Source organism: Carcharodon carcharias (genome assembly GCF_017639515.1).
Source record: "Carcharodon carcharias isolate sCarCar2 chromosome 27 unlocalized genomic scaffold, sCarCar2.pri SUPER_27_unloc_1, whole genome shotgun sequence".
In the NCBI taxonomy this organism is placed as follows: domain Eukaryota; kingdom Metazoa; phylum Chordata; class Chondrichthyes; order Lamniformes; family Lamnidae; genus Carcharodon; species Carcharodon carcharias.
The window spans coordinates 290,028-434,206 of NW_024470624.1; the positions used below are offsets into that span (position 1 = coordinate 290,028).

The 144,179-nt window shown below is 44.7% G+C and overlaps 3 protein-coding genes, 2 long non-coding RNA genes and 2 pseudogenes across 5 annotated transcripts; 4 read left to right on the plus strand and 3 right to left on the minus strand.

Annotated features, from left to right (window-relative positions):
- Window positions 1–3,929: 3,929 nt before the first annotated feature.
- LOC121273647 (zinc finger protein 239-like) lies at window positions 3,930–7,634 on the plus strand. The gene is made up of 2 exons (XM_041180793.1): window positions 3,930–4,084; window positions 4,824–7,634. The coding sequence occupies exon 2, from the start codon at window positions 5,170–5,172 to the stop codon at window positions 6,094–6,096; it is 927 nt and encodes a 308-aa protein (XP_041036727.1). The 5' UTR covers window positions 3,930–4,084; window positions 4,824–5,169; the 3' UTR covers window positions 6,097–7,634.
- Window positions 7,635–11,634: 4,000 nt separating this feature from the next.
- On the minus strand, window positions 11,635–50,785 carry LOC121273567 (zinc finger protein 420-like). The gene is made up of 9 exons (XM_041180737.1): window positions 50,686–50,785; window positions 50,215–50,337; window positions 47,274–48,489; window positions 37,759–38,225; window positions 35,185–35,272; window positions 32,765–33,470; window positions 31,216–31,336; window positions 20,488–20,631; window positions 11,635–13,080 (listed from the first exon to the last, which is right to left on the minus strand). Exons 3-9 carry the CDS (start codon window positions 48,169–48,171, stop codon window positions 12,418–12,420), a joined length of 3,087 nt encoding a protein of 1,028 aa, XP_041036671.1. The 5' UTR covers window positions 48,172–48,489; window positions 50,215–50,337; window positions 50,686–50,785; the 3' UTR covers window positions 11,635–12,417.
- Window positions 13,871–17,417, plus strand: LOC121273642 (gastrula zinc finger protein XlCGF57.1-like). The gene is made up of 2 exons (XM_041180788.1): window positions 13,871–13,946; window positions 14,947–17,417. The coding sequence occupies exon 2, from the start codon at window positions 15,284–15,286 to the stop codon at window positions 17,069–17,071; it is 1,788 nt and encodes a 595-aa protein (XP_041036722.1). The 5' UTR covers window positions 13,871–13,946; window positions 14,947–15,283; the 3' UTR covers window positions 17,072–17,417.
- Window positions 35,104–37,073, plus strand: LOC121273650. Its single transcript, XR_005942052.1, has 2 exons — window positions 35,104–36,465; window positions 36,630–37,073. It is a non-coding gene; the product is annotated as an uncharacterized LOC121273650 (long non-coding RNA).
- Window positions 50,786–54,724: 3,939 nt separating the features above from the next.
- Window positions 54,725–109,580, plus strand: LOC121273568 (annotated as a pseudogene).
- LOC121273648 lies at window positions 90,699–107,372 on the minus strand (annotated as a pseudogene).
- A 6,578-nt stretch (window positions 109,581–116,158) lies between the features above and the next one.
- LOC121273649 lies at window positions 116,159–118,497 on the minus strand. Its single transcript, XR_005942051.1, has 2 exons — window positions 118,351–118,497; window positions 116,159–117,257 (listed from the first exon to the last, which is right to left on the minus strand). It is a non-coding gene; the product is annotated as an uncharacterized LOC121273649 (long non-coding RNA).
- Window positions 118,498–144,179: the final 25,682 nt, after the last annotated feature.

A 144,179-nucleotide genomic window follows, 5' to 3' on the forward strand; every position in this document is an offset into this window, starting at 1 on the left:
ATTAGGGCTAGTTTTAGGTTTAGGGTTATGACTAGTTTTAGCGTTAGTGTTAGGTTTCAGGTTATGTTTAGGGTTAGGGTTAGGTTTAGGGTTAGGGTTAGGTTTAGGGCTATGGTTAGGGCTAGCTTTAGAGATATGGTTATGTTTAGGGTTGGATTTAGGGTTACGTTAGGATCAGGGTTTGTGTTTGGTTAGGTTTAGGGTTAGGTTTAGCATTATGGTTAAGTTTAGAGTTATGGTTAGGTTTACGATTAGCTTTAGATTTGGGTTAGGGTTAGGGGTGGTTTTGGGTTCATTGTTAGGTTTAGGGTTATTGTTATGTTTAGGGCTCTGGTTAAGTCTAAGGTTAGGTTTTGGTTATGGTTCGGTTTAGGGTTAGGTTTAGCTTCTGGGTTAGTTTTAAAGTTAGGTTGGGATTATGTTCAGGGTTATGGTTAGGTTTAGGGTTAGATTTAGGTTTATGGTTATGTTTAGGTCAAGGGCTAGTTTTAGGGTTAGGTTTCAGTTGATGCTTAGGTTTTGGAGCGAGTGCTACATTCCCATCACTCACTGGGTGAAGAAGTTTATTCTCTTAACCACCTTCTTGTCCCTTTTAATTGTTGCCCAGTTTCTCAGCTCGATCTGCTGGTCCTGAAATGGGGCAAAGTACAGAGAAAGGATGAGGCAACTGAGACTTCACATCACTTCCCCGAATACCAGAACTCAGTCAGTCTCACACTCTCACCTTTGAGTCTGAAGGTCGTGGGTTCAAGTCCCCACTCCAGAGACTCGAGCCCCCCATAATCGAGGGCTGAAACTCATTCAATCTTCAGCTGCCAGGTTCCGAAGCTCTGGCATTCCCTCCCTTAACCCCTCCACTTCTCTCTCCCCCTTTAAGATTCTGCTTAAAAACTACCTATTCTCATTTCACTGATATCAAGGACTTGACAAACCGTGTGCCCAAAACATAGTTGATTTATTTGAGATCTAACTGGAATATTAAGCTCCAGCGCAGTTACAGGATGTATTAACATCACCAGAACATACAAACATACGAGCAAAGAGCAGGGGGAGGCCATTCAACCCCTCGAGCCTGTTCGGCCATTTAATAAGGTCATGGCTGATCCGATAGTTACCTCAAATCTGCATCCTGCCTACCCTCAATAACCTATTTCCCCCTTGCATACCAAGAATCTATTCACTTCTGCCTTTAAAATATTCAAAGACTCTGGGCTGAATCTTGCCATCGGCTAGCAGGGAACGGGAAGACGGGAGCACAGCAGAATCAGCTGCGGGCTCGCCCGCCTGTCAATGGCCAATTGAGGCCTTTCACACAATCATTGAAACAATTAAAGGACCTGCCCGTCCAACCTTAAGGCTGGTGAACAGGCCAGGAGCCCCGGCGAGGAATAGAAAATACATGAAACCTCATCCACCGGCGGGATGAGGTTTCGTGTTGGGATTTAAAAAGTTTAATAAAGTCTTAGTGTAATTTATGAACATGTCCCATCTCATGTCACATTGTCACATGAAGGGGGCATGTTAAGAATTTATTTATCTATTTTTAATGTTTTTACTTCTATTTTTAATGTTTGTTAAAAGTGTCAGCGATCTCCTTGAGGCAGCACTTAGCCTCAGGGAGATGTGCGCTCTTTCGTGCACATGTGTGAAAGAGCGCACTCTCGCTTTTGGGGATTCCCCACCTGCCCGTACAGGCAGCGCATCGCGATTCCCACCGGACGTCACGCCAGGTGGGCCTTAATTGGCAGTGGGGCCCGCTTCTCCGGAGGTGATCAGCTCCCCGCCCGCCGGAGATTGGGTCGGGCCCGCCCGGCAGGCAGAAAATTCTGCCCTCTGATTTCACTGCCTTTTCAGGGAGAGAATTCCAAAGGTTTGTGACTCTCTGAGAGAAAAAATTTCTCCTCATCTCTGTTTTAAATGGGCGGCCCCGTATTTTAAAATATTGATCCCCTCGTTTTAATTTCTCCTTTAAGTGGAAACTTCCTCTCTACATCCACCCTGTGAAGACCCCTCAGAGTCTGAAAGGTTTCAATCAAATTGATTCTTACTCTTCTAAACTCCAACGAATACAAGCCCAGCCTGTCCAACCTTTCCTCATAAGACAACCCACCCATTCCAGGTATTAGCCTGGTAAATCTTCTCTGAACTACTTCCAACACATTTACATCCTTCCTTAAATAAGGGTACCAATACAATCGACAGTACTCCAGATGCAGTCTCACTAGTACTGTGTATAACTGAAGCATAACTTCCCTACTTTTTTTATCAAGTTCCCCTCGCAATAAATGATAACATTCTATTAGCTTTCCTAATTACTTGCTGTCCTTGCATACTAGCCTTTTGCGATTCATGCACTAAGACACACATATCCCTCTGCACGTCAGAGCTCTGCAATCTCTCATCATTTAGAAAATATGCTTCTCTGACATTCTCCCTGTCAAAATGGACAATTTCAGATTTTCTCACAAACCCCAACTGTCAGAATGAACAAGGTTCAGTCCTGGATATGATTAACAGCAGAAATAACAGCAGAATCCAACCCCTGCAGTGAACCATGAACTCACTGGTGTGTCAGAAATGGGATGAGCAAGTGAACTTTCAAAGAGTCTTTCCCTGGTGTGAACTCACTGGTGTATCAACAGGCTGGAGGATTGGCTGAATTCCTTCCTACACATGGAACATTTAAATGCCTCTCCCCAGTGTGAATTCGCAGCTTGGCTGACTGAGTGAATCCCTTCTGAGTTGGATCAGGTGACTGGCCTCTCTGCGGTGTGAGCTCATTGATATGTCATCAAGCCTCTCGAGGTGTCCACGTAGGTGAGAGGAATCCCTGAACCTCTTCACACACTGGAAGTGAGCAAAGGGCCTCTCCGCAGTGTGAACTAGTTAGTGTCTAAGCAGGGTGGAGGAGCAAAGGAATCCCTTCCCACACATGGAGCAGGTGAATGGCTTCTCCCCACTGTGACTGCATGGTTAAGTTTCCAGCTTGGCTGCTTTCTCAAATCCCCTCCCACTGCCAGGTTTACATAGATTAGCCCTTGAGGGGCTACAGTTGCCCATCACCAAGCTGGATGACCAACTGAAGCCTCACACTGATAACTGAAAACTTTTCATTGGATAGATAAACAAACCATTTCTCATTCAGTATTCAGAGGCTGATGATAGTCAGCGCCTGATAAGTTGAGTGATGCTGTCAGGTCATGACGTGATGTTTGGTTTGCGTTTCCAGTCTGCAAATCCTTCCCACTAATGCACTGTAAAATCAGATTACAAACATACTACAAAAGCAAAGGGTAGAAATCCAGAACTGTCAATTCCTGTTGTCATAGAACATCCTTCCTCCTCCCAAATGATAAATCTCTGTCCCCCACATGCTCCGCTCCTCCTAATTGATTGTAGGTCTAATTCATCCTACTATCCTCCTTCTGCTTTTTTCCCAATTCTCCTCCACTGAAAGTGCTGACTCTCGGGTTCAGTTCCCCACTCACCTATTACCCTCCCCAATATGTCACCCAGGTGTCAAAATCTTTACACCTGAAGCTAACAAATTGTTTTGCTAAGGGAGCGTCACAATCAAATCCAGTGACTACCCATATGTACTTTGTGTCAGGGTGGGGTCACTGCGCCCCCCACCCCCACTTTCCATCCCAGTCCCAGGGGTTTGGAGACTGGGCTCCGGATGAGTAATGGCGGCCACCGGTCCCACAATGCACCGCGCTGGGAAACCGCTCTATCCGCCGCGCGGGAGGGCGGCCCGGGACTGCGCATGTCCGAGGGGGAGAGAGAGAGAGAGAGAGAGAGAGAGAGAGAGAGACAGAGAGAGAGACAGAGAGAGAGAGAGAGAGAGAAAGAAAGCTGCGCATGTGCGGAAAATAGCGATTTTCATTGGGCATCCGCTCGTTCGTCATTGGGTCAAAGAGTCTCCCGGTTCGACGAAGGTTTCCGCTGCCCCATTGTCTTCAGGCCATAGGAAGAGGTGGAGGACCGAAAGGACTCTCGTCCTCCAGCCAATCAGAGCGCGGGCTTTGTGTGAATGAAGATTGAGCTTCACACTGACTAAAACTTCCTCCTGTGTCCAACATCTGTGAGTAAAACACTTTCTTTTCTCTCCCTTTCCATTTCTTTTCTCATTCTGGGGGGAAATTGTTGACTTGCAGGAACTGAAGGGAAAGGAAGTGAATCCAGGGAGGGTGCAGACTCAGGAAAGGTTGGTTCAGGTTTCTCTCTCTCTCTCTCTCTCTTAAAGACATTGACATCCTTTGCTCCCTCAGCTTGACACATTTATTTGTCTGGCTAAAAGGATGGTCTCTTTCCTAATGTTCACAATTAAAGGGGTGGTTTCCCCAGGAAATGGTTGACATTTAAGGGGCCAGTAAATTAATATTGGACAAAGATGTCTAGTGTTGTTACATAATACATATTTTATTATTCATGGTCATCTAAACTTCATTCATCATTATTTCTAGTCTTGTAATGTAGTAGTGTAGTTACATAATGTGCCTCCATTCATAGAGTCTTTGTGGCACAGAGGGAGTCCATTCAGCAACTTGAGCCAACGCTGACTCTCTGTGTAGAGCAATACAACCAGTAATCAGTATCACACAGAAAGCGATGAGCATGATTCTGTCAGTCAGGATGAATCAGCAACTTCAGGAGAATTGGGAGGGTGTATATAAGGTGAAGCAGTGTGAGAATAGAGGGAGAGTGTGGGTGGAGAGATTCACAACTTTTCAGCAATGACAGAAGGCAGAATGTTCCATGGAAACTAGGATTGTTGGTTCTAAAATGTTATCCTTTACTGACTTTGCAAACTGCTTTCACAGGATATCAGAAGGGGAGGATTTGCAGACAGAAATCGCAAACCAAACATCACGTCAAGATCTGACAGAGTCACACGGTTTAATGGGACTTGAATATCATCGGCCATTGAATCTAGAAGAAGCAATGTTTGTCTGTTCTGTCTGCTTCAGAAGATTTTAAACATCTGTGTGACTGGAAGCACCAAGACACACACACCCGAGTGACTTTTCCAGTGCACTGACTGTCAAGGAGCACCAACCAGGTAAACAGACTGATTTGACATTGCAACGTAGAGAGACCAAGTGTTTTGATTGTGGACGAGGATTCAACTGATCATTGAACCTGGAGAGACACAAGGACACCCGCACCATGGAGAAACCGTGGAAATGTGGGGACTGTGGGAAGGGGTTCACATCTCCCTCAAAGCTGGAAATTCATCGGCGCAGTCACACTGGGGAGAGGCCGTTCACCTGCTCTGTGTGTGGGAAGGGATTCAGTCAGTTATCCAACCTTCTGACACACCAGCCAGTTCACACCAGGGAAAGGCCATTCTCCTGCTCTGAGTGTGGGAAGGGATTCACTCGGTCATCCCACCTGCAGACACACCAGCGGGTTCACACCGGGGAGAGGCCATTCACCTGTTCAGAGTGTGGAAAGGGCTTCACTCAGCCATTCAACCTACTGACACATCAGCGAGTTCACACCAGAGAGATGCCATTCGTCTGCTCTGAGTGTGGGAAGGGATTCAGTCAGTTATCCAGCCTGCACACACACCAGCGAATTCACACCGGGGAGAGACCGTTCACCTGCCCTGAGTGTGGGAAAGGATTCAGTGATTCATCTGCCCTGCGGAAGCACACGCGAGTACACACTGGGGAGAAGCCATTCACCTGCTCTGAATGTGGGAAGGCATTCACTCAGTCATCTGACCTGCAGACACATAGGCGGGTTCACACCCGAGAGACACCATTCTCCTGCTCTGAGTGTGGGAAGCAATTCACTCGGTTATGTAGCCTACAGACACACCGATGGGTTCACACGGGAGAGAGACTGTTTACCTGCTCTGAGTGTGGGAAGCGCTTCACTCAGTCATCGAGCCTGCTGAGACACCAGCGAGGTCACACTGGGGAGAGGCCGTTCACCTGCTCTGAGTGTGGGAAGGCATTCACACAGTCATCTGACCTGCTGACACACCAGCGAGGCCACACTGGGGAGAGGCCATTCATCTGTTCTCGATGTAGGAAGGGATTCATTCATTTATCCAGCCTGCTGAGACACCAGCAAGTTCACAAGTGATTACAAGAGTTGGATTCTGCCGTTATTGTTGCTGTTAATCACTGAACCATGTTCATGCTGACAGTTGGTGAAGTGGGAGGGTTGGAGGGTTTTTTTCTGCTGGACTGGCTGGTCTCATTACTTTGCTTCCAGTGGCTGATGCTCTTTGAGCCTGAGAGTGCACATTTCCACTGAAATGATCCACAAAAGCTGATGAAGGAAATTTATTTTATCCTGGACAGTAAATAGTGTTTTTCCTACCACGACAGGTGGATCTAAAATATATACATTTGTCTCTGTTCCGTTGAGTCTACAGCACAGGGCCAGGCCAGTGGCCTCAATTGATCTCTGTCAGTATTTATGCTCCTCATGAGCCTCCATCCACCCCTCATCTCCCCCCATCAGCGTATCCTTCTATTCCTTTCTCCCTCGTGTATGTATCCAGCTTCCCCTTAAATGTATTCATGCTATTCACCTCAACCACTCGCTGTGGTACCGAGTTCCACATTCTCACCACTCGCTGGGTAAAGACCTTTCTCACGAAATCCCTATTGGATTATTGAACCCCTTCATATTTTTAAAGACTTCCATCAGGTCACCCTTCAGTCTTCTCTTTTCTAGAGAAAAGCAGTCCCAGCCTTTCCTGAGGGTTAAATGCTCTCAGTTCTGGTATTATACTTGTGAATCTTTGTTGCCCCTTTTCCAGTGGCTCTATTTCCTTTTTCTAAATGGAAATCACAGATGTTGACAGTACTCCCAGCGTAGTCTAACCATGGTTCGAAACAGGTTGAACATAACCTCCCTGCTTTTCAATTCTATCCCTCGAGAATTGAACCCTATATCTGGGCCCCACACTTTAGGAAAGATGTGAAGTTCTTCGAGAAGGTGCAGGGGAGATTGACGAGAATGGCACCAGGGATGAGGGAGTTCAGTTAGTTGGAGAGACTGGAGCAGCTGAAATTGTTCTTTTTAGATCATAGAGTCATTAGGGTAGAGGAGTCCATTCATCCCATCGTGTTCATGCCGGCTTACTGCAGAGCAAACCAGTCAGTCCCATGGCCTCGTTCTATCCCTGTTGCCCTGAAAATTTATTTCCCTCAAGTAGCCATCCAATTTCCTTTTGAAACCGTTCATTGTCTCTGCTTCCACCCCCCTCATAGACAGCGATTTCCAGGCCATTACCACTCACTGTGTAAAAATGTTCCTCCTCAAATCCCCCCATATCTTTTCATTTTCATTCTTTCATGGGGTGTGGGTGTCGCTGGCTGGGCCAGCATTTATTGCCCATCCCTAGTTGCTCTTGAGAAGGTGGTGTTGAGTTGCATTCTTGAACCGCTGCAGTCCATATGGTGTAGGTAAACCCACAGTGCTGTTGGGGAGGAATTCCGGGATTTGACCCAGCAACAGTGAAGATATACCCACAGTGATGTAGATATATCTCCTGTACAAAACTTTAAATCTGTATCCGCCTCATCCTTGTACCATTAGCGAATGGGAACAGCTTTTCTTTGTCCACCTTTTCTAAACCTGTCATAATCTTGTACACCTCTATCAAATCTCCCCTCAACCTCCTTTGCTCCAAGGAGAACAACCCCAGTTTCTCCAGCCTAACCTTGTGGTTAAAATCCCTCATCCCTGGAGCCATTCTGGTAAATCTCCTCTCCACCCTCTCAGGGGCCCTCATACCCTTCCTAAAGTGTGGTGACCAGAACTGGACTCAATATTCTAGTTGTGGCCTAACCAGAGCTTTATAAAGGTTCAGCAAAACCTCCCTGCTCTTGTTCTCAACCCCCCCTATTTCTGAAGCCCAAGATCCCATGTGCTTTGCGAATCCCTCTCTCACTCTGTCCTGCCACCTTTAATGACCTCTGCACTTGAACCCCCAGGTCCCTCTGTCCCTGCTCACTCTTTAGAACTGTTCTATTTACATCTATATTTCCTCTCCGTATCCCCTCTGCCAAATCACATCATCTCACAATTCTCTGTATGAAATTCCATCTGCCACTTTAGAGAATGTTCAGGGGAGATTTAAGTGTTAAACTAAACATACAGAGAAGAGGAGGCACTGCTTTCTTTAATATGTCACCCACAATTGAAGATAATTCCCTCCCTTTAAATGCAGACGAGGCCCTTAGAACACAGGAGGCCATTCGGCCCAATGTACTCCTGCAGGCTGTCCGATTTATCCCATCCCCCTGCAATTTTCTTTTCCTTTCAAGAATCTGTCCCATTCCCTTTTGAAAGATACATTTGAATTTGCTTTCAGCGCTTTTTCAGGCAGTGAATTACAAATCACAACAACTTGCTGTGATTTTTAAAATAAAAAATTCCGCATCTTGGATGTGGTGTGTTTGGATTTTCAAAAAGTGTTTGGAAAGGTGTCAAACAGGAGGTTCATACATAAAATGAGCTCTCAATCTCTATGAATGATTTTGATGAGGGACCGAGTGTAATATATCCAAGGTCTCTGACAATTAAACAAGGACTTGCATTTCTATAGCACCTTTCATGACCACAGGACGTCCCAAAGCACCTTACAGCCAATGAAGGACTTTTGGGGTGTAATCACTGTTGTAATGTAGGAAACACGGCAGCCAATTTACACACAGCAAGATCCCTCAAACAGCAATGTGATAATGACCAGATGATCTGTTTTTAGTGATGGTGATTAAGGGATGGATATTGACCAGGACACCGGGGATAACTCCCCTGCTGTTCTACTTCAAAATAGCGTCCATGGGCTGTTTCACATCCACCTGAGAGGGCAGACGGGCTGACAGTTTAATATCTTATTTGAAAGAAGGTTGCACTGACAGTACAGTACTCCCTCAGTGCTGGCACTGGGAATGTGGGCTTTGATTTTTGTCGTCAGGTCCCAGGTGTAGGATTTGAACCCACAGCCTCCTGACCCAGAGGTGAGAGTATTACCCACTGAGCCACGACTGACACTATAGACAATACAAAGTTAGAAACAGAAAGTTACCCTTTGCCTCCAGTGTCTAAATCAAATAATAAAATCCCCAGTATAAATAACAAGTGTTTGAGTGACAAATGTTGAAGTGTTGGTTTACAGCCACAAGCTTCGACTTCCCATTAATCCTCCAGCACCTTTCTGTCTCTCTATTGCTCATGTCAATGACAGCCAGGCGACAGAGCTGAGGGCTGAATTTAGCTGAGAGTAACAGGGCCTGTGCCCCAGTTGGGAAACTGCCATGGGTGTCACACTGATAGAGAGACAGGAAGGTGCTGGAGGACTGACTGGGAAATGGGCCTCCAACCAATTGGGACACAGGAGGGGGTGACCAGGGCTGATGGTGACTCAACCTCCGGGGTTCAGTGCCCCGGAGTCCAAAGTGGGAGTCACGGGAACAGGGTACAGAGGAGCCAAACAGAAACCATTTGGGTCCAGAACATTGTGCACACTTTTTTACTCTGGTTGTCTTTAATCCTCAAGTAATTTTCTGTTGTTTTTAACCATGTTCAATTTCATTAATAAACTTTTAACAGTAAAATTATTTGATTTTGCTGGACTTTTCATGATTAGATTTTTGCACTTTAGGGAAAGTGGGTGAGAGGGGTTGGCGGGCTCTTTAACAGAAAGTGAGTCCCTCTAAGGTAATTGGCAAAGGAGCCAGTGGGGGAGATGAGATTTTATTTTTGACACAGCGATGTTAGAAAATGGGGTTCAGGGAGTCAATTAACCCTTTATCCCCCTTTCCAAACTCTGTAATGATTCACAGTTATAACCCTTATTGGTGACAGTGGTTAGATTTTATTCAGTAGAAGTAAGACCTGACACATGCTCATGTCTGAGCAGTAGTATCCAAGTGCAGCAGCATTACCATTACACTCTGGGTAGAAGCACCATCTCCACATAAATGCTTCCTGGTCTGTCCCAGATGCCATGGCACCAGTCAATGTAATATGTAAAACCTCTACAAATCTCTGTGCTCAGGGAATCCCTTCTGATACTTTTTTACATCACAAAGTCTATGGAGAGTGATTTAACCCAATCATTGCTAACATTTGAATGGACCAATTACAAAACCTGTCATTGAACCATCCGTACCTGTCCAAGACACGTCAAACTCTCAAACAACTGGCTTCCCAAGCTCCGTCCCTGGTACAGGGAGTCAGCATTCCCATGCCAAGAGTGAAAACATGGTGGCCTTGACAAGCAGTTGTCGTCTAGGATTCTATGCACTCTTGTTTTCTCTTTCCTCTGGGAGCTGTTCACCTCCCTGTTCCCACATAGCAAGTCATCTATTCTCAGCTCTGCCAGATTTCTGCTGAAGTTTGGCCCCTTTTACACCTTTCAGATCAATAAAACATTTGGTCAATGAAGACCCAAACCACAATTTCCCATCCTGTCACCTGTCAACCATCCTCACCCAGAGTAATCACAAGAGGAATAAAAACAGGAGAAGTGTAACAATCAAATTAAAAATAAATGCACAGCCAGTCAGTTTTTAATTAAATGTTCACTAATTAGCAAGAAAACCCGAAGTAGGGGGTCCCCCAGGCTTCTTACAGTCCACACCTTGAGGGGGAGGAGAACTCTCTCCGACCCCTCACTCAGTTTCACTCCATTATTTTCCAGCTCTGTTCTGGCCCCGCCTGGGGTAAAATCGACTCAATCTTTTATTCTCTTGATGGAACGCCGTGAGTTCTAGGTTACTAGTACATAAGGACATATGCTCCAGGCAACAGATCAAACATGGATGTAAAAGATTCTCCAGCTCTCTCCTTACCGCTGTCCAACTTGTGGACAGTTCTCACTCAGTATTATTTCTCCCAAGCCCTTAATTGTCCCAATCCAAACGTTTATCTCTGTTGGTTCAATTTTCATCACTTTTTGACCATGACCAGTGTGTTTCATTCTATACTGATTGTTTTAAAGTCAGTTTCCCTCTGGATTATGTGTCAGTGCTTTGATGATGTCAAAATATTGTCTCATTCTCTTGGTCACATTAACCACTTCATGTCATGTTGTTTGTTAAGTAGCTGGGAACGTTTGGGACCCATTCCTCAGTCCACTTCACCATGAATTTACGCATGCTATTGTCTTCACATGTAACAAATCACATCTGCACATTCACACCGGTATCCCAATGTCAGGCCACATATTCTGAACTTTCAGGTGCGCTTATCAAAAGATCAAAGTGAGTGTCTGTCTTTGCTTATCTCTCCCTGTTATCGTCCTGATATTTCAGGTGGTGGCCAGACTGTCAAATGTGGTTTTCTTTAAAACAAAATTCATAGGTAAGGATGTAAATATCTCCAAGAGAAATCTATCAACTTATTCATCTCATCCACACCTCTCTGGCTTTCACTAGAATGTAGGTGGATACCAGATTGATACATTCCACTGATCACCCGGGTGAGTTACTCCAATTCCTTTACTGTCCAATACAATATATTCATCATATCTTTAAAACAGAAATCAAACATTCCCAATTGATTTCAGGCATTAACATATTGTTTTATTTATTTTAGGCGTCAGGCTGAGGTTGTTTTCCTTGAATTTGGGAGGTTGAGGGGAGATTTGATAGAGGTGTACAAGATTATGACAGGTTTAGATAAGGTGGACAAAGAAAAGCTGTTCCCATTCGCTGACGGTACAAGGACAAGGGGGACACAGATTTAAGGAGATGCAGGGGGGATGTGAGGAGGAATATTTTTACACAGCCAATGCTAATGACCTGGAACTCGCTGTCTACAAGGGGCAGGGTGGGAAGCAGAGATGATGAACAATTTCAAAAGACAATTGGATGGACACTTGAGGGAAATAAACTTTCAGTGATTCAGTGATTGAACAGGGGAATGAAACTGACTGGATTGTATTACAGAGAGCCAGCATGGAATTGATGGGCTGAATAGTCTCTTTGTATATCTTAATGACTCCATGATTCAAAGACAGAAAATTCAGCTGTTCCAGTCTATCCAACTAACTGAAGTCCCTCATTCCTGGTGCCATTGTCGTAAATCTCTGCACCCAATCAAAGAACTTAACATCTTTCCTAAAGTTTGGAGCCCAGATACAGTCAGCACATTTAAAGGGTCTCTCATTGATGTGAGCGTCATGGTGTGTCAGCAGGCTGGGTGACTGAGGGAATTGCTGCATACACACGGTGCAGGTGAACGGCCTCTCTCCAGTATGAACTCGCTGATGTATCCACAGATGTGCTGAATGACTGAATCCCTTTCCACAGTCAGAGCTGGTTAATGGCCTTTCCCGAGTGTGAACTTGCTAATTTGTCCACAGACCAGATGAATGACTGAATCCCTTCCCACACTCCGAGCAGATGAATAGCCTCTCCCCACTGTAAGCTCGCTGGTATCTCAGCAGGCTGGATAAATAAGCAAATCTCTTCCCACACTGGAGCAGGTGAATGGCCTCTCCCCAGTGTGAACTCGCTGGTGCATCTGCAGTTTGGACAACTGAATGAAGCCTTTCCCACACTCAGAGCAGGTGAACGGCCTCTCCCTGGTGTGAACTCGCTGGTGTTCCTGCAGGTTGGATGAACTTCTAAACTTCTTCGTGCAGTGAGAGCAGCTGAACAGTCTCTCCTCAGTGTGAAAACGCTGGTGGAACATCAGTTCCCGAGAGCTTTTGAACCTACTCCCACAGTCAGAACATTTAAAGGGTCTCTCATCAGTGTGAGTGACATGGTGTCTCAGCAGGCTCGATGACTGAGTGAATCGTTTCCCACACATGGTGCAGATGAACAGACTCTCCCTGGTGTGAATTCGCTGGTGTATCCGCAAGTGGGACGACTGAGTGAATCCCTTCCCACAGTCAGAGCAGGTGAATGGTCTCTCCCCGGTGTGAACTCGCTGGTGTCTCATCAGGTGGGATGAATGAGTGAATCCCTTCCCACACATGGAGCAGGTGAACGGCCTCTCTCCAGTGTGGCTGCGTCGATGAATTTCCAGCTTTGATGGCGATATGAATCCCTTCCCACAGTCACCACATTTCCACAGTTTCTCCATAGTGTGGGTGTCCTTAGGTCACCCCAGATTCAATGATCAGCTGAGCAGTCCACACACACAACACATACACAATACAGTCCCTCCCGTGATGTTTTATCAGGCCGCGTAACTGGTTAAAGCTCTTTCCTCAGTCAGTGCACTGGAACACTCTCACTCGGATGTGTCTGTCTCAGTGCATTTCCAATAACACTGATTTCAAGACTGTCTGAAGCAGAATGAACAGACAAACATTTCTCCTTCTAGATTCAAAGGCCATTGACATTCAGCTCCTGATGAATTGAGTGACTCTGTCAGATCTTGATGTGACATTTGATTTGAGATTTCTGTCTGCAAATCCTCCACTTCTAATGTTCTGTAAAAGGAGTTTACAAAAGTCATCACTGTCAGTCCGTTATAGAAAATCAGAACAGTTGAATTAAGTTCCTGCAAGTCAACAATTTCCCCCCAGAATGAGAAAAGAAATGGAAAAGGGGAGAAAAGAAAGTGTTTTACTCACAGATGTTGGACACAGGAGGAGGTTTTAGTCTGTGTGAAGCTCAATCCGCGGTGACGTCCTCGGGTTCCAGTCTGCAGGCCAGGCGCGCGGACACGAGAGCCCCGCCCCCACCCATTGTTCCCCCACCCCCTCCTCGAGCCAAGGTTTCCAAGCAACCGGCTGACGGCTCCGACCAGTGCGACAGGCCGCACGGAGCTCGGGAGAGGGGAAGTTGCGCATGTACGGGGGAGAGCCCGCCCCTTCCCTTTATGCTGAGGGTTTGATCAATGGGAAGAGTTGGAGGACCGGAAGGACACTGGTCCTCCAGCCAGTCAGAGAGCGGGATTTGTGACTGAAGATTGAGCTTCATACAGACTAAAACTTCCTCCTGTGTCCAACATCTGTGAGTAAAACACTTTCTTTTCTCCCCCTTTCCATTTCTTTTCTCATTCTGGGGGTAAATTGTTGACTTGCAGGAACTGAAGGGAAAGGAAGTGAATCCAGGGAAGGTGCAGACTCTGGAAAGGTTGGCCCAGGCCTCTCTCTCTCTCTCTCTCTCTTAAAGACATTGACATCCTTTGCTCCCTCAGCTTAACACATTTATTTGTTTGGCTAAAAGGATGGTCTCTTTCCTAAAGTTCACAATTGAAGGGGTGGTTTCCCCAGGAGATGGCTGACATTTAAGGGGCCAGTAAATTAATATAGGACAGAGAAATGTCTAATGTTGTGATAGAGAACAGTTTAGATATATTATTTGTCATCCTGTAATTAAATTCATTTATTATCCTTTCCAGACTTGTAGTATAGGACTGCAGCTGTATATATACTTCCCTTCGTAGGGTCATAACGACACAGAAGGAGTCCATTCGGCAACTCAAATCCATGCTGACTCTGTAGAGGTATCCAGTCAGTCCCAATCCCCTTCTATATCCCCATTCCCCTGCAAGTATATTTCCATCAAGTGTCCTTCGAATTTCATTCTGAAATCAATGATCATGTTCAGTTCCACCATCCTCAGACACATTGAATTCCAGGTGATGATCACTCACTCCTAAATACAGTTCTTTTTTGCATCCCCCATACCTCTAATCATGCAATACATATATTATATTACAACATTTGTCCTCCTGTAATTTGTACATGTATATGGCTCACAGCTCTGTTTGCTGGACTGACAATGCTGAACATGGATATGTCAATTGGGATGAATTTGCACCTTCAGGAGAATTGGGAGGTTGTATATTACATACAGCAGAGTGAGATTGGAGGGAGAGTGTGTGGGTCAGAGATTTACAGGTTTTGGGGAACAGGAGAGGAAAGAATGTTTCATAGAAACTAGAATTGTCTATTCTGAATTTCTATCCTGTACTGACAGTGATGACTTTTGTAAACCCCTTTTGCAGGATATTAGAGGGGGAGGAATTGCGGACAGAAATCTCAAACCAAAAATCACATCAAGATCTCACAGTGTCATTCAATTCATCAGGACCTGAATATAATTGACCTTTGAATGTGGAGAAACGTTTGTCTGTTCTGACTGTGGGGAAAGATTTGAAACATTGGTGTGATTGGAAGAGCACGAAGACAAGCACACCCGAGTGTGGAAAGAGCTTTAAGCAGTTACACAGACTGAAAAACCATCACACCGTTCACAACGGGGAGACACCACCCATGTGTTCTGTGTGTGGACAAGGCACCAATTGATCAACAGACGTGGAGATACACGAGGACACTCGCACCATGGAGAAACTGTGGAAAAGTGGGGACGGTGGGAAGGGATTCCAAACCACATCTATGCTAGAAACTCATCGACACATTCACACCGGGGAGAGGCCATTCACCTGCCCTGTGTGTGGGAAGGGATTCACTCATTCCTCACATCTAGTGGCACACCAGATTGCTCACACCAGGGAGAGGCCACTCACCTGCTCTGTGTGTGGGAGAGGATTCACTCAGTCATCCCACCTAGTGGCACACCAGATAGCTCACACTAGGGAGAGGCCACTCACCTGCTCTGTGTGTGGGAAGGGATTCAGTAAGCCACTACACTTACTGGCACACCAGATAGCTCACACCAGGGAGAGGCTGCTCACCTGCTCTGTGTGTGGGAAAGGATTCACTCATTCGTCCCACCTAGTGGCACACCAGGTAGTTCACACCAGGGAGAAGCCATTCACCTGCTCTGAGTGTGGGAAAGAATTCACTCAGTCATCCCACCTACTGGCACACCAGGTAGTTCACACTGGGGAGAGGCTGTTCACCTGTTCTGTGTGCGGGAAGGGATTCACTCAGTCATCCCACCTAGTGACACACCAAGTCGCTCACACCAGAGAGAGGCCATTCTCCTGCTCTGAGTGTGGGAAGGGATTTACTCAGTCTGTGCACCTAGTGGCACACCAGGTAGTTCACACTGAGGAGAGGCCGTTCACCTGCTCTGTTTGTGGCAAGGGATTCACTCAGTCATCCCACTTAGTGGCACATCAGGTAGTTCACACCAGGGAGAAGCCATTCATCTGCTCTGAGTGTGGGAAGGGATTCACTCAGTCATCCCACCTAGTGGCACACCAGGCAGTTCACACCAGGGAGAAGCCATTCACCTGCTCCGAGTGTGGGAAGGGATTCACTCATTCATCCCACCTAGTGGCACACCAGGTAGTTCACACCAAGGAGAGGCCATTCACCTGCTCTGAGTGTGGGAAGGGATTCACTCAGTCTGCGCACCTAGTGGCACACCAGGTAGTTCACACCAGGGAGAGGCCTTTCACCTGCTCTGTGTGTGGGAAGGGATTCACTCAATCATCCCACCTAGTGGCACACCAGGTTGCTCACACCAAAGAGAGGCCTTTCACCTGCTCTGAGTGTGGGAAGGCATTCACTCAGTCTACGCACCTAGTGGCACACCAGGTAACTCACACCAGGGAGAAGCCATTCACCTGCTCTGTGTGTGGGAAGGGATTCACTCAGTCATCCCACCTAGTGGCACACCAGGTCGTTCACACCGGGGAGAGGCCGTTCACCTGCTCTGAGTGTGGGAAGGGATTCACTCAGTCATCCCACCTAGTGGCACACCAGGTAGTTCACACCGTGGAGAGGCCGTTCACCTGCTCTGAGTGCGGGAAGGGATTCACTCAGTCTGCGCACCTAGTGACACACCAGGTAGTTCACACCAGGGAGAGACCGTTCACCTGCACTGAGTGCGGGAAGGGATTCACTCAGTCATCCCACCTAGTGGCACACCAGGTAGTTCACACCGGGGAGAGGCCATTCACCTGCTCTGTGTGTGGGAAGGGATTCGCTCAGTTATCCCACCTGCTGACACACCAACAAGTTCACACTGGAAAAGACCATTCACCCGCTCTCGATGTGGGAAGGATTCACTCAGTCGTCCCATCTGCAGACACACTGGCAAGTTCACACTGGAGAGAGACCCTTCACTTGCTCCATGTGTGGGAAGGGATTCGGTCTTCCATCCTACCTGCTGACACATCAACAGGGTCACACCGGGGCGAGGCTGTTTGCCTGCTCTGATTGGAGGAAGGGATTCACTCGGTTAACCAACCTGCTCGGTCTGTGGGAGTTAATTGTGTCAATTGAGGTAAAATATATACAGGTGCAGGGCATTTATTGGATGGTTACTTGAGCACGTATAAAGAGACACTACTGTTACATAGTGGGCTTGGCCTAAATAGCCAAGTGGTTATGGTACTGAGCTTGTAACCCCAAGATCAAGAGTTCAAATCTCACAATGGCAAACTATGAAACAATATAACTTCATCTGGAAACAGATGGAAAAGTGTTTGTACTCGAAAGAGTTACTGACACATAGTGGGGTGTATTCAGGAGGTTATATACCTGTAATGTATCACACTGTGAATAAATCTGTACAAAGCAAAGACTGGCTCCAGTTTCTTCCTTCACCATCAGGCTGTCAGGATTACAACATGGTAACAGAGAATGCTTGTCTAATGTTGGAGGTTGGAAACTGAAGGAAAATAAGATTTCAGACAGAAGCTTACAATGCGAGTAGCTTTTGTGAGAAGTGGCTGAAAACAAGTGGAAATTGTCAGGGCAGTTCTCTGAAGAAGGCTCATGTGGACTCGAAACGTTAACTCTGTTTCTCTTTCCACAGATGCTACTTGACCTGTTGAGTTTTTCCAACCCTTTCTGTTTTTGTGTCAGATTTCCAGCATCTGCAGTAATTTGCTTTTATATTATGGAAATTGTCAGGGTCTGATTACCCGCTGATGTTCTCGGAGTCTGAGCCACACGCCCAGTGGAAGAATGAAGTGGAGATGTAGACATGGGTTATGTCCCTACCAAGGAGAAACAAGGTTTGGTATTGGCATTGTCACTTCCCAACAAAAGTAAAATCAGAAGCAAAGTATTTAGTGAGCTGGATGCCCATCACTGAAGGAGGTTTGGATCTTCTATTCAGGTTCATTGATGAGATTTACAAGAAAGATGATCTACTGGATGCCTATGAAGCATAGATGGACTTTGACAGGTTTCAAATGAGGGTAAAAACATCTTTAGCAGATCTGGATATCACTAGAGACAGGATTGGAACAGCACTAATAGGTGAATGAACCCCAGGAATGATCAAGGAATAATTAACAGGTGTTTCAGGTCTGACTCAGAATATCATTATGTGATGAACTGCCCAAAGTGGAAAATCGGGTCTTCGAAGTGACACATGATACAGAGAATTCTGAGGCTGAAGATGATGATGATGATCACTCTGAAGGAATTGTACTAGTCACAAGGAGCTTTGGTCCAGTGATGATTGTGTTCATCACAGACTCATTTAACTGTGCTATGTTAGACAGTTCCTGCTCCTCATCAGCATGTGGATCAGTTGGTGAAAATGTTATCCAGATTCACCTCGTAATGAGGATTGACACAAGGAGTATGAAAGTTCGCCTTGTCTTTGGTGATGTAAACACATTGACGTCACTAAAAAGAGTGGGGATTTTTGCAAAATAGCTGGTCAGCCACTTTATCAGGACTGGTGTACTCTCCAGTGAGGCACCCTTACTGTTGAGTAAACCTTCCACAAAAAAGGCACAAATGCAACTGGACATGGAGCAAGATAAGGCAACTGTTTTTGTAAAGTCAGTGGATCTGCAGTTTACTCAGTCAGGACATTATCGTCTCCCCTTAACAATACCTGATGTTTCTCATCAGAGTGTTTGAGAAGGATTAATGGTATCAACGATAAGAATCAGAGAGAAAAAAACAAATTATTTTAAAACTAAACAGACAATTTGCTCATCCTTCCTGTCAAAGGTAACAAATCCTGCTAAAAGATGCAGGGGTGGTTGGTGAAGAGTATACGAGGCTCATAGAGGAGATTAGAGCAAAGTGTGAAATGCGTAAAAAGTATGGGAGGACGCTGTCACATCCGATTGTAAACCTTCCCTTGGCACGTGACTTTAACCAGGTAGTTGCCATGGGTCTAAAGGGATGGGACAAAGTCAGAAATATTTTCATTCTACACTTTATAGACATGGTAACTGATTTACTCTTTCTCCAATAATACATGGCAAGGACAAAAGGGAGGTTATGGACCAAGTCATGGAGAAATGGATAGGGACTGGACCTGGGGCACCAGCTAAGTTTCTGGCTGATAATGGAGGGGAAATTTGCTAATGACGAGTTTAGAGACGTGTGAAAACATGAACATTATGGTCATGAACACCGCAGCTGAAAGTCCTTTCAGCAATGGACTCTGTGAAAGGAATCACGCTGTGATCAATGAAATTTTGCAGAAAATCTTAGCTGATCAGCCAAACAGCAAGTTGACGACTGCACTGACATGAATGATTCATGTAAAGAATTCACTTCAGATTGTTGGAGGGAAAAGTCCCTTTCGATTGGTCTATGGGAGAAATCCCTCTGTGCTGGACGATAGTCCTGCTTTCGAAGGGACGACAATTCGTTCCATTTTTAGTCATCAATTATCAGATTGTTTCATAAAAAAAAGTGCTCAAACTAAGAAATTACTGGGGATCTTAGAAGCGGGATGTCTTAAAATGTAATAATGCTTTGTGCAAAATAAGGAAAATCACATTTTGTCCTCTTTGGTTTGTTTTGAAATATTGTTTGTGCTGATTGTTACAATCCCAGTCAGGACCATTAACGTTTAAAGAGAACTTCGAACACCCATTGATAACTAAAAGAATTACACCACAAGGTTCCACATTTTCAAACAAAACCAAAATTTACTGTATATATATATATATATATATAAAACAAAAGAATATTAAAAACCAGCACTACAAACTTAATGCTATAGTTTATAAGGATTTATGCTTTAAACCCAGTTCTACTTTTTAACTTCTCCACAAGAGAACTTATACTTAATGGAATCTTGAAGGTTCATTCGCTTCTGTTCCTGGGACCATCCCAAAGGGATGTCAAAGCTCTCCAGAATTCATTTTAATTCTGAGATAAAAGCAAAAAAACTGTGGATGTTGGAAATCCAAAACAAAAACAGAAACAGAAATATCTGGAAAAACTCAGTAGGTCTGGCAGCATCGGCGGAGGAGAGCACAGTTGACATTTCGAGTCCTCATGACCCCTCAACAGAACTAAGTAAAAATAGGAAAAATTATAGTAAATATTAAATTATAGTAAATATAAATTATAGTAAATCGTAAAATTTCACCCCTTTCCTATTTTTACTTAGTTCTGTTGAGGGGTCATGAGGACTCGAAATGTCAACTGTGCTCTCCTCCGCCGATGCTGCCAGACCTGCTGAGTTTTTCCAAGTATTTCTGTTTCTGTTTTTGTTTTCACTTTAATTCTTCTCAGTATTCCAGCTATTCTCCAAGCTCCAAGACTTTATGGCGGTCCTTCCATCAGCTTTAGGCTAAGAAACACTGCAACTTTCCTTTAAGGCCTCAAAGCTGTGGACTTCTCAGTTCAAGCAGAAGTTTCACTACCTTCTTGCTGAGGGATTTAAACATGAGGACACACTGGTTCCTAATGACCCTCTTGGCTTCTCGTCCCACAGCCGGTTCACAGCTCCTGGTCCCACACTTCCTGCTGATTGACCAAGCTGCCCGCAGGCTGCTGATTGAAACTGCCTTCAGTGAGAAAATAAAAAGAAAAATCCACAATGGATCATCCATTGTTTAATCAACGCTGACCTTACTGAATAAACAAAGGTCACATTTTAACTGTAATTAGCCCAGGCTTGTTTGATTTATATTTCCATCAGAGTTGTGTTCGACAGTTTCTCAACCCAGAGTTTCCATCAAGCTACATTTCAATCCCCAAACTAAAAGTTATTTTTGATGGGCAGAATGGCCTCCTTATATGCTCTGTGAGCCTCATATACATTGAAAGGGAGGGGATCATCTTCAATTGTGGGTAAAATATTAAAGGAAGCAGTGCCTCCTCTTCTCTGAATGTTTAGTTTAACACTTAAATCTCCCCTTAACATTCTCTGAAGTGGCAGATGGAATTTCATACAGAGAATTGTGAGATGATGTGATTTGGCAGAGGGGATACGGAGAGGAAATATAGATGTAAATAGAACAGTTCTAAAGAGTAAGCAGGGACAGAGGGACCTGGGGGTTCAAGTGCAGAGGTCATTAAAGGTGGCAGGACAGAGTGAGAGAGGGATTTGCAAAGCACATGAGATCTTGGGCTTCAGAAATAGGGGGGGTTGAGAACAAGAGCAGGGAGGTTTTGCTGAACCTTTATAAAGCTCTGGTTAGGCCACAACTAGAATATTGAGTCCAGTTCTGGTCACCACACTTTAGGAAGGGTATGAGGGCCCCTGAGAGGGTGGAGAGGAGATTTACCAGAATGGCTCCAGGGATGAGGGATTTTAACCACAAGGTTAGGCTGGAGAAACTGGGGTTGTTCTCCTTGGAGCAAAGGAGGTTGAGGGGAGATTTGATAGAGGTGTACAAGATTATGACAGGTTTAGAAAAGGTGGACAAAGAAAAGCTGTTCTCAGTCACTGATGGTACAAGGACGAGGCGGACACAGATTTAAAGTTTGGTACAGGAGATATATCTACATCACTGTGGGTATATCTTCACTATCGCTGGGTTAAATCCTGGAATTCCTCCCCAACAGCACTGTGGGTGTACCTACACCACATGGACTGCAGTGGTTCAAGAATGCAGCTCAACACCACCTTCTCAAGGGCAATTAGGGGTGGGCAATAAATGCTGACCCAGCCAATGACACCCACACCCCATGAAAGAATGAAAATGAAAAGATATGGCAGGAGGGATTTGAGGAAGAGTATTTTTACACCATGAGTGGTAATGACCTGGAACTCGCTGTCTGCGAGGTGGGTGGAAGCAGAGACAATGAATGGTTTCAAAAGGAAACTGGATGAACAGTTGAGGAAAATAAATTTTCAGGGCAACAGGGATAAAACGAGGCAATGAGTCTGACCGGTTTGCTCTGAAGTGAGCCGGCATGGACACGATGAACTTCTCTTCCCCACTGAGTCTGTGATCTAAAAAGAACAATTTCAGCTGCTCCAGTCTCTCCAACGAACTGAATTCCCTCATCCCTGGTGCCATTCTTGTAAATCTCCTCTGCATCCTCTATAAGAACTTCACATTTTCCTAAAGTGTGGGGCCCAGAAATAGGGTTTCATTCTCGAGGGACAGAATTGAAAAGCATTGAGGTTATGTTCAACTTGTTTCGAACCATGATTAGACTCCACTGGGAGTACTGTCAACATCTGTGATATCCATTTAGAAAAAGGAAATAGAGGCACTGGAGAAGGGGCAACAAAGATTCACAAGAATAATACCAGAAATAATACCAGAGTATTTAACCCTCAGGAAAGGCTGGGGCTGCTTTTCTCTAGAAAAGAGAAGACCTGATGGAAGTCTTTAAGATGATGAAGGGGTTCAATAATCCAATAAGGATTTCATGAGAAATCTCTTTACCCAGTGAATGGTGAGAGTGTGGAACTCGCTCCCACAGCGAGTGAATGAGGTGAACAGCATGAATACATTTAAGGGGAAGCTGGATACATACATGAGGGAGAAAGAAAAAGAAGGATATGCTGATAGGGGGAGATGAAGAGGGGTGAGTGGAGGTTCATGTGGAGCATAAATATTGACATAGACCAATTGAGCCGACTGGCCTGGCCCTGTGCTGTAGACTCAATGGAACAGAGACAAATGTATTTATTTTAGATCTACCTGTCGTGGTAGGAAAAACACTATTTACTGTCCCGGATAAAATAAATCTACTTCAGCTTTTGTGGAAGTTTTGGTCTGTGTGAAGCTCAATGTTCATTCACATGAAGCCGACGCTCTGATTGGCTGGAGGACCAGTGTCCTTCCGGTCCTCCAATTCTTCCCATTGGTCAATCTCTCAGCATGACGGGAAGGGGCGGGCTCTCCTCCGCACATGCGCGGTTTCCCCTTCCCCGAGTTCTGTGAGCGGCTTCTCGCTCTGGCCGGAGCCGTCAGCCGGTTTCCTGGAAACTTTGGCTCGAGGAGTTGGAGGGGGAGGGGGAACAATGGGAGGGGGCGGGGCTCCCGTGTCTGTGCGCCTGGCCTGCGGTCTCTCATCTCTCTCCATTCGTCAATCCCTGTTCGACCAGACGAGGTCGCGGAAACCAAATTATTTCTGGGTTTGTGATAAACATGAGATAATATTACTCGTCCCATAGCATTGTAGCGATGTAACATATATATATATACACACACACATATATATACACACATATATATACACACACACATATATATTTGTATATACACACACACATATGTATATATATATTCTATATTTCAAGTCACAGGGATCATAGTAACTAGAATTGTCTGTTCTGAATTTCTAGGTCTCGTGATGTTGTCGGTGATGTGCACTCGCTCCCTGAATAAAATTCTCCCTCACTCTCCCCACCACCATATCTCTAATAAGTCTGACATTACTGAATATTTCACACAATCTTAGTCCAGTAACATGGACAGATATATGGCAAGCAGATATAAAAACAAAAAAACTGCGGATGCTGGAAATCCAAAACAAAAACAGAATTACCTGGAAAAACTCAGCAGGTCTGGCAGCATCGGCGGAGAAGAAAAGAGTTGACGTTTCGAGTCCTCATGACCCTTCGACAGAACTTGAGTTCGAGTCCAGGAAAGAGCTGAAATATAAGCTGGTTTAAGGTGTGTGTGTGGGGGGCGGAGAGATAGAGAGACAGAGAGGTGGAGGGGGTTGGTGTGGTTGTAGCGACAAACAAGCAGTGATAGAAGCAGATCATCAAAAGATGTCAACAACAATAGTACAATAGAACACATAGGTGTTAAAGTTAAAGTTGGTGATATTATCTAAACGAATGTGCTAATTAAGAATGGATGGTAGGGCACTCAAGGTATAGCTCTAGTGGGTTTTTTTTTATATAATGGAAATAGGTGGGAAAAGGAAAATCTTTATAATTTATTGGGAAAAAAAAAGAAGGGGGAAACAGAAAGGGGGTGGGGATGGGGGAGGGGACTCACGACCTAAAGTTGTTGAATTCAATATTCAGTCCGGAAGGCTGTAAAGTCCCTAGTCGGAAGATGAGGTGTTGTTCCTCCAGTTTGCGTTGGGCTTCACTGGAACAATGCAGCAAGCCAACGACAGACATGTGGGCAAGAGAGCAGGGTGGAGTGTTAAAATGGCAAGCGACAGGGAGGTTTGGGTCATTCTTGCGGACAGACCGCAGGTGTTCTGCAAAGCGGTCGCCCAGTTTACGTTTGGTCTCTCCAATGTAGAGGTCTCCTCTACATTGGAGAGACCAAACGTAAACTGGGCGACCGCTTTGCAGAACACCTGCGGTCTGTCCGCAAGAATGACCCAAACCTCCCTGTCGCTTGCCATTTTAACACTCCACCCTGCTCTCTTGCCCACATGTCTGTCCTTGGCTTGCTGCATTGTTCCAGTGAAGCCCAACGCAAACTGGAGGAACAACACCTCATCTTCCGACTAGGGACTTTACAGCCTTCCGGACTGAATATTGAATTCAACAACTTTAGGTCGTGAGTCCCCTCCCCCATCCCCACCCCCTTTCTGTTTCCCCCTTCTTTTTTTTTCCCAATAAATTATAAAGATTTTCCTTTTCCCACCTATTTCCATTATATAAAAAAAAACCCACTAGAGCTATACCTTGAGTGCCCTACCATCCATTCTTAATTAGCACATTCGTTTAGATAATATCACCAACTTTAACTTTAACACCAAAACAAAAACAGAATTACCTGGAAAAACTCAGCAGGTCTGGCAGCATCGGCGGAGAAGAAAAGAGTTGACGTTTCGAGTCCTCATGACCCTTCGACAGAACTTGAGTTCGAGTCCAGGAAAGAGCTGAAATATAACTTTAACACCTATGTGTTCTATTGTACTATTGTTGTTGACATCTTTTGATGATCTGCTTCTATCACTGCTTGTTTGTCGCTACAACCACACCAACCCCCTCCACCTCTCTGTCTCTCTATCTCTCCGCCCCCCACACACACACCTTAAACCAGCTTATATTTCAGCTCTTTCCTGGACTCGAACTCAAGTTCTGTCGAAGGGTCATGAGGACTCGAAACGTCAACTCTCTTCTTCTCCGCCGATGCTGCCAGACCTGCTGAGTTTTTCCAGGTAATTCTGTTTTTGTATATGGCAAGCAGCCTGCATGAAGAGTTTAGGGTCCCTGTGTGCAGGACAGCAAGTGCTGAGCATGGATCTGTCGATCAGCATAAACCGGCATCTTCAGGACAATTGGGAGGGTGAATATCAGGTACACAGAGTGAGAACAGAGGGATAGTGTGTGGGATGGAGACTTACAACTTCTGGGGAATGAGAGAGAAAATAATGTTCCAGAAAAACTCAAATTGTCTGTTCTGAATTTCTACCCTGCACTGACTTTTGTAAACTCCTTTTACAGGTTAATAGAAGAGGAGAATTTACAGACAGAAATCTCAAACCAAACATCACGTCAGGATCTGACAGAGCCAGTCGAGTCACCAGGACCCGAATATCATTGGTCTTTGAATATAGAAGGAGAAATGTTTCCCTGTTCTGTCCGCATCAAAAGATTTTAAACATCAGTGTGACTGGAAAAGCACTAAGATGCAGACATCTGAGTGAGTGGGTTCCAGTGCACTAATTGCGGAAAGAGCTTTAATCAGTTACACAGCCCAAAATAAATCGCACCATTCACAGCAGGGAGAGACTGTACATGTGTTCTGTGTGTGGATGAGGCTTCTACTGATCTTCAAACCTCAATAGTCACAAGGGCACCCACCATGGAGAAACGGTGGAAACGTGGGGTCTGTGGGATGGGATTCAAAGCCCCATCAGATCTGGAAACTCATCGACACATACACACTGGGGAAAGGCCGTTCACCTGCTTTGTGTGTGGGAAGGGATTTATTAAGTCATCCAACCTGAAGCTACACCAGCGAGTCCACAGCGCAGAGAGGCCATTCACCTGCTCTGAGTGTGGGAAGGGATTCACTCAGTCATCCCACCTAAAGACACACCAGAGAGTTCACAATGGAAAGAGGCTGTTCACCTGCTCTGACTGTGGAAAGGGAATCACTCAGTCATCCCTACTGCAGATACACCAGCAAGTTCACAATGGAGAGAAGCCATTCTGCTGCTCTGCATGTGGGAAGCGATTCACTGATTTGATTCATCCAACTTGCAGAGACACAAGCGAGTTCACACCGGGGAGAAGCCATTCACCTGCTCTGAGTGTGGGAAGGGATTTACTCAGTGCACCTGCAGACACACCAGCGAGTTCACACTGGGGAGAGGCCATTCACCTGCTGTGTGTGTGGGAAGGGATTCACTTGTTCATCGGAGCTGCTGAGACACCATGGCAGTCACACTGATTAGAGAATTTTTAGATATTCTGATTGTGGGTGTTAACTGTATCTATTCAGATTAAGTGGATATTTACATGAGTACACATGAATAGAGACTGACAGACATAGTGTGGAGTCAGGAGGAATATACCTGTAATGTTTCACTCTGTGACTAAATCTCTACAAAAATAATGATTGACTCCACCCTAAGGCTGTCAGGATTAGAACATGATAACAGAGAAAGCTGGTCTAATACTGAAGTTTGAAATTTATAGGAAAGTAAAATTTCAGAAGCCTACAATCTGAGTAGCTTTTGTGAGAAATGGCTGAAAGCAAGTGGAAATTGTCAGGATCTAATTACCCATGGATGAGGCTGCAACTGATCATCGAATTCACAATGAGGAAGGACTGTTCACCTGATCTGAGTTTGGGAAGGGATTCAGCCATTCATGCACCCGGCTGAGACACCAGCGTGTTTCTACCATGACAGGTAGATCTAAAAGAAATACATTTGTCTCTGTTCCATTGAGTCTACAGCACAGGGCCAGGCCAGTCAGCTCAGTTGGTCTATGTCAGTACTTCTCTTCCACATGAAACATCACCCATCCCTCTTCATCTCCCCCAGCCCCATCAGCATATTTGTCTATTCCTTTCTCCCTCAAGTGTGTATCTAACTTCCCCTTAAATGTATTCAAGCAGCCCAGCCTCTCCTAAGGGTTAAATGCTCTCAGTTCTGATATTATTCTTGTGAATCTTTGTTGCCCCTTCTCCAGTGCCTATATTTCCTCTTTCTAAATGGAGATCACAAATGTTGACAGTACTCCCAGCGTAGGCTAATCATGGTTCGGAGCAAGTTGAACATAACCTCCCTGCTTTTCAAATCTATCTTTCCCTCTAGAATGGAACCCTATATCTGGGCCCCACAATTTAAGAAAGATATGAAGTTCTTAGGGAGACTGGAGAGAGGATTTATGAGAATGGCACCAGGAATGAGGGGTTTAGTTAATGGAGAGACTGGAGCAACTGAAATTTCACTCTGTAGATCATAGAGTCATTAGGGTAGGGAATGGGGCCATTCAGTCCATTGACTCCATGCTGGCTCCGTGTAGAGCAAATCAGTCAGTCTCATTGCCCCATTCTATCCCCGTATCCCTGGAGGTTTATTTCTCTCAAGTGCCCATCCAATCTCGTTTCAAAAACATTCCATCATCTTTGCTTCTACCACATTCATAGGAAGTGGGTTCCAGGTCATTACTTTAATTGCACACGAGGCTCATAGAACACAGAAGGAGGCTAGTTGGCCCATTGTGCCCATGCTGGCTCTTTGAAAGAGCTATCCAATTCATCCTATTGTCCTATTGTTTTTTCTTTCAAGGATCTGTCCTGTTCCCTTTTCAAAGATAGATTCAAATCTGCTCCTTGCACCATTTTCAGGCAGTGCATTCCACATCACAACAATTTGCTGTGTTTTCATACAAATAATTCAGTATATAACTGTGTTTTGATTTTCACAGAGTATTCAAAACGGTGTCAAAGACAGGGTTATTACACAAAATTAAACTCAATCTTTATCAATGATTTTGATGAGGGGACTGAGCTTAAATATCCAAGTATGCGGACAATTAGAAATAAATTGCATTTCTATAGCACCTCTCATGACCACAGGACCTCCTAAAATGTTTTACAGTCAACAAAGTACATTTGAAGTATAGTCACAGTTGTAATGTAGGAAACTGTACGTAGGCCTGGGTAATCAAATTTACTTTGAAAATTCTATCACTTACATACCATATTCACTGTTATGAGTAACAAGGTCAAGGAAGCCATTTTAAACCCTAACATGTGGCTTGCTGCAGCCATTTCACATTCTGTAACTTTATTAACTATATATTGATTTCGTATTGAAGGGCAGTCATGAAACAAATGATTATTCAGTAATGAACCTTGCAATGTAAGAGATAATTACTTTGTAAAGGCTGGATCTTTATTTTAAAAATTAACACTGTATAAATCAAAATGTTTCTCGACACTGCAGAGCTAGCAGTAATTGTTTAAACAAAGACATTCTTTTCTAATTTTGATAAGCTACAGGATTTCATATTCTGTCAAAGTCCAGCTCAAGAATAAAGCTCATTTTTCAATGCAATCAAAATCAGTGAGAAAGAAAGCCATTGTCTTCACAAGCAATTGTCTTTTTGAACCAACATATCTTGTATTAACCAAATGTGTTAATTCAAGATTACTGTATTAATTAGCTACCAGTCGGTAATAGATGATTGAATAAGTAGTGGGTCTTAACTGAGTTACAATTATTAATCAGTAATTATAGTAAAAGACTGAATTTCATTTTCTGTAAAAATGTAAAACCTTAATTGCTGTGTATGTAAAGAATGTGCAATGATGATAAATGTACCAGCAAGAGAGACCTTCAGGCTCTGATTAGCCTCAACATTTGAAATTGTGTGAATAAGGGATTGTATAGAATCAGATAAAGGGATTGTCTGAATAGTACTATTGTCTTCCTGTCTAAGATAATGAGAGAAGGTAGTGTAAGTAATTGGGGATCCAATTAAATTAATCTGGTAACCAAATTGAGCAATTGTCATCTTACAACTAGTCCAATTCTGATGTGAGGTAATGGTCACTTTGGAGATAAAAGTAGAGGTTCTGAAGGTCTCCCTTGCTAGCCAAGTACTGAAGATTCCCGAGACCGAGTTCCAAGGAAATTAGTGTCAAAGAAGGAGCCAGAGAGGGTTACGCTTCTACAGACTGATCACCCACATGAAGTTGTAAAAGTCAATGTCTTGTCCGAACCGTAAGTGAATTTATTAAATGGCAAGTTGGGGATGGCGAAAATCAGTTAAGTTACAGATAACAGGATTATGTCATATAAATGTAAAATTTAAAAATTTGCATTTATATAATGTCTTCCACGAACACAATATATTCCAAAGTGCTTTACAGTCAATGAAATACTTTTGAAATGCAGTCACTGTTGTAATTTCGGAAACGCAACAGCCAATTTACACACAGCAAGATCCCACAACTAGCAATGTGGTCATGATCAGATGATCTGTTTTTAGTGATGTGATTGATAAATTTCGCTCGGACACTGGGGTTAACTCCCCTGTTCTTCTTCAAAATAGTGGCTCCGGGAAGTTCTAAATCCACCTGAAGCACCAGACAGGGCCGTTGGGTCAAAGGACAGCAGTTCTGACAGTGCAGCACTCTCCCAGTGCTGCCACTCAGAAGTTTGGATGTGATATTTGGCCTCAGGCCCCTGGGCTGGGACGTGAAACGACAACCTTCTGACCCAGAGGTGGGAGTGTGATCCACTGAGCCACAGCTGACACTCTGGACAATACAACATTAGTAACAGAAAGTTACCGTTTAAAATCCTCTGCCCTTTGCCTCCGGTGCTTAAATCTCATAATAAAAACCCCAGTATAAATAACAAGTATTTGATGGACAAATGTTGAAGTGTTGGTTTAGAGCCACAACTTTTGAGTTACCATTTGAGCCTCCAGCACCTCTCTGATTCTCTATTGCTCGTGTCAATGACAGCCAGGCGACGAAGCTGAAGGCTGAATTTAGCTGAGAATAATGGGGCCTGTGCCCCAGTTGGGAAACTGCCATGGGCGTCGCACTAATAGAGAGACAGGAAGGTGCTGGAGGGCTGACTGGGAAATGGGCCTCCACCAATCGGGTGTGGGAGGGGGTGACCCGATCCCCAGGGTTCAGTGCCCCTGTGTCCAAAGCAGGAGTCACAGGAACAGGGTACAGAGGAGCCAAACAGAAACCATTTGGGTCCAGAACAATGTGCACATCCTTTTACTCTGGTTGTCTTTTATCCTCAAGTAATTTTCTGTTTTTTTTAACCATGTTCTGTTTCATTAATAAACGTTTTTCAGTAAAAATATTTTATTCTGCTGGGCTTCTCATGATTAGATTTCTGCACTTTAGGGAAAGTGGGTGAGAGGGGTTGGCAGGCTCTTTAAGAAAAATTGAGACCCTCTAAGGTAATTGACAAAGGAGCCAGAGGGAGAGATGAGATTTTATTTTTGACACAGCGATGTTAGAAAACGGGGTTCAGGGAGTCAATTAGCCCTTTATCCAATTTTCCCAAACTCTGAAATGATTCACAGTGATAACCCTTATTGGTGACAGTGGTTAGATTTTATTTAGTATAAATAAGGCCTGACACATGCTCATGTCTGAGCAGTAGTATCAAAGTGCAGCAGCATTACCATTACACTCTGGGTAGAAGCACCATCTCCACATAAATGCTCCCTGCTCTGTCCCAGATGCCATGGCACCAGTCAATGCAATATGTAAAACCTCTACAAATCTCTGTGCTCGGGGAATCCCTTCTGATACTTTTTTACATCACAAAGTCTATGGAGACTGACTTAACCCAATCATTGCTGAGCTAACATTTGAACAGACCAATTACAAAACCTGTCATTGAACCATCTGTACCTGCCCAAGCCACGTCAAACTCTCAAACAATTGGCTTCCCACGCTCCGTCCCCGGTACAGGGAGTCAGCATTCCCATGCCAAGCAGTGAAAACATGGTAGCCTTGACACCCAGGTGTCGTCTAGGATTCAAGGCACTCTTGTTTTCTCTGTCCTCTGGGAGCTGTTCATCTCCCTGTTCCCACATAGCAAGTCATCTGTTCTCAGCTCTGCCAGATTTCTGCTGACGTTTGGCCCCTTTTACGCCTTTCGGATCAATAAAACAATCAGAGAATGAAGACCCGGGTGTGGTTTTCTTTAAAAGAAGTTCATCGGCAAAGGATACAAATTTCGCCAAGATACAGTGATCAACTTATTCATTTCACCTCCACTTTCTTGACTTTCACTAGAATGTAGGTGGAAACCAGATTGTTATATTGCACTGAACTACACCCACGGTGAGTTATACCAATTTCTTTACTGTCCAGTACAATATTTTCCTCATATCTTCAAAACAGAAATCAAACATTCCCATTTGATTTCAGAGATTAACGTAATTTATTTGTTATTTATTGTAGATGTCAGGCTGGGGTCGGTTTCCTTCGAGCACAGGAGGTTGAGGGGAGATTTGATAGAGGTGTACAAGATTATGACAGGTTTAGATAAGGTGGACAAAGAAAAGCTGTTTCCATTCGCTGATGGTACAAGGACGAGGGAGACACAGATTTAAGATTTTGGGCAGGAGATGCAGGGCGGATGTGAGGAAGAACTGTTTTATGCAGCGAATGGTAATGAGCTGGAACTCGTTGCATTTGTGGGTGGTGCAAGCGGAGACGATGAACGATTTCAAATGGAAATTGGGTGGACACTTGAGGGAAATAAACTTTCAGGGATATGGGGATAGCATGGGACAGTGGGACTGGTTTGCTCTATAGAGAGCCAGCATGGTCCCGATGGGCTGAATGGCATCCTTCTCTGTCCTAATGGCTCTTGATCTAAAGAGACAATTTCAGCTGCTCCAGTCTCTCCAACCAACTGAAGTCCCTAATCCCTGGTGCCATTCTTGTAAATCTCCTCTGCACCCTCTCTAAGAATTTCACATCTTTCCTTAAGTGTGGGGCCCAGATATAGGGTTCCACTCTGGAGGGATAGAATTGAAAAGCAGGGAGGTTATGTTCAACTTGTTCGAACCATGGATGGACTCCACTGGGAGTACTGTCAACATCTGTGATATCCATTTAGAAAAAGGAAATAGAGGCACTGGAGAAGGGGCAACAAAGATTCACAAGAATAATACCAAAACTGAGAGCATTTAACCCTCAGGAAAGGCTGGGGCTGCTTTTCTCTAGAAAAGAGAAGACTGAAGGGTGACCTGATGGAAGTCTTTAAGGTTATGAAGGGGATCAATAATCCAATAAGGATTTCATGAGAAACCTTTTTACCCAGCGAGTGGTAAGAACGTGGAACTCACTACCACAGCAAGTGGTTGAGGTGAATAGCATGAATACATTTAAGGGGAAGCTGGTTACATACATGAGGGAGAAAAGAATAGAAGGATATGCTGATGGGGGGAGATAAAGAGGGGTGGTTGGAGGCTCGTATGGAGCATAAATATTGACAGAGACCAATTGAGCCGACTGGCCTGGCCCTGTGCTGTAGAGTCAATGGAACAGATCTACCTGTAGTGGTAGGAAAAAGACAATTTACTATCCAGGAAAAAACAAATGTGTTTCTTCGCTGTTGCAGATTAATTCAATGGAAATGTGCACTCCCAGGCTCAAAAATCTTCACTGGAAGCAAAGTCGTGAGACCAGCCAATCCAGCAGAAAGAAACCCTCCGACACTCCCACTTCACCAAGTGTCAGAATGAACATGGTTCAGTCCTGGATGTGATTAACAGCAGCAATAACAGCAGAATGCAGCCCCGGTAATCACTTGTGAACTCGCTGGTGTCTGCGCAGGCTGGATAAATGAACAAATCCCTTCCCACACACAGAGCAGGTGAATGGCCGCTCCCCAGTGTGAATTCCCTGGTGTTTCTGCAGGTGGGCTAACTGAGTGAATCCTTTCCCACAATCAGAGCAGATGAATGGCCTCTCCCCAGTGTGAAGTCGCTGGTGTGTCAGCAGACTCGATGTGTCAGCGAATCCCTTTCCACACTCAGAGCAGGTGAACGGCCTCTCACCAGTGTGAAATCGCTGGTGTGTCTGCAGGCTGGATAACTGACTGAATTTACTCCCACACACAGAACAACTAAACGGCCTCTCTCCAGTGTGAATTCGCTGGTGTGTCAGTAGGTTGGGTGACTGAGTGAATCCCTTCCCACACTCAGAACAGGTGAACGGCCTCTCCCCGGTGTGAACTCGCTGGTGTGTCCGCAGGTGAGATGACCCAGTGAATCCTTTCCCACACTCAGAGCAGGTGAATGGTCTCTCCCCGGTGTGAACCCGCTGGTGCTTCAGCAGGTGGGATGACCGAGTGAATCCCTTCCCACATTCGGAATAGGTGAAAGGCCTCTCCCCATTGTGAATGCGATGATGAATTTCCAGTTCAGATGGGATTCGATAGCACTTCCCACAGTCTCCACATTGCCATGGTTTCTCCATAGTGCGCTTGTCCTTCTGAATCTCAAGGTTTGACAATCAGTTGAAGCCTCGAACACACACAGAATACTTGGACAGTCTCTCTGCACTGTGATGTTTTTTTCAGGCTGTTTAACTGGCTAAAGCTCTTTTCACAGTCAGTGCACTGGAACACTCTCACTTAGGTGTGTGTGTGTGTCTTGGTGTTTTTCCAGTCACAATAACGTTTAAAATCTTTTAAAGCAGACAGAACAGACAAACATTTCTCCTTCCAGATTCAAAGCTTAAGAGTATTTGCATTCCGATGAATCAAACGACACTGTCAGATCTTTACATGATGTTTGCTCTGAAATTTTTGTCTGAAAACCCTCTCCTTTTGATATCCTGTAAAAAAGAGTTTGTAAAAATCAGTACAGGATAACATTTTGGAACTGAGAATTCTAGTTCATGTGGAACATTCTTTCTTCTGTCACTCCCCAAAAGGTGTGAATCTTTGTCCCACACACTGTCCCTCCATTCTCACTCTGCTGTACCTTAAATACACCCTCCCAATTCTCCTGATTCATGCTGATCGATAGATCCATGCTCACCGCTTCCTCTCCAGGGCACAGAGACCTGAAAATCTTCAAGCAGGTGGTCAACCATATATGTCTATTTTAAAGCATGAAAAATGTATCATATACTGCACTGTATCACTTGCTTAAGATACAAGGTGAATGTGAAGAAGAACTTTATTTACCTCCGAGTAGGACAAGGGCAGCAGATGCATGGGTACACCACCACCACCACTTGCAAGTTCCCCTCCAAGCCACTCACCATCCTGACTAGGAAATATATCAGCCATTCCTTCACTGCGACAGGGTCAAAACCCTAGAAATCCTTCCCTAACAGCACGTTGGGTGTACCTCCACCACGTGGACTGCAGCGGTTCAAGGTCTCTCACCACCACCTTCTCAAGGGCAATTAGGGATGGGCATTTACAATGTTGGCCTAACTAGTGACATCCAGACCCCATGAAAGAACATAATGAAAATGTAGTCAGCACGCAGTCATGACCTGGAACTTGCTGTCTAAGGGTTGGTGGAAGCAGAGCAAATCAATAATTTAAAAGTGAAATTGGATGGGCACTTGAAGGAAACTTCTGGGAAAGAGAATGGAGATACTGAGGGTGAATGAGACCGATTGGATTGTTCTACAGAGAATTGGCACAGACTCGAGCTGCTGAATTGACTCCTTCTGTGCCATAATGACTCCATGACTGGAAATATATAATGTAGCTACAGCATTTTATTACAAGACTAGAAAAGAAATGGAAAGGGGGAGAAAAGAACGTGTTTTACTCACAGATGTTGGACACAAGAGGAAGTTTTAGTCTGTGTGACGCTCAATCGTCATTCACACAAAGCCCGCACTTTGATTGGCTGTAGGACAAGAGTCCTTCCAGTCCTCCAACTTCCCATTGGTCAATTCCTCAGCATGACAGGAAGGGGCGGGTTCTACCCCGCACATGCGCAGTTTCCCCTCCCGAGCTCTCCTAGCGGCTTCTCACTGTGGCCGGAGCCGTCAGCCGGTTGCTTGGAAACCTTGGCTCGAGGAGGAGGAGGGGGAAGAATGGGTGGGGGCGGGGCTCCCGTATCCGCGCGCGTGGCCTGCAGACTGGAACCCGAAACGTCACCGCGGAGCACAGTGATTCCTATTGGTTGATTCAGGCAGGGTTCCATTGTGGACGTCACAATGCGGAAGTTAGACAAGGAGCTTCAGACTAAAACTTACTCCTGTGGGCAACATCTGTGAGGAAATCAATGTTTCCCCCTTTCCATTTCTTTTCGTATTCTGGGGGCAACTTGTTGACTTGCAGGAACTGAAGGGAAAGGAAGTGAACTGGGGAGGGTGCAGACTCTGGAAAGGTTGGCCCAGGTCTCTTTCTCTCTTAAAGACATTGTGACACCCAAGGGAGAGTGTTTCCAGTGCACTGACTGTGGAAAGAGCTTTAACCAGTTACACAGCCTGAAAAAACATTGCACCATTCACAACGGGGAGAGACTACATGTGCTCTGTGTATGGATGAGGCTTTAACTGATTGCCAAAGCTGGAGAGACTCGAAAGACACTCACAACATGGAGAAACCATGGAAATGTGTGGACTGTGGACCATGTCAGCTGGAAACCCATCGACACAGTCACACTCGTGAGAGGCCATTCACCTGCTCGAAGTGTGGTCAGTGATTCACTCAGCGATGCAACATCAGCGAGTTCACACGGGGTACAGGCCATTCAACTGCTCTCAGTGTGGCGAGGGATTCAGTGATTTCGCCAACCTGCTGTACCACCAGCAACTTCACACCGAGGAGAGGCCATTCACCTGCTCCGAGTATGGGAAGGGATTCAATCGGTCAGCCCATCCACTGACACACCAGTGACTTCACACTGGGGAGAGGCCATTCACCTGCTTGGAGTGTGGGAAGGGATTCATTGAGTCATCCAGCCTGCTGGCACACCAAGTTCACGCTGGTGAGAGGCCATACACCTGCTCTGAGTGTGGAATGGGATTCACTCAGTCATCCAGCCTGCTAAAATACCAGTGTGTTCACAATGGGGAGAGAGCATTCACCTGCTCTAAGTGTGGGAAGTGATTCATTGATTTATCCAACCTTCTGCAACACCAATGAGTCCACACTGGAGAGAAGCCGTTCACCTGCTCTGAGTGAGGAAGGGATTCACTCAGTCGTCCAGCCTGTTTATCCACTGGCGACTTCACAGTGGGGAGAGGCCATTCCTCTGCTCCAATTGTGGGAAGGGATTCAATCGATTATCCAACCTGCAGAAGAACCAGCAAGTTCACAAGTGATTACAGGGGTTGGATTCCATTATTGCTGCTGTTAATCACATCCAGGACTGAACCATGTTCGTTCTGGCAGATGGCAATGGAGGGTTTCTTTCTGCTGGACTGCCTGTTCTCATGACTTTGCTTCCAATGGGCTGATGCTCTGAGACTTGTTGCGAGTATTTAGCTGTTTATTTCATATAGATCACAGGAACAAAGGGTGTTTTGAAGGTAGATGAAATGGTATTTAGTTTGCGATTCTGTTTGGAATCTCCTAAAGCATGCCACTTTGCCATGGAGATGGGCTGTGGGAGGATTAGAAGGTTATTTTGTTTAATTTATCTGGGTGTTTCTCAAAGAAAGCAGCCACAGATTTGCTCTTGTTTTATTTGCAGCTAAATTGGAGTTGGTGAGTGGAAAAGAAGCTGGAAGATTTGTTGAGCTTGGAGTTGGAGGATGAAATCTACAGTGACCCTCGCAGTGAAAGGCCTTGTGGTAGAACCAGTCAGCTTGAGCAGTTAGCTTGGAAAGAGCTGTGAAGATGCAGTTGGAGCAGGCTGGGGAGAAGCAGTCTGTCTGGTCAAAGTCAGGTCAAGAAGGCAGTGAGGCTCCCGCTTGAGTTCAGGAATCCACAGTCGTGAGGTCTGAAAGAAATTTTGGAGGGTCGCTTAGCCAAAAGCTGATAGAATGATGCTCAAAGGTAGAACGGGGTTTACAACTTAAACAATTACAAAACAGTGTTAAGTTCATAGTGTGTAATTTGTTCAAATTTTTTCTTTACAATAATGTTTGTTTTTGTTTAAAAACATTACATTTTGTGGCATAACTCTTTCAGTGAATCACTGGGTGTTCAGATTTCTTTTTAAATACTGACAGTCCCGACCGGGATAGTAACATTCTAGCTTGGTGTCTGGAGAGGAAAGTGACCAGAAACGGTCAGTGAGAATCTCCACACAGAGTGAGGCAGCAGAAGCCAGTCAAGCTCAGGAAGAGGTGAACAGATAATGAGTGTTTTCAAGTTACTGAATGGGGCAATGTGGCCTGTTTGTTCTTCTTTGTCATGGGCACTGAGTCAGAACTGGAAGCTTTTTTTATTTTTTCACAGAATGTCAGCGTCACTGTCAAGGCCAACATTTATTGCCCATCCCAAATTGCCCATGAGAGGAGGGTGGTGAGCCACCTTCCGGAACCGCTGCTGTCTGTCTGATTTGGGTTTTCTGTAACAGTTTGGTACAACTGTGTGTCTTGCTCTGCCATTTCTGAGGGCAGTTTAGGGTCAACCACATCCCTGTGGGTCCGGAATCACATGTAGATCAGACCAGGTAAGGGCGGCAGATTTCCTTCCCTGAAGTGCATTGGTGAACCAGATGGATAAGAGAATTCCAAAGATTCACAAGCCTCTGAGAGAAGAAATTTCTCCTCATCTCAGTCTGAAATGATCAGTCCCTTATCCTGAGACTGTGCCCCCGTGTTCTAGATTCCCCAGCCAGGGGGAAACAGCCTCTCAGTGTCAATCCTTCACACCCTGGCTCTGGCAGCAAGTTCGCTCCAAGTTGAACTTTCAGATGTGAAGCGATGGGGGGAAACATTCTTAATAAGTGTCGCCTGGTTGACTCTGGTGGGTTTTGCAGATACCCAGTCAATATCCCGACTCCTCCCCTCCCAGCCGAGGTATCTGTCGATTTCATCCTCAAACTCCAGGGGCTTTGTCCCCTTGTGGCATTGTGGCCCCGTCTTGTGCCCCCCCGCCCCCACCGCCGCACCCGGGCAGATACCAGGGACCTGACATTGATCCCTTGGAGTCTGACAGAAATCCAAACAATTTTCAAAGCAAACACTGATGCAGCTTGAAATTGATACATTTGTCACTGAAACAAAATCCATGCGGGATTCCGCTCCCTCATTAGCTTCATGTGGCAGATTGACCAATGGGAACAACTGGAGGACCAAAAGGACTCTGGTCCTCCAGCCAATCAGAGCTTCCCCATTGTCTGAATGCAGAAGTTGGACAATGAGTTTGTTCACCTGCTCATTGCTGCCCAGTAAAGCTGCTGCTCCTCTCTCTCTGAATGAAGGTTGAGCTTCACACAGACTAAAACTTCCTCCTCAGTCTGCGAATAAAACACTTTCTTCCCCGCCCCTTTCCATTTATTTTCTTATTCTGGAGGTAAATTGTTGACTTGCAGCAACTGAGGGGAAAGGAAGTGAATCCAGGGAGGGTGCAGACTCTGGAAAGGTTGGCGTAGATCTCTCTCTGACATCCTTTGCTCCCCCAGCTTGACACATTTATTTGATGGCCAAAAGGATGGTCTCTTTCCTAATGTTCACAATTAAAGACGTGGTTTCTCCAGGAGATGGCTGACATTCAGGTGACATTATAGCAATATAGGATATACTACTCTCCTCCGTCTGGCTGAACTTGTTCTCACGCTGAACAATTTCTCCTTCAACTCCTCTCACTTCCTCCAAATAAAAGGTGTGGCTATGGGTACCCGCATGGGCCCCAGCTATGCCTGTCTCTTTATGGGGTATGTGGAACATTCCTTGTTGCAGTCCTACTCCGGCCCCCTTCCACAACTCTTTCTCCGGTACATCGATGATTATTTCGGTGCCGCTTCATGCTCTCGTCAGGACTTGGAAAAATTTATTAATTTTGCTTCCAATCTCCACCCCTCCATCATTTTCACGTGGTCCATCTCTGACACTTCCCTTCCCTTCCTTGACCTCTCTGTCTCAATCTCTGGTGATAGACTGTCCACCAATATCCATTACAAACCCACCGACTCCCACAGCTATCTCGACTACAGCTCCTCACACCCCACTTCCTGTAAGGACTCCATCCCATTCTCTCAGTTCCTTCGCCTCCGTCGCATCTGTTCCGATGATGCTACATTCAAAAACAGTTCCTCTGACATGTCCTCCTTCTTCCTTAACCGAGGTTTTCCACCCACGGTCGTTGACAGGGCCCTCAACCGTGTCCGGCCCGTCTCCCGCGCATCTGCCCTCACTCCTTCTCCTCCCTCCCAGAAACATGATAGGGTCCCCCTTGTCCTCACTTATCACCCCACCAGCCTCCGCATTCAAAGGATCATCCTCCGCCATTTCCGCCAACTCCAGCATGATGCCACCACCAAACACATCTTCCCTTCACCCCCCTTATCGGCATTCCATAGGGATTGCTCCCTCCGGGACACCCTGGTCCACTCCTCCATCACCCCCTACTCCTCAACCCCCTCCTATGGCACAACCCCATGCCCACGCAAAAGATGCAACACCTGCCCCTTCACTTCCTCTCTCCTCACCGTCCAAGGACCCAAACACTCCTTTCAAGTGAAGCAGCATTTCACTTGCATTTCCCCCAACTTAGTCTACTGCATTCGTTGCTCCCAATGTGGTCTCCTCTACATTGGAGAGACCAAACGTAAACTGGGCGACCGCTTTGCAGAACACCTGCGGTCTGTCCGCAAGAATGACCCAAACCTCCCTGTCGCTTGCCATTTTAACACTCCACCCTGCTCTCTTGCCCACATGTCTGTCCTTGGCTTGCTGCATTGTTCCAGTGAAGCCCAACGCAAACTGAAGGAACAACACCTCATCTTCCGACTAGGGACTTTACAGCCTTCCGGACTGAATATTGAATTCAACAACTTTAGGTCGTGAGCTCCCTCCCCCATCCCCACCCCCTTTCTGTTTCCCCCTTCTCTTTTTTTTTTCCCAATAAATTATAAAGATTTTCCTTTTCCATTATTAAAAAAAAACCACTAGAGCTATACCTTGAGTGCCCTACCATCCATTCTTAATTAGCACATTCGTTTAGATAATATCACCAACTTTAACTTTAACACCTATGTGTTCTATTGTACTATTGTCGTTGACATCTTTTGATGATCTGCTTCTATCACTGCTTGTTTGTCCCTACAACCACACCAACCCCCTCCACCTCTCTGTCTCTCTATCTCTCCGCCCCCCACACACACACCTTAAACCAGCTTATATTTCAGCTCTTTCCTGGACTCGAACTCAAGTTCTGTCGAAGGGTCATGAGGACTCGAAACGTCAACTCTTTTCTTCTCCGCCGATGCTGCCAGACCTGCTGAGTTTTTCCAGGTAATTCTGTTTTTGTTTTGGATTTCCAGCATCCGCTGTTTTTTTGTTTTTATTAGGATATAGTATAGTCTAGTGTTATTATAATGGTACATATTATTTATGGTTCTCTTATGGTTTTCATTTTGAAATCATTGATTGTCTCCGCTAACACCATCCTCATCGGCAGCGAGTTTCAGATCATCACAACTCACTGTCTAAATAAAGTTTCTCCTCAAATCCCTGTGTAGCTCTAATCAAGTAATCCAGCACGAATAGTCTTTTGGTAGCACTGAACCTGAGTACTGCTGAAGAAAGAGACATGACGTCGATGCTTTTTGTCTTGCACTCATCAAGACAATTTGCAAGAATACCAATTGTAAATGGAACAATTTGTATTGCATGGGAAGAGAGTGCTGATTGGTTGGCAAGTAGACTCTGATTGGCAGAGGCGTTGCCATGCACAATGATCTTGGAAATGGTTTACTGCCAAACTTTTGTTTAAATGCAAACCAGACTCTGGTTGATCAAGGCAGTGCCCTGGGGAATGAACCAGGGAATGGCTTGAATGTCAGTTGGGAAGCGTTTTTTTGGGAAGTTAATGACATAGTGGTATTGTCACTGGACTAGTGATACAGGCACCTAAGGTAATGGTCAAAGGACCCAGGTTCGAATCCCAGTACAGCAAGTGGTGGAATTTGAATTCAATAAAAATCTGGAATTAAAAAGTCTCATGATGATTATGAAACCATTGTCAATTGTTGTAAAAACCCATTTGCTTCATTAATGCCCTTTAGGGAAGGAAATCTGCTGTCCTTACATGGTCTAGCTGACATGTGACTCCAAACCCACAGCAATGTGGTTGACTTTTAAATGCCCTCTGAATAAGTGTAATTAGGAAATGGCAATAAATGTTGGCCTAGCCAGCGACACCCACATCCCAAAAATGATTTTTTTTAAATTTAGGAGACTGTGATCATTGTATTGTATGTTTTAGGATGATGATAGAAAAGAACGATAGGCAATCCACAGTAAGAATTATTAACTGGACAAGAGCCGAGTTGAGCCAGAGAGAGTGTAGCGAAAGATTGGCAGGAAAAACTGCAGTTGAACAATGGGCGACCTTCACAAAATTGGTTTGGGCACAGTCAAGGTATATTTCATCGAAAGAGAAGGTAGGGCAAACAAATCCAGCGCTCCCTGGATGAAAAAGGAGATTGAAATGAAGATCAAGAAGACAAAGTGCGCTATGACAGGTGTCACGTAGAAAATACAATTGTGAACCAAGACGGATACAGGCGGTTCAGAGGGGAGGTGAAAAAACATAGTAGAGAAGCGAAGAGGGATTATGAGAAAAGACTGACAGCCAACATAAAGGGGAATCCCAAAGTCTTCTATTGACATATAAATAATAAAAAGGTGTTAAAGTGGAATAGGTCCAATTAGGGATCTAAAGGAAATTAACACATGGATGAAGGGCCCAGGGTTGAGGTATTAAATGAAAACTTTTAATCCATCTGGAACGAATAAAAAAAATTGGGAGACAGTGATCACAGGCTACCTACACCCTATTATTGAAACACTAATTCATGCTACTATCCTCCTCCACCTTTTTCACCAATTCTCCTCCCCTGAAGGTGCTGACTCTCGGGTTCAGTTTCACATTCACCTATTGCCCTCCCCAATATGTCACCCAGGTGTCTGAATCTTTACACCTGAAGTTAACAAACTGTTTTGCTAAGGGGGCGTCACAATCAAATCCAGTGATTACCCACATGTACTTTATGTCAGGGCGGGGTCACTGCGCCCCCCAGCCCCACTTTCCATCCCAGTCCCAGGAGTTTGGAGACTGTGCTCCGGATGAGTAATGGTGCCCACAGCTCCCACAATCGAAGGCGCTGGGGAAATCGCTCTATCCGCCACGCGGGCGGGCGGCCCGGGACTGCATGTCCGAGGGAGAGGGGAAGACGCATGTGCTGGGGAGACGATGGACTTGCATCTGAGCTTGTGGGTTTTTGGCATGAATGTGAATGTGGGGAGGGAGGGGGGGTGTTGAGATAGGCAAAGCCCGCGCTCTGATTGACGGGGGCATTGTCTCTTCAGTCTTCCAGCCTTTCCCATTGGACAACAACTCAGCGCGGCTTCCGGGGCGGGGGGGGGGTGCGAAGAGTCCCTGCCATGTGGGGTTACGCCTCTCATTGGCTTCAGGTGAGGGATTGACGAATGGGAAGTCTGGAGCACCGGAAGGACTCTTGTCCTCCAGCCAATCAGAGTGCTGGATTTGTGTGAATGCAGAGTGAGCTTCACACAGACTAAAACCTCCTCCTGTGTCCAACATCTGTGAGTAAAACACTTTATTTTCTCCCCCTTTCCATTTCTTTCCTCATTCTGGGGGGAAATGGTTGACTTGCAGGAAATGAAGGGAAAGGAAGTGAATCCAGGGAGGGTGCAGACTCTGGAAAGGCTGGCTCAGGTCTCTCTCTCTGTCTCTTAAAGATATTGACATCCTTTGCTCCCTCAGCTTGACACAGGTATTTGTCTGGTAAAAGGATGGTCCCTTTCCTAATGTTCACAATTAAAGGGGTGGTCTCCCTAGGAGATGGCTGACATTTGAGGGGACAGTAAATTAATATAGGACAGAGATATGTCTAGTGTATGTTATTTATGGTTCTTTAGTAACAGAGATGGAGTCATTACAGCACAGAAGAGCCCACTTAGCAATTGGAGTCCATGCCGCGCTGTAGACCAACCTAGTCAGTCCCATTCCCCCTCTATATCCCCGTTACCCTGCAAGTTTATTTCCTTCAAGTGCCCATCCAATTTCATTTTAAAGTCATGAATCGCCTCCACTTCCACCACCCTCGTAGGCAGCAAGTTCCTGACCATGAAAAATCACTGCCTAAAAAAATCCTTCTTCAGATTTTCCCGATATCTCTGATAAGGAAATAAACTTATATGACGATTTTCACATTATGGACAGGAAGCAATGAGTTTGCATCTGTCAATCAGCATGAATCGGCTCCTTCTGGACAATTGGGAGTGTGTATATTAAATACAGCAGAGTGAGAATGGAGGGAGTGTGTGTGGGTTGGAGATTTACAGATGTTGGGAACAAGTGAGGGATGAATGTTCCATAGAAACTAGAATTGTCGGTTCTGAATTTCTGTCCTGTCCTGACAGATGATTTTTGCAAACACTTTTTACAAGATATTAGAAGGGGAGGATTTTCAGCCTGAAATCTCAAACCAAACATTGTGTCAAGATCTGATAGAGTCATCCAATTCGTCAGTACCTGAATATCATCAGCCATTGAATCTGGAAGGAGAAATGTTTATCTGTTCTGGTTGCTTCAAAATGTTTTCATCATCGGTGTGACTGGGTAAACACCGAGACACACACACCCAAGTGAGAGTGTTCCAGTGAAATGAGTGTGGAAAGAACTTTAACCAGTCACACAGCCTGAAAGTACATCACACTATTCACAGCGGGGTGAGGCTGTGCACGTGTTCTGTGTGAGGACGAGGCTTCAACTGATCATCAAACCTGGAGAGTCACAAGGACACCTGTATCATGGAGAAGCTGTGGAAATGTGGGTATTGTGGGAAGGGTTTCCAGTTCCCATCTGCGCTGGAAACTCATCGACACATTCACACTGGGGACAGGCCATTCACTTGCTCCATGTGTGGGAAGGGATTCACTGATTCATCCACCCTTCGGAAACACCAGCACGTTCACACCAGGGAGAGGCCGTTCACCTGCTCCGAGTATGGGAAGGGATTCAGGGATTCATTCCACCTGTTAACACACTAGCGGGTTCACACCAAGGAGAGGCTATTCGCCTGCTCGGAGTGTGGCAAGGGATTCAGTCATACATCCCACCTGCTGACACACCAGCGAGTTCACATGGGGGAGAGGCCGCTCACCTGCTCTTTGTGTGGAAAGCAATTCAATCACTTATCCAACCTGCAGATACACCAGCGAGCTCACAGTAGAGAGAGGCCATTCACCTGCTGTGTGTGTGGGAAGGGATTCACTGATTCATCCAACCTGCTGAGACACCAGCGAGTTCACGCCGGGAGAGACCATTCACCTGCCCTGAGTGTGGGAAGGGATTCAGTCAGTTCTCGAGCCTGCAGAAACACCAGTGAGCTCACACTGGGGAGAAGCCATTCATCTGCTCTGAGTGTGGGAACGGATTCTCTCAGTCAACACACCTGCTGACACCCCAGCAAGTTCACAAGTGATTACAGGGGTTGGATTCTGCTGTTATTGCTGTTGTTAATCACATCCAGAACTGAAACATGTTCATTCTGACATGTGGTGAAGTGGGAGGGTCAGAGGGTTTCTTTCTGCTGGACTGGCTGGTCTCGTGACTTTGCTCCCAGTGGACTGATGCTCTTTGAGCCCGGGAGTGCATATTTCCACTGAAATGATCCACAAAAGCTGATGAAGCACATTTATTTAATCCTGGTAGTAAATAGTGTTTTTTCCTATCACTACAGGTAGATCTGAAATAATTGTATTTATCTCTGTTCCATTGAGCCTCAAGGCTGGAGTGAGGATGACACGAGTCGTCTGTTAAATGGTGCATTCTCCATGGCAATGCATCCACCAATCAGAGTCCATTTGCCAACCGATCAGCACACTCCTCTCATGAAGTATAAATTGTTGTTCCCTTCACATTTGATATTCTTGCGAATATTCTGGTGAGTGCAAGATGAAAAACTTCGATGTCTCTTTTTTCCACAATTACTGTTTTAATTAACAAACAGTAACAAATATTGAATAATAATGAATTAGTAGTTATAGTAAAAGATTGAATTTTCTTTGCTGTGAACATGTAAAACCTTAATTACTGTGTATGTAAAGAATGTGCAATGAAGATAAATGTACTGGCAAGGGAGACCTTCAAGCTCTGATTAGCCACAACATTTGAAACTGTATGAATAAGGAATGTTATAGAATCAGATAAAGGGATAGTGTCAAACAGTTCTGTGGTATACCTGTCTAAGGTAATGAGAGAAGGTGGTGTAAGTAATTGGGGATCCAATTAAATTAATCCAGGAACCAAACTGACCAATTGTCATCTTACAACAGGCCCAAAAGCTGTTCCCGCCAAGGACGAGGGAACACAGGTTGAAGGTTTTAAGTGAGAGATGCGGAGGGAAGGTGAGGAAGAAGTTTTTTTTACACAGCGAGTGAGAATGACCTGGAACTCACTGCCTATGAGGTGGTGCAATCAGAGATGATGAACGATTTCAAAAGTAAATTGGATGGGCACTTGAAGGCGATAAACTTGCAGGGTTACGGGGATATAGTGGGGGAATGGGACTGACTGGATTGCTCTGCAGAGTCAGCATGGACTCGAGGTGCCAAATGGACCTTTTTGAAGGTAACTTTGTAACATTTAACCCATGTTGGTGCAGCTGTTCAACAAAACAAACAACTTCTTAAACAAATATTTCTGATTCTTGACCAATGGGAAAAGTGTTCCTCATTTCCCCACAACAAATTGAGCCAATCAGCTTGGAGTCCCTTCTAACTGTGAACTATAACTTGTATCTAAACAGGGTGTCCTGGAACACCTGGTGCTCTGACCCCTTCCTGACCTTAACACCAGTTTTTTTTTCCTTAAAGCTACATTACAGTATATGGAACTTAAAGAGACAGGCAATTGAAGACTGTTCATTGTTAAGCTTACATACAGTACAATTTGGTAATATAAGCCTTATTCATTACACAAATGTGTCATCGAGGTAAAGTCTAACAGTTAATAACACAGATAAAGAGGCTGACTCCAGTTATTTTGCAGGGAATCCCCACTCTTTTTAGTGACTTCAGTGTGTTGACATCACCAAACCAGAACTTTCATACTTCTTAACCTTGTGTCGATCCTCACTATGAGGTGAATCTGGGTAACATGTTCACCAGTCTGATCCACATACTGTCGAGGTGCAGCCACTATCTAACACAGCACTGCTGAATGAGTTTGTGACTAACACACTCATCACTGGACCAAAGTTCCTTGTGACTACTACTATTCCTTCAGAGTGATCATCATCATCATCTTCAGCCTCAGAAATCTCTGTGTCATGCGTCACTTCGAAGACCCTAATTTTCCACTTTGGGCAGTTCATCACATAATGATATTTTGAGTCAGACCTGAAACACCTGTTAATTGTTCCTTGGTCATTCCTGGGGTTCATTCACCTATTAGTGCTATTCCAATCCTGTCTTTTGTTGAGATATCCAGATCTGCTAAAGATGTTTTCACCCTCATTAGAAACCTGTCAAAGGCCAACTATGCTTCATAGGCATCCACTAGAACATCTTTCTTGCAAATCTCATCAATGAACACGAATAGAAGATCCAAACCTTCATCAGTATCCAACTGACAGGTATCCAGCTCACTAAATACATTGCTTCTGATTTTACTTTTGTTGGTAAGTGACAATGCCAAGACCAGACTTTGTTTCCTCCTTGGTAAGGACGTAACCCGTGTCTACATCTCCACTTCATTCTTCCACTGGTCGTGTGGCTCAGACTCTGAGATCATTAGCGGGTAATCAGACCCTGACAATTTCCACTTGCTTTCAGCCATTTCTCACAAAAACTACTCAGGTTGTAAGTTTCTATCTGAAATTTTATTTTCCTTTTGTTTCCAAACTTTACCATTAAACATGCATTCTCTGTTACCGTTATCATCCTAACAGCCTAATGGTGAAGGCAGAAACCGGAGCCAATCTTTACTTGGTATAGATTTATTCACTGAGTGAAACATTACGGGTATATACCTCCTGACTCCACTACACTCTATGCCAGTCAGGGTCTCTTTATATGTGCTCAATCCATGATATCCATCTGTATATACTTAACCTCAATTCACACAATCAAAAAGCACAGTCACAGCATCTAAAGGTCTCTAATCAGTGTGACTGTCATGGTGTGTCAGCAGCTGGGATGAACAAGTGAATCTCTTCCCTCGCTCAGAGCCTGTGACACACCAGGCCTCTCCCTCGTGTGAACTCGCTGGTGTCTCAGCAGGGTGGATATATCACTGAATCGCTTCCCACACAGAGAGCAGGTGAATGGCTTCTCCCCGGTGTGAACTCGCTGGTGTTTCTGCAGGTCGGATGACTGAGTGAAACCCTTCCCACATTTGGAGCAGGGGAACGGCCTCTCCCCAGTGTGAACTCGCTGGTGTGTCTGCAGGGTGGATGACCGAGTGAATCCCTTCCCACACACGTAACAGATGAACGGCCTCTCCCCAGTGTGAACTCGCTGGTGTATCTGTAGGTCGTAAGATCGAGTGAATTTCTTTCCACATTCAGAACAGACAAGCCAGTCCCCGGTGTGAACTCGCTGGTGTGTCAGCAGGTAGAATGACCTAGCGAATCCCTTCCCACACTCAGAGCAGGTAAATGGCCTCTCCCCGCTGTGAACTCGCTTGTGCATCAGCAGGAGGGATGATTCACTAAATCCCTTCCCACACTCAGAGCAGGTGAATGGCCTCTCCCCAGTGTGAACTCGCTGGTGTCTCCGCAGCTGGGATGCATTCCTGAATTCCTTCCCACATTCAGAACATGCGAAAGGTCTCTCCCCAGTGTGAATTCGCTGGTGTGACTGCAGGCTGGATAACTGACTGAATACATTCCCACACTCAGGGCAAGTGAATGGCCTCTCCCCAGTGTGAACTCGCTGGTGTGTCTGCAGGTGAGATGACTGAGTGAATCCCTTCCCACACTCAGAGCAGATGAAAGGCCTCTCCCCGGTGTGACTGCGTCGATGAGTTTCCAACACAGACGGGGTTTTGAATCCCTTCCCGCAGTCCCCACATTTCCATGGTTTCTCCATGGTGCGCGTGGCCTTGTGTCTCCCCAGGTTCTACGATTAGTTGAAGCCTCGTCCTCACACAAGCTGAGTAACTGGTTCAAGCTCTTTCCACAGTCAGAGCACTGGAACACCCTCACTCGGTTATGTGTGTCTCGGTGCTTTTCCAGTCACACTGATGCTTAAAACCTTTTGAAGCAGACAGAACAGACAAACATTTCTCCTTCTAGATTCAAAGGCTGTTCATATTCAGGTCCCAATGAGTCGACTGAGTCTGTCAGATCTTGACGTGATGTTTGGTTTGAGATTGCTGTCTGCAAATCCTCCCCTTCTAATATCCTGCTAAAGGAGTTTACAAAAGTCATTATTGTCAGATAGAAATTTAGAACAGATAATTCTAATTTCTAATGAACATTCTTTCCTCTCTCATTCCCCAAAAGCAGTAAATCTCCATGCCACACACTCTCACTCCATTCTCACTCTGCTGTATCGACTATACTCCCAATAGTACTGCACTAAAACTGTGTGTAATACACAGTTCTCTATTACATGATAAGAGATACATGGTGCAGTGGGGAAGAACTTTATTTCAACAGCCCGTGGTGATGACTTGGAACCCTCTGCCGATGAGGGTGGTGGTTCCAGAGACACTCAATAATTTCAGAATGAAATTAAATTGGCACTTGAAGGAAATGGGACTGGGACTGACTGGATCACTCTACAAAGAGTCAGTATGGACTTGAGTTGTTAAATGGACTCCTTCTGTGTCATAATGACGCTATCACTGGAAATATATTAGGTAGCTACAGTACTGTCCTATAAGACTAGAAAGATATCAAATGAACTTTAGGACAAAACTATAAATAATATATCTAAAGTGTCCCCCATTACGAAAGTATGATAATTTTCACACTATTATTCTGGTTTATTGTCAAGTAGGTTTATGGGTGTGAGTGTGGATGGTTCTTTCTGTGTGATTTAATTACATCTGGAGTCAGGGAGACTGCAAGATTGAAATTATCAAAAGAAGTTAGGTGTAGAATGTACTTGAAATGCTAATTTATAAACATTGATGTGGTCTTAGCTTGTAAGGTGTGAAGGGAATTTGAATTTTTAGATAAGTGAAGGGGTTGTTTGGATTTCAAAGGGATGTTAGGATTTTTACAATGAGCCAGATAAGCAAGGCTAAACAGTGTGTTCATTTTTCCCAAAGGTTACTGACAATATTGGCAACATAAAAAAAATTTATACTATCAGAAAGGTAAAGTTCCAAAGACGTATGGAACAATGGAATTTACATATTAAAGAGAGAGAAACATATATAAAGGAGAATGAAAGATTATGTTGGCGGGCCATATAAAATCTAGCAGGAGTGTGTGAAACAGCCTTCAGGAAGCCTCCACCCATTTGTGCGTAAGTCTACTGTGTGCAGTGACTAAAGTTGGAGACAACATTTTGGAAGTCCGCTGTCAAGTGTGTACTATGGTAACTTGCTGACTTGTTTTTTAAATTTAAAATCTATTTTGGATTGTTGCATTAAAGTGGGTAATTTAGAGTCAGTTTTATTAGGAATTTTAGGATTTGTTATAGTATTAAGCAATTGTAGTCTTATGTATGTGTTTGAAATCTTTTATTCTGTTAATATATATTTTAATTTCATTTTTAAAATCTCTAAAGGTTTTAGTGGACTCCTTGTTTCTGAATTCAGTGCTCATCTTCTCGTAATAAATAGAAATTGCCAAACTGTTGTGATAGCATGGCCAAGTTTCTCTTGTGGATTTGGTTCACCTGGCACACATCATCCGCCACGTCATAACATCCCTATCACAACATTAGACATATCTTTTCCCCCTAGTACTGTGTTCTCCAGGGGAAAGAATTCTTATGAAATAAAATAAGGGACCCTTCAAATGTGGGGCTGGAGGCATGCGTGGGGGTGGGATGCTTGTGACTGTGAGAGCAAGTTGAGCGGGGGGCTGGGTTTCAATATGAGAGAGGGGGTGGGTAGGAGGGGTCCTGATACAATCATAGTGGGAGGGGTGGGGTTTAAAATCAACTAAAACTTACAACTTATCTTGTCCAGTCAAAGCATCATCATCCCTCTGCTGGCCGACTTGCTCACTTGCCGTCTCACTCAAATCACTCAAACTCACGCTGAAGACTCCCGGGATCAGTTTCCCACCGGCTGTCCTAGAAATATGGGACAAAAGGTAAAATAAGGAGCAATCCTTTAAAATACAGGACAGTTAAACACCCTGATATTGTCCCCTTAAATGTCAGCCATCTCGTGGGGAAACCACCCCTTTAATAATGAACATTAGGAAAGAGACCATCCTTTTAGCCAGACAAATAAATGTGTCAAGCTGAGGGAGCAAAGGATGTCAATGTCTTTAAGAGAGAGAGACCTGGGCCAGCCTTTCCAGAGTCTGCAGCCTCCCTGGATTCACTTCCTTTCCCTTCAGTTCCTGCAAGTCAACAATTTAGCCCCAGAATGAGAAAAGAAATGTAAAGGGGGAGAAAAGAAAGTGTTTTACTCACAGATGTTGGACACAGGAGGAAGTTTTAGTCTGAAACTCATTGTCCAACTTCCGCATTGTGACGTCCAGAATGGAACTCTGTCTGAATCAGCCAATAGGAATCAGTCTGCTTCGCGGTGACGTCCTCGGGTTCCAGTCCGCAGGCCCGGCGAGCGGACACGGGAGCCCCGCCCCCACCCATTGTTCCCCCTCCCCCTCCACCACATCGAGCCAAGGTTTCCAGCCAACCGGTTGACGGCTTCGGCCAGAGCGAGAAGCCGTTCGGAGAGCTCGGGAGAGGGAAAGCTGCGCATGTGTGGGGGACAGCCCGCCCATTTCCTTCATGCTGAGGCGCTGATCAATGGGAACAGTTGGAGGACCGGAAGGACTAAAACTTCCTCCTGTGTCCAACATCTGTGAGTAAAACACTTTCTTTTCTCCCCCTTTCCATTTCTTTTCTCATTCTGGGGGCAAATTGTTGACTTGCAGGAATTGAAGGGAAAGGAAGTGAATCCAGGGAGGGTGCAGACTCTGGAAAGGTTGGCCCTGGTCTCTCTCTCTCTCTTAAAGACATTGACATCCTTTGCTCCCTCAGCTTGACACATTTATTTGTCTGGCTAAAAGGATGGTCCCTTTCCTAATGTTCACAATTAAAGGGGTGGTTTCCCCACGAGATGGCTGACATTTAAGGGGGCAGGGCAGAGACATGTCCAGTGTTGCTATATGTTACATATTAGATATGTTATTTATGGTTCTGTAATAAAGTGCATTGATTGTTATTTGTAGTCTTCTAATGTATTACTGTAGCTGCATTACATATTTCCAATCATAGTCATTGCATCTCAGAAAAATTCCATGTGGGAACTTGAGTCCACACTGACTCTCTGTAGAGCAATCCAGTCAATCCCATTCCCCCTCTATATCCCCATTCCCCTGCAAGTTTATTTGCTTCAAGTGCCCATTCAATTCTCTGATTCCACCACCCTCGTAGTGAGCGGGGTCCAGGTCATGATGATTTGCTACCTAAATAATGTTCTTCCTTGCATTGCCTGCATCTTAACCCAGTGAAACAGTCCTGTAGATTACACCCATTTTAAGACCAGTGATACAGCCATTATTTCCATTCAGTGGGCAGCCAAAAGAAGAGAAGAAAGAATGTCCTTTAGAAACTAGAATTGTGTGTTCTGAATTTCTATCCTGCAATGACAGTGATGACTTTTGTAAACTGCTTTTACAGGAAATTGGGAGCAGAGGATTTGCAGACAGAAATCTCAAACCAAATGTCAGGCCAGAACCTGACCGAGTCACTCGATTTAGCAGAACCTAAATATCATTAACTTTTGGTTCTAGAAAGAGAAATATTTGTCTGCTTCAAAAGGTTTTCAACATCAATGTGTCTGAAAAAGCACTGAGCCACACACACCCGAGTGATAGTGTTCCAGTACACTGACTGTCAAAAGAGCCTTAACCGGTTACAGAGCCTGAAAAACACATCACACCATTCACAGTGGGGAGAGACTGTGTTCTGTGTGTGTGGACAAGGCATCAACTGATCATCAAACCTGCCGAGTCACAAGGACACCGTGGAAATGCGGGGACTGTGGGAAAGGATTCCGGTTCCCATCTGCGCTGGAAACTCATCGGCGCAGTTACACTGGGGAGAGGCCTTTCACCTGCTCTGAGTGTGGTAAGGGATTCAGTCAATTATCCCACCTACAGACACACCAACGAGTTCACACTGGGGAGAGGCCATTCACCTGCTCCGTGTGTGGAAAGCGATTGAAACACTCATCAAATCTACTGTAACACCAGCGGGTTCACACTGGGGAGAGGCCATTTACCTGCTCTGAGTGTAGGAAGGGATTCTGTGCTTCATCGAATCTGCTGACTCACCAGTAAATTCACACTGGGGAGAGGCCGTTCACCTGCTCCCTGTGTGGGAAGGGATTCACTCATTCAGCCCACTTGCTGAGACACCAGCGAGTACACAAGTGATTACAGGGGTTGGATTCTGCTATTATTACTTCTGTTGATCACATCCAGCACTGAACCATGTTCATTCTGACATTTGGTGAAGTAGGAGGGTTGGAGGGTTTCTTTTTGCTGGACAAGCCAGTGTGACGACTTTGCTTCCAGTGGGTTGATGCTCTTTCAACCTTGTTGCGAATATATTGGTTCATATTTGACATGGATCATAATATCAAAGGGTGTTTTAAAGGTAAAATATATTTATTTGCTTTTCTGTTTGGAACTTCTCAAAGCATGCTGCGTTGCCACGGAAATGGGCTGTACATGTTAGAAGTTTCTTTTGTTTAATTTATTTGCCTGTTTCTCAGAGAAGACAGTTACAGATTTCATCTTGTCCTGGCTACAGCTCACTTCACTTCGTGTGAGGAGAAAATAAGTTGGACAATTTGCCCAGCTTTAAGCCAGAGGAGGAAATCTCCAGTGGTCTGAAAGGTGTGAGGAATAGAGTTTTTAAATATATATATATTTTTGTGGAATATTGTGTTTTTCTGTGAAGAAGGCTGGGTGTCTGTGTTTGTGTGTAGATGATTTAATTAAGCTGGGCAAAATTTAATAGAAGACAGGTTGTCTGAGGGGGTTTAAAATATGAAAGGATAAAGGCGTTAGATTTGAGGTAGAAGTAAATAGTTTGGATATAACATTTGCATTATTAGATAAATTGAGTTTGTTTGAATATCGAAGGGAAGTCAGAGGTGCAAAGAAACATGTTTGTATCTTGCAGGAGTTCCACAGGTAAACAGAAGAGGGTATATGACATTGTATTGACCCGAAAGCAGAGGAAAAAATAGTAACACAAAAGATTTTATATTTGGAAGGATTTGAGATTCAAAGAGGTGTGAGAACAATGGAACATGAGGTGAAAGGGAGGGGGGGAAGGTATTTTAGAGTTACTGTAGCTGCAGCTGGAGCTGACCTGAGAGCTGTTAGCTGGAGCTTTAGGCTGGAAGAAGAGGTAGTTTGAATCAGCATCCAGTCAAACCAGAGAAGTCTTGGGCAGCAACAAACAGTCCTGTTCTGAAGGCTTGGATTTCCACAGCAGAGTGGAAGGGAGTTACAGGTCATGTGGTATGCTTTTATAAAAGTTACAGCAGTTTGCCTTAGGTGATATTACTGGATTTTTATAGTTCAGCATCTATAAGCGAGTGTTGCCTGGAAGGTGTTTACTTGTGGGTCTGACCAAGTAGGGAGTCTTTTGGGGGATTGTGTTGTAAAACTAATTTTAAATGTGCAACTGTAATCTTATGTGCATAAATTTTTGTTTATTCTTGTGAATAAACCTTTTACTTTTAATTTTTAAAATCCCAAATCTCTTACTGGACTTGTTGCTGCTGCGATCAGTACGTTTACTTTCTAATTTTCAGAATACAAAAAGAGGGTACGGCCTGTAAGCCAAGTTTCCCTCTGGGATTTGGTTTGTGCAGCAGTTAACATCAACTATGATTGTAACAACGGTGAAAGACAGTTGGCCTTGTGGCAGAAGGCTATCAGCTTGAACCGTTAGCTTGGACAGAGCTATGAAGAAGCTTTGGTAGCCGATTGGAAAAAGCAGTTGGTCTGTCCAATGTCAGCTCAAGAAGGCAGTGGAATCCTCACAGAGGGAAAGAGCTTTGGAAGTCTGAGTGTCAGATTGGGAAACTGGGGAGAAATCGAAGTAAATTCCAGAGGGCTGTGGCATACCTTCAGGTTGGTTCCAAAAGAATATGAATGAACCATCAAGATTGCAAAAGAGAAGGGAACTCTTAGGGAGAAAGTGAAGGTAAAACTAGATTCATAACCCTGTTAGATGTTGAAGTTTGGTTTGAGATTTCTGTCTGCAAAACTTCCCCTTCTAATATCCTCTAAAAGGAATTTACAAAGTCATCGCTATCGGTAAGGATAGAAATTCAGAACAGACAATTCCAGTTTCTTGGAAACATTCCTTCCTCTCCATCCCAAACATTTAGCCCCCCCAGAATGAGATAAGAAATGGAAAGGAGGAAACATTGATTTCCTCACAGATGTTGCCCAGAGGAGGAAGTTTCTGTCTGAAGCTCATGGTCCAACTTCCGCATTCTGACGTCCACAATGGAACCCTGCCTGAATCAGCCAATAAGAATCACTCTGCTCCCAGGCGCGCGGACACGGGAGAGCCGCCCCCATCCATTGTTCCCACTCCCCCTCCGCTTCTCGAGCCAAGGTTTCCAGGCAACCGGCTGCGGTCAGAGCGAGAAGCCGCTCGGGGTTCTCGGGAGAGGGGAAGCTGCGCATGTGCGGTGGAGAGCCCGCCCCTTTCCCTTCTTTCTGAGGGCTTGACCAATGGGAAGGATCAGAGGACCGGAAGGACTCTGGTCCTCTAGCCAATCAGAGCGCGTGCTTTGTGTGAATGAAGAGGGAGCTTCACACAGCAAAACTTCCTGTTGTGTCCAACATCTATGAGTAAAAAGCAAAAAAACTGCAGATCCTGGAAATCCAAAACAAAAACGAAACAGAAATACCTGGAAAAACTCAGCAGATCTAGCAGCACCGGCGGAGAAGAGCGCAGTTGACGTTTCGAGTCCTCATATTAAAACATTTTCTTTTCTCCCCCTTTCCATTTCTTTTCTCATTCTGGGGGTAAATTGTTGACTTGCAGGAACTGAAGGGAAAGGAAGTGAATCCAGGGAGGGTGCAGACTCTGGAAAGGTTGGCCCAGGTCTCTCTCTCTTTCTGTTAAAGACATTGACATCCTTTGCTTCCTCGGCTTGACACATTTATTTAACCGCATACCACCCTGCTCTTGTGCCCACATGTCTGTCCCTAGCATATTGCAATGTTCCAGTGAAGCCCAACACAAGCTGGACGAACAGCACCTCATTTTCCAATTGGGCACTTTACAGCCTTCCAGACTTAACATTGAGTTCAACAACTTCAGACCATGAACTCTCTCCTCCACCCTCACCCCTTTGTGATCCCCATTTTTCTTATCTCCTTTCTCAGTGACATGGCTTCCCATTTTTCAATATTCATTTTTAATTTTTATCCACTTATTTTTATCTATTTTAATCTCTATTCATTGTTTTATCCCCACCTTATCCTATTTTCAATCTTTTTTCCCACCAATGTCCCCACCAACCACCCCCCCCCCCCCACCCCCACCCCCTTCCTCACCCCCTGCCTCACCCCCAGGGCAATCTGTCACTTACTCATGTTGTTCTTTACCCTTGTCTGGCTGTTATCTCATTCTGCTTTCTATCCTTAATGTCACCATCAGCACCTCCTTTACCCAGAACCACCACCATTAACACCCTTTTGTCCATGATATCTCTGTCAATCTCTCCTTTGCCTCCGCCTGTCGCTGGCCTTCTATCCAGCTTCAGCTGCTCTACCCCCATTAAACAGCGTAAATTTCACCACATTTTTACTTCTCTTTAGCTCTGAGGAAGAGTCATACGGACTCAAAACGTTAACTCTGTCTTTCTCTCCACAGATGCTGTTAGACTTGCTGAGCTTTTCCAGCATTTTTTGTTTTTGTGACATTTATTTGTCTGGCTAAAAGGATGGTCTCTTTCCTAATGTTCACAACTAAAAGGGTGGTTTCCCCAGGAGATGGCTGACATTTAAGGAGACAGTAAATTAATACAGGACAGAGACATGTCCAGTGTTGTTATGTGTTACATATTAGATATTTTATTTATGGCTCTGTAATGAAGGATATTTATTATTATTTCTAGTCTTGTGATATTGTCCTGTGGCCACATTATTCATTTCCAGCCATACGGTCATTATGGCACAGAAGGAATCCATTCAGCAACTCAAGTACTCTCTGTTGAACAATCCGATTACTCCCATTCCTGTTCTATATCCCCGTGACCTTGCAAGTTTATTTCATTCACATGCGCATCCAATTTCCTTTTGAAATCATCAAACATCTCCAATTCCACCATCTTCTTCGGCTTCGGCAGCCAGCTATATTTCATGGCTGCTTACTACCTTAATAAAGTCCTTACTGACATCGTTCATGAATCTCTGATCAAGTAATATAGCACTGTGTATTAAACACAATTTTAGTCCAGAATCTATATGTGTATGTATTCACTCGACTGCCTGCATCAAGATTTTCAGGTCTTTATATCCTGGACAGGAAGTGGTGAGCATGGATCTGCTAATCAGCATGAATCATCACCTTCAGGGGAATTTGGAGGGTGTATATTCGGTACAGCAGAATGAGAAAGGAGGGAGAGTGGGTGGGATGGAGATTTACACCTTTTGGGGAATGAGAGAGGAAAGAATGTTCCATAGAAACTAAGAATGGCTGTTCTGCATTTCTATCCTGTACTGACAGTAATGACTTTTGTAAACATCATTTGCAGGATATTAGAAGAGGAGGATTGTTAGATGGAAAAGGAAAAATCACATCAAGATCTGACAGAACCACTTGATTCATTGGGACATGAGTGTCATCGGCCTTGAATCTAGAGGGACAATTGTTTTTCTGTTCTGCCTGCATAAAATGATTATGAACATCAATGTGACTGGAAAAGCACTGAGACACACACACCCGAGTGAGAGTTTTTCCAGTGCACCGACTCTTGTACGAGCTTTAACCAGTTACACAGCCTGAGAAAACATTGCACCATTCACAACAGGGATCTGTCTTCTGTATGAGGATGAGGCTTCAACTGATCACCGAACCTGGAGAGAGACACGGATACCCACATCATGGAGAAACCATGGAAATGTGGGGACTGTGGGAATGGATTCAAATCTCCATCTGTGCTGGAAATTCATTTGACATAGTAACACTGGAGAGAGGCCATTCACCTGCTCAACATGTGGGAAGGGATTCAGTAATTCATCCACACTGCATGCACACCAGCAAGTTCACACTAGGTAGAAGCCATTCACCTGCTCTGAGTGTGGGAAGGGATTCACTCGCCAATCCCACCTGCAGACACACCAGCAAGTTCACACTGGGGAGAGGCCTTTCACCTGCTCTGCGTGTGGGAAGGGGTTAATTCATTCAGGCAACCTGCAGACACACCAGCGTGTTCACACTGGAGAGAGGCCATTTACCTGCTCCGTGTGTGGGAAGAGTTTCAGCGATTCATCCACCTTGCACAGACATGAGCCAGTTCACACTGGAGAGAGGCCGAGCACCTGCTCTGAGTGTGGGAATGGATTCGCTCGGCAATCCCACCTGCAGACACACCAGTGAGTTCAACTGGGGAGAGGCTGTTCACCTGCTGTCAGTGTGGGAAGGGATTCAGTCATTCAGGCAACCTGCTGAAACATGAGCGAGTTCACACTGGGGAGAAGCCATTCACCTGCAGTCAGTGTGGGAAGGGATTCACTTGGTTATGCAGCCTACAGACACACCAGTGAGTTCACAGTGGGGAGAGGCCATTCAGCTGTTCTTTGTGTGGGAAGGAATTTAGTGAATTATCCACCCTGGGGAAGCACCAGCAAGTTCACACTGGGGAGAGACCGTTCACCTGCACTGAGTGTGGGAAGGGATTCAGTCGGTTATCCAGTTTGCTCAGACACCAGCGAATTCACAAGTGATTACAGGGGTTGGATTCTGCTGCTATTGCTGCTTTTAATCACATCCAGGACTGAACCATGTTTATTCTGACACTTGTTGAACTGGGAGGGTCCGAGGGCTTCTTCCTGCTGTTGCCTGACAGGTGGTTTCGAGCCAAGAAAATTGAACAGAATTTTGACAATGTGAGAGAAATCGTATTCATGGAACAATTTAAAAACCGCATTTCATGAGCTATCAGGGCAAATCTGCAGGACCCATAAGGATCTTAATATAAGGGAAGCTGCTGTTTTAGCTAATGGCTATGATTTAACCCAGACACCTGGCAGGCAGCAAACCACAGGTTGGAAAGGTGGGTCGTATGATATTGAACAGAACTTGTGATAAGGACTGTAGGAATGAATAAGACCATAAGACATAGGAGCAGAAATTAGGCCATTCAGCTCATCGAGTCTGCTCCGCCATTCAATCATGGCTGATAAGTTTCTCAACCCCATTCTCCCGCCTTCTCCCCGTAACCTTCGATCCCCTTATCAATCAAGAATCTATCTATCTCGGTCTTAAATACACTCAATGACCTGGCCTCCACAACCTTCTGTGGCAATGAATTCCAGATTCACCACTCTTTGGCTAAAGAAGTTTCTCCTCATCTCTGTTCTAAAAGGTCTTCCCTTTACGCTGAGGCTGTGCCCTCGGGTCCTAGGCTCTCTTTCTAATGGAAACATTTTCCCCATGTCCACTCTATCCAAGCCTTTCAGTATTTTGTAAGTTTCAATCAGATCCCCTCTCATCCTTCTAAACTCCATTGAGTATAGACCCAGAGTCCTCAAACGTTCCTCATATGTTAAGCCTTTTATTCCTGGGATCATTCTCATGAACCTCCTCTGGACCCTCTCCAAGGCCAGCACATCCTTCCTGAGATACGGGGCCCAAAATTGCTCACAATATTCTAAATGTGGTCTGACCAGAGCCTTGTAAAGCCTCAGCAGCACATTCCTGCTTTTATATTCTAGTCCTTTCGAAATAAATGCCAACATTGCATTTGCCTTCCTAACTATCAACTCAACCTGCAAGTTAACCTTAAGAGAAACCTGAACTAAGACTCCCAAGTCCCTTTGCACTCCAGATTTCTGAATTCTCTCCCCATTTAGAAAATAGTCTATGCCTCTATTCTTCCTACCAAAGTGCATGACCTCACATTTCTCCAGGTTGCATTCCATCTGCCACTTCTTTGCCCATTCTCCTAACCTGTCCAAATCCTTCTCCAGCCTCCCCACCTCCTGAATACTACCTGTCCCTCCACCTATCTTTGTAACATCTGCAAACTTAGCCAGGATGCCCTCAGTTCCTTCATCTAGATCGTTAATGTATAAAATGAAAAGTTGTGGTCCCAACACTGACCACTGCGGAACTCCACTAGTCACCAACCGCCATCCTGAGAAGAACCCCCTTATCCCCACTCTCTGCCTCCTGCCAGACAGCCAATCTTCTATCCATGCTAGTACCTTACCTCTAACACCATGGGCTCTTATCTTACTGAGCAGCCTCCTGTGCGGCACCTTGTCAAAGGCTTTCTGGAAGTCCAAGTAGATAACATCCATTGGCTCTCCTTTGTCTAACCTACGCATTACCTCCTCAAAGAATTCTAACAGATTTGTCAGGCATGACCTCTCCTTGATGAAACCATGCTGACTTTGCCCTATTTTATGATGCACTTCCAAGTATTCTGATATCTCATCCTTAATAATGGACTCTAAAATCTTACCAACGACCGAGGTCAGGCTAATCGGCCTGTAATTTCCTGTCTTTTGCCTCGTTCGCTTCTTAAACAGGAAGGTTACATTAGCGATTTTCCAGTCCTCTGGGACCCTCCCTGACTCCAGTGATTCCTGAAATATCACCACTAGCACCTCCACTATCTCTTCAGCTATCTCCTTCAGAACTCTGGGGTGTAATTCATCTGGTCCAGCTGATTTATCCACCATCAGACCTTTCAGTTTTCCTAGCACCTTCTCCTTGGTAATGGCCACCATACTCACCTCTGCCCCCCGACTCTCGAACTTTGGGAAAGTCACTCGTGTCTTCCACTGTGAAGACTGACGCAAAGTACCTATTCAGTTGCTCCGCCATTTATTTGTTCCCCACTACTACTTCTCCAGCGTCATTTTCCAGCAGCTCAATGTCCACTTTTGCCTCTCTCTTACCCTTTATATATCTAAAAAAACTCTTGCAATCTTCTTTTCTATTACTGGCTAGTTTACCCTCACATTTAATCTTCCCCTTCCTTATTTCTTTTTTAGTTGTCCTCTGTTGGTCTTTGTAGGCTTCCCAATCCCCTGGTTTCCCACTGCTCTTCGCCGCATTGTATGCTTTCTCTTTAGCTTTTATGCTGTCCCTGACTTTTCTTGTCAGCCATAGTTGCCTCGTCCTCCCTTTAGTATGCTTCTTCTTCCTCGGGATGAATTTTTGCTGTGTCTCCCAAATTACTCCCAGAAACTCCTGCTATTGCCGTTCCATTGTATTTCCTGCTAGGCTCATCTCCCAATCAATTCTGGACAGCTCCTCCATCATGCCTCTGCAGTTGCCTTTATTCAACTGTAATACCGTTACATCTGATTCCAGCTTTTTCCTCTCAAATTGCAGGGTAAATTCTATCATATTATGGTCACTTCCTCATAAGGGTTCCTTCACCTTAAGCTCCCTTATCAAATCTGCCTCATTACACATCACTAAATCTAGAATTGCCTGTTCCCTCGTGGGCTCCATCTCGTAGATATTCCACAAACTCCTTTTCTTGGGATCCACTACCCATCTGATTTTCCCAGTCTACCTGCATATTGAAATCCCCCATGATCACTGTAACCTTGCCTTTCTTACACACCCTTTCTGTCTCCTGGTGTATCTTGTGCCCCACATCCTGACTACTGTTTGGAGGCCTGTACATAACTCCCATTATGGTTTTTTTACCTTTGCGGTTCCTCAACTCTACCCATGCAGATTCTACATCATCTGACCCTACATCATTTCTTGCTATTGATTTAATTTCATTTCTTACTAACAAAACAACCCCACCCCCTCTGCCAACCTGCCTATCTTATCAATAGGATGTATATCCTTGGATATTTAGCTCCCAGTCTTGAGCCCCTTGCAGCCATGTCTCCGTAATGCCCACCACATCATATCTGCCAATTTCAATCTGCGCCACAAGCTCACTTACCTTATTTCATACATTGCGTGCATTCAGATACAACACCTTCAGTCCTGTATTTCCCGTCCCCTTTCTCATTGTCATCCCTTTATCTGATGTGCTTGAAGTTAGATTCCTAGCCCTTTCCAAACACTCTGTACTATTTTGTGTTCTGGATACTTTAATAGCCTCTCCTGGGCTCTCCTTTCTTTTCAGTTTTTTCATAATCTTCCATGAAGTTGAATCCACCCACCCCACACGTGAACCTGCTACTTAGTCATACTTCTTGGAGTTTTACCCTCCCCCCACCCCCCCACCCGCTTTCTAGTTTAAAATCATTTAAGAATGAAAAAAGAGATTCTCCCCAGAATGGTAAAAAAAATATAGTATAGGGCATATTACTGAGTCAGAAAGACCAACATGTTTTCACTGTCATAGAGTTGGACATTTAAATACAGCTTATTGGAAATTAAAAACTAAACTAGTGGCATTGGTGAAAGTGGCTGGTTTCTCCAAGAGGGAAGCTTGTGAGAAATCATTACCTTCTAATGTATTTACCATGGGTGTAAATAGAGACATGAGGGATTATGAAGGATTTCTATTTGAAGGGGAAGTCACTCCCAGAAAGAACCTGAAAGATTGTTATCCTGTGAGATACTGGTTTAGCTCAGTGCTAAATATTTAGACTTTTCTTCAAAAAGCTCACTGAATAAAAATGTATTGGTACAGGGTATTGATGGGGAGTGTGTGACTATCCCATTGTGTAGAGTGAATTTAAACTATGCTTTAGTAAAAGGCTCTGTTATTGTTGGTATTGTTTCTAAATTACTGATTACAGATATAGATTTTATATTTGGGAATGATTGAGCAGGTGATATTGTTTTTCCACATGGGCTGTGTTCACAGTTCAGAAGATGTTTCTGAGAGTAAAAAGCCGTTGCCTATTGGTGACCCAGTTAAGTAACAACCTGATATAAATAAAGATACTGATGTACCCAACCAAGTACTGGACAGTGTAGAGTCAGGAAAAGTGCCTGAAGCATTTTAAGATAAAAGTCCACCACAGAAGGGACTAAGACCTCAAAGTAACCCTGAAGGGTTAATGACCCCTAACACTGAATTACATGTAGCTGCCAGTGCTGAGGCAGAACAAGATATGGGAGCAGCAGGTTGGGATAGGCAATAAATGCTGGCCCAGCCAGTGAAGCCCACATCCTGTGAATGAATAAAAGAAAAGTTCAGGCAAATGGACAGTTCACAAAAAAATACATTTAAAACCCCAACATGATCAGAATGAAGTAGGTTTTGTGAGCGATGTGGAAGATTCAAAAGCTCGAATAAAGATGAAAGTCCAGAATGAAGAAGTTGTCAACATTGCTGGAAAGGAATGAAATAAAACTGGGTCTGAATGGGCACACCTTTAATAAACCTTTGGGATGTTCCCAGGAACAGAAGTGAATGAACCTTCAAGATATCATTAAGTATAAGGGAAATTGTGGGAAGAAGTTAAAATGTAGAACTATAAACTATAAACTATAGTGTTCAGTTCGTAATGCTGATTTTTAATATTCTTTTGTTTTTTTATACAGTAAAGTTTGTTTTTGTTTGAAAATGTGGAATCTTGTGGTGTAATTCTTTCAGTTATCACTGGGTGTTCAAACTTCTCTTTAAATGTTAACAGTTCTGACTGGGATTGTAACAATCGGCACAAACAATATTTCAAAACAAATCCAAGAGGCAAAAATACAATTTTCCTTACTTCATACAAAGCATTATTACATTGTAAGACATCCCGCTTCTCGGATCCCCAGTAATTTCTTAGATTGAGCACTTCTTTTTGTGAAACAATTTGATTATTGATGGCGGAAAATTGAATTAATTGTAGTCCCTTCTAAAGCAGGAGGGCTATCGCCCAGCACAGAGGCTAATTTGGGATTTCTCTTATAGGCCATTTGTTAGGGACTAAAACTTCCTCCTGTATCCAACATCTGTGAGTAAAACACTTTCTTTTCTCCCCCTTCCCATTTCTTTTCTCATTCTGGAGGGAAATTGTTGACTTGCAGGAACTGAAGGGAAAGGAAGTGAATCCAGGGAGGGTGCAGACTTTGGAAAGGTTGGCCCAGGTCTCTCTCTCTCTCTCTTTAAAACATTGACATCCTTTGCTCCCTCAGCTTGGTACATTTATTTGTCTGGCTAAAAGGACGATCTCTTTCCTATTGTTCACAATTAAAGGGGTGGTTTCCCCAGGAGATGGATGACATTTAAGGGGACAGTAAATTAACTTGGGACAGATATGTCTAGTGTTGTTATATTGTACATATTAGATATATTATTTATGGTTCTGTATTAAAGTATTTTTTATGACAATACAATACTGTAGCGTCACTATACATTTCCAGTCAGAGTCATTACTGCACAGAAGGAGCCCATTCGGCAACTCGAGTCCATGTCAACTCTCTGTAGAACAATCCAGTCAGTTGCATTCCCCCCATATATGCCCTTCCCCTGCAAGTTTATTTCCTTCATGTTCCCATCCCATTTCATTTTGAAATCACTGATCATTTTTGCTTGCACCATCTTCATGTGCAGCCAATCGAATTCATGGCACTGGCTAAATAATGTTCTTTCTCACATCCTCCTTGTATTTTGAATCAAGTAATATTGGTTTGTAGATTACACACATATTTAGACTGGTAATTTATGACTATATATAAACATTAATGTTGCTGTCAGCATGAAGATTTTCAGGTCTCTGTTTCCTGGACTGGAAGTGGTGAGCATGGACCTGTCCACCAGCTTGAAATGGTACCTTCAGGAGAATTAGAAGGGCGTATATTAGGTACAGCAGAGTGAGAATGTAGGGACAATGTGTGGGATGGAGATTTACAGATTTTGGGAACAAGAGAGGAAAGAATATTCCATAGAAACTAGAATTGTCTGTTCTGAGTTCCTATCCTGTGTTGACAGTGATGACTTTTGTAAATTCTTTTTACAGAATATTAGAAGAGAAGGATTTACAGACAGAAATCTCAAACCAAACATCACCTCAAGATCTGACAAAGCCACTCAATGCTTCGGACCTGAATATCATCAGCTTTAAACGTGGGAGAAATGTTTGTGAGTTCTTTCCACTTCAGAAGATTTTAAACATTAGTGTGACTGATCGTCAAACCTGGAGAGACACAAGGACACCCACACCATGGAGAAATGGTGGAAATGTGGGCACTGTTGGAAGGGATTCCGCTTTTGGTCTGAGCTGAAGATTCATCGACACACACATACTGGAGAGAAGCCATTCACCTGCTCTGAGTGTGGGAAGGGATTCGCTCTGTCATCCCATCTGCTGAGACACCAGCAAGTTCACACTGGGGAGAGGCCATTCACCTGCTCTGCATGTGGAAAGGGATTCACTCAGTCAGCCCACCTGTTGAGACACAAGCGACTTCACACTAGGAAGAGGCCATTCACCTGCTCTGAGTGTGGGAAGGGACTCAGTCGCTTATGCAGCCTGTGGGCACACCAGCGGGTTCACATTGGGGAGAGGCCATTCACCTGCTGTGCGTGTGGGAAGGGACTCTGTGATTCATCCAGCTTGCTGAAACACCAGCAAGTTCACACCAGGGAGCAGCTGCTCACCTGCTCTGTGTGTGGGAAGGGATTCACTCAGTTATCCCACCTGCTGTCACACCAGCGAGTTCACACTGGAGAGAGGCCATTTATCTGCACCGTGTGCAAGAAGGGATTCCGTGTGTCATTCACCCTGCAAATACACCAGTGAGTTCACAATGGGGAGAGGCTGTTCACCTGTTCTGAGTGTGGGAAGGGATTCACTCAGTCATCCCACCTGCTGACACAACACCAAGTTCACACTGGGGAGAGACCGTTCATCTGCTCCGAGTGTGGGAAGGAATTCACTCAGTCCTCCAGCCTGCGGAGACACCAGAAAGTTCACAAGTGATTACAGATTTTGCTGTTATTGCTGTTGTTAATCTCATCCAGGACCGCACGATGATTGCACAATGTTCAGCGCCATTCGATGATTCCTCAGATACTGAAGCAGTCCATGTCCAAATGCAGCAAGGCCTGGACAATATCCAGGCCAGAGCTGACAGATGGCAAGTAACATTTGTGCCACACAAGTGCCGGGCAATGGCCATCTCCAACAAGAGAGAATCTAACCATCGCCTCTTGACATTTAAAGACATTACCATCGCTGAATCTCCCAATATCAACATCCTGGCTATTATCATTGACCAGAAACTGAACTGGATGAGCCGTATGAACATTGTGGCTACCAGAGCAGGTCAGAGTCTGGGAGTCCTGCGGCGAGTAACTCACCTGACTCCCCAAAGCCTGTCCACCATCTACCTGGTACAAGTCAGGAGTGTGATGCAATAAACTCCACTTGCTGGGATGATTGCAGCTCCAACAACACTTCAGAAGCTTGATACCATCCAGGACATAGCAGTCCACTTGATTGGCACCCCATCCACAAACATTCACTCCCTCCACCGCCGACAAACAATGGCAGCAGATTGTACCATCTACAAGATGCACTGCAGGGACTCAACAAGGCCCCTTAGACAGCACCTTCCAAACTCACAACCATTACCATCTAGATGGACAAGAGCAGCAGATGCATGGGAACACCACCACCTAGAAGTTCCCCTCCAAGCCACTCACTATCCTGACTTAGAAATATGTCACCATTCCTTCACTGTTGCTGGGTCAAAATCCTGGAACTCCCTCCCTAACAGCACTGTGCGTGTACCTACACCACACGGGGCTGCAGCAATTCAAGGAGGCGGCTCACCACCACCTTCTCAAGTGCAGTAGGGATGGGCAATAAATGTTGAACTGAATGAATAAAAAAAAATTGGATTAGGCCAATTAAGTGTTTTGGAGTAACATTACTCAGTAAGAACTGTCCACAAGTTGGACAGGGGTAAGGAGAAAGCTGGAGAATCTTTTACATCCAGGCTTGATCTGTTGCTTGAAGCATATGTCCTTATGTACGAGTAACTTAGAACTCATGGTTCTCCTTCAGGAGAAGACAAGATCGAGTAGATATTACCCCAGGCAGGGCCATAAAAGAACTGAAAAATAACGGAGTGAAATTGAGTGAGGGGTCGGAGAGAGAGTTCTCCTCCCCCTCAAGGTGTGGACTGTAAGAATCCTGGGGGCCCCCTACTTCGGGTTTTTTTGCTAATTAGTGAACATTTAATTAAAAACTATGGCTGTGCATTTATTTTTAATTTGATTGTTACACTTCTCCTGTTTTATTCCTGTTGTGATTACTCTCTGGGTGAGGATGGTTGACAGGTGACAGGATGGGAAATTGTGGTTTGGGTCTTCATTAACCAAATGTTTTATTGATCCGAAAGGTGTAAAAGGGGCCAAACCTCAGCAGAAATCTTGCAGAGCTGAGAACAGATGACTTGCTATGTGGGAACAGGGAGATGAACAGCTCCCAGAGGACAGAGAAAACAAGAGTGCCTTGAATCCTAGATGACACCTGGGTGTCAAGACCACCATGTTTTCACTGCTTGGCATGGGAATGCTGACTCCCTGTACCGGGGTGGGAGCATAGGAAGCAAATTGTTTGAGAGTTTGGCATGGCTTGGGCGGGTACAGATGGTTCAATGACAGGTTTTGTAATTGGTCCGTTCAAATGTCAGCTCGGCAATTATTGGGTTAAATCAGTCTCCATAGACTTTGTGATGTAAAAAAGTATCAGAAGGGATTCCCCGAGCACAGAGATTTGTAGAGGTTTTACATATTGCATTGACTGGTGCCATGGCATCTGGGGCAGACCAGGGAGCATTTATGTGGAGATGGTGCTTCTACCCAGAGTGTAATGGTAATGCTGCTGCACTTTGATACTACTGCTCAGACATGAGCATGTGTCAGGTCTTATTTATAATGAACAAAATCTAACCACTGTCACCAATAAGGGTTATCACCGTGAATCATTTCAGAGTTTGGGAAAAGGGGATAAAGGGTCAATTGACTCCCTGAACCCCATTTTCTAACATTGCTGTGTCATAAATAAAATCTCATCTCCCCCTCTGGCTCCTTTGCCAATTACCTTAGAGAGACTGACTTTCTGTTCAAGAGCCTGCCAACTCCTCTTACCCACTTTCCCTAAAGTGCAGAAATCTAATCATGAACAGTCCAGAAAAATCGAATGTTTTTACTGATATAAGTTTATTAATGAAACAAAATGTGGTTAATAAACAGAAAATTACTTGAGGATTAAAGACAACCAGAGTAAAAGGATGTGCACAATGTTCTGGACCCAAATGGTTTCTCTTCGGCCACTCTGTAACCTGTTCCTGTGACTCCCTGCTTTGGACATTGGAGCATTGAACCCTGGGGGTTGGGTCACCATCAGCACCAATCACTCCCTCCTGTGTCCCAATTGGTTGAAGGCCCATTTCCCAATCAGTCCTCCAGCACCTTCCTGTCTCTCTGTCAGTGCAACGCCCAAGGCAGTTTCCCAACTGGGGCGCAGGCCCCGTTATTCTCAGCTAAATTCAGCCCTCAGCTCCATTGCCTGGCTGTCATTGACACGAGCAATAGAAAGACAGAAAGGTGCTGGAGGCTCAAATAGGAAGTTGAAACTTGTGGCTCTAAACCAACATTTCAACATTTGTCACTCAAACACTTGTTATTTATACTGGGGATTTTATTACTAGATTTAGACACTGGAAGTAAAGGGTAACTTTCCATTTCTAATGTTGTTTTGTCTATAATGTCAGCCATGGCTCAGTGGGTAACACGCTCACCTCTGGGTCAGAAAGTTGTGGGTTCAAATCCCACCCAGGACCTGAGGACAAAAATTAAAGCCCACATTCCCAGTGCCAGCACTGAGGGAGTGCTGCACTGTCAGAGCAACGTTCTTTCAAATGAGATGTTAAACTGCCAACTTCATCTGCCTTCTCATGTAGATGTAAAAGACCCCACAGCCATTATTTCAAAGAAGAACAGGGGAGTTATCCCCAGTGTCCTGGCCAATATTCATCCCTCAATCAACATCAGTAAAAACAGATAATCTGGTCATTATTACATTGCTGTGTGTGGGATCTTGCTGTGTGTAAAATGGCTGCTGTGTTCCTGCATTACAACAGTGACTGCAGCTTCATTGGCTATAAAGTGCTTTGGGGGCGTCCTGTGGTCGTGAAAGGCGCTATAGAAATGCAAGTCCTTGTTTAATTGTCAGCAAACTTGGACATATTACTCTCGGTCACTCATCGAAATCATTCATAGAGATTGATAGCTCATTTTGTGTGTGAACCTCCTGTTTGACACATTTCCAAATGCTTTTTGAAAATCCAAACACACCACATCCAAGATGAGGAATTTTTTGTTTTAAAAATCACAGCGAGTTGTTGTGATTTGGAATTTACTGCCTGAAAATGCGCTGGAAGCAAATTCAACTGTATCTTTCAGAAGGGAATGGGACAGATTCTTGAAAGGAAAAGAAAGTTGCAGGGCGATGGGATTAATTGGACAGCTCTTTCAAAGAGCTAGCAGGCGCATGATGGGCTAAATGGCCTCCTCCTGTGCTCTATGGGCCTCGTGTGCATTGAAAGGGAGGGGATCATCTTCACTTGTGGGTGACATATTAAAGAAAGCAGTGCCTCCTCTTCTCTGAATGTTTAGTTTAACATTTAAATCTCCCCTTAACATTCTCTGAAATGACAGATGGAATTTAATTCAGAGAATTGGGAGGTGATGTGATTTGGCAGAGGGGATAGAGAGAGGAAATATAGACTTAATAGCACAGTTCTAAAGAGTGAGCAGGGACAGAAGGACCTGGGGATTCATGTGCAGAGATCATTGAAGGTGGCAGGACAGAGTGAGAGAGGAATTAGCAAAGCACATGGGATCTTGGGCTTCACAAATAGAGGTATTGAGAACAAAAGCAGGGAAGTTTTGCTGAACCCTTTTAAAGCTCTGGTTAGGCCACAACTGGTCATCACACTTGAGGAAGGATGCGAGGGTCCCTGAGAGGGTGGAGAGGAGATTTACCAGAATGGTTCCAGGGATGAGGGATTTTAACCACAAGGTTAGGTTGGAGAAGTGGGATTGTTTTCCTTGGAGCAAAGGAGGTTGAGGGGAGATTTGATAGAGGTGTACAAGCTTATTATGACAGGTTTAGATAAGGTGGACAAAAAAAGCTGTTCCCATCAGCTGATGGTACAATGATGATGGGGACACAGATTTAAGGTTTTGTACAGGAGATATATCTACATCACTGTTCTCTCACTGGCACTGGGTCAAATCCTGGAATCCCTCCTTAACAGCACTGTGGGTGTACCTACACCACATGGGCTGCAGCGGTCCAAGAAGACAGCTCACCACCACCTTCTCAAGGGGCAATTAGGGAGGGGCAACAAGTGCTGGCACAGCCAGTGACACCCACACCCCTGAAAGAATGAAAATGAAAAGATATGGGGGGAAATTAGGAGGAACATTTTTACACCGCGAGTGGTAATGACCTGGAACTCACTGTCGACGAGGTGGGTGGAAGCAGAGACAGTAAACGGTTTCAAAAGGAAACTGGATGGGCAATTGGGGGAAATACATTTTCAGGGCAACAGGGATAGAACAAGGGAATGGGACTGACTAGTTTACTCTGCAGTGAGCTGGCATTGACACGATGGATTGAATGGACTCCTTCTCTACCCGAATGACTCTGACATCCAAAAAGAATAATTTCAGCTGCTCCAGTCTCTCCAACTAACTGAAGTCTCTCATCCCTGGTGCCATTCTCATAAATCCCTGCACCTTCTCTAAGAACTTCACATCTTTCCAAAAGTGTGGGGCCCAGATATAGGGTTCCATTCTAGAGGGATAGAATTGAAAAGCAGGGAGGTTATGTTCAACTTGTTTCGAACCATGGTTAGACTACACTGGGAGTACTGTCAACATTTGTGATCTCCATTTGGAAAAAGGAAATAGAGGCACTGGAGAAGGAGCAACAAAGATTCACAACAATAATATCAGAACTGAAAGCATTTAACCCTCAGGAAAGGCTGGGGCTGCTTTTCTCTAGAAAAGAGAAGGCTGAAGTGTGACCTGATGGAAGTCTTTTAGAATATGAAGGGGTTCAATAATCCAAAAGGTATTTCATGAGAAGCCTCTACCCAGCAAGTGGTGCGAATATGGAACTCATAACCATAGCGAGTGCTTGAGGTGAATAGCCTGAATACATTTAAGGGGAAGCTAGATACATACATGAGGGAGAAAGGAATAGAAGAATGTGCTGATGGGGGAACATGAAGAGGGGTGGGTGGAGGCTCATGTGGAGCATAAATACCAACATAGACCAATTGAGCCGACCGGCTTGGCCCTGTGCTGTAGACTCAATGGGACAGAGACAAATATATTTATTTTGGATCTACCTGTAGTGGTAGGAAAACACTATTTACTATCCAGGATAAAACAAATGTCGTTCATCAGCTTTTGTGGATCATTTCAATGGAAATGATTGTTGACTTGCAGGAACTGAAGGGAAAGGAAGTGAGTGAGGGCGCAGACTCTGGAAAGGTTGGCCCAGGTCTCTCTCTCTCTCTGTCTTAAAGACATTGACATCCTTTGCTCCCTCAGCTTGACACATTTATTTGTCTGGCTAAAAGGATGGTCTCTTTCCTAATGTTCACAATTAAAGGGGTGGTTTCCCCAGGAGATGGCTGACATTTAAGGGGGAAGTAAATGAATATAAGACAGGGGTATGTTTGGTTGTTATGTGATGCCTTGTCCATAGACTATTTAAGGCTTTATAAAGTTCATTTATTCTTAGTTGTTGGCTTATAATATAGTATTGTAGCCACAGTTATATATTTCCAGTCAGAATCATTATCGCAGAGAAAAGAATATTCAGCAACTCGAGTCCATGCTGAATCACATCCCAATTTCTTTCCTTCAAAGGTCCCTTCCAGTTTCATTTTGGAATCATTCATTGTCTTTGCTTCCACCACCTTCATAGACAGCGATTTCCAGGCCAGAAACACTTGCTGCAGAATTCAAGTTTCACCTCATCCTCTCTGTATTGCTAATCAGTAAATATACATATATATTTCCATACATAGATATTTAGGTTAGCAGCCTGCCTAAGATTTTCAGGTCTCTGTGTCCAGGACAGGAAAAAGTGACCACGGATCTGTCAGTCAGCATGAATCAGCACCTTCAGGAGAATTGGGAGGGTGTGTATTAGGTGTGGCAGAGTGAGAATGGAGGCAAGTGGATGGGATGGAGATTTATATTTGGGAAGCAAGAGAGGAAAGAATTTCCCATATAAACTGGAATTGTCTCTTAATTTCTATCTTGTATTGACAGTGATGATTTTTGTAAATTCCTTTCACAGGATATTAGAAGTGGAAGATTTGCAGACAGAAATCTCAAATTCACTTCAAGATCTGACAGAGTCATTTGGTTAATTGGGTCTTGAATATCATTGGCCCTTTGAACCGAGCAGGAGAAATGTTTGTCTGTTCTGTCTGCTTCAAAGGTTTTAAGCCTCAGTGTGACTGGAAAAGTACCGAGAAAGACGCACCTGAGTGAGTGTTCCAGTGCACTGACTGTGGAAAGAGCTTTAACCAGACACACAAGCTGAAAAATCATTGCCTCATTTACAGTGAGGAGAAACCACACGTGTGCTTTGTGTGTGGATGAAGCTGCCTTTGATCATTGAAACTGGAGAGACATAAGTACATCCACACCATGAAGAAACCGTGGAAATGTAGGGTCTGTGGGAGGGGATTCAAAGCCTCACCTGAGCTGGAGATTCATTGACGCAGCCACACTGGGGAGAGGCCGTTCACCTGCCCTGAATGTAGGAAGGGATTCAGTGATTCATCCAACCTGCTGATGCACCAGTGAGTTCACAATGGGGAAAGACCGTACATCTGCTTTGAGTGCGGGAAGGGATTCACTCGGTCATCCAACTTGCAGACACACCAGCGAGTTCACAGTGGGGAGTGACCATTTACATGCCCTGAGTGTGGGAAGACATTCGCTCTGTTATCCCACTTGCAGACACACCAGCGAGTTCACACCGGGGAAAGACTGTACACCTGCTCTGAGTGCGAGAAGAGATTTACAAATTCATCAAATCTGCAGAAACACAAGTGAGTTCACACTGGGGAAAGGCCATTCACTTGCTCTGAGTGCGGAAAGGGATTCGTTCAGTTATCCAAGCTGCTGTTACACCAGCAAGTTCACACTGGTGAGAGGCCATTCACCTGCTCTGTTTGTGGGAAGGGATTCACTCAGTCATCCAACCTGCTGACACACCAGTGAGTTCACAAGTGATTCCAGGAGTTCGATTCTGCTGTTATTGCTGCTGTTAATCACATCCAGGACTGAACCATGTTCATTCTGACACTTGGTGAAGTGGGAGGGTCGGAGGGTTTCTTTCTGCTGGACTGGCCGGTCTCACAACTTTGCTTCCAGTGGCTGATGCTCTTTGAGCCTGGGAGTGCATATTTCCACAAAAGCTGATGAAGTGCATTTATCTTCTCCTGGATAGTAAAGAGTGTTTTTCCTACCACTACAGGTAGATCTAAAATAAATACATTTGTCTCTGTTCCATTGAGTCTACAGCACAGGGCCAGGCCAGTCAGCTCAATTGGTCTCTGTCAGTATTTATGCTCCACATGAGCCTCCACCCACCCCTCTTCATCTCCCCCCATCAGCATATCCTTCTATTCCTTTCTCCCTCATGTATGTATCTAGCTTCTCCTTAAATGTTTTCATGCTATTCAACTCAACCACTTGCTGTGGTAGCGAGTTCCACATTCTCACCACTCGCTGGGTAAAGAGGTTTCTCATGAAATCCCTATTGGTTTATTGAATCCCCTTCATCATCTTAAAGACTTCCATCAGGTCACCCTTCAGTCTTCTCTTTTAGAGAGAAAAGCAGCCCCAGCCTTTCCTGAGGGTTAAATGCTCTCAGTTTTTGTATTATTTTTGTGAATCTCTGTTGCCCTTTCTCCAGTGCCTCTATTTCCTTTTTCTAAACGGAGATCACAAATATTGACAGTACTCTCAGTGTAGTCTAACCATGGTTTGAAACAAGTTGAAAATAACCTCGCTGCTTTTCAATTCTATCCCTCTAGAATGGAACCCTATATCTGGGCTCCACACTTTGGGAAAGATGTGAAGTTCTTAGAGAGGGTGCAGAGGAGATTTACAAGAATGGCACCAGGGATGAGGGTCTTCAGTTAGTTGGAGAGACTGGAACAGCTGAAATTTCTGTCTTTGGATCATGGAGTCATTAGAATTTACAAGGAGGCCATTCAGCCTATCAAAACCATATTTCCCTCAAGTGCCCATCCAATTGGCTTTTGAAGTTGTTCATCATCTCTGCTTCCACCCTGCTCATAGGCAGCGAGTTCTAGGTCATTCCCACTTGCTGTGTGAAAATATTCCTCCTCACATCCCCCCTGCATCTCCTGCCCCCAACCTTAAATCTGTGTCCCCCTCATCCTTATACCATCAGCTGATGGGAACAGCTTTTCCTTCTCCACCTTATCTAAACCTGTCATAATCTACTGCATCTCTATCAAATCTCCCCTCAACCTCCTGTGCTCCAAGGAGATCAACCCCAGCCTGATGCCCACAATAAAGAGCAAACAAGAAATGTTAAAGCCTGAAATCAATTGGGAATGTTTGATTTCTGTTTTAAGGATATGATGAATATATTGTTTTGGACAGTAAAGGAATTGGAGTAACTCACCCGGGTGATCAGTGGAATGTATCAATCCGGTATCCACCTACATTCTAGTGAAAGTCAGGGAGCTGTAGATGAGATGAATAAGTTGATAGATTTCTCTGGGAGATATTTCTATCATTTGCCTCTGAACCTTCTTTTTAAGGAAAATCACATTTGAAAACCGAAAGGTGTAAAAGGGGCCAAACTTCAGCAGAAATCTGGCAGAGCTGAGAACAGACGACTTGCTATGTGGGAACAGGGAGATGAACAGCTACCAGAGGACAGAGAAAACAAGAGTGCCTTGAATCCTAGATGACACCTGGTTGTCAAGGCCACCATGTTTTCACTGCTTGGCATGGGAATGCTGACTCCCTGTACCGGGGATGGAGCGTGGGAAGCCAATTGTTTGAGAGTTTGACGTGGCTTGGGTGGGTACAGATGGTTCAATGACAGGTTTTGTAATTGGTCTGTTCAAATGTTAGCTCGGCAATGATTGGGTTAAATCAGTCTCCATAGACTTTGTGACGTAAAAAAGTATCAGAAGGGATTCCCCGAGCACAGAGATTTGTAGAGGTTTTACATATTGCATTGACTGGTGCCATGGCATCTGGGGCAGACCAGGGAGCATTTACGTGGAGATGGTGCTTCTACCCAGAGTGTAATGGTAATGCTGCTGCACTTTGATACTACTGCTCAGACATGAGCATGTGTCAGGTCTTATTTATACTGAATAAAATCTAACCACTGTCACCAATTAGGGTTACCACTATGAATCAATTCAGAATTTGGGATAAGGGGATAAAGGGCTAATTGATTCCCTGAACCCCATTTTCTAACATCGCTGTGTCAAAAATAAAATCTCATCTCCCCCTCTGGCTCCTTTGCCAATTACCTTAGAGGGACTCACTTTCTGTTAAAGAGCCTGCCAACCCCACTCACCCACTTTCCCTAAAGTGCAGAAATGTAATCATGGAAATTTCAGAAAAATTAAATACTTCAACTGATACAAGTTTATTAATGAAACAGAATGTGGTTAATAAACAGAAAATTACTTGAGGATCAAAGACAACCAGAGTAAAAGGATGTGCACAATGTTCTGGACCCAAATGGTTTCTCTTTGGCTCCTCTGTGCCCTGTTCCTGTGACTCTCTGCTTTGGACACAGAGGCACTGAACCCCGGGGGTCGGGTCACCATCAGCCCCGGTCACCCCCTCCCATGTCCTGAGTGGTCGGAGGCCCATTTCCCAGTCAGTCCTCCAGCACCTTCCTGTCTCTCTATCAGTGCGACACCCATGGCAGTTTCCCAACTGGGGCGCAGGCCCCGTTATTCTCAGCTAAATTCAGCTCTCAGCTCCATCGCCTGACTGTCATTGACACGGGCAATAGGGAGACAGAAATGTGCTGGAGGCTCAAATGGGAAGTTGAAACTTATGGTTTGAAAGCAAAACGTAAACATTTTTCAGTTAAAAACATGTCATTTATACTGGGGTTTTCGTTATTAGCTTCAGTGAGTGAGGTGTCCATAAAAGTGTTCATTTTGAAAAGGAAAGATTTGAAAAGCAGGGAAGTTATGCATCACCAGATTCGTTCCATAGTTAGACTCCACTGGGCGTACTGTTAACACTTGTGACCTCCATGTAGTAAAAGGAAATAGGAACAAATAGTCATTTGGTAGGATAGAACTATTCAGTGGCAACATGAGTGGTGTTCCCCACTAACAGGATGCTGCTGTCAAGGCAAAAAGACATTCCACCTGTCAGACAAATGAGTAATGTGGTATATGAATTTCAGTGCCAGTGCGATGCAAGGTATGTAGGTTGTAAGTCCCAACTGGCGGGTCGTATCAAACAGCATGTCCCTTCAGCTGTTCACAACAGGTAAAGTACTGACTGTACCCAACCAGCCATGCTTGCCAATCTCAAAACATAGTGTCCAACATGAAATGTGATTCTGTGATTGGACAGCACTTGCTAAACAATCCTGATTGTGCTAAGAATTACACTGATAACCAATTTAAGATTATCAGCTGGTCTCGCAGTGTGACTCAATTACTCGTGCGAGAAGCTACACATTTTTACACACAGGGCCCTGTCATTTGCAGACAGAAGGAGCATTGTGCCTTTTTCAACTAAACAAAAGCTTGGGGATAGATATTCCCTGGTTCATTAGCCATGGCTGTACCTTGACCAATCAGAGTTGATTTGCCTGGTTTGAATTTAAACAAAAGCGTGGCAGTGAACTGTTCCCGGGTGCCTTTTCCATGGCAACACTGCTGCCAATCACAGCCCACTTGCCAACTAATCGGCACTTTCTTCTCATGCAGTATAAATTGTTCTGCACTTACAATTGTAACTCCTGCGAATCTGTCCCGATGACTCCAAGACAAAAAGCTTCGACAGCATGTCTCTTTTTTCAGAAATACAGGCACTGGAGAAAGTGCCTGGACCTTTAAAATGCTCTCTGCCCCTCACTCTTAATTTTACTTAGCAGGATCTTTTCAAGGTTCCTGTCCTTCTTTTGACTAGAAGGTCTGCTTGGGACTTTCCCCTGTTTCACTCCCTTAGATTTTGGGGTCTTTTCCTTAGCCTGGGACTGGCTGCCTGAGCCCTTCTAGGCTGCTTCTCTGGCAGCTATCTTCAAAACCAGCTGAACTCCAACAGCTTTCAAAACAAACCGCTGTTTCTTTAGATTTTCTGTGAGTCTGTGGGAGCGACCTGTCTCTCTGGGCCCCTGTTGCTAGGCAAAAGCACTGCTTTTTCTACTCTTGTGTTTGCTTAACTTCACAAAACTCATTAAAAATGCAGGCACCTTTTAGAGTGAAGCTAAAACTCAATTTGACCTTTCTTAACACGCAGATACAGAAATTCAAATCAAACTTAAACATTAAAGCTAAAACTCATTCCTAACACCCACAAATACAAATATAATTTCCTTAAACTATCTCTATTTCCTAACACTAGCATCACACTGGCACTAAAATTCATGTCCCACATTACACATTTGTCTGATAGGCAGAATGCCTTTTTGGCTTGGCGGCAGCATCCTGTTAGTGGGGAATACCACTTGTGTTGCTACTGCATAGCAGCAGCGTGAAACAGCGAGCTTCAGCAGCCGCTCAAATGTTGCTGAGTGCCAGACGAAAAGCTTCGATGTGTCTCTCTTTTCAGCAACACTTGGAGTTTACCTCCTGCTGAGGGCCATTTGTTAGCTCTTCCCAGGCAGTTGTACAGAGAATAGGCAACAAGACGCTGTCCTATCCAGTGAGGAATGTTGACATGGAAACCTGAAACAGGAGGTCTCGACGTTTCCAGGGAACTGTCAAAAATTCCTTCATGGGATGTGGGTGTCGCTGACGAGGACAGCATTTGTTGTTCATTCCTAATACCTCCTGGACTGAGGTCTTGCCACAGCATTACAGAGGGCAGTAAAGGGTCAATCACATTGTTGTGGCTCTGTCATCACAGACAGACCAGACCACATAAGGACAGCAGATTTCCTTCCCTAAAGGACATTAGAGGACCAGATAGGTTTTTACAACAGCCAATGATACTTTCATGGCCACCATGACTGAGACTAGTTTTGTATTCCAAATATAATTAATCAAATTCACATAACAGGCCACAGAGGGATTTGAACCCATGTCACCAGAATGTGCCTCTGAATCCAGATATATTACCACTACACTATCATCTCATCATTGCTTGATACATACTCAAGTAAGCATCTAATCAATGCCTTCCACCTGTAAATGCTTAACCTCAATTGATACAATTAACAGCCACAGTCTGAACAGAAGGCTCTCTAATCGTGGTGACTGCCAGGGTGTCTCAATCAGTCGGATGACTCTGTGAATCCCTTTCCACACTCACAACAGTTGAACTCTCCTCCATGTGCACTTGCCTGTGCTTCTGCAACCTGGATGAATCTGCGAATCCCTTCCCAAACTCAGAGCAGGTGAACGGCCTCTCCCCAGTGTGAACTCGCTCATGTCTCCTGAGGCTGGAGAATTCCCCGAATCCCTTCCCACACTTGGAGCAGGTGAACGACCTTTCTCCACTGTGAACTCACTGGTGTGTCAGCAGATTGGTTGACCGAGTAAATTGTTTTCCACACACGGAGCAGGGGAATGGTCTCTCTACGGTGTGAACCGCCTGGTGTTGCAGCAGGGTTGATAACTGAGTGAATCCCTTCCCACAATCAGAGCAGGTGAATGGCATCTTCCCAGTGTGAACTCACTGGTGGTTCTGCAGGGCAGGTGAATTAGTGAATCCCTTCCCACACTCAAAGCAGCTTCTCCCTGGCATGTATTCACTGGTGTCTCCACAGCTGGTTGAAAGAGTGAATCCCTTTCCACAAAGGAAACATTGGAATGACCTCACCCCAGTATGAACTCGCTGGTGTCTCGTGAGGCTGGATGAATTGCCGAATCCCTTCCCACACACAGAGCAGGTGAATGGCCTTTCTCCGGTGTGAACTCGCAAGTGTGTCAGCAGACTGGATGATCTAGTAAATCCCTTGCCACACTCAGAGCAGGTGAATGGCCTCCTTCCAGCGTGAACTGCCTGGTGTCGCAGCAGGGTTGAAAACTGAGTGAATCCCTTCCCACAAATGGAGCAGGTGAATGGCCCCTCCCCGGTATGAAACTGCTCGTGTGCCTGCAAGTTGGATGAGTGAGTGAATCCCTTCCCACACTCAGAGCAGGTGAATGGCCTCTCCCCGGCGTGACTGCGTCAATGTGTTTCCAGCTCAGACAGGGCTTTGAGTCCCTTCCCACAATCCCCACATTTCCAAGGTTTCTCCATGGTGCGCGTGTCCTTGTGTCTCTTTAGGTTCTACAATCAAATGAAGCCTCATCCACACAGAACATGTGCACGGTCTCTCCTCACTGTGGATGGCGATGTTTTTTCACGCTGTGTAACTGGTTAAAGCTCTTTCCACAGTCAGTGCACTGGAAACACTCTCACTCGAGTGTCTTTAAGAGAGAGAGAGACCTGGGCCAACCTTTCCAGAGTCTGTACCCTCCCTGGATTTACTTCCTTTCCCTTCAGTTCCTGCAAGTCAACAATTTGCCCCCAGAATGAGAAAAGAAATGGAAAGGGGGAAACATTGATTTCCTCACAGATGTTGCCCAGAGGAGGAAATTTCAGTCTGAAGCTCATTGTCCAACTTCCGCATTGTGACGTCCACAATGGAACCCTGCCTGAATCAGCCAATAGGAATCACTCTGCTCCACGGTGACGTCCTCAGGTTCCAGTCACTCACTTTCAATGTGCAAAATCCCATAGAGCACAGAAGGAGGCCATTCAGCCCATCATGCTCAAGCCAGCTCACGAAAGAGCTGTCCAGTTAATCCCATTGCCCTGCCATTTTCATTTCCTTTCAAGAATCTGTCCATTTCCCTTTTGAAGGATAGAGTCCAATCTGCTTCTTGCACCATTTTCAAACAGTGAATTCCAAATCACAGCAACTCACTGTGTTTTAAAACAAATCATTCAGGATATGGTGTGTTTGCATTGTCACAGAGTATACGAAATGGTTTCAGACATTGTTATTACTCAAAATTAAGACTCAATCTTTAACAATGATTTTGATGAGAGGATCGATTGTCATATATCCAAATTTGGGGACAAATTTTAAAATCCATTTCTATAGCACCTCTTATAACCACAGGACTTGCTAAAGCTTTTAAAAGCCAGTCAAGTACTTGTGAAGTGTTGTCACTGTTGCAATGTAGGAAACTGTGGGTAGGCCTAGGTAATCAAATTTAGTTTTAAACATCAATCACTTTCATTCCGTATTCACTGTTCGAAGTAGCAAGGTCAAGGAAGCCATTTTAAACTCTAATGTGGTTGGATCTGTATTTTAAAAATTAACACTGTATAAATGTAAATCATTCTCTAAAATGCACAGCTAGCAGAAATTGTTTACACAAAGAAATTATTTCTTAATATTCAAAATCTACAAGACATCATATTCTGCCAATGTCCAGCTCAAGAATAAGGCTCATTGTTCAAGCCGATTCAGATTAGTGTTAGCTGTTAGTATTAGCTGTTGTCCTCCATAGATTGTCTTCTTGAACCAGTGTATCTTCTATTAACCAAATCTATTAATTAATACTGTAATCTGCAGTTAACTATCAGTCAGTAATAGATGATTGAATAAGTAGTGAGCCTTAATTGAATTACAATTAATGAAAAAAAATGAATCAGTTGTGAAAGTAAAAGATTGAATTTTATTTGCTGTAAAAATGTAAAACCTTAATTGCTGTGTATGTAAAGAATGAGCAATGAAGAGAAATGTACTGGCAAGAGAGACCTTCAAGCTCTGATTAGCCTCAACATTTGAAACTGCCTGAATAAGGGATTGTATAGAATCAGATAAAGGGATAGTATGAAATAGTTCTATTGTATTCCTGTCTAATATAATGAGAGAAGAGGTGAAAATAATGGGGATCCAATTAAATTAACCGAGTGACCAAATTGACAAATTGTCATGTTACAACAGGCCCAACTCTGATGTGAGGTAATGGTCACTTTGGGGATAAAAGTAGAGGTTCTGAAGGTCTTCCTTGCTAGCCAAGTACTGAAGACTCCCGAGACTGAGTTCCAAGGAAATTACTGTCAGAGAAGGAGCCAGACTTCTGAGGGCGAATCCCACAAGAATTACTGTCAAAGAAGGAGCCAGAGAGGGTTACGCTTCTACAGACTGATCACCCACATGAAGTTGTAAAAGTCAATGTCTTGAAGTTGTGAAGTAAACATTTTTTGTTTAATAAACTTTTAAAATTTACTATCCAGGGAATTCTGCCTTTGGTTTGGACAAGATTTTAACAAATTAACGCAAAGTGAATTTATTAAATGGCAAGTTGGGGGTGGACGAAATAAATTAAGTTACAGATAACAAGATCAGATAATGTCAATCTTAAATTTAAAAACGTGTATTTATGTATCGTCTTTCACGACCACAATACACCCCAAAGTGCTTTACAGCCAATGATGTGTTTCAAAGGGAAGTCACAGTTGTAATATAGGAAACAGCAGCCAATTTGCACACAGCAAGATCCCACAAACAGCAATGTGATTATGACCAATGATGTGTTTTTAGTGACGTTGATTGATAAACATTGGCCAGGACACTGGGGATAACTCCTCTGCTCAACTTCAACATAGTGGCCACAGGAAGCTCTAAGTCCACCCAAAGCAGCGGACGGGGCCCTTGGGTTAGCATCTCATCCAAAAGACAGCAACCCTGACAGTGCAGCACTCCCTCAGTGCTGGCACAAGGAATGATGGATGTGATTTTTGTCCTCAGGTCCCTGGACTGGGACTTGAACCATCAACCTTCTGACTCAGAGGTGAGAGTGTGATCCACTGGTAGGAAAAATACTATTTACAATCCAGGATAAAATAAATGTATTTCATCAGCTTTTGTACATCATTTCAGTGGAAATGTGCACTCCCAGGCTCAAAGAGCATCAGCCCACTGGAAGCAAAGTCGTGAGACTGATCAGTCCAGTGGAAAGAAACCCTCCGACCCTCCCACTTCACCAAGTGTCAGAATGAACATTCTGTTCTATTTAGTAGAGCCAATCAGAGCCAGGTAGAACAAAACAGAGCCATATAGAGCCATACAGAGCCTGGCAGAGCTGACAAGACTCCGAAGGGTAACCTGGTAAACTAGTAAAACCCACTATGTGTGTTGATAGTCACAAAATCCCGAGAGCCTTTTCCAGATTGACCTGCTGATAACTGTGGCTTATGTCGAGTTTCGTATATATGGTTCCCCCTGCCTGGATGTGAATTAACAGCAGAATCCAACCCCTAGAATCACTTGCGAACTTGCTGGTGTCTCAGCAGACTGGATGTCTGAATGAATCCTTTCCCACACTCAGAGCAGATGAACGGCCTCTGCACATTATGAACGCGCTGATGCTTTCGTAAGGTGTATGAGTGACTGAAACCCCTCCCATATATGGAGCAGGTGAATGGTCTCTCCCTGATGTGAACTCGCTGGTGTGACGTCAGGTGGGATGTCTGAGTGAATCCTTTCCCACACTCAGAGCAGGTGAATGGTCTCTCCCTGATGTGAACTCGCTGGTGTGACGTCAGGTGGGATGTCTGAGTGAATCCTTTCCCACACTCAGAGCAGGTGAACGGCCTCTCCCCAATGTGAACTCGCTGGTGCATCAACAGCGTAGATAACTGAGTAAATCCCTTTCCACGCACGGAGCAGATGAATAGCCTCTCCCCTGTGTGAATGTGCCAGTGTGTTAGCAGGGTGGATTGGTCACTGAATCTATTCGCACACATCGAGCAGGTAAAAGGCTTCTCTCCAGTGTGAACCAACTGATGCCTCATCAGGTTGGATAACTGAGTGAACCCCTTCCCACACTCAGAGCAGGTGAACGGCTTCTCCCTGGTGTGAACACGGTGATGTGTCCACAGAATGTACGAATCATTAAATCTCCTCCCATAGACTGAGCAGGTGAATGACCTATCCCTGGTGTGAACTCGCTGGTGTGTCAGCAGGCGGGATGACTGAATGAAACCCTTCCCACGCTCACAGCAGGTGAATGGTCTCTCCCCAGAGTGATGGTGTTGATGAATTTCCAGCTGAGATGGGGATCTGAATCCCCTCCTGCAGTCCCCACATTTTCACCGTTTCTCCATGGTGCACGTGTCCTTGTGTCTCTCCAGTTGATGGTCAGTTGAAGCCTTGTCCTCACACAGAACACATGTACAGTCTCTCCCTGCTGTGAATGGTGATGTTTTTACAGGCTGTGTAACTGGTTAAAGCGCTTTCCACAGTCAGTACATTGGAGCACTCTCACTCAGGTGTGTGTGTGTCTCTGTGCTCTTCCAGTCACACTGATATTTAAAATCTTTTGAAGCAGACAGAACAGACAAACATTTGTCCTTCCAGGTTCAAAGGCCGATGATATCCAGATCTGATAAATGCAGTGACTCTATAAGATCTTGATGTGAGCTTTGGTGTGAGATTTCTGGTTGTAAATCCTCCCCTTCTAATATCCTGTAAAATGAATTTACAAATATGATCACTGTCAGTTCAGGGTAGAAAATCAGAACAGACTAGTTCTGTTGACTAGTTGCAATGGAACATTCTTTTCTCTGTCGCGTTGTCTGGTATCTGTCTGTAAATCCTCTGCTTCCAATGTCCTGCAACAGTTATTTACAAAAGTCATCACTGTTAGTACATGATAGAAATTCAGAAAAGACAATTCTAGTTTCTTGGTACATTCTTTCCTCTCTCATTTCCCAAAAGCTGTAAATCTCTGTCCCACACACTCTCCCTCCATTCTCACTCTGCTACACTGAATATACACCCTCCCAATTCTCCTGAAGATGCCGATTCATGCTGACCAACAGATCCATTGTCACTGTTTCCAATCCAAGACTTGAGAATATTCACATATGCACATTTACTGATTACAGATACAGGGAGAATCTGTGGGAGAATTTTATATGGCAGTGATTGGTCATGATCTGGAACTCGCTGCCCACGAGGATGAAGGAAGTGGAGACAATTCATGACTTTAAAATGAAATTGGATGGGCGCTGGGAGAAGTAAACTGACAGGGGACTAGAGATATAGAGGGGGAATGGACTGATTGGATTGGTCTGCAGAGAGTCAGCATGGACTGGAGGTGCCAAATGGGCTCCTTCTGTGCTGTGATGAGCCAATGACTGGAAATATATAAAATAGCCACAGGGCTATATTACAAGACGAGAAGTAACAATAAATGCACTTTATTGCAGCACCATAAATAATATATCTAATATTTGCCATACAATAACACGAGACATATTTCTGCGCTATATTAATTTACTGTCCCACTATATGTCAGCCATCTCCTGGGGAAACCACCCCTTTAATTGTGAACATAAGGAAAGAGACCATCCTTTTAGCCAGACAAATAAATGTGTCAAGCTGAGGGAGCAAAGGATGTCAATGTCGTTAAGAGACAGAGAGACCTGGGCCAACCTTTCCAAAGTCTGCACCCTCCCTGGATTCACTTCCTTTCCCTTCAGTTCCTGCAAGTCAACAACTCCCCCCCAGAATGAGAAAAGAAATAGAAAGGGGGAGAAAAGAAAGTGTTTTACTCACAGATGTTGGATACAGGAGGAAGTTTTAGTCTGTGTGAAGCTCAATTCTCATTGACACAAAGCCCGCGCTCTGATTGGCTGGAGGACCAGAGCCCTTCCGGTCCTCCATCTCTACCCATTGGTCAGCCCCTGAGCATGAAGGGAGGATGGTGGGCCCTCCAAGCACATGCGCACCTTCTCACTCCCTTGCACATGCGCAGCTCACCGCCCATCACCCCCCGACCTCCCCTCACCACCGCCCTCGGACATGCACAGCCCTGGGCTGCATGCCTGCGTAACCGATAGAGATGAAAACAAAAAACTGCGGATGCTGGAAATCCAAAACAAAAACAGAATTACCTGGAAAAACTCAGCAGGTCTGGCAGCATCGGCGGAGAAGAAAAGAGTTGACGTTTCGAGTCCTCATGACCCTTCGACAGAACTGAGTAAAATTAGAAGAGGGGTGAAATATAAGCTGGTTTAAGGTGGGGGGGGGGGGGGCGGCAGGGGGGTGGGGGGAGAGAAGTTGGGGGGGTGGGTGTGGTTGTAGGGACAAGCAAGCAGTGATAGGAGCAGCTAATCAAAAGATGTCACAGACAAAAGAACAAAGAGGTGTTGAAGGTGGTGATATTATCTAAGAGAATGTGCTAATTAAGAATGGATGGCAGGACACACAAGGTACAGCTCTAGTCGGGGTGGGGTGAAATAAGACTCACAGGTCATAAAAGGTATAGATTTAAAAATAATGGAAATAGGTAGGAAATGAAAAATCTATATAAATTATTGGAAAAAACAAAAGGGAGGGGGAAGAAACGGAAAGGGGTTGGGGATGGAGGAGGGAGTTCATGATCTAAAGTTGTTGAACTCAATATTCAGTCCAGAAGGCTGTAAAGTGCCCAATCGGAAGATGAGGTGCTGTTCCTCCAGTTTGCGTTGAGCTTCACTGGAACAATGCAGCAGGCCAAGGACAGACATGTGGGCAAGAGAGCAGGGTGGGGTGTTAAAATGGCAAGCGACAGGGAAGTTTGGGTCATTCTTGCGGACTGACCGCAGCTGTTCTGCAAAGCAGTCGCCCAGTTTGCGTTTGGTCTCTCCAATGTAGAGGAAACCGCATTGGGAGCAACGAATGCAGTAGACTAAGTTGGGGGAAATGCAAGTGAAATGCTGCTTCACTTGAAAGGGGTGTTTGGGCCCTTGGACAGTGAGGAGAGAGGAAGTGAAGGGGCAGGTGTTGCATCTTTTGCGTATGCATGTGGACGTGCCGTAGGTGGGGGTTGAGGAGTAGGGGGTGATGGAGGAGTGGACCAGGGTGTCCCGGAGGGAGCGATCCCTACGGAATGCCGATAAGGGGGGTGAAGGGAAGATGTGTTTGGTAGTGGCATCATGCTGAAGTTGGCGGAAATGGCGGAGGATGATCCTTTGAATGCGGAGGCTGGTGGGGTGATAAGTGAGGACAAGGGGGACCCTATCATGTTTCTGGGAGGGAGGAGAAGGAGTGAGGGCGGATGCGCGGGAGATGGGCCGGACACGGTTGAGGGCCCTGTCAACGACCGTGGGTGGAAAACCTCGGTTAAGGAAGAAGGAGGACATGTCAGAGGAACTGTTTTTGAATGTAGCATCATTGGAACAGATGCGACGGAGGCGAAGGAACTGAGAGAATGGGATGGAGTCCTTACAGGAAGTGGGGTGTGAGGAGCTGTAGTCGAGATAGCTGTGGGAGTCGGTGGGTTTGTAATGGATATTGGTGGACAGTCTATCACCAGAGATTGAGACAGAGAGGTCAAGGAAGGGAAGGGAAGTGTCAGAGATGGACCACGTGAAAATGATGGAGGGGTGGAGATTGGAAGCAAAATTAATAAATTTTTCCAAGTCCTGACGAGAGCATGAAGCAGCACCGAAGTAATCATCGATGTACCGAAGAAAGAGTTGTGGAAGGGGGCCGGAGTAGGACTGGAACAAGGAATGTTCCACATACCCAATAAAGAGACAGGCATAGCTGGGGCCCATGCGGGTACCCATAGCCGCACCTTTTATTTGGAGGAAGTGAGAGGAATTAAAGGAGAAATTGTTCAGTGTGAGAACAAGTTCAGCCAGACGGAGGAGAGTACTGGTGGTTGGGGTTGTTCAGGCCTCTGTTTGAGGAAGAAGCTAAGGGCCCTCAGACCATCCTGGTGGCGGATGGAGGTGTAGAGGGATTGGACGTCCATGGTGAAGAGGAGGCAGTTGGGGCCAGGGAACTGGAAATTGTTGATGTGACATAAAGTGTCAGAGGAATCACGGATGTAGATGGGAAGGGACTGGACAAGGGGAGAGAGAAGGGAGTCAAGATAATGAGAAATGAGTTCCATGGGGCAGGAACAGGTTGACACGATTGGTCTGCTGGGACAGTCTGTTTGTGGATTTTGGTTAGGAGGTAGAAGCGGGCCGTCCGAGTTTGGGCGACTACCAGGTTGGAAGCTGTGGGAGGATGATCTCCAGAGGAGATGAGATCAGTGACAGTCCTGGAAACAATGGCTTGATGTTCAGTGGTGGGGTCATGGTCCAGGGAGAGGTAGGAGGAAGTGTCTGCAAGTTGACGCTCAGCCTCCCCATTCTCTTACATAATATCAACACCTCTTTGTTCTTTTGTCTGTGACAACTTTTGATTATCTACTCCTATCACTGCTTGCTTGTCCCAACAACCACCACCCCCCCACAACTTCTCTCCACACCCGCACCCCCCCCCCCCCCCCCCCCCCCCCCCCACCACCACCTTAAACCAGCTTATATTTCACCCCTCTCCTAATTTTACTCAGTTCTGTTGAAGGGTCATGAGGACTCGAATTGTCAACTTTAATCTTCTCCGCCGATGCTGCCAGACCTGCTGAGTTTTTCCAGGTAATTGTTTTTGTTTTGCGCGACCGAAGACCAGTTTCTCCAGCGCAGGGGATTGTGGGAGCTGCAGCCGCCATTACTCATCCGGAGCCCAGTCTCCAAACTCCTGGGACTGGGATGGAAAGTGGAGATGGGGAGCGCAGTGACCCCACCCTGACGCAAAATACATGTGGATAGTCATTGGATTTGATTGTGACGCCCCCTTCGCAAAACAGTTTGTTAACTTCAGGTGTAAAGATTTAGACACTTGGTTGACATATTGGGGAGGGCAATAGGTGAGTGTAAAACTTAACCTGAGAGTCAGCACCTTGAGGAGGGGGAATTGGGGAAAAAGCAGGAGGAGGATTGTCGGATGAATTAGTGTTAAATTCAATAGGGAGGATGACTTGCATTGGGGGATGGCAGATATTTATAATTTGAAGGGGGAGAAACATGTTTTATGATCATTAGAATTGTCACTTCTGAATTTCTATCCTGCACTGACAGTGACGACTTAATAACATCAACCCTGTTGCATCCATTCATAATCTTGAAGTCCTTTATCAGGTCAACCCGCAGCCTTTTCTTCCCCAGCCTGTTCACTCTTTCCTGTAACTTAAACACTCTTAGTTCTGGTATTATCCTTATGAATCTTTCTTGCATCTTCTTGACGACCTCTGTCAGTTTTAAAGGGGTGTATCATTAAAATTTTGGCTGAGTTTAATTTGGTTGCAGGCACCTAATTACTCGGTTCCAAATTGACTCCCTAAAATACTTTAGTTCAAAGGAGACTTAACCATCAGGTAAGACTGGAATCTGAAATAGCAAATAATATTAATGCTTATTTAAATGGAAAAGATTTAGTTATGAAACACACGACCTACTTTCATTAGCTCAATTAAGCAGCGACCCACAATCCTGCCTCAGTGGTCACTCAGCACCTCCATGAATAGAGTCCAATTCGCAAACACAAGATGGTTCTTGAAACATACTGTACTTGAAGTAACATAACCTCATCTCAAATCAGACCTGTTGTCATTCGATAATTTGTCATTTTTATTACTGGGTTGGGATTTAACCATTTCCGTATATTGTTCCATGGAGTAGAACAATTGGATCGTTCAGGTTCATTTAGTTTATCTGAGTTTAGGCAAAGTTATGGACCAAGATAGCAGGGGTGTGCAGTTCATTCTAGCGCCACTACTCCACAGGTCATAACAATAGTTTAAATGTTTAATTCACCCACAAAACAGTCCAATCCCAGCCTAAAAACACTCTAACCAGGCTTCTGGCTAGAAAACACAAAAAACAAGTGAATCAACTGGTTAACATACAACTGGTAGTTTAGAAGTGCAACAAATTCCCTCTTTTTAAAAAAAGCAGACTCAAACACACACACACACTGAGGAAGGTTTAATTCAAAGGTGGGGTAGAGAGAGCGAAAGAGAGTATTTTCTTGCAGCCTAATTCTAAGGCACACACTCTCAGACTGAGGGTCTTAAAGAACTAAGATGCTCAAAGAATACTTCTCTTTGGGCACATGTTTTGAAGCAATCAGCAAGAGTCTTTAGCCTGGCAACAGTAGTTCCTTATTCAATTACATATACAAAGTATTCCTTCCCTTTTAAGATGTTCCCACTGGGTATCTCTGTTGAACTGGGCTTTATTGAAGAATAGCACATTCGCAGCTCTGAATTAATACTGCAGACTTTAAAAAATAACTCAGGGGTTAGAATATCCAGAATTAAATGTTCGTCAAATTATCCAAAAACGGGCTCCTCACAGCAAGATCATGAAGGGTTTACATCAAATAAAGAGAAACTGTTTCCACTGACACAAGGGTTGTTCACCAGATTATGCCCTGGGGAAGGATGGTTGACAGGTGACAGGATAAGTAATTGTGGTTTGGGTTTTATTGATCCAAAAGGTGTAAAAGGGGCCAAACTGCAGCAGAAATCTGGCAGAGCTAAGAAGAGATGACTTGCTATGTGGGAACAGGGAGATGAACAGCTACCAGAGGACAGAGAAAACAAGAGTGCCTTGAATCCTAGACGACACCTGGGTGTCAAGGCCACCATGTTTTCACTGCTTGGCATGGGAATGCTGACTCCCTGTACTGGGGACGGAGCGTGGGAAGCCAATTGTTTGAGAGTTTGACGTGGCTTGGGCGGGTACAGATGGTTCAATGACAGGTTTTGTAATTGGTCCGTTCAAATGTTAGCTCAGCAATGATTGGGTGAAATCAGTCTCCATAGACTTTGTGATGTAAAAAAGTATCAGAAGGGATTCCCCGAGCACAGAGATTTGTAGAGGTTTTACATATTGCATTGACTGGTGCCATGGCATCTGGGGCAGACCAGGGAGCATTTACGTGGAGATGGTGCTTCTACCCAGAGTGTAATGGTAATGCTGCTGCACTTTGATACTACTGCTCAGACATGAGCATGTGTCAGGTCTTATTTATACTGCACAAAATCTAACCGCTGTCACCAATAAGGGTTATCACTGTGAATCATTTCCGAGTTTGGGAAAAGGAGATAAAGGGTTAATTGACTCCCTGAACCCCATTTTCTAACATCGCTGTGTCAAAATTAAAATCTCATCTCCCCCTCTGGCTCCTTTGCCAATTACTTTAGAGGGACTCACTTTCTGTTAAAGAGCCTGCCAACCCCTCTCACCCACTTTCCCTAAAGTGAATAAATCTAATCATGGAAAGTCCAGAAAAATCAAATATTTTGATTGATAAAAGTTTCTGATTGAAACAGAACATGGTTTAAAAAAACAGAAAATTACTTGAGGATCAAAGACAACCAGAGTAAAAGGATGTGCACAATATTCTGGACCCAAATGGTTTCTCTTTAATTCATCTGTCCCCTGTTTGCTGCCCTCTTTGTGGAACACCTCCGCTCAGTCCACAAGCATGACCCTGACCTTCCAGTTGCTGCCATTGTAATTCACCACCTTGCTCTCATGCTCACATTTCTGTCCTCGGCCTGCTGCAATGTTCTCGTGAAGCACAACACAAGCTGATGAGGCACTTTACAGCCTTCTGGACTCAACATTGAGTTCAACAACTTCAGCCAGTCAACTCTGTTCTCCATTTGGATCTATTTTTTGCGGCTGCATTTGCTGCCAACGCGGGGCGTGCTCAGTTGTACCGCTTCACGCAATGATGTCATTGTGAATGACGGAGATCAGAACTCTATTCATTCCCCCAGCCTCAGTGTGATACTCATCCTGTCCAGTTAGTTTCTCCCTGTTTTTAAACCAATTTCAAACTTGCAGCAATCCTAATGAGAACTGAAACTGAAGAATAAAATTCAATGAACAATCCTAGAGAGTGGATTTTGGACCCAGAAAGGGCTATTTCATTCAGAACAAAATCCAATACCCATTTTCCCCTCAGTCATTTCCTTTAGCTTTTTGCCCATGTCATGTTTTCAGTTCTATTATATACAAACCTTGGCAGCTCACTCATCAATACCTGAAACATTTTACTGTTCTCTGCACTTGTCTCTGTTTATTTTTTGAACATAGGGTCACATACAATCCACTGTTTTCTCTTCCACAATCTGTAATGTATGTAGTTTTGTTAATAATAACCATGGAAATGTGTGGTTTTACTTTCCAATGTTTTTAATCGGAATGCATTTACTGCAGCTGCTTCCAGCCAATGACATTATTGGTGTTGAGCGCTCACACAAACAACTGCACATGTGCATACGGGTATCGGTGGCCATCTTGTGTGGCTATGTTGTGTTGACAGGAGACACAGTGTTTTTTTTGTCAAGAGCCAGTCTGTATCTCGTTTTCATGATTTGCTTTCAAACAGATTTGTCCTTTATTCTGCCATTAGCACTTACTCTGGACCAATGCTTTGTTTCTTTACTACAACCATTATCACTTCCTTTGTCTTTTGTTGCATATTTTGGTCATTTAATCTCGCCTGCCATCTAACCAATCCCTGACATGCTTTTTGCTCCACTGGACCCTCCCCACTTTCTCAACACCATCAAACCCATCACATTTCTCCCTCTCTTTACTTCTGAAGAAGAGTTATGTTGGAGTGGAAACATTAATTCTGTTTCTTTCTCCTCAGATACTTCCAGAGCAGCCGGGTTTCTCCAGCACTGTCTATATTCATTTTAGATCTGCCTGTAGTGGTGGGAAAAACATAATTTACTGTCCAAGCTTTTAATTTGGCATCATCAGGACACTTCGCAAGAAAACTAATGTGAAGGGAAAACAACAACTGTCAGTCACCAGTAATTGGTGTATTCTCCATGGCAACATCGCTACCAATCAGAGTCCGCTTGCCAACCAATCAGCACTCTCTTCTCATGCAGTATAAATTGTTGTTTTCTGCTTATATTGGTATTCTTGCGAAGAGTCCTGATGAGTGCAAGGTGAAAAGCTTTGACATGTCTCTTTTCTCAGCAACACTCAAGTTCTATACTACCAAATGACTATTTACTATCCAGAATAAAATAAATGTATTCCATCAGCTTTTGCAGATCATTTCAGTGGAAATGTGCACTCCCAGGCTCAAAGAGCATCAGCCCATTGGGAGCAAAGTTGTGAGAACGGCCAGTCCAGCAGAAAGAAACCCTCCGACCCTCCCACTTCACCAAGTGTCAGAATGAACATCTTTCAGTCCTGGATGATTAACAGCAGCAATAACTGCAGAATCCAACCCCAGTAAACACTTGTGAACTCACTGGTGTCTCAGCAGAGTTGATGCCTGAGTGAATTTCTCATACATGGAGCAGGTGAATGGTATCTCCTCAATTTGAACTCTCTGCTGCCTCACTAGGGCAGATTAAACATTGAATCCACTCCCACGCTCAGAACACGTGAACAGTCTCTCCCCACTGTGAACTCGTTGGTGTGTCCGCAGGTTGGATATTTGACTGAATCCCTTCCCACATTCAGAGCAGGTGAACGGCTTTTCCCCAGTGTGAACTCGCTGGTGAGTCAGCAGTGTGGATAGATGAGTGAATCCCTTTCCACACTCAGCGCAGATAAATGGTCTCTCCCCGGTGTGAACTTGCTGGTGAGTCAGCAGGTTGGATGATTCACTGAATCGTTTCCCACACTCAGGTGAATGGTCTCTCCCCGGTGTGAACTTGCTGGTGTGTCAGCAGGTGGGATAACTGAGTAAATCCCTTTCCACACTCAGGGCAAGTGAACGGCCTCTTCCCAGAGTGAACTCGCTGGTGTGTTCGTAGGTTGGATGAATCATTGAATCTCTTCCCACACTCAGAGCAGGTGAACGGCCTCTCCCTGGTGTGAACTCGCTGGTGTGTCAGCAGGTGAGATAACTGATTGAATCCCTTACCACATTCGGAGCAGGTGAATGGCCTCTTCCCAGTGTGAACTCGCTGTTGTGTCCGCAGGTTGGATGAATGAGTGAATCCCTCCCACACACAGTGCAGGTGAATGGCCTCTCCCCAGTGTAACTGCGTTGTTGTGTTTCCAATTCAGAGGGGGATCTGAATCCCTTCCCACAGTCCCCACATTTCCACGGTTTCCCCATGGTGCGGGTGTCCTTGTGTCTTTCAAGGTTTGACGATTAGTTGAAGCTTCCTCCACACACAGGATATAAGTACGCTCTCTCTGCTGTGAATGGTCCAATGTTTTACTAGACTGTGTAACTGGTTAAAGCTCTTTCCACAGTCAATGCACTGGAACACTCTCACTCAGGTGTGTGCGCCTTGGTGCTATCCTGGTCAGACAGATGTTTAAAATCTCCACAAGCAGGTAGGACAAAGAAACATCACTCCTTCTAGATTCAAAGGCTGATAATATTCAGGTTCCATGAATCTAATGACTCTGAGATCCTGAAGTGACATTTGGATTTGAGATTCCTGTCCACAAATCCTCTTCTTCTGATAACCTGTAAAAGGAAATTAGATAAATCATCACTGTTGCAACAGGATAGAAACGCAGAAGAGACTATTTTAGTTTCTGTGGAACATCATGTGCTCTCCATACTCACTTTGACGTACCTAATATGCACCCAATAGTCCTGCACTAAAAATGTGTGTAATATAAAGTAGTCTATTACATGATTAGAGGTACAATGGGGTGTGAGGGAGAACTTAATTTTGACAGTGAGTGGTGATGACCTGGAACTTGTTGCCTACGAGGGTGGTAGAAGAGAAGGCAATCAATGATTTCAAAATGAAACTGGATGAGCACATGAAGGAAATAAACTTACAAGGGAATGGGGATACAGAGGGGAAATGAGACTGACTGGATTGTTCTACAGAGAGTTGGCATGGACTCAAATTATCAAATGGACTCCTTCTGTGCCATAATGACTCTGACTGGATATATATAACTCAGCTACAGTGCTATATTACAAGACTAGAAATCAGAATACATTAAGTTTAAATGACCATAAATAAAATATCTACGATGCACCATATAACACATAACTAGACATATCTCTGTCCTAAATGAATTTACTGTTCCCTTAAATGTCAGTCAGTTCCTGGGGGAAACCACCCCTTTTCATTGTGAACATTAGGAAAGAGACCATCCTTTTAGCCAGACAAATAAATGTGTCAAGCTGAGGGAGCAAAGGATGTCGATGTCTTTAAGAGAGAGAGAGAGAGAGAGAGAGATCTGGGCCAACCTTTCCAGAGTCTGCACCCTCCCTGGATTCACTTCCTTTCCCTTCAGTTACTGCAAGTCAACAATTTCCCCCCAGAATGAGAAAAGAAATGGAAAGGGGGAGAAAAGAAAGTGGTTTACTCACAGATGTTGGACACAGGAGGAAGTTTTAGTCTGTGTGAAGCTCAATCTTCATTCACACAAAGCCCGCGCTCTGATTGGCTGGAGGAGCAGAGTCCTTCCGGTCCTCCAACTTTTCCCATTGGTCAATCTCTCGCATGAAGACAATGGGCACCGAAAGCCTTTGTGTGCCGGGAGACCCTTTGACCCCCATGACGATCTGAGCGGTTGGCGAATGGGAAACGCCATTCACTGCACATGCGCAGCCCCCCCCCTCTTCCTCGCGCAGTTCCGGGGCGCCCGCCCGCGCTGCGGATAGAGCGGTTTCCCCAGCGCAAGGGATTCTGGGAGCTGCGGTCGCCATTACTCGTCCAGAGCCCAGTTTCCAAACTCCTGGGACTGGGATGGAAAGTGGGTGTGGGGGGCGTAGTGACCTCACCCTGACACAAAGTGCATGTGGATAGTCACTGGATTTGATTGTGACGCCCCCTTAGCAAAACACAGAGATAAAAACAAAAAAACTGCGGATGCTGGAAATCCGAAACAAAAACAGAATTACCTGGAAAAACTCAGCAGGTCTGGCAGCATCGGCGGAGAAGAAAAGAGTTGACGTTTCGAGTCCTCATGACCCTTCGACAGAACTTGCGTTCGAGTCCAAGAAAGAGTTGAAATATAAGCTGGTTTAAGGTGTGTGTGTGGGGGGCGGAGAGATAGAGAGACAAAGAGGTGGGGGGGGGGGGGGGGGGGGTGGGGGGGTGTGGTTGTAGGGACAAACAAGCAGTGATAGAAGCAGATCATCAAAAGATGTCAACGACAATAGTACAATAGAACACATAGGTGTTAAAATTAAAGTTGGTGATATTATCTAAACAAATGTGCTAATTAAGAATGGATGGTAGGGCACTCAAGGTATAGCTCTAGTTGGTTTTTTTTATATAATGGAAATAGGTGGGAAAAGGAAAATCTTTATAATTTATTGGGAAAAAAAGGGAAGGGGGAAACAGAAAGGGGGTGGGGATGGGGGAGGGAGCTTACGACCTAAAGTTGTTGAATTCAATATTCAGTCCAGAAGGCTGTAAAGTCCCTAGTCGGAAGATGAGGTGTTGTTCCTCCAGTTTGCGTTGGGCTTCACTGGAACAATGCAGCAAGCCAAGTACAGACATGTGGGCAAGAGAGCAGGGTGGAGTGTTGAAATGGCAAGCGACAGGGAGGTTTGGGTCATTCTTGCGGACAGACCGCAGGTGTTCTGCAAAGCGGTCGCCCAGTTTACGTTTGGTCTCTCCAATGTAGAGGAGACCACATTGGGAGCAACGGATGCAGTAGACTAAGTTGGGGGAAATGCAAGTGAAATGCTGCTTCACTTGAAAGGAATGTTTGGGTCCTTGGACGGTGAGGAGAGAGGAAGTGAAGGGGCAGGTGTTGCATCTTTTGCGTGGGCATGGGGTGGTGCCATAGGAGGGGGTTGAGGAGTAGGGGGTGATGGAGGAGTGGACCAGGGTGTCCCGGAGGGAGCGATCCCTACGGAATGCCGATAAGGGGGGTGAAGGGAAGATGTGTTTGGTGGTGGCATCATGCTGGAGTTGGCGGAAATGGCGGAGGATGATCCTTTGAATGCGGAGGCTGGTGGGGTGATAAGTGAGGACAAGGGGGACCCTATCATGTTTCTGGGAGGGAGGAGAAGGCGTGAGGGTGGATGCGCGGGAGATGGGCCGGACACGGTTGAGGGCCCTGTCAACGACCGTGGGTGGAAAACCTCGGTTAAGGAAGAAGGAGGACATGTCAGAGGAACTGTTTTTGAATGTAGCATCATCGGAACAGATGCGACGGAGGCGAAGGAACTGAGAGAATGGGATGGAGTCCTTACAGGAAGCAGGGTGTGAGGAGCTGTAGTCGAGATAGCTGTGGCCCCCTTCCACAACTCTTTCTCCGGTACATCAATGATAACTTCGGTGCCGCTTCATGCTCTCGTCAGGACTTGGAAAAATTTATTAATTTTGCTTCCAATCTCCACCCCTCCATCATTTTCACGTGGTCCATCTCTGACACTTCCCTTCCCTTCCTTGACCTCTCTGTCTCAATCTCTGGTGATAGACTGTCCACCAATATCCATTACAAACCCACCGACTCCCACAGCTATCTCGACTACAGCTCCTCACACCCTGCTTCCTGTAAGGACTCCATCCCATTCTCTCAGTTCTTTCGCCTCCGTCGCATCTGTTCCGATGATGCTACATTCAAAAACAGTTCCTCTGACATGTCCTCCTTCTTCCTTAACCGAGGTTTTCCACCCACGGTCGTTGACAGGGCCCTCAACCGTGTCCGGCCCATCTCCTGCGCATCCACCCTCACGCCTTCTCCTCCCTCCCAGAAACATGATAGGGTCCCCCTTGTCCTCACTTATCACCCCACCAGCCTCCGCATTCAAAGGATCATCCTCCGCCATTTCTGCCAACTCTAGCATGATGCCACCACCAAACACATCTTCCCTTCACCCCCCTTATCGGCATTCCGTAGGGATCGCTCCCTCCGGGACACCCTGGTCCACTCCTCCATCACCCCCTACTCCTCAACCCCCTCCTATGGCACCACCCCATGCCCACGCAAAAGATGCAACACCTGCCCCTTCACTTCCTCTCTCCTCACCGTCCAAGGACCCAAACACTCCTTTCAAGTGAAGCAGCATTTCACTTGCATTTCCCCCAACTTAGTCTACTGCATCCGTTGCTCCCAATGTGGTCTCCTCTACATTGGAGAGACCAAACGTAAACTGGGCGACCGCTTTGCAGAACACCTGCGGTCTGTCCGCAAGAATGACCCAAACCTCCCTGTCGCTTGCCATTTCAACACTCCACCCTGCTCTCTTGCCCACATGTCTGTCCTTGGCTTGCTGCATTGTTCCAGTGAAGCCCAACGCAAACTGGAGGAACAACACCTCATCTTCCGACTAGGGACTTTACAGCCTTCTGGACTGAATATTGAATTCAACAACTTTAGGTCGTAAGCTCCCTCCCCCATCCCCACCCCCTTTCTGTTTCCCCCTTCCCTTTTTTTTCCAATAAATTATAAAGATTTTCCTTTTCCCACCTATTTCCATTATATAAAAAAAAACCCACTAGAGCTATACCTTGAGTGCCCTACCATCCAGTCTTAATTAGCACATTCGTTTAGATAATATCACCAACTTTAATTTTAACACCTATGTGTTCTATTGTACTATTGTCGTTGACATCTTTTGATGATCTGCTTCTATCACTGCTTGTTTGTCCCTACAACCACACCCCCCCACCCCCCACCCCTCTCCACCTCTTTGTCTCTCTATCTCTCCGCCCCCCACACACACACCTTAAACCAGCTTATATTTCAACTCTTTCTTGGACTCGAACGCAAGTTCTGTCAAAGGGTCATGAGGACTCGAAACATCAACTCTTTTCTTCTCCGCCGATGCTGCCAGACCTGCTGAGTTTTTCCAGGTAATTCTGTTTTTGTTTCCCTTAGCAAAACAGTTTGTTAACTTCAGGTGTAAAGATTTAGACACATGGGTGACATATTGGGGAGGGCAATAGGTGAGTGTGAAACTGAACCCGTGAGTCAGCACCTTCAGGGGAGGAGAATTAGGAAAAATCAGGAGGAGGATAGTAGCATGAATTAGTGTGTCAAGCCGTCGGGAGGAGGGAGTGTGCGGGAGACAGAGATTTTGAGTTTGAGAGGGAGAAACATGTTCAATGTAAACCACAATTATTAATTCTGAATTTTGCTCTGGTACCAGCGGTGATGATTTGATGACATCAACCCTCTTACACCTGTTCTTACTCTGAAAGTTCTCCATGAAGTCAGCCCTCAGCCTTCTCTTTACCAGGGAAAAAGTTCCCAACCTGTTCAATCCATCCTGTAACTGAAACACCCTCAGTTCTAGGATCATCCTTATGAATCTTTCTTGCACTTTCTCGAGTTCCTCTCTGCCCTTTAGAAAATAATGGGCACCTGGAACAGTTCACAATATTACAAGTGTGGTTTACCTAATGCTCGATACAATTTTAACCTGACTTCTCTGCTTTTCAATACTATTTCTCTAGAAATGAGCCCCATATATGGGCCCTACAATTCAGGAAGGATGTCAAGGTCTTGGAAAGTGTGCAGGGATTTAGTATGGAGACAGGAATAAGAAATTTCAGTTATGTGAACACACTGGAGAGGCCGGGGTTGTTCCCCTTAGAGCAGTGAAAGCTCAGAGATGACTTAATAGAGGTGTTCAAGAATATGAACTGTTTACATCAAGCAAATAAACAGAAACATTCCATTGGTATTAGGGTCGTTCACCAAAGGACATATAATTAAGGTGATTGACATAAAAGCCAGAGGGGAAATGAGGAAGATAAATCTTGACACAGTGAGATGTTGTGATCCGGAATGCACTGCCTGAAAGGCTGGTGGAAACAAATTCAACAAAGGGAATTGGATAAATCTTGGAAGTGAACTAGTTTGCAGGGCTCATGGGGAAAGGGCAGGATAGTGGGACTAATTGAGTCAATCTTTCAAAGAGCCAGCACAGGCACGATGGGCCAAATAGTCTCCTTCTGTGCTGTGAGACTTTGTGATGACAGATAAATAAATGTGTGTCTGTAATCTGTACAGTGATGTCAATAATGTCTGGAATTCTCTTTGTGACGTTTCAGAATTTTATCCCTTTCCTTCCAGTTTGGTTTCAGACAAAGAGAACAAAAGCAAGTCACTTTCAGTACATTGAGCAGCCCCGATGTCTATTCTCAGCCAGCATTACACAGGGCGAAAAGGGCTGGATTCTCAGACCAGCAAGTCAAGGTACCCTCTTTAAATGGCCACTTCCCACAATGGATTCAGTGTCCTCTGAAGGGAAGCAGCCTCGGTCCACACTGGGAGTTCCTGCCCCCACTCATCAGCTGGCTCGTGCTGGCTCAAGCTCTTGCTGGACGATCTGTCTGTGAGGATAGGAGTGTGTCAGTTTAAAAAGAAACTTGCATTTATGTAGCACCTTAGGGCATCTCAATGCGTTTCACTGCCAATGAAGCTCTTTCTGAAGTGTAGACACGACAGGAAACGTGGCAGCCAATGTGTGCACAGCAAGATCCCACAGACAGCAACGTGATGATGACCACATCATCTATTTTTACTGATGTTGGTTGAGGGATAAATATCGGGCCCCAGGACACCGGGGGGGTGAACTCCTTCCCCTCCTGCTCTCCTTTCAATTTTGACCATTCAGTCTTGTACATCCACCTGAGAGGACAGATGGGGCCCTCGGGTTAATGTCTCACTCGAAAGATGGTCCCTCTGACAGGACAGTTCTCCCTCAGGACTGGCACCAGGAGTGTGGGCCCTGGATTATGGGGGCTCAAGTGTCGGGAGTGGGGATTTAAAACCCCTACCTTCTGATTCAGAGGTGAGAGTGCTACCCACCGTCATGCTGTGTTGAATAGAATCAGTGAGCTGGTGTTCTAGAATCATGGAATGGTTACAACACTGAAGGAGGCCATTCAGCCCATTGTGTCTGTGCCAGCTCTCTGCAAGAGCAACTTACCCAGAGCCACTCCCCCCACCTTTTCCCCATAACCCTGTCAATTTCTGCTCTTCAGAAAATGATCCAATTCTCTGCTGAAAACCATGAGTGAATCTGCCTCCACCAGCCCCTCAGACACTGTATCCCAGATCTGAACCACTCGCTTTGGAATAAAGTTTCTCCTCGTGTTGCAGTTGCTTCTTTCTCCGACCATCTTAAACCAATGTCACCTGGGTCTCGTTCCTTCCACCTATGGGAACAGTTTCTCTCCCTCTGCTCTGTCCAGACCCCTCATGATTTTAATACCTTGATCAAATCTCCTTCCAATTTTCTCTTCTCCAAGGAGAACAACCCCAGCTTCTCCAATCTATCCGTGTCAGTGAAGTTCCTCATCCCTGGGACCGTCCTCGTGAATCTTTTCCACACCCTCTGTAAAAGCCTTCACATCCTTCCCAATCTGTGGTGCCTAGAACTGGACATAATGCTCCAATGGAGCCCGAATCACTACTTTATACTCATAAACTTCCCTGGTTTTGTATTCGAAGCCCCTGTTTATAAACCCCCAGGATCTCTTTTACTTTATTAACCGTGCTGTCTACCTGCCCTGTCACCTTCAGTGATTTGTGCCCCTATACCCACAGTTCCCTCTGCTCCTGCACCCCGTTTAGAATTGGATCCTTTATTATCAATTGTCTCTCTCTGTTCTTCTGACCATATAGAATCATTGAAGTACTCGAGCTGAAGTAATTGCGTGAGTTTAGTTTGGTGATAACACAGATCAAACACACACACACACACACACACACACACCTGTACCAGGCAGGCACCTCAATACTTGTGGGGAGGTGAGTGTGAGATTGACATGTCAGCTCCTGAATGGAAAGCAGGGTGGCAGGAAAACCTGGGGAGTGCGGCATGAGAATAAATCCCTTTTGGAATAAATATAGGACGGGCTGAGGGGTTTAAAGGTGAGAGAAGATATTAAAGAGGCGTTTGTACATGGGAAAGTCCAGAGGGTGAGAAACATCCTGAAGAGACTAATGAGCAGGAGAGACAGATGATAATAGCTCCACAGCTTCAACACACCCACTTTGTCCACAAAGGTGCACCTGAAGAGTTCACAGTGTGAGGTCTCTACAAAACCCCACGATTCTGGAGCTGAGGGCCTCTGACAGTGTCCAGGGGTTCGATAGAAAACATGGTGATGGGATTTCAAACACAGAACACATTTCTCACTGCAGGGAAATTTAAGTCTGGTAAAATGTCTCTTTTCCAGGGTGGCTCCTCAGTTCAGTGAGCTCCCGAGATGGTGTCTGAGAGGATTTTCTAAACCACATTTGGAGGTGACTCAATTTGCCCCCATCCTCCTTATCTGTTATTTACAGATTTTGCCGACTGCTCCCTCTGTTATCTTTTGCCTCCAATATTTCTTTCTGGGATATTCGTCTATCTTTGTCTGAGCTTTTGATACAGTTCTGGTCCCTTCACGTGAAATCTGAGCCAATCAAATACAGAAACAAGACACAGGCGGTGTGATGGGAAATGTACAGAACTGGACCAGTTTTCTTCAATAGAGAAACTCTGCTGTCCATCTCCCAACTCACACTCAGTCCCGTTCACCTATCACCTCCTGTGCTCACTGATCAACATTGGCTCCCATTCAAGCAGTGCCTCGATTTTAAAATTCTGCTCTTTGGGCCCAATTTACCTCTGGAAAAGTGAATGGGATGTTGATTGAGCTAAATTCAGGCCCATTCTTTTCAAATCCCTCTACAGCCTCCTTTTTTTCACATCACCATGTGGTCACACACACTCTCCCCATCTCTGTAATCTTCTCCATCCTTGCAACCATCCAAGACATCTGTGCTCGTCCAATTCTGGCCACTTCAGTATCCTCTGTTTCAATTGCACAACCACCAGGGGGCTGTGTCTTCAGCTGCCTGCACCCCACGCTCTGGGATTCCCTCCCTAAACCTCTCTGTCCCTCTATCTTTTTTGCTCCTTTAGGACACTCCTTAAAACCTACCGCTCTGACCAAGCTACTGGTCATCTGACCTAATATCTCTTTATGTGGCTCGGTGTCAAATTCTGTTTTGTAATCAAACCTATGAATCTCCCTGGGATGTTCAAAGATGCTATATAAATGTAGGTTATTTTTGTTGTGTTGATTGAATTATTTCAGGGGACTCCGCTATTGTTAAGCAGTCAAACACTTTCTTGCTGTGTCCAGTGAGAGCTACAGGAAGGCTGTTGACAATAATTGGCCATGAAAGGCTTTGTTCCACATTTAAATATACAGAGGAGTGGAGACATTGTTATATCGGTCACTCAGAGCTGAACAGAAACCCGTCTCTTTAAATACAGATACAGGGAAGAGGCTGAAATAAAATCTGTTCCTTTTAACCTGCAGGAGGCTCAGATTCCCAGGCTGCAGAAGGAGTCCATTCGGCCCATCATGCCCCTGCCCTCTCTTTGAAAGGACTCTCTGATTCATCCAAGCGCTCTGCTCTATCCCCACAGCCCTGCAAATTGTTGCCTTTCAAGTATTTACCCTTTGGAAAGATACTGATGAATCTGCTTTCAGGCCAATCAGAACAACTTGCTGCATCAAAAAATAAAATCTCATCTCCCCTTCTGGCTCCTTTGTTAATGACCTTAGAGGGACTCACTTTCTGTTAAAGAGCCTGCCAACCCCTCTCATCCACTTTCCTAAAGTGCAGAAATCTAATCATGAAAACTCCAGCAAAATCAAATATTTTACCAATAAAAGTTTATTAATGAAACAGAACATGGTTAAAAAAACAGAAAATTACTTGAAGATCAAAGACAACCAGAGTAAAAGGATGTGCACAATGTTCTGGACCCAAATGGTTTCTCTTTAATTCATCTGTCCCCTGCTTGCTGCCCTCTTTGTGGAACACCTCTGCTCAGTCCACAAGCATAACCCTGACCTTCCAGTTGCTGCCATTATAATTCACCACCTTGCTCTCATGCTCACATTTCTGTCCTCGGCCTGCTGCAATGTTCCCGAGAAGCCCAACACAAGCTGGACGAACAGCACCTCATCCTCCGATGAGGCATTTTACAGCCTTCTGGACTCAACATTGAGTTCAACAACTTCAGACTGTCAACTCTGTTCTCTGTTTTAATTCTTTTTTACCAAGTGCCAATCTGCGTCTTGTTTTCATGTTTTTGCTTTCAGACAGAGCTGTCCTTTATTCTGCCATTAACACTCACTCTGGACCAATGTTTTGTTTCTTTACCACAACCATTACTTCTCCCTTTGCCTTTTGTCCCATGATATTTTTGTCATTTAATCTCGCCTGCCCTCTAACCAATCCCTGACTTTCCCTCTTGTTTTATCTGACCCTCCCCACTTTCTCCGAAGTATTAACCCCATCAGATTTCCCCCTCTCCTTAGTTCTGAAGAAGAGTCATATTGGACTCGAAATGTTAGCTGTTTCTCCCTCTTCACAGATGTTGCCAGACCTGCTGAGTTTTCCTAAATTTCCTGTATTTATTTCAGATCTACCGGTCGTGGTAGGAAAAACACTATTTACTGTCCAGAACAAAATAAATGTCCTTCATCAGCTTTTGTGGATCATTTCAGTGGAAATGTGCACTCCCAGGCTCAAAGAGCATCAGCCACTGGAAGCAAAGTCGTGAGACCGGCCAGTCCAGCAGAAAGAAACCCTCCGACCCTCCCACTTCACCAAGTGTCAGATTGAACATGGTTCAGTCCTGGATGTGATTAACAGCAGCAATAACAGCAGAATACAACTCCTGTAATCTCTTGTGAACTCGCTGGTGTCTTAGCCAGTGGGATGAATGAGTGAATCACCTCCCACACAGGGAGCAGGTGGATGGCCTCTGCCCAGTGTGAACTCGCTGGTGTTTTTGCAGGCTGGATGAATGACTGGATCCCTTCCCACACTCAGAGCAGGTGAACAGTCTCTCCCTGGTGTGAACTCGCTGGTGTGTCAGCAGGTTGGATAACTGACTGAATCCCTTCCCACACTCAGAGCAGGTGAACGGCCTCTCCCCTGTGTGAACTCGCATGTGCTTCTGCAGGTTGGATGAATGGCTGAATCCCTTCCCACAGTCAGAGCAGTGGAATGGCCTCTCCCCTGTGTGAACTCGCTTGTGTTTTTGCAGGTCGGATGAATTACTGAATCTCTTCCTACATTCGGAGCAGGTGAATGGCCTCTCCCCAGTGTGAACTCGCTGGTGTGATTGAAGTGTGGATGAATTCCTGAATCTCTTACCACATTCAGAGCAGGTGAATGGTCTCTCCCCGGTGTGAACTCGCTGGTGCGACTGCAGATTGGATAACTGAGTGAATCCTTTCCCACACTCGGAGCAGGTGAACGGCCTCTCCCCAGTGTGAATTCTCTGGTGTCGCAGCAGGTTAAATGAATCACTGAAACCCTTCCCACACTGGAAGCAGGTGAATGGTCTCTCCCCACTGTGAACTCCCTTGTGTGTCTGCAGGTCAGATGAATTACTGAATCCCTTCCCACATTCAGAGCAGGTGAATGGCCTCTCCCCGGTGTGAATTCGCTGGTGTGTCAGCAGGTTGGATGAGTGAGCGAATCCCTTCGCACACACAGAGCAGACGAATGGCATCTTCTCCCCAGTGTGAAATCGCTGGTGTGACTGCAGGCTGGATAACTGTCTGAATATCTTGCCACACTCAGTGCAGGTGAATGGCCACTTCCCGGTGTGAACTCGCTGGTGCCTCTGCAGGTGGGATAACTGAGTGAAACCCTTCCCACAGTCAGGGCAGGTGAACGGCCTCTCCCCAGTGTGACTGCGCCGATGAGTTTCCAGCTGAGATGGAGCTTTGAATCCCTTCCCGCAGTCAGAACAGGTGAACAGCCTCTCCCCTGTGTGACTGCGTCGATGAGTTTCCAGCTTTGATGGGGAACAGAATCCCTTCCCACAGTCCCCACATTCCCACGGTTTCTCCATGGTGCTCGTGCCCTTGTGTCTCTCCAGGTCCGACGATTAGTTGAAGCCTTGTCCACACACAGAACATGTATAAGTCTCTCCTCACTGTGAAAGGTGATGTTTTTTCAGGCTGTGTAACAAGGCAAAGCTCTTTCCACAGTCAGTGCACTGGAACACTCTCACTTGGGTGTGTGCGTGTCTCGGTGTTTTTCCAGTCACACTGAGGCTTAAAACCTTTTGAAGCAGACAGAACAGACAAACATTTCCCCTGCTTGGTTCAAAGAACCAATGATATTCAGGTCCCATTTAGTCAAATGAGTTTGGCAGATCTTGATGTGACATTTGGTTTGAGATTTCTGTCTGCAAATCTTCCCCTTCTAATATCCTGTAAAGGGAGTTTACAAAAATCATCACTGTCAGTATAGGATAGAAATTCAGAGCAGGCAATTCTAATTTCTCATAGAGTCATAGAGGTCTACAGCACAGAAAAAGGCCCTTCAGCCCATTGCGTCTGCGCCAGTCAAACAAGTACCTAACTATTCTAATCCCATTTTCCAGCACTAGGCCCATAGCCTTGTATGCCATGGCATTGCATGTGCACTCCAAATACTTCTTAAATGTTATGAGGGTTTCTGCTTCTACCACACTTTCAGGCAGTGAGTTCCAGATTCCCACCACTCTCTGAGTAAACAAATTCTTCCTCAAATCCCCTCTAAACCACCTGCCCCTTACCTTAAATCTATGCCCCCTAGTTATTGATCCCTTCACCAAGGGGAAAAGTTCTTTCCTGTCTACCCTATCTATGCCCCTCATAATTTTATACACCTCAATCATGTCCCCCCTCAAACTCCTCTGCTCCAGGGAAAATAACCCCAGTCTATCCAATCTCTCCTCACAACTAAAACTCTCTAGGCCAGGCAACATCCTGGTAAATCTCTTCTGCACTCTCTCTTGTGCAATCACATCCTCCCTACAATGCAGATTCCAGAACTGCATGCAATACTCTAGCTGTGGCCTAACCAGCGTTTTTGACAGTTCCAGCATAACCTCTCTGCTCTTATATTCTATGCCTCGGTTAATAAAGGCAATTATCCTATAAGCCTTCTTACCCACCTTATCTACCTGTCCCGCTACCTTAAGGGACCGGTGGATATGCACACCAAGGTCCCTCTGATCCTCGGTACTTCCCAGGGTCCTACCAATCATCATGTATTCCTGTGCCTTGTTTGTCCTGCCCAAGTGCATCACCTCACACTTATCTGGATTAAATTCCATTTGCCACTGATCAGCCCATCTGACCAGCCCGTCTATATCCTCCTGTAATCTAAGGCTATCCTCCTCACTATTTACCACCCCAACAATTTTCATGTCATCCACGAACTTACTGATCAGCCCTACTACATTCAAGTCTAAATCGTTTATATATACCACAAACAGCAAGGGACCCAGCACCAATCCCTGTGGAACCCCACTGAACACAGGTATCCAGTCACAAAAACACCCCTCAACCATCACCCTCTGCTTCCTGCCACTCAACCAATTCTGGATCCAATTTGCCAAATTGCCTTGGATCCCATAGGCTCTTACCTTCATTATCAGTCCCCTATGTGGTACCTTATCAAATGCCTTGCTGAAGTCCAAGTAGACTATGTCAAATGCATTGCCCTCATCTACACACCTGGTCACCTCTTCGAAAAATTCAATCAAATTGGTCAGACATGACTTCCGCTGAACAAAACCATGTTGACTGTCCTTGATTAATCCCTGCCTCTCCAAGTGTGGATTAATTCTGTCCCTCAGAATTGCTTCCAATAGTTTCCCCACAACTGAGGTTAGACTGACTGGCCTGTAGTTCCCTGGTTTATCCCTTCCTCCCTTCTTGAATAACAGTACCCCATTGGCTGTCCTCCAGTCCTCTGGCACCTCTCCTGTGGCCAGAGAGGTATTGAAAATTATTGCCAGTGCCCCTGCTATCTCCTCCCTTGCCTTACTCAGCACCCTGGGATACATTTCATCTGAGCCTGGAGATATATCTACTTTTAATCCTGTCTGGCTACTTAGAACCTCCTCCATTTAAATGCTAATTTCTGTTCTTCTACCTGATTTCCAAACCCACGTTGCCCCTCTCAACGACACAAAGTATACATTTAGAACCCTACCTTTGTCTTCCAGCTGATAGCACACTGTACCCTCTCTCGTTCCCCAAAAGCTGTAAATCTCCATCCCACACAGTCCCTGTATTCTCACTCTGCTACACTCTCTCCATTCTAAATCTAATCTACCCGGTATACACCCAATCATACTGTACTTAAAATGTATGGTACTCTATTACATGATTGGAGACACATTGGCTGTGAGCGAGAACTGTATTTCAGCAGCGAGTTGTGATGACCTCGAACTCAATGTGTACGAGGGTGGTGGAAGCAGATATGACCAATGATTTCAAAATGAAATTGGAAAGGCACTTGAAGGAAATAAACTTGCACAGGAATGGGGATATAGAGGGGGAATGGGACTGACTGGATTGCTCCACAGAGTCAGCAGGGACTTGAGTTGGTGAATTGACTCCAACTGTGTCGTTAAACTTAAAACTTATCTTGTTCAGTCACAACATCATCATCATCTCTCTGCTGGCCAACTCACTCACTTACCGTCCCACTCGAATCACTCAAACTCACCCTGGACACTCCAGCGATCAGTTTCCCACAGGCTGCCCTAGAAATACAGGAAAGGCAAAATAAGGAGCAATCCCTTAAAATACAGGACAGTAAATCACCTGGAAGTTGTCCCTTTAAATGTCAGCCATCTCTTGGGGAAACCACCCCTTTAACTGTGAACATGAGGAGAGAGACCAGCCTTTTAGCCAGACAAATAAATATGTCAAGCTGAGGGAGCAAAGGATGTCAATGTCTTTAAGAGAGAGAGAGACCTGGGCCAACCTTTCCAGAGTCTGCACCCTCCCTGGATTCACTTCCTTTCCCTTCAGTTCCTGCAAGTCAACAATTTGCCCCCAGAATGAGAAAAGAAATGGAAAGGGGGAAACATTAATTTACTCGCAGATGTTGCCCAGAGGAGGAAGTTTCAGTCTGAAGCTCATTGTCCAACATCCGCATTGTGACGTCCACAATGGAACCCTGCCTGAATCAGCCAATAGGAATCACTCTGCTCCGCGGTGACGTCATCGGATTCCAGTCTGCAGGCCAGGCGCGCGGACACGGGAGCCCCGCCCCCACCCATTGTTGCCCCTCCCCCTACCCTGCCTCGAACCAAGGTTTCCAGGCAACCTGCTCCGGCCAGAGCGAGAAGCCACTCGGACAGGGGAGGCTGCGCATGTGCGGAGGAGCCCGCCCCTTACCTTCATGCTGAGGGGTTGACCAATGGGAAGAGCCGGAGGACCGGAAGGACTCTGCTCCAAGCGATCAGAGCGCGGGCTTTGTGTGAATGAAGATTAAGCTTCACACAGACTAAAACTTCCTCCTGTGTCCAACATCTGTGAGTAAAACACTTTCTTTTCTCCCCCTTTCCATTTCTTTTCTAGTCTTGTAATAAAGTGCTGCAGATATTTCCAGTCATGGAGTCATTATGGCACAGAAGGACTCCATTCAGCAACTCGAGTCTGTGCCAACTCTCTGGAGAGCAATCCAATCGGTCTCATTCACCCTCAGTATCTCCATTCTCTCTCCCAGAAGTTTCCTTCAAGTGCCCATCCAATTTCACTTTTAACTTATTGATTTTCTCTGCTTCCACCACCCCTTAGGCATTAAGTTCCAGGTCATGACTGTGTGCTGTCTACATTTTCATTCTGTTCTTTCACAGAGTCTGGATGTCACTGGTTAGGCCAGCATTTTAAATGCCCATCCCTAATTGCTCTTGAGAAGGTGGTGTTGAGCAACCTTCTTGAACCGCTGCAGTCCATGTGGTGGAGGTACAGCCACATTGCTTTTAGGGAGGGATTTCCAGGATTTTGACCCAACAACAGAGAAGGACCAGCTGATATCTTTCCAAGTCAGTATGGTGAGTGGCTTGGAGGGGAACATGCAAGTGGTGGTGGTGGTGTTCCCATGCATCTGCTGCCCTTGTCCTACTGGGAGGTAAATAAAGTTCTTCTTCACATTCTCTTTGTATCTTAAGCAAATGATACAGTGCAGTATATGACACATTTTTCATGCTTTAAAATAGACACATATATGGTCAACCACCTGCTTGAAGATTTTCAGGTCTCTGTGCCCTGAAGAGGAGGTGATGAGCATGGATCTGTCAATCAGCATGAATCGGGAGAATTGGGAGGGTGTATTTAAGGTACAGCAGAGTGAAAATGGAGCGACAGTGTGTGGGACAAAGATTCACACCTTTTGGGGAATGACAGAAGAAAGAATGTTCCACATGAACTAGAATTCTCTGTTCTAAAATGTTATGATCTACTGATTTTTACAAACTCTTTTTTACAGGATATCAAAAGGGGAGGATTTTCAGACAAAAATCTCAAAACAAACATCATGTCAAGATCTGACAGAGTCGCTTGATTCATCGGAATTCGAATACTCTCAAGCTTTGAATCTGGAAGGAGAAATGTTTGTTCTGTCTGCTTCAAAAGATTTTAAATATTATCGTGACTGGAAAAGCACCGAGACATACATTCACCTAAGTGAGATTCTTCCAGTGCACTGACTGTGGAAAGAGCTTTAACCAGTTAAACAGCCTGAAAAAAATCACAGTGCAGAGAGGCTGTACAAGAATTTCGTGTGTGTTTGAGGCTTCAACTGATTGTCAAACCTTGAGATTCACAAGGACAACCGCACGATGGAGAAACCGTGGAAATGTGGAGACTGTGGGAAGCGATACCGATTCCCATCTGAGCTGGAAATTCATCATCGCATTCACACTGGGGAGAGGCCTTTCACCTGCTCCGAATGTGGGAAGGGATTCACTGGGTCATCCCATCTGCTGACACACCAGCGGGTTCACACCGGGGAGAGACCATTCACCTGTTCTGAGTGTGGGAAGGGATTCACTCAGTCACCCAACCTACTGACACACCAGCGAATCCACACTGGGGAGAGGCCGTTCACCTGTTCTGTGTGTGGGAACAAATTCAGTCAGTTATCCAGCCTGCAGACACACCAGCGAATTCACACTGGGGAGAGGCCGTTCACCTGCTCTGAGTGTGGGAAAGGATTCACTCAGTTATCCAGCCTGCAGAAACACCAGAGAATTCACACTGGGGAGGGACCATTCACCTGCTCTGTGTGTGGGAAGGGATTTGTTCATTTATCCAGCCTGCGGAGACACCAGCGAGTTCACGAGTGATTCCAGGGGTTGGATTCTGCTGTTATTGCTGCTGTTAATCACATCCAGGACTGAACCATGTTCATTCTGACACTGGGTGAAGTGGGAGGGTCGGAGGGTTTCTTTCTGCCGGACTGGCCGGTCTCACAACTTTGCTTCCAGTGATGATCTTTAAGCCTGGGAGTGCACATTTCCATTGAATTGATCTGCAACAGCGATGAAACACATTTGTTTTATCCTGGATGGTAAATTATCTTTTTCCTACCACTACAGGTAGATCGAAAATAAATATATTTGACTCAGTTCCATTGAGTCTACAGCACAGGGCCAGGCCAGTCAGCTCAATTGGTCGATATCAGTATTTATACTCCACATGAGCCTCCACTCACACCTCTTCATCTCCCCCGATCAGCATATCCTTCTATCCTTTCTCCCTCATGTATGTATCGAGCTGCCACTGAAATATATTCATGCTATTCACCTCAACCACTTGCTGTGGGAGGGAGTTCCACATTCTCATCACTCGCTGGGTAAAGAGGTTTCTCATGAAATCCCTATTAAATTATTGGACCCCTTCCTCATCTTAAAGACTTTCATCAGGTCACCCTTCAGTCTTCTCTTTTCTAGAGAAAAGCAGCCCCAGCTTTTCCTGAGAGTTTAATGCTCTCAGTTCTGCTATTATTCTTGTGAATCTTTGCTGCACCTTCTCCAGTGCCTCTATTTCCTTTCTCTAAATGGAGATCACAGATGTTGACAGTACTCCCAGTGTAGTCTAACCATGGTTCGAAACACGTTGAACATAACCTCCCTGCTTTTCAATTCTATCCCTCTAGAATGGAACCCAATATCTGGGCCCCATACTTTAGGAAAGATGTGATGTTCTTAGAGAAGGTGCAGAGGAGATTTACGAGAGTGACACCAGGGATGAGGGATAGTTAGTTGGAGAGACTGGAGCAGCTGAAATTTCTCTTTTTGGATCATGGAGTCATTAGGACACACAAGGAGGCCATTCAGCCCATCAAGCCCATATTTCCCTCAAGTGCCAATTGGCTTTTGAAGTTGTTCATCGTCTCTGCTTCCGCCCCACCTCATAGACAGCGAGTTCCAGGTCATTACCACTCGCTGTGTGAAAATATTCCACCTCACACCCGCACCCCTGACCCGCATCTCCTGTCCAAAACCTTAAATCTGTTTCCCTCTCCTCCTTGTACCATCAACGAATGGGAACAGCTTTTCTTTATCCACCTTATCTAAAGCTGTCATAATCTTGTACACCTCTATCAAATCTCCCCTCAACCGCCTGGATTTAAGGAAAACAACCCCAGCCTGACATCTAAAATAAATAAAACAATATGTTAATGCCTGAAATCAATCGGGAATGTTTGATTTTTGTCGTAAAGATATGATGAATATATTGTATTGGACAGTAAAGGAATTGGAGTAACTCACCCGGGTGATCAGTGGAATGTATCAATCTGGTATCCACCTACATTCTAGTGAAAACCAGGGAGGTGTAGATGAGATGAATAAGTTGATAGATTCTCTGGGAGATATTTACATCCTTACCTATGAATTTTGTTTTAAAGAAAACCACATTTGACAGCCAGGCCACCACCTGAACTATCAGGATGATAACAGGGGGAGATAAGCAAAGACAGACACTCACTTTGATCTTTTGATAAGCGCACCTGAAAGTTCAGAAGTTCAGGCCTGACATTGGGATACTGGTGTGAGTGTGCAGATGTGATTTGTTACAGGTGAAGACAATAGCATGCGTAAATTCATGGTGAAGTGGACTGAAGAATGGGTCCCAAACATACCCAGCTACTTGACAAACAACATGACATGAAATGGTTAATGTAATGAGAATGAGACAATATTTTGACATCATCAAAGCACTGACACATTCTCCAGAGAGAAACTGACTGTAAAACAATCAGTACAGAATTAAACACACTGGTCATGGTCAAAAAGTGACTAAAATTGAACTAACAGAGATAAAGATTTGGATTGGGTCAATTGAGGGCTTTGGAGAAATAATACTGAGTGAGAACTGTCCACAAGTTGGACAGCGGTAAGGAGAGAGCTGGAGAAACTTTTACATCCATGCTTGATCTGTTGCTGGAAGCATATGTCTTTATGTACCAGTAACCCAGAACTCATGGCGCTCCTTCAGGAGAAGAAAAGGTCAAGTAGATGTTACCCCAGGCGGGGCCAGAACAGAACTGGAAAATAATGGAGTGAAATTGAGTGAGGGGTCGGAGAGAAAGTTCTCCTCCCCCTCAAGGTGTGGACTGTAAGAATCCAGGGGTACCCCCTACTTCGGGTTTTCTTGCTAATTAGTGAACACTGAATTAAAAATTATGACTGGCTGTGCATTTATTTCTAATTTGATTGTTACACTTCTGTTTTTATTGCTGTTGTGATTACTCTCTGGTTGAGGATGGTTGACAGGTGACAGGATGGGATATTGTGGTTTGGGTCTTCATTGACCAAATGTTTTATTGATCCGAAAGATGTAAAAGGGGCCAAACTTCAGCAGAAATCTGGCAGAGCTGAGAACAGACAGCTTGCTACGTGGGAACAGGGAGATGAACAGTTCCCAGAGGACAAAGAAAACAAGAGTGAATCCTAGAGAACACCTGGGTGTCAAGGCCACCATGTTTTCACTGCTTGGCATGGGAATGCTGACTCCCTGTACCGGGGACGGAGTGTGGGAAGCCAGTTGTTTGAGAGTTTGATGTGGCTTGGGCAGGTACAGATGGTTCAATGACAGGTTTTGTAATTGATCTGTTCAAGTGTTAGCTCAGAAATGATTGGGTTAAATCAATCTCCATAGACTTCGTGATGTAAAAAAGTATCAGAAGGGATTCCCCGAGCACAGAGATTTGTAGAGGTTTTACATATTGCATTGACTGGTGCCATGGCATCTGGGGCAGACCAGGGAGCATTTACGTGGAGATGGTGCATCTACCCAGAGTGTAATGGTAATGCTGCTGCACTTTGATACTACTGCTCAGACATGAGCATGTGTCAGGTCTTATTTATACTGAATAAAATCTAACCACTGTCACCAATAAGGGTTATCACTGTGAATCATTTCAGAGTTTGGCAAAAGGGGATAAAGGATTAATTGACTCCCTGAACCCCATTTTCTAACATTGCTGTGTCAAAAATAAAATCTCATCACTCCCTCTGGCTCCTTTGCCAATTACCTTAGAAGGACTCACTTTCTGTTAAAGAGCCTGCCAACCCCTCTCACCCACTTTCCCTAAAGTGCAGAAATCTAATCATGAAAAGTCCAGCAAAATCAAATAATTTTACAGATAAAAGTTAATTAATGAAATTGAACATGGTTAAAAAAACCCAGAAAATTACTTGAGGATCAAAGACAACCAGAGTAAAAATATGTGCACAATGTTCTGGACCCAAATGGTTTCTCTTTGGCTCCTCTGTGCCCTGTTCCTGTGACTCTCTGCTTTGGACACAGAGGCACTGAACCCCGGGGGTCGGGTCACCATCAGCCCCGGTCACCCCCTCCCGTGCCCTGATTGGTTGGAGGCCCATTTCCCAGTCAGTCCTTAGCACCTTCCTGTCTCTCTATCAGTGTGACACCCACGGCAATTTCCCAACTGGGGTGCAGGCCCCATTATTCTCAGCTAAATTCAGCCCTCAGCTCACTCGCCTGGCTGTCATTGACACGAGCAATGAAGAGACAGAAAGGTGCTGGAGGATCAATGGGAAGTTGAAACTTGTGGCTCTAAACCAACATTTCAACATTTGTCACTCAAACACTTGTTTTTTATACTAGGGATTTTATTATTAAATTTAGACACTGGAGGCAAAGGGTAACTTTACGTTTCTAACTTTGTATTGTCTATAGTGTCAGCTGTGGCTCAGTGTCTCTGGGTCAGGAGGCTGTGGGTTCAAATCCTACACCCAGGACCTGACGACAAAAATCAAAGCCCACATTCCCAGTTCCAGCACTGAGGGAGTGCTACACTGTCAGTGCAAGCTTCTTATGAATAAGATGTTAAACTGCTAGCCCTGTCTGCCCTCTCAAGTGGATGTAAAAGATTCCATGGCCTCTATTTTGAAGAAGGGCAGGGGAGTTATCCTCCCATGTCCTGATCAATATCCATCCCTCAATCAACATCACTAAAAACAGATCATCTGGTCATTATCACATTGCTGTTTGTGGGATCTTGCTGTGTGTAAATTGGCTGCTGTATTTCCTACATTACAACAGTGACTACACCCCAAAAGTCCTTCATTGGCTGTAAAGCGCTTTGGGATGTCCTGTGGCCATGAAAGGCGCTATAGAAATGCAAGTCCTTGTTTAATTGTCAGCAAACTTGGACATATTACAGTCAGTCCCTCGTTGAAATCATTCACAGAGATTGAGAACTCATGTTGTGTACGAACCTCCTTTTTGACACCTTTCCAAACGCTTTTTGAAAATTCAAACACACCACATCCAAGCAGAGAATATTTTTGTTTTAAAAATCACAGCAAGTTGTTGTGATTTGGAATTCACTGCCTGAAAACGTGCTGGAAGCAAATTCAACTGTATCTTTCAGAAGGGAACGGGACAGATTCTTGAAAGGAAAAGAAATTTGCAGGACGATGGGATTAATTGGACAGCTCTTTCAAAGAGCCAGCAGGAGCACAATGGGCTGAATGGCCTCCTTCTGTGCTCTATGAGCCTCGTATACATTGAAAGGGAGAGGAACATCTTCAATTGTGAGTGACATATTAAAGAAAGCAGTGCCTCCTCTTCTCTCTATATTTAGTTTAACACTTAAATCTCCCCTTAACATTTTCTGAAGTGGCAGATGGAATTTAATACAGAGAAGTGTGAGGTGATGGGATTTGGCAGAGGGGATAGGGAGAGGAAATATAGACTTAATTGCACAGTTCTAAAAGTGAGCAGGGACAGAGGGACCTGGGGGTTCATGTGCAAAGATCATTGAAGGTGGCAGGAAAGAGAGAGAGGAATTAGCAAAGCACATGGGATCTTTGGCTTCAGAAATAGAGGGGTTGAGAACAAAAGCAGGGAAGTTATGCTGAACCTTTATAAAGCTCTGGTTAGGCCACAACTAGAGTATTGAAACCAGTTCTGGTCACCACACTTTAGGAAGGCTGTGAGGGTCCCTGAGAGGGTGGAGAGGAGATTTACCAGAATGGTTCCAGGGATGAGGGGTTTTAACCACAAGGTTAAGTTGGAGAAGCTGGGTTTGTTCTCCTTGGAGCAAAGGAGGTTGAGGGGAGATCTGATAGAGGTGTGCAAGATTATGACAGGTTTAGATAAGATGGACAAAGAAAAGCTGTTCCCAGTCCCTTATGGTACAAAGATGAGGGGGGACACAGATTAAAGGTTTTGTACAGGAGATATATCTACATCACTGTTCCTTCACTATCGCTGGGTCAAAATCCTGGAACTCCCTCCCTCACAGCACTGTGGGTGTACCTACACCACATGGACTGCAGCGGTTGAAGATGGCAGCTCAACACCACCTTCTCAAGGGCAATTAGGGATGGGCAATAAATGCTGGCCCAGCCAGTGACACCCACATCCCATGAAAGAATGAAAATGAAAAGATATGGAGGGAAATTAGGAGGAACGTTTTTACACAGTGAGTGGTGATGACCTGGAACTCGCTGTCTATGAAGCGGGTGGAAGCAGAGACAGTGAACGGTTTCAAAAGGAAACTGGATGGGCCCTTGAGGGAAATAAATTTTCAGGGCAACAGGGATAGAACGAGGCAATGGGATTGACTGGTTTGCTCTGCAGTGAGCCAGCATTGACACGATGGGCTGAATGGACTCCTTCTCTACCCAAATGAATCTGTGATCTAAAAAGAACAATTTCAGCTGCTCCAGCCTCTCCAACTAACTGAAGTCCCTCATCCCTGGTGCCATTCTCGTCAATCTACTCTGCACCTCTCTAAGAACTTCACATCTTTCCTCAAGTGTGGGGCCTAGATATAGGGTTCCATTCTAGAGGGATAGAATTGAAAAGCAGGGAGGTTATGTTCAACGTGTTTCGAACCATGGTTAGACTACACTGGGAGTACTGTCAACATCTGTGATCTCCATTTAGAAAAAGGAAATAGAGGCACTGGAGAAGGTGCCACACAGATTCACAAGAATAATCCCAGAACTGAGAGCATTTAACCCTCAGGAAAGGCTGGGGCTGCTTTTCTCTAGAAAAGAGAACACTGAAGGGTGACCTGATGGAAGTCTATAAGATTATGAAGGGGTTCAATAATCCAATAGGGATTTCATGAGAAGCCTCTTTACCCAGTGAGTTGTGAGAATGTGGAAATCACTACCACAGCGAGTGGTTGAGGTGAATAGCATGAATACATTTAAGGGAAAGCTAGATACATATGTGAGGGAGAAAGGAATAGAAGGATATGCTGATCGAGGGGAGATGAAGAGGGGTGGGTGGAGGCTCATATGGAGCATAAATACTGACAGAGACCAATTGAGCCGACTGGCCTAGCCCTGTGCTGTAGACTCAATGGAATAGAGACAAATGTATTTATTTTAGACCTACCTGTAGTGGTAGGAAAAACACTATTTACTATCCAGGATAAAATAAATGTACTTTATTAGCTTTTGTGGATCATTTCAGTGAAAATGTGCACTCCCAGGCTTCAGAGCATCAGCCCACTGGAAGCAAAGTTGTGAGATTGGCCAGTCCAGCAGAAAGAAACCCTCCGACCCTCCCACTTCACCAAGTGTCAGAATGAACATGGTTCAGTCCTGGATGTGATTAACAGCAGCCATAACTGCAGAATTCAACCCCTGGAATCATTTTTGAACTCGCTGGTATCTCCGCAGGCAGTATAAATGAATGAGTTCCTTCCCACATTCGGAGCAGGTGAACGGTCTCTCCCCACTGTGAACTTGCTGGTGTGTCAGCAGGTTGGCTGAATTACTGAATCCCTTCCCACACTGGGTGCATACGAACAGTCTTTCCCTGGTGTGAACTCGCTGGTGTGTTAGCAGGTTGGATGAATTACTGAAAGCCTTCCCACACTTAGAGCAGGTGAACGTCCTCACCCCGGTGTGAACTTGCTTGTGCGTCTGCAGATGGGATGACCAAGTGAAACCCTTAACAAAAACAGAATTACCTGGAAAAACTCAGCAGGTCTGGCAGCATCGACGGAGAAGAAAAGAGTTGACGTTTCGAGTCCTCATGACCCTTCGACAGAACCCTTCCCATACTCAGAGCAGGTGAACGGCCTCGCCCCGGTGTGACTATGTAGATGGGTTTCCAGCTCAGATGGGAAATCGAATCCTTTCCCACAGTTCCCACATTTCTACAGTTTCTCCATGCTGTGGGTGTCCTTGTGTCTCTCCAGGTGGGACAATTAGTTGAAGCCTCGACCACACACAGAACACATGTACAGTCTCTCCCCGTTGTGAATGGTGCAATGATTTTTCAGTCTGTGTAACTCGTTAAAGCTTTTTCCACAGTCAGTGCACTGGAACACACTCACTCATCTCTGTGCGTCTCAGTGTTTTTCCAGTCACACTGATGTTTAAAATCTTTTGAAGTAGGCAGAACAGACAAAGATTTCAAATGCTAGATGATATTCTGGTCCCAATGAATCAAATGGTTTTGTCAGATCTTGACATGATATTTGGTCTGAGAATTCTGTCTGAAAATCCTCCCCTTCTAATAGCCTGTAAAAAGAGTTTGCAAAAGTCATTACTGTCTGGACAGTGCAGGAATTCAGAAGACAATTCTAGTTGCTATGGAACATTCTTTCCTCTCTCGTTTCACACAAGCGCAAAGCTCCGTCCCACACACTCTCCTTCCATTCTCACTCTGCTGTACCTAATATATACCCTCCCAATTCTCCTGAAGGTGCAGATTCACGGTGATCGTCAGATCCATGTTCACCATTTCCTCTCCTGGATACAAAGACCTGAAAATCTACATGCGGCTTGCTCGGCTACATATATATCTGTTTATTGGACTAAAATGTGTTTAATATTCAGTATTGTTTTCCCCAATTAGATATAGAGGGTGAATGTGAGCAAGACCTTTTATTAGGCAGCGAGCGGTCATGCCCTGGAACTCGCTGCCTATGAGGGTGATAGAACCAGAGACGATCAAGCATTTGAAAATGGAATTGGATGTGCGCTTGAATGAAATAAACTTGCACGGGAATGGGACTGACTGGGATGCTCTGCAGAGAGTCAGCATGGACTTGAGTTACCGAATGGACTCCTCCTGTATAAATGACTCTTCTATTGATTCATGGGATGTGGGTATCACTGGCGAGTCCAGCACTTATTGCCCATCTCTAAATGCCCTTGAGAAGGTGATGGTGAGCTGCTGCTGCTGCTGGAAATGACTGGAAATATACACAGTACTATATTATAAAGGTAGAAATAATAATAAGTGGGCTCTTTTCCTGAACCGTAAATAATATATTTAATATGTACCGTCTAATAACACTAGACATATCTCCGTCCTATTTTAATTCACTGTTCCCTCAAATGTCAGCCATCTCCTGGGGAAACCGCCCCTTTAATTGTGCACATTAGGAAAGAGACCATCCTTTTAGCCAGACAAATAAATGTATCAAGCTGAGGGAGCAAAGGATGTCAATGTCTTTAAGAGAGAGAGAGAGAGACCTGGGCCAACCTTTCCAGAGTCTGCACCCTCCCTGGATTCACTTCCTTTCCCTTCAGTTCCTGCAAGTCAACAATTTGCCCCCAGAATGAGAAAAGAAATGGAAAGGGGGAGAAAAGAAAGTGTTTTACTCACAGATGTTGGACACAAGAGGAAGTTTCAGTCTGTATGAAGCTCAATCTTCGTTCACACAAACCTCACGCTCTGATTGGCTGGAGGACCAGAGTCCTTCCGGTCCTCCAATTCTGTCCATTGGTCAATCTCCAGTATGAAGACAATGCAGCAGCGGGAAGCCTTCGTGTGCGCCGGACACCCTTTGACCCTCATGACAGTTAAGCTGTTGGCCAATGGGCAAAATCCATTCTGCACATGCGCAACTTGCCACACCCTCGAGCATGCGCAGTCCCGGACTACCCACACGCGCGGCTGTTCGAGCGGATTCTCCAGTGCGGCGGGATTGTGGGAGCTGCAGCCGCCATTATTCATCCTGAGCCCAGTCTCCAAACACCTGGGACTGGGATGGAAAGTGGTGATGGGGGGCGCAGTGACCCCACCCTGACACAAAGTACATTTGGATTTGATTGTGACGCCCCCTTAGCAAAACAGTTTGTTAACTTCAGGTGTAACAATTTAGACGCCTGGGTAACATATTGGGGAGGGCAATAGGTGAGTATGAAACTGATCCCCAGAGTCAGTACCTTCAGGGGAGAAGAACTGGGGAAAAAACAGGAGGAGGATAGTAGCATCAATTAGGGTAACAATGAATTGGGAGGAAGGAGTGTAAGGGGGACAGAGATTTATAGTTAGAGAAGAAGGATTCTGCTGTTATTCAGATCCAGGAGCAAACCATATTCATCCTGACCGTTGGGGTTTATTTCTATTCATGTTAATGACCCTGTAACTGAGCTGGAGTTTAATATTCTGGATGTAAGAGGAATGAATCAGCTTTGGATTGAACACCCTGTGTCATGTCCTTGATGTGGGATAAATTGGGATTGCTGATTTGCTGGGTGAGCAGTGTCTCTTTATGAACTACTGTTTGCAATCTCTCCTCATTCATTCAGGAACTCTCAGCTGAAATTATTTTACAATAAAACAGTTCACTTTCAGCATCACATCCCCTAAAGTTAGGTTTAGCGTTAAGTTAGGGTTATGTTTAAGCTTAGGGTTATGGTTAGTGTATGGGTTAGGATTATGGTTATAGTTTTAGGATTATGGTTAGGTTTAGGATTCTGTTTAGGATTATGGTTACAGTTAGGGTTATGGTTATGTTCAGGGTTAGGTTTAGGTTTAGGTTTACGCTTTGGGTTAGGTTTAAGGTGGATGGGAATAGGCTTATGGTTAGGGTTAGGCTTAGTGTTAGGTTTAGGCTACGATTAATTTTAGAGTTAGTGTTAGGTTTTGGCTTGTGTTTAGGGTTATGGTTAGAGTTAGGGGTGGATTTAAGGATATTGTTAGGTTTAGGGTTCGGTTTAGGGTTAAGTTAGGGTTAGGTTTAAATTTAGGGCTAGGGCTATGGTTAGGTTTAGGGTTAGGTTCAGGATTAGTTTTAGTGTTAGGGTTTGGATTATGGTTCGGTTTATTGTTAGATTTAGGGCTATGGTTAGGTTTAGGTTAATGTTGGGATTAGGATTTTGGTTAAGGTTATGATTAGGGTTATGTTTCGGGTTAGCTTTAGGCTTTGGGGTAGGGTTAGGTTTAGACTTATGGTAAGGGTTATTGTTAGGTTGAGGGTTATGGTCAGTTTTAGGGTTAGGTTTAGGGTTAGCTTTACGGTTAGGGTTAAGCTTAGGTTTAGGGTTATGGAGAGGTTAGGGTTAGGTTCAGGGTTAGGGTTAGGGTTAAAGCTATGGTTAGGTTTAGGACTAGGTTTAGGGTTAGTTTTAGTGTTATGGTTAGGGTTACAGTTATGGTTAGGATTATGGTTAGTGTTCGGGTTAGGGTTTTGTTTAGTGTGAGGTTTAGGTTTCAGTTTAGGGTTCGGGTTAGGGCTATGGTTATATTTAGGGCTAGTTTTAGGTTTAGTTTTTGTGTTATGGTTAGGTTTAGGGTTAGGATTAAGATTAGGGTTAGGATTAAGGTTAGGTTTAGAGTTTGGTTTTGGTATAGGTTTAGGGTCTGGTTTAGGGTTAGAGTTAGGGTTAGGGTTAGGGTTAGATTTAGTTTTAGTGCTATGGTTAGATTTAGGGGTCGGTTTAAGTTTAGTTTTAGTGTTAGGGTTAGGGCTAGGATTAGGTTTAGGTTTATGGTTAGAGTTAGAATTAGTTTTCGGTTTAGGTTTAGGGTTAGGCTAGGATAATGGTTAGGTTTCAGGTTTGGTTTAGGGTTACGGTTAGGTTTAGGCTTAGCGTTAGCTTCATGGTTAGGTTAGGGTTAGAGTTAGGTTTAGTATTATGGTTAAGTTTAGGGTTAGCTTTAACATTATGGCTAGGTTTAGGATTATGGTTAGCTTTAGTGTTAGGGTTATGGTTAGGTTTAGGGTTAGCATCAGTTTTGGGGTTATGGTTAGGTCTAAGGTCAGATTTCGTGTTATTGTTAGGTTTAGGGCTATGGTTAAGTCTAAGGTTAGATTTAGGGTTATGGTGAGGTTTAGGGTTAGGGTTTTGTCTATGTTTAGGGTTAGGTTTAATGTTAGGGTAAGGGTTAAGTTTAGAGTTATGGTTCGGGTTAGGCTTAGGTCTAGGGTCAGAGTTAGTTTTAGCGTTAGGTTAGGGTTATGTTCAGGGTTAGGGTTACAATTATGCTTAGGGTTAGGTTTAGTGTTAGGTTTAGGGTTTGGTTTATGGCTATGGTTAGGTTTAGGGCTAGGTTTAGGTTTAGGGCTAGGTTTAGGTTTAGTTTCACTGTTATGGTTAGGGTTAGGTTTATGGTTAGGTTTAGCATTATGACTGGGGTTAGAGTTGGTTTTCGGTTTAGGTATAGGGTTAGGGTTAGGATTATGGTTAGGTTTAGAGTTAGGTTTCGGTTTAGGGTTACGGTTATGCATAGGGTTAAGGTTAGGTTTAGGGTTAGGATTAGGTTTAGGGCTATGGTTCGGTTTAGGACTAGGTTTAAGTTTAGTTTCACTGTTAGGGTTAGGTTTATGGTTAGGTTTCGAGTTTGGCTGAGGTTTAGGGTTAGGTTTAGGGTTAGGGTTAGTTTTAGGGTAATGGTTAGGGGTATTGTTATGTTTAGGGTTATGGTTAGTTTTGGGATTAGTGTTAGGTTTGGGTTATGTTTAGGGTTATTGGTAGGTTTAGGGTTAGGTTTAGAGTTAAGCTCAGGTTTATGGTTAGGGTTAGGTTTAGGGTTAGATTTAGGATTATGGCTAGGTTTAGAGTTATGGTTAGGTTTAGGGTTAGGTTAGGGTATGGTTAGGTTTAGGGTAACAATTAAGTATAGGGTTAACTTTCGGGTGAGGTTACGGTTAGGGTTAGTGTTGAGCTCACAGTTAGATTTAGAGTTAGATTTAAGGTTATTGTTATTGGACTGGGGCAAAGTACAGAGAAAGGATCAGGCAAATGAGACTTCACATCAATTCCACGAACACTAGGATTCAGTCAGTCTCATACACTCACCTCTGAGTCTGAAGGTCGTGGGTCAAGTCCCCACTCCAGAGACTCGAGTCGCCCATAATTGAGGGCTGATACTCTGTCAGTCCTCAGCTGCTAGATTCCTAAGCTCTGGAGTTCCCTCCCTTAACACCTCCACTTCTCTCTCCTCCTTTAAGATTCTGCTTAAAACCTACCTTTTCTCATTTCACTGACACTAAGGACCTGACAAACTTTGTATCCAAAACAAAGCTGATTTATTTGATACTTATCTGGAGTATTAAGCTCCGGCGCAGTTAAAGGGTGTATTAACTTCATCAGAACATACAAACATACGAACAAAGAGCAGGAGGAGGCCATTCAGCCCCTCGATCCTGCTCTGCCATTTAATAAGATCATGGCTGACCTGATAGTAACCTCAAATCTGCATCATCCACTACCCTCAATAATCTATTGCCCCCTTCCTTACCAAGAATCTATCTACTTCTGCCTTAAAAATATTCAAAGACTCTGATTCCACTGCCTTTTCAGGGAGAGAGTTCCAAAGATTTATGAGCTTCTGAGAGAGAAAAATTCACCTCATATCTGTTTTAAATGGGCGACCCCTTATTTTAAAACATTGACCCCCTAGTTCTAGACTCTCCTATAAGAGGGAACATCCTCTCCACACCCACCCTGTGAAGACGTCTCAGGGTCTTAAATGTTTCAATCAAGTTGCCTCCTACTCTTCTAAACTCCAGTGGATACAAGCCCAGCCTGTCCAACCTTTCCTCATAAGACAACCCACCCAGTCCAGATATTAGTCTGGTAAACCTTCTCTGAATTTCTTCAAACGCATTTACATCCTTCCTTAAATAAGGCGACCAATACAGTACACAATACTCCAGATATGGTCTCACGAGTGCTGTGTATAACTGAAGTATAACTTCCCTACTTTTGTATTCAATTCACCTCACAATAGATGATAACATTCTATTAGCTTTCCTAATTATTTGCTGTATTTGCATACGAGCCTTTTGCGATTCATACACTAAGACACCCAAATCCTTCTGCACCTCGGAGCTCTGCAATCTCTCATCATTTAAATAATATGCTTCTCTTATATTTTCCCTGACAAAATGGACAACTTCAGATTTTCTCACAAACCCCAAATGTCAGAATGAACACGGTTCAGTACTGGATGTGATTAGCAGCAGCAATAACAGCAGAATCCAATCCCTGCAGTCAAACATGAACTCACTGTTCTGTCAGGTGATGGGACGAGCCAGTGAACTTCCAAAAAGTCTTTCCTTGGTGTGAATTTACTGGTGTAACAACAGGCAGGAGGATTGGCTGAATTCCTTCCCACACATGGAACATTTAAATGCCTCTCCCCAGTGTGAATTCATTGGTTTGCCAGCAGCTTAGCTGACTAAGTGAATCCCTTCCGAGTTGGATCAGGTCACTGGTCTCTCTCCGGTGTGAGCTCATTGATATGTTATCAAGCTCAATGAGTGAGTGAATCCCTTCCAACATTCAGAGCAGGTCAAAGGCCTCTCGTGGTGTCCCAGCAGCTGAGAGGAATCTCTGAACCTCTTCACACATTGGGAGCCAGCAAAGGGCCTCTCCACAGTGTGAACTAGTTAGTGTCTAAGCAGGGTGTATGATCAAATGAATCCCTTCCTACTCACGGAGCAGGTGATTGGCTTCTCCCCACTGTGACTGCACGGTTGAGTTTACAGCTTGATTGCTTTCCCATAGCCCCTCCCACTGCCTTGTTTGCAAAGTTCACTCCGTGTCAGGTTACAGTTGTCCATCACTAAGCTGGATGATCAATTGAAGCCTCACACTGATAGCTGAAAACTTTTCATTGGATAGATAAACAAATCATTTTTCATTCAGCATTCAAAGGCTGATGATTGTCAGGTCCTGATAAGCTGAGTGATGCTGTCAGCTCTTGACGTGAAGTTTGGTTTACGTTTCCAGTGTGCAAATCCTTCCTCCTAATGCACTGTAAAATCAGATGACAAACATACTACAAAAGCAAAGGGTAGCAATCCAGAACTGATGATTCCAGTTGTCATAGAACACCCTTCCTCCTCTCAAACGATAAATCTCTGTCTCCTACACACTCTATTTCTCCCTTTTGATTGTAGCTCTAATTCATCCTACTATCCACCTCCTGCTTTTTCCTCAATTCTCTTTCCCTGAAGGTGTTGACTCTCGGGTTCAGTTTCGCACTCACCTATTGCCCTCCCCAATATGTCATCCAGGTGTCAAAATCATCACACATGGATTTAACAAACTATTTTGCTACGTGGGCGTCACAATAAAATCCAATGCCTACCCACATGTACTTTGTGTCAAGATGGGGCCACTTCGCCCCCCACCTCCACTTTCCATCCCAATCCCAGGAGTTTGGAGACTGGGCTCCGGGTGAGTAATGGTGGCCACGGCTCCCACAATACACCGCGCTAAGGAGATCGCTCTATCCGCCGCGCTGGCGGGAGACCCAGGACTGCGCATGTCCGAGGAGGAGGGAAGCTGCGCATGTGCTACGAATTGCGATTTCCATTGGCCAGCCGCTCACCTCGTCATGAGGGTCAGAGACTCCCGCTTTCACGAATAATTCTGCTGCCTCATTGTCTTCAGATCAATCTCCCTCCATTAGAAAGGGAGGATGTGCAGGCAAAAATCTCAAGCCAGCCATCATGTCAAAATCTGACAGAGTCAGTTGATTCCTGGAAACTAAATTTCATTGGAAAAGGCCCGAGACAGACACACTTGAGCAAAACGGTTCCAGTGCACTGACTCTTGTCCTCCAGCCAATCAGAGCGCGGGCTTTGTGTGAATGAAGATTGAGCTTCACACAGACTGAAACTTCCTCCTGTCTCCAACATCTTTGAGTAAAACACTTACTTTTCTCCCCCTTTCCATTTTTTTCTCATTCTGGGGGTAAATTGTTGACTTGCAGGAACTGAAGGGAAAGGAAGTGAATCCAGGGAGGGTGCAGACTCTGGAAAGGTTGGCCCAGGTCTCTCTCTCTCTCTTAAAGACATTGATATCCTTTGCTCCCTCAGCTTGATACATTTATTTGTCTGGCTAAAAGGATGGTCTCTTTCCTAATGTTCACAATTAAAGGGGTGATTTCCCCAGGAGATGGCCAGTATATAACAGGACAGTATGGTAATCTAAATCATCACTTGATAGTACTGAACTTGAATCTTTGCTGAAAAAGCAACACGTTGAAGCTTTTTGACTTGCACTCATCACGACGTCACAAGAATACCAAATTTCAAAGGGAAGAACATTTTATGCTGCATCAGGAAAAAGGGTGCTGACTGGTTGGCAAGTGTTCTCTGATTGGTCAATGTGTTGCCATGCAGAATGCCCCAGGATACAGTTATGCCAAAGCTTTTCATTTAATTAAAAAAATCCAAGTCAACTGTGACTGGTCGAGATGTGGCATGGGGAGTGCACAAAGGAGCAGTATCCCCCTTAGCTTTGTTTGATTGAAAAGGCACAATGCCTGGACAAATTCCTTTTCCCTGCAGAAGACCAGGCCCAATTTCAGGTTATCAGTCAGACTCAGAGTGTGGCTCACTTACGCTTTCCAGAAGCTGCATGTATCCAGATACAGGGACTGGTCCACTGCAGGGAAAAGGAACTTGCGATGAAGGGTTGTCTTATGAGGCTAAGCAGGTTGGGGCTTAACTCTTTGTAGTTTAGAAGAACGAGGGGTGATCTTCCAGAAACAAGTAGAATTCTAAGGTGGTTTTGACAGGGCAATGCAGGGAAGATGTTTCCTCTTGTGGGGGAATCTAGAACTAGGGGGACACAGTTTAAAAATAAGGGGTCTCCCTTTTAAGACAAAGGAATTTCTTCTCTCAGGAGGCTGTCCGTCTTTGGAATTCTTTTCCCCAGAGGGCAGTGGAGGCTGGTTCATTGAAGATGTTCAAGGTTCAGTGAAACAGATTTTTGACTGACAAGGGAGCCAACAGTTATAGAGGGCAGACAGGAAAGTGGAGTTAAGGCCACATCAGCCATGATCTTATTAACTGGCAGAACAAGCTTGATGGGCCAAATGGCCCACTTCTGCTCCTATTTCTTACAATCTCTAAGTCCAGAACATGAAGCATTGACCATGGATCTGCCAAACAGCAGGAATCGGCATCTTCAGGAGAATTGGGAGAGTGTATATTAGGTACAGCAGAATGAGAATAGAAGTCGTTGGGTGGGGGGGGCGGGGGGTGGGGGGGGGGGCGCGGAGGGGTGGGGGGGGGCGTGGTGTGGGACGAGGATTTACAGCTTTTGGGGAATGAGAGAGGAAAGAATGTTCCATAGAAATGTCTGTTCTGAATTTCTATCCTGTACTGAGAGTGATGTCTGTTGTCAACTCCTTTTACAGGATATTAGAAGGGGAGGATTTGCAGACAAATCTCATACCAAACATCATGTCAAGATCTGACAGAGTCACTCAATTCTTTGGGACCTGAATATCATTGGCCTTTGAATCTAGAAGGAGAAATGTTGGTCTGTTCTGTCTGCTTCAACGGGTTCTAAACATCCCGTGTTTGACTGGAAAAGCACCGAGACACACATACCTGAGTGAGAGTGTTCCAGTGCACTGACAGTGCAAAGAGTTTTAACCAGTTACACAGACTGAAAAAAAAATCACACCATTCACAGTGGAGAGAGACATTGTACATGTCCTGTGTGAGGACAAGGTTTCAACTGATCACTGAACATGGAGAGACGCAAGGACACACACACTATGGAAAAACCGTGGAAATGTGGGGGCTGTGGGAAGGGGTTCCTTTTCCCATCTGCTCTTGAAACTCATCGACGCAGTCACACCGGGGAGAGGCCGTTCACCTGCTCCGAGTGTGGGAAGGGATTCACTCACTCGTCCACCCTGCTGACACACCAGCGAATTCACACTGGGGAGAGGCCGTTCATCTGCTCTGTGTGTGGCAAGGCATTCACTCAGTCAGCCAGCTTGCAGACGCACCATAAAGTTCACACTGGGAAGAGGCCTTTCACCTGCTCTGGGTGTGGGAATGGATTCAGTGATTCATCCAAACTGCTGAAGCACCTGTGAATTCACACTGGGGAGAAGCCGTCCATCTGCAGTGTGTGTGGAAAGGGATTCAATCACTCATCTGTCCTGCTGACACACCAGAGAATTCACAATGGGGAGACGCCGTTTACCTGCTCCATGTGTGGGAAGGGATTTACTCAGTCATCCAACCTGCTGAGACATCAGAGAATTCACACTGGAGAGAAGCCATTCACCTGCTCCGAGTGTGGGAAGGGATTCACTCGGTCACCACACCTGTCGAGACACCAGCGGGTGAACAAGTGTTAACAGGGGTTGAATTCTGCTTTTATTGCTGCTGTTAATCACATCCAGGACTGAACCATGTTCATTCTGACAGTTGGTGAGGTGGGAGAGTCGGAGGGTTTCTTGCTGCTGGACTGGCCAGTCTCTTGACTTTGCTTCAAGTGGGCTGATGCTCTTTGAGCCTGGGAATGCATATTTCCACTGAAACAATCCACAAAAGCTGATGAAATACATTTGTTTTGTCCTGGATAATAAACAGCGGATAATAATCTGCCCCTACAGGTAGATCTAAAATGAATACTTTTGTCGCTGTTCTATTGAGTCAACAGCACAGGGCCAGGAAGAATTTCAAGATTAGACCTTTGAAGATGAGGACTGAAATCCCTCTTGAGAGAGATAGAGTTTCAGTGATGTTGGCTGACTCACAGTGTTACTGACATCTGGGTGGGTTGTTGAGAAATCCATGGACTCTGTCTTTGTCACACCTGCCATTTATTTTGTCGTGTGTTCGACCACAGTTTGTCTGTTCATTCACATGTACTTCACATTAATCCTTAATGTTAGAACATTTAAAAGACAATGTAAATAATTTTATCTTTCTGAATTTGTTTTGTAAACTTTATTTTTTGTTCAAAACCTGTGGAATCTTGAGGCGTTATTCTCTGAGCAAGGTATTGAATCTCAAACTTTGTTAACTTTAACAAAAGATTATTGGTCCCTAACTGGATCTTCCCAAAAGCTTGGGGGTCTGATCAAGGGTCATAACAATACATACACACATTTTTACTTTAGTGTATGTATAATATACATGTCTTCATTGCATATTTAGAGATTTGGGGGGATGTGCAGTGAGTGGTCATGACCAGGAACTCGCTGCCTGTGAGTGTGGTGGAAGCGGAGATGATGAATGATTTCAAAATGAAACTGGATGGAAACTTGAAGGAAATAAACTTGCAGGGGAATGGGGATATAGAGGGGGAATGAGACTGATTGGATTGCTCTACAGAGACGGCATGGACTGTATATATAAGGTAATATATAATGTAGCCACTGCACTAAATTATAAGACGAGATTTTTACTGGGCTTTTCTTTGTATCAATTTAATATATCAATTTAAAGGAGCAGCAGCATTTGTTTTGAAAATGCTTCTGATATTTTTAGATCCCAAAGGTTCAATGTCAGGTCCCTGGTATCTGCCCGGGTGGGGGGAGGGGCACCAGGCCTGGCCTCAGTGCCACAGGAGGAAAAGTCGGGGTTCCCGCTCCTCACGGTGATCCCCCAGCTGGGCGGGAGCCTGGGGCCTTATTCATCAAGAATGCGTCCCCCTCACATCAGTCCCAGAGGGTCAATCGGCAAACAGTATGCCACAGCCCCCCTGGAATTTACTTTGATTTGTCCCAAGTTTCCCAGTCTGGGACTCATATTTCCAGAGCTCTTTCTCTCTGTGAGGATTCCACTACCTTGTTGCACTGACATTGGACAGACCAACTGCTTTTTCCCAGTTGACTCCCACAGTTTCTTGACAGCTCTTTCCAAGCTGACTGTTCAAGCTGATTTCTTTTCGCCACAAGGCTAACTGTCTTTCACTGTGGACACCAGTGGAAATATCTTCCTCTTGCTTCAAACTGGGCAAATCTTCCAGTTTCTTTTCCCCTCACATGAAATCAAGTGACACGTAACCTTCAAAAGCCCAAATCTTTAACTGCTTTCCATGAGAACCACCCAGGTAAGTTAAACTAAAGAACTATCTGACCCCCACAGCCTACCTCCATGGTAACGTGGCATGCTTTGAGAGGTTCCAAATAGAAATACAAGCTAACTACTTTTCACCTTTAAACCACTCTTTTATTTTATGATCCATATGAAATATGAAAAAATATTTTTGCAACGAGGCTCAGAGCATCAGACCATTGGAAGCAAAGTCGTGAGACCAGCCAGTCCATCAAAAAGAACACGTATTGCACTGGAATGACATATCTATGTGATTTATGTTCATCCAATAACCCATGTGCTAAGAAGCATTCATCCACTAACATGGACAATTCATAACGTCTAGCCTCACTAACTAATGTCTTTCTTGGTGTTTAACCAACATAAATCTTGGTCTAGCTCTCTCTCTCTCCCTCTTCCTAACCCTTTATTGCTTCAGCTTCTATACACAATGGGCTTCTCTCTTACCTTTTCTCTTTGATTCTCTATTCTCCAGTCTCTTATTACCTCTTGTTAAAAATATAAGAAGCTGAAATGTTTTCAAATAATGTCTCAATAATTCCACTTGATAAAAGAACAATAGCAAATATTGCACATTGACGGAATATAAATTCTGACTTGAGCTCTGCATTGGTGAGAGGGTGTTGATCAATTATTGATGAGAGACAATCTCATTTCTTAACACTTTTTTGATAGAGAAACCATCTAAAGGAATTGAAATGTTTTTTTGGTCGGTTCAGCTCTCAATGAGAGGAACGGTGTCTGTGCTGAGACCAAATCTATCCTATCTGCCCTTTCATATGCATCATATTGAAGCCATTTGCTAGTTCATATGCCTAAAAATCGGCTTCATGGTAGCATTCCCTTCACTGAATCACAAGGTGAAGGACTTGAGCCCCACTTCTGAAACCTCCGGTCAGTGAAAGCTAGACTATGGTCTCCAAATACTGGATGACCGAATAGGTTGACCTCCAGCAGGATGCATTTCTCCAAGAAGGTGATTAATCTCATATTGGGAGTGTGTCTGCCTGTCAGATAGAGGGTTAGGGTTTGAGGCCACTTCAGACAGCCCCGATGAGTGGAGAGCAGAGCACTCCCTTGACCATCCAGTGATGCTACTTGAATCAATGACTGCAAATGCCCACCCCCCCATTCCCCATTGTAAATAGATGGTGGGTGGTTGGGTTCTTTAACTTCGATTACAGGCTACTAGACAGAATATATACTCCCAAGGCAAAAACCTTGAGTAAGGCAGCTGAAAACTTAAAAGTGTGAACTCACTGCTGTGTCATTGAGTAAATAAAGAGAAACTGTTCCCACTGACAGGAGGGTTGCGAACAATCTTTCTTCCTCCTGAACATATCCAGCCTCCAATAAATGGATCTATGTTATTTATCTCAACCACTCTGTGTGACAACGAGTTCCACATTCTCACCACTCTCTGGGTGAAGTTTATTCTCTTAAATTTCTTCTTGCCCCTTTTAATTGTTGCCCAGTTTCTCAGCTCGATCTACTGATCCTGGAAAGGGGAAAAGGACATAGAAAGGCAGCGGCAACTGAGACTTCACATCACTTCCCCGAGCACCAGGGCTCAGTCAGCCTCATATTCTCGCCTCTGAGTCTGAAGGTCGTGGGTTCAAGTCCCCACTCCAGAGACTCAAGTCCCCCACAATCCAGGGCTGACACTCTTTCAGTCTTCAACTGCTTGGTTCCTAAGCTCTGGAATTCCCTCCCTTAACCCCTCCACTCTCTTCAAAGGAGAGAAGTTAAGGGAGGGAATCGAGGGCATCAAGGATTGAGAAACTGCGTGCCAAAAACAAAGCTGATCTATTTAACATTTACCAAGAATATTGAACCCCAGCTCAGTTACGGAGATTATTAATATCAGCAGAAACAAACCCCAACTGTCAGAATGAACATGGTTCAGTCTTGGATGTGATGAGCAGCAGCAATAACAGCAGAATCGAACACCTGCAGTCAAACATGAACTCGCTGGTGTGCCAGGAGATGGGATAAGCAAGTAAATTCTTTCCCACATACATGGAACATTTAAACAGCCCGTCTCTGGTGTGAACTCACTGGTAGCTCAACAGGCTGGAGGATGAGCTGAATTCCTTCCCATGCATGGAGCATTTAAACAGCCTCTCCGCAATCTGAAGCTGTTTGTGTTGCAGCAGGTTGGCGGACAGAGTGAACCCCTTCCCTTATAAGGAGCAGGTGAATGGCCTCTCCCCAGTGTGATCTCACTGGAGTTGCAGCAGGTTCGGGGAACTCCTGAACCTCTTCCCACACCAGCAGCCACTAACAGGCCTCTCCACAGTGTGATCGTGCTGGTGTCTGAGCAGGGCGATGGGCAAGTGAATCCTTTCCCATACACAGAGCAGGTGAATGACCTGTCCCACTGTGAGTGTAGGATTGAGTTTCCTGCTTGGTTGCTCTTTCAAAATCCCCCTGACTGTCATTTTTATATTGTTCATCCCCAGTCTGGTTATGGTTCTCCATCCTCAGATTGGATGATCAGTTGTGCCTCACACTGATATTTGAAACCTTTATCATAGACAGAATAGTCAAACGTTTCTCCATCCACATTCAAAGGCCGATGATATTCTGATCCTGATGAACCCAGTGAGTCTATCAGATCTTGGTGTGATGTTTGGTGTCTGTTTTCTGGATACAAATCCTCTTGACTAATCCCCTCTGAAAGAAGATTAGAAAATACATCACTGTAAGTAAAGGATAAAAATCCAGAATTGTTGATTCAGTTGTCATAGAATATCCTTCTTCGATTCAAATTATAAAGCTCTGTTCCCCACACATTCCCTCCTCCCTATTGATTTAACCCCAATTCACCGACTGTCCTCCTGTTTTTCCCCAATTCTCATCCCCAGAAGATGCTGACTCTAGGGTTCAGTTTCACACTCAACTGTTTTCTTCGCCAACATGACACTTAAACCAAACTGAAGAAGAGCCATATTGGGCTAAAAACGTTAAGTCTGTTTCCCTCTCCTCAGCTGTAGCCAGGCCTGCTGTGTAACTTCAGAACTTTGAGTTTCTCATTTTATTTGTAAATGTTACGCCTGAAGTTAACAAAAGGGGTGTCAGAATCAAATCCAGTGACTACCAGCATGTACTTTGTGTCAGGGCGGGGTCACTGCGCCCCCCACCCCCACTTTCCATTCCAGTCCCAGGAGTTTGGAGACTCGGCTGCGGATGAGTAATGGCGGCCGCAGCTCCCACAATCGCCCGCGCTGAGGAAACCGCTCTATCCGCCGTGCGGGCGGGCGGCCCAGGACTGCGCATGTCCGACGGAGAGGGAAAGGTGCGTATGTGCGGGAATGAGCCACCCCGACCCCACTTCATGCTCAGGGGCTGATCAATGGGAAATCTTGGAAGACCGGAAGGACTCTGGTCCTCTAGACAATTAGAGCGCGTGCGTTGTGTGATTGAACATTGAGCTTCACACAGACTAAAACTTCCTCCTGTGTCCAACCTCTGTGAGTAAAACACTTACTTTTCTCTCCCTTTCCATTTCTTTTCTCTTTCTGGGGGGAAATTGTTGACTTGCAGGAACTGAAGGGAAAGGAAGTGAATCCAGGGAGGGTGCAGACTCTGGAAAGGTGGTTCAGGTTTCTCTCTCTCTTAAAGATATTGACATCCTTTGCTCCCTCAGCTTGACACATTTATTTGTCTGGCTAAAAGGATGGTCTCTTTCCTAATGTTCACAATTAAATGGTTTCCCCAGGAGATGGCTGACATTTATGGGGACAGTAAATTAATATAGGACAGATATATGTCTAGTGTTGTTACATGATACATATTAAATATATTATTTATGGCTATGTAATAAGAAAAATTAACATTGTTTCAAGTCTTGTAATATAGTGCTGTTGCTTCGTTATATATTTTCAGTCATGGACTCATTATAGCACAGAAGAAGTCCATCAATGTTGACTCTCTGTGGAGCAATCTAGTAAGTCCTATTCCCCCTCTATATCCCCATTCCCCTGAAAGTGTATTTCCTTCAAGTGCCCATCCAATTTCATTTTGAAATCAATGACCTCCTCTGCTTCCACCACCCTCGTAGGCAGTGAATTCCAGGTCATCACCGCTGACTGTCAAAATAAAGTTTCCCCTCACATCCCCAGGTATCTGTAACCATGTAATAAAGTACTGTATACTACACATATTTATAGTGCAGCACCATTGGGTGTCTATTGGGTACAGCAGAGTAAGAATGGAGGGAAAGTATGTGGGATGGAGATTTATAGCTTTTGGAGAATGAGGGAGGAAAAAATTTTCCATAGAAATTAGAATTGTGTGTTCTGAATTTCTATCCTGTACTGACAGTGATGACTTTTGTAAAATTATTTCACAGGATATTGGAAAGGGAGGTTTAGCAGACTGAAATCTCAAACCAAACATCGCATCAAGATTTGACAGAGTCACTTGATTCATCAGGACTTGAATATCATTGATCTTTGAAGCTAGGAGAAATGTTTGTCTGCTCTGTCTGCTTCAGAAGCTTTTAAACATCAGCGTGACTGGAAAAGCACTGAGACACACACACACCCAAGTGAGAGTGTTTCCAGTGCACTGACTGTAGAAAGAGCTTTAACCAGTTACACAGGCTGAAAAAACATCACACCATTCACAACGGGGAGAAACCGTACACCTCTGCTGTGTATGCACGTGACTTTAACTGATTATCAAACCTCAAGAGGCACAGATCGCCCATGCCATGAGGAAACCCTGGAAATGTGGGGACTGTGGGAAGGGATTCTGTACTCCATCTCAGCTGGAAATTCATTGACGCAGTCACACTGGCAAGAGGCCATTCACCTGCTCCGAGTGTGGGAAGGGGTTCACTAATTCATCTGAATTTCTGATACACCAGCGAGTTCACACTGGGGAGAGGCCGTTCACCTGCTTTGACTCTGGGAAGGGATTCAGTAATTCATCCAACCTGCTGACACACCAGCAAGTTCACACTGTGGAGAGGCCATTCATGTGCTCTGAGTGTGGGAAAGGTTTCACTCAGTCATCGAACCTGTTCACACACCAGCAGTTCACACCGGGAAAAGGCCGTTCACCTGCTCCGTGTGTGGATAGGGATTCACTGATTCATCCAACCTGCGGAGGCACCAGCGAGGTCACACTGGAGAAAGGCCTTTCACCTGCCCTGAGTGTGGGAAGGGATTCACTCATTCTTCTAACCTGCTGACACACCAGCGAGTTCACACCGGTGAGAGGCCATTCAGCTGCAGTGAGTGTGGGAAGGGATTTGTTAAGTTATCCAACCTGCTGACACATCAGCGATTTCACATTGGGGAGAAGCCATTCATCTGTTCAGAGTGTGGGAAGGGATTCAATCAGTTATTGAGCCTGCAGAAACACCAGCAAGTTCACACTGGGGAGAGGTAGTTTACCTGCTCTGAGTGTGTGAAGGGATTCATTCAGTTATCACACTTGCTGAGACACCAGCGAGTTCATAAATGATTCCAGGGGTTGGATTTTGCTGTTATCGCTGCTGTTAATCACATCCAGGACTGAATCATGTTCATTCTGACACTTGGTGAAGTGGGAGGGTTGGAGGGTTTCTTTCTGCTGGACTAGCCAGTCTGATGACTTTGCTTCCAATGGGCTGATGCTCTTTGAGCCTGGGAGTGCACATTTCCACTGAAATGATCCACAAAAGCTGAAGAAGGACATTTATTTTATCCTGGAGAGTAAATAGTGTTTTTCCTACTATGACAGGTACATCTAAGATCACATTTTTCTCTGTTCCATTGAGTCTACAGCACAGGGCCAGGCTAGTTAGCTCAATTGGTCTCTGTCAGTATTTATGCTGCACATGAGCCTCCACCCACCCCTCTTCATCTCCCCTGATCAGCATATCCTTCTATTCCTTTCTCCCTCACATATGTATCTAGCTTCCCCTTAAATGTATTCATGCTATTCACCTCAACCACTTGCTGTGGTAGCGAGTTCCATATTCTCACCACTCGCTGGGTAAAGAGGTTTCTCATGAAATCCCTATTGGATTATTGATCCCCTTCATCATCTTAAAGACTTCCATCAGGTCACTCTTCAGTCTTCTCTTTTCTAGAGAGAAGCAGCCCCAGCCTTTCCTGAGGGTTAAATGCTCTCAGTTCTGATATTATTCTTGTGAATTTTTGTTGCCCCTTCTCCAGTGCCTCTATTTCCTTTTTCTAAATGGAGATCACAGATGCTGACAGTACGCCCAGTGTAGTCTAACCATGGTTCGAAACAAGCTGAACTTTTCAATTCTATCCCTCTAGAATGGAACCTAATATCTGGGCCCCACACTTTAGGAAAGATGTGGAGTTCTTCGAGAGGGAACAGAGGAGATTTACAAAAATGGCACCAGGGATGAGGGACTTCAGTTAGTTCAAGAGACTGGAGCAGCTAAAATTGTCCTTTCTCGATCAAGGGTCATTGTGACAGAGGAGGCCATTCAGCCCATCATTTCCATGCCGGCTCTCTGTAGTGCAAACCAGTCAGTCCCATTGCCTCGTTCTATCCCTGTTGCCCTGAAAATTTATTTCCCTCAACTGCCCATCCAATTTCCTTTTGAAACCGTTCATTGTCTCTGCTTCCACCCACCTCGCAGACAGCGAGTCCCAGGTCATCACCACTCACTGTGTAAAAACGTTCCTCCTAACTTCCCCCCCCGTATCTTTTCATTTTTATTCTTTCATGTGGTGTGGGTGTCACTGGCTGGGCCAGCATTTATTTTCCCTCCCTAATTGCCCTTGAGAAGGTGGTGGTGAGCTGCCTTCTTGAACCGCTGCAGTCCATGTGGTGTAGGTACACCCACAGTGCTGTTAGGGAGGAATTCCAGGATTTGACCCAGCAACAGTGAAGGAACGGTAATGTAGATATATCTCCTGTACAAAACCTTAAATCTGTGTCCGCCTTGTGGGAACAGCTTTACTTTGTTCACCTTATCTAAACCTGTCATAATCTTGTACACCTCTATCAAATCTCCCCTCAACCTCCTTTGCTCCAAGGAGAATAACCCCAGCTTCTCCAACTTAACCTTGTGGTTAAAATCCGTCATCCCTGGAACCATTCTGGTAAATCTCCTCTCCACCCTCTCAGAGAGCCAGCCTCACATCCAGAATATACTTAACGACCCAGCCTCTACAGCTCTCTGCAGTAAAGAATTCCACAGATTCACTACCCTCTGAGAGAAGAAATTCTTCCTCATCTCTTTTTTAAATGGACTACCCCTTACTCTGAGATTATGTCCTCTGGTCCTAGACTCTCCCACAAGGGGAAACAACCTCTTGGCAACTACCCTGTCAAGTCTCCTAAGAATCTTATGTTTCAATAAGGTCGCCTCTCATTCTTCAAAACTCCAGTGAGTACAGGCCCAACCTACTCAGCCTCTCCTCATAAGAAAATCCTTCCATATACGAGATCAACCAAATGAACCATCTCTGGACTGCCTCCAATGCTGATATGTCTTTCCTTAGATAAGGGGACCAAAACTGTTCATGGTATTCTGGGTGTGGTCTATCTTGTGCCTTGTATAGTTTTAGCAAGACTTCCCTATTTTTATATTTTCCCATTTTGAACTTGTTGTCTCCAAAAAGAGAATCCAAAATGTTTGAATCTGGGAAATGAACATAAAAATGAAGCTCCAGCTCCAACTGAGCAAGAGGAAGACAGTTTCAGTGTGAAATTGACCAGGACATTCTCTTTGGATTGAAACATTGGAGAAACAACAAACGTGGAAGAAAATAAAGTTCAAAAGGTGAACTCTGAACAAACTGTTTTAAAAACTAAAGCTGAAAATTCACAGAGGAACAGCAATGAGGTCTCTCCTCTTGCAGAAGGAACTTTGGACTATAATTATTGTAAGAAGAAACTTTCAGAAAACACTGTGAGCTGTAATATTTTACACCTTCGGTGGACTGTGATTCCTGGACATGGCATTCAGCACTGTGCTGTTATCAAGATAGACTTGTGAATCTGAAGTGGACAATGGAGGGATTATTATGTCTATTGCAGGTTATAAGAGAGTTAAACATAGGACTCAGGATCAGGAGTTGGCCATTTGGCCCCTCGAGCCTGTTCCACCATTCGATAAGATCCTGGCTGTTGTTAAGATGTAGAGCAGGTTGTATGTTGTAATATTCTGAGTGGGATATTATGAGGGTGATACATTTCCATTTCTTCCTGGGGAAGATGTTGTGAATATCTAGTTTCATCATTCATGTTTCAGGAATATAAAGCTTTGTTTGGGAATTGGATTTTTTTAAAAGTTAAGAGAAATAGAAAACCTGGGTTGACAAAAACACCCTAAGGGAATTCACAATCACAAGGCGTGGCTCAGGGTGACTTAAGAAGTCAAAGCTCAATGGGTAAGAACTGTAAAAGGGCAGGTGGGCTCTTTTAGCTGGAGACCTGGGGACATTGGGTCTGACAATTATTGTCCTGTCTTTGTGAGAGTGGTGAACTCTTCATGCAGACCTCAGGGCCAAAAGGTTTGGTTTGGAAGCTAAAAGTTAATTAATTTCAACATCAATTGGACATCCCAACTGGTGTCTGTTACCATAGGGATAAGTGATTGAGGGTGGAGTCTTGGTTGGAATTCTGGGTGTTTCTTATCTGCAGGTCACCTGGAAGCAGGAGCTGTGAACCAGCTGTGGGACGAGAAGCCAAGAGGGCCATCAGGAACTAGGGGCATCCCTAATGTTCAAATCCCTCAGCAAGGAGGGAGTGAAACTCACGCTTGGACGGAGGAGTGCACAGTTTTCAGGTCTTAAAGGAAAGTTGGAGGGTTTCTTAGCCTAAAGTTAATGGAAGGACCCCCATCAAATCTTGAAGCTTGGAGAATAGCTGGAATACTGAGGAGAATTAAAGTGAATTCTGGAGAGCTTTGACATCCCTTTGGGATAGTCCGAGAAACAGAAGCGAATTCGTTGGGGGGGGAAAGTTAAAAAGTAGAACTGAGTTTAAAGCATAAATTTTTATAAACTATAGTGTTAAGTTTGTAGTGCTGGTTTTTAATATTCTTTTGTTTTATAAATACAGCAAAGTTTGTTTTTGTTTGTAAATGTGGAATCTTGTGTAATTCTTTCAGTTATCACTGGGTGTTCGAATTTCTCTTTAAACTTTAACGGACCTGACTGGGATTGTAACAATCGGCACAAACAATATTTCAAAACAAATCCAAGAGAAAATATGATTGTCCTTATTTTGCACTGAGCATTATTACATTGTAAGATATCCCTCTCCTAGGATCCCCAGTAATTTCTTAGTTCGAGCACTTCTTTTCGTGAAACAATCTGATAATTGATGACTAAAAATGGAACTAATTGTAGTTCCTTCTAAAACAGGAGGGCTATCGTGCAGCACAGAGGCTAATTTGGGATTTCTCCCATAGACCAATTGACTTATACCCTCCAACCATCTGAAGTGAATTCTTGATATGAATCGCCCATGCCCAGTGCAGTTGTCAACTTGCTGTTTGGCTGATCAGCTAAGATTTTCTGCAGCATTTCATCGATCACCACATGATTCCTTTCACAGAGTCCATTGGTGAAAGGACTTTCAGCTGCAGTGTTCATGACCATAATGTTCATGTTTTCACACACGTCTCTAAACTCGTCATTAGCAAATTTCCCCTCCATTATCATTCAGAAACTTAGCCGGTGCCCCAGGTTCAGTCCCTTTCCATTTCCCCATGACTTGGTCTATAATCTCCCTTTTGTCCTTGCCGTGTATTATTGGAGAAAGACTAAATCAGTTACCATGTCTATAAAGTGTAGAATGAAAATATTTCTGTTTTTATCCCATCCCTTTAGATCCATGACAACTACCTGGTTAAAGTCACGTGCCAAGGGAAGGTTTACAATAGGATGTGACAGCGTCCTCCCATACTTTTTACACATTTCACACTTTGCTCTAATCTCCTCCACGAGCCTCGTATTCTCTTCATCAACCACCCGTGCATTACTCAGCAGGATTTTTAATCTTTGACAGGAAGGGTGGGCAAATTGTGTGATTAGGTTTAAAATAATTTGTTTCTTTCACTCGGATTCTTATCATTGATGCCATTAATCCTTCTCAAACACTCTGATTAGAAACTTCAGGTATTGTCAAGGGGAGATGATAATGTCCTGATTGAGTCAACTGCAGATCTACTGACTTTCCAAAAACAGTTGCCTTATCTTGCTTCATATCAAATTGCATTTGTGCTTGGAAGGTGTATAGAACCTTGGTTAGGCCACACTTGGAATATTGTGTGCAATTCTGATCGCCACATTACCAGAAGGATATGGAGGCGTTGGAGAGGGTGCAGAGGAGGTTTACCAGGTTGCTGCATGGTCTGGAGGTTATTAGCTATGAGGAGAGGTTGGAGAAACTCGGATTGTTCTCATTAGAGCAACGGAGATTGAGGCGCGACTTGATAGAAGTTTACAAAATTATGAGTGGCATGGACAGAATAGATAGTCAGAAGCTTTTTCCCAGGGTGAAAGAGTCAATTACTAGGGGACATAGATTTAAGGTGAGAGGAGAAAACTTTAGAGGAGATGTGCGGGGCAAGTTTTTTACGCAGAGGGTAATGAGTGGAATTCGCTGCCAGAGGACGTGGTGGAAGCAGGTACGATAGTGGTGTTTAAGAGGCAGCTTGACAAATACATGAATAGAATGGGAACAGAGGGATAAGGACCCCGGAAGTGCAAAATGTTTTAGTTTGACAGACAATATGATCGGCACAGGCTTGGAGGGCCGAAGGGCCTGTTCCTGTGCTGTACTTTTCTTTCTTTGATTAGTCAACAGTAAGGGTATCTCATTGGAGACTACACCAGTCCTGATAAAGTGGCTGACTCCAGCTATTTTGCATGAAATCCCTACTCTTTTTCGTGACTTTGATGTGTTGACATCACTAAACCAAGACAAGTAGAACTTTCATACTCCTTAACCCTGTGTCAATCCTCAGTATGAGGTGAATCTGGGTAACATTTTCACCAATCTACTGCACGTGCTGTTGAGGTGCAGCCACTATCTAACAGCACAATTGAATGAGTCTGTGATTAACATACTGATCACTGAATCAAAGCTCCTTGTGACTAGTACAATTCCTTCAGAGTGATCATCATCATCGTCTTCAGCCTCAGAATTCTCAGTGTTATGTGTCACTTCGAAGACCATCATTTTCCACTCTGGGCAGTTCATCACATAATGATATTTTGAGTCAGACCTGAAACACCTGTTAATTATTCCCTGGTCATTCCTGGGGTTCATTCACCTATTAGTGCTGTTCCAATCCTGTCCTTTGTTGTGATATCCAGATCAGCTAAAGATGCTTTCACCCTCATTCGAAACCTGTCAAAGTCCATCTATGCTTCATAGGCATCCAGTAAATCATCTTTCTTATAAATCTTATCAATGAACCCGAATAGAAGATCCAAACCTTAACCAATATCCAACTGATGGGCATCCAGCTCACTAAATACTTTGCTTCTGATTTTACTTTTTTTGGGAAGTGACAGTGCCAAGACCAGACTTTATTTCCTCTTTGGTAGGGACATTACCCGTGTCCACATATCCACTTCATTCTTCCACTGGTCATGTGGCTCAGACTCCGAGAACATTGGCAAGTAATCAGACCCTGACAATTTCCACTTGCTTTCAGCCATTTCTTACAAATGCTACTTGGATTGTAAGCTTCTGTCTGAAATTTTATTTTCCTTTAGTTTCCAACCTTTACCATTAGACAAGCATTCTCTGTTACCATGTTATAATCCTGACATTCTGATGGTGAAGCAAGAAACTGGAGCCAATCTTTACTTGGTATAGATTTATTTACAGTGCGGAACATCACAGGTATATACCTTCTGACTCCACTCCACTCTATGTCACTTAAGTGTCTCTATATGTGTTCATATAACCATTCAGTCAATGCCCTCTACCTGTGGATATGTAACCTCAATTGATACAATTAACACCCACAATCAGAGTATCTAAAAGGTCTCTAATCGGTGTGACTGTCATTGTGTCTCAGCCGCTCGGGTGAACAAGTGAATCCCTTCCCCCACACGGAACAGGTGAATGGCCTCACTCCAGTGTGAACTTGCTGGTGTGTCTGCAGGTAGGATGACTGAGTGAATACCTTCCCATACTCAGAGCAGGTGAACAGCTTCTTCCTGGTGTGAACCCGCTGATGTATCAGCAGGGCAGATGAATCACTGAATCCTTTCCCACACTCAGAACAGATGAACAGCTTCTCCCCGGTGTGATCTCACTGGTGCCTCTGCAGGGTGGCTGAACCCAAGAATCCCTTCCCACACATGGAACACGTGTATAGTCTTACCCTGCTGTGAGTAGTGCAATGATTTTCCAGCTGTGTAACTCGCTAAAGCTCTTTCCATGGTCAGTGCACTGGAAACACTCTCTTTTGGGTATGTCTGTGTCTCAGTGCTTTTCTAGTCACACTGATGTTAAAAATCTCTTGAAGCAGATAGGACAGACAAACATTTCACCTTTTGGATTCAAAGGATAAAGGTTTTCTGGTTCCAATGAGTTGAGTGACTCTGTCGGATCTAGTATCCTGTAAAAGGAGTTTACAAAAGTCATCACTGTCAGTATAGGACAGAAATTCAAAACAGATAATTTTAGTTTCTATGGAACATTCTTTCCCCTGTCGTTCCCCAAATTCTGTAGATCTCTATTCCACGTACTCTCCCTCCATTCTCACTCACATATTCATATCCGGAGGAGTAAAGTAACCTTGACAGATCTTGACTTGACATTTGGTCTGAGATTTTTGTTTGCAATTCTTCCCTTCTAATATTCTGGAGAATGAGTTTATAAAAGTCAACATTGTCAGTGCAGGATAGAATGTGCTGATTCATGCTAATTGACAGATCCATGCCCACTGCTTACTGTCATGGATACAGAGACCTGAAAATCTTCATCCAGGCTGCACACCTACATATATTCATCTAAAAACATGTGTAATGTTCATTGTAGTACTTGATTAGAGATACAGAGGGAGTGTGAGGAAGAACTTTTCTTAGGCAGCAAGTGGTCATGGCCTGGAACTCGTTGCCTACGAAGGGGGGGGGGGGGGGTGGAAGTGGAGATGATTAATGATTTCAAAATGAAATCGGATCAGCACTTGAGGAAAAGAACTTGCAGGGAAGCTGGGATATAGAGGGGGAATGGGACTGAGTGTATTGCTCCACAGAGAATCAGCATGGACTCAAGTTACCAAATGAACTCCTTCTGTGTCATAATGAGCCTATGACTGGAAATATTTTTTGTAGCTACAATAGCATATTACATGACAAGAAGTAATTAAAGTACTTTATCACAGATCCATCTACAAATAATCTAATAGCTACCATATAACAGCACTAGACACATCTCTGTCCAATATTAATTTACTGTCCCCTTAAATGACACCCATCTCCTGGGAAAACCATCCCTTTAATTGTGGACATTAGGAATGAGATCATCCTTTAGCCAGCCAAATAAATGTGTCAAGCTGAGGGAGCAAACTTGAGGGGAGACCTGGGTGAACCTTTCCAGAGTGTGTACCCTCCCTGGATTCACTTCCTTTCCCTTCAGTCAACAAAGAGCCTGCAGCCTCCCCCACTTTCCATCCCAGTCCCAGGAGTTTGGAGACTGGGCTCCGGATGAGTAATGGTAGCTGCAGCTCCCACAATCCCACGCGCTGGGGAAACCGCTCTATCCACCGCGCGGGCGGGCGGCCCCGGGATGTGCATGTCCGAGGGAGAGGGGAAGCCGCGCCTGTGCGGAGAATGGCGTTGCCCATTGGCCAACCGCTCATATCGTCATGGGGCCAAAAGGTCTCCTGCGCTTACGAAGGCTTCCGCTGCCCCATTGCGGGTGATTGACCAATGAGGACAATTGTAGGACCGGAAGGTCTCTGGTCCTCCCGCCAATCAGAGCGCGGGCTTTGTGTGAATGAAGATTTCACTTCACACAGACTAAAATTTCCTCCTGTGTCCAAGATCTGTGAGTAAAACACTTTCTTTTCTCCCCCTTTCCATTTCTTTTCTCATTCTGGGGGCAAATTGTTGTTTTGCAGGAACTGAAGGGAAATGAATTGAATCCAGGGAGGGTGCAGACTCTGGAAAGGTTGGCCCAGGTCTCTCTCTCTCTCTCTCTCTCTCTCAAAGACATTGACATCTTTTGCTCCCTCAGCTTGACATATTTATTTGTCTGGCTAAAAGGATGGTCTCTTTCCTAATGTTCACAATTAAAGGGGTGGTTTCCCCAGGAGATGGCTGACATTTAAGGGGGCAGTAAATTAATACAGGACAGCGATATGTCTAGTGATGTTATATGGTACACATTAGATATATTATTAATGGTTCAGGAATAGAGCCCATTTATTATTAATATAATACTGTGTATATTACAGTCAATTTCAGCAGCAGCTCACCACCACCTTCTCAAGGGCAATAAGGGATGGGCAATACATGCTGGCCTCGCCAGGGATGTCCATATCCCATGAATGAATAAAGAGTCATTGCAGAACAGAAGGAGTCCATTTGGCCTCGCGACTCAATGCTGAATCTCCGCAGAGCAATCCAGTCATTCCCATTCCCCCGCTATATCCCCATTCCCATGTAAGTCTATTTCCTTCGAGTGCCCACCCTATTCCATTTTAAAATTCATGATTGTCTCCACTTCCATCACCCTTGTAGACAGCGAGTTCCAGGTCAAGACTGCCTCATAAAATGTCTTGCTCACATCCACCCTCCATTCTTAATTGGGGTATTGCTGCATTAAGATTTTCAGGTCTTTGTATCCAGGAGAGGAAATGGTGAGCATCGATCTGTTGATCAGCATGGTTCGGCACCTTCAGATAAATTGGGTGTATATTAGGTACAGCAGAGTGAGATTAGAGGGAGTGTGTGGAATCCAGACTGACTGCTTTTGGGAAATGAGAGAAGAAAGAATGTTCCATAGAAACTAGAATTGTCTGTTCTGAATTTCTACCCTGTCCTGTCAGGAATGACTTTTGTAAATTCTTTTTATAGGCTTTTAGAAGGGAAGGATTTTCAGACAGAAATCTCAAACCAAACATCATGTCAACATCTGGCAGAGTCGTTTGTTTCATTGGGACCAGAATATCATTGGCTTTTGAGTCCGGGATTTGAAATCTTTGTCTGTTCTGTCTGCTTCAAAAGAGTTTAAGTATCAGTGTGACTGGAAAAACACTGAGACACACACACCCAAGTGAGTGTGTTGCAGTGCACTGACTGTGGAAAGAGCTTTGATCAGTTACACAGACTGAAAAATCATTGCACCATTCACAGCAGAGAGGGACTGTTCATGTGATCTGTGTATTCGAGACTTCAACTAATTGTCCCACCTGGAGGGACTCAAG

Coding starts and splice junctions, on each gene's coding strand:
- LOC121273647 (XM_041180793.1), top strand. CDS start 5,170: ATGGAGAAACCGTGGAAATGTGGGGACTGTGGGAAGGGGTTCACATCT.
- LOC121273642 (XM_041180788.1), top strand. CDS start 15,284: ATGGAGAAACTGTGGAAAAGTGGGGACGGTGGGAAGGGATTCCAAACC.
- LOC121273567 (XM_041180737.1), bottom strand. CDS start 48,171: ATGGAGAAACCATGGAAATGTGGGGACTGCGGGAAGGGATTCAAAACC. Junction 33,471..35,184: donor CACAGATGTTGCCCACAGGA/GTAAGTTTTAGT, acceptor GCTTCAACTGAT/TGTCAAACCTTGAGATTCAG. Junction 13,081..20,487: donor TTAAATCCCTCAGCAAGAAG/GTAGTGAAACTT, acceptor GGGTGACCTAAG/GACACCCACACTATGGAGAA.